Genomic DNA, 141,047 nt, shown 5'->3' with positions numbered 1-141,047 from the left:
ATTTTTGAGAAGACCGGTTGCCTTTACAGCTGATAGAATCCTCTCCCAGAGATTGGCGACTCCATCGAGACATCTGCTGATCCCTCTATCAATAGATGAGTCTCGAGCAATGTTTCCTAATTGACGAGCCTCATCGCAGCTTAGGGACATGCAGGAGGCCCCATTGTCCCAACACCGGAGCAGCCAAGTGACAAGGCGTTCACCTGGGAGTCGGGCAAACTCCTTTCTCGCACTTTGGATTTCAGTAATTTTCAGAGGTTTACGAGTAGAGGAAGCAGTGACTTTTCCCTCATCATCACTATCTTCTCCGCGTCTGTTAGTCTTCTGGGTTGCCTTTCTCGGTGGTTTTGGGGAGGGTCCCTCACCAGGATCTTCCTCTACTTCCTCCATCCGTTCCAGACGTGAGGACACACGTTCCCATCTCTGGCCTTCCACTGGGGCGACTGACACTGATGCTGGTGCTTCCTGTGGTCGGCTGGGATTGACTTGTTGCCTTCCCCTTAGGGTTTGGATCTCATTCTCGAGACTCTCTATCTTTTTCATAAGCCATTCGATCTGAGATCCCCCTGATCTCCCACACTCACTGAGGGGTTCTATTAATTTCCCAAGGTCCCTCTGGTGTTCAGGGGTGAGATTACCTGATACTGGGGGTCCCGATGCTTCTGGCCCTTTTCCTGAGTCTCTCTGCACTATTCTTTGCAAGTCTCTCTGCAATTTATAGTAAACTACTACAATTAGAGAGACTAACAACACAGTATTCCAATTGACACCCCAGTCATACTTAAGGAATTCAGAGCATTCGTGAGCCAGTTCAAGCACGGTGCCTGTGATGTTCGTTAGTCTGGAAGGGAGCCAGGCAGATATCTCTATCCCTGCCAGCCGTCGGATTAATAAATCTACCCCTACCCCCAACATCAGGAAGTCCTTAAGCCAGGACCACAGGAACCTAGGGACTATCAGTCCTACATACAGGGCTGCTGAAAAAGACCACCTAATTACTGCCCAAAACATTGCCCTGAGCTCTGCCCGCATTCTCCACCAAAAATGTCACGGAGTTCTCTCTAGAGCTCACTCCGGGACAGGGGCACAAAACCCGGGCAGCAGGAACAAAAGCCCCCTCCCCCCCTTTTCTCTAGCGGCAGGGTACGGCAGAGTGCGGCGTGGCCCGGCCCGGCCACGTGCGTTTCAGAAGAGGGGAAGGGAAGGGAGATTGCGATTAGGTCTAACAAAAAATAAGGGAGGAAAAAGGTGATCTGAGAACGAATGGCAGTTTAATAACCTAATAACACTAAACAACAACAAGAGAATTTCAACAAAGAGAATACCAAGTCCCCAATCTCACCGATGGAGCTGTGGAAGGCAGGAAGGTCTGACCACGTTGTCTCCTCGCAGGGAGCCGGTCCAGCAACGCCGTCCCCTTCCTCACTTCCCTTCCGGTGCCCCTCCCCACATGCTCATTAAGGCAGTTCACAAAAAAAAAAAAAACTTGTCCCCTTTACTCCCATTATGAAGCATGGTGTTCTGATGTGGAATACCAACACCAACCAAATTGCAAAACCATAACACAGGCTCAGATCAGCCCCTTCAGCAGAGCTGGGAGAAATGAGTGCCTGAACAACGATGATCTCCTTCTCTCCGTCACTGCTGGCACACGGACAGCTCTCATTTGAATTGCAGCGACTTGTGCTTCCCATGAGGTCTCTGTTGATGGAAGCACTCTCTGAGCCACCAGCACTTGACCTGGCTTTTCTGGGTTCACAGGGGCTCGATTCACCTAGGAAGGAGTGGATACACAGGGGTTAGCATTCAACTTTCTCTGCCCATGGACACAAAGGCTTGGTGCTGCCTGTCAAGTAGGCTTCAAACAGCCTTAGAGGCTCCTTTGGGAAAACAGGGCTCAGCTGAAGATGTCAGGCATGGGCTTGAATGCCAGAAGGAGGTACAAGCCCACTGAAAGTGTGAATTCTACCCGTGTTGCTGACAAGCAGTGTTTTGAAAGCTGGATTTGCACCCTTACCTGCCAGGACCACGAGTCCTTCTTTGGAAGGCTCCCTGGCACTGCTCTGCAGTTGGTGTTTGGCCACAGGGGATGGTTTGCGCAGGCAGAAACAGGAACACCAACTGCCAGCTGGTGATTCCTTCCTCTGTCTGGGAGAACTCAGTCTGGAGAGAAAACAGAGCATGCTGTCAGTCGTGGTGCAGGGTGAGGGAAGAGCTGCACCGAGCCCTTGTTAATTGTTGCCCGTTCCCGGCACTGCCTGCTTTCTGCTGAAACACAGCTTAGAAACGCGCTCTGTTTCAAACAGCAGAGGATGCTTCCATTCCTACAGCTCAGCCCTCAAGTCCTGCTGGCTACATTCCTCTCAACCATGTCAAGCAAGATGCAGAGCATGTGAGCAAAGGCTCCACAGCCGGACAGGACAGGAGCTGGCAGGTGTAACTGCTTTCTGAGGAATGGTGCAGCCATAAGAAAGGCTCTAAAACATCCCTGCATCTTACACTAACACCACCTCAGCCTCAGCTCACTGCTATCTCTAATTTCTAGTGCCGGCAAGTCTGACCAACAGCTCTCCTTAGAGGAGAACAGGAACTGGTTTCAGGCATGTGGCCCTGAAATCTGGAAAACCCCAACGTTTCCAGGTACAGCCAGCACAGGCCAGGATAGACGCCAGCGTGGCTTTCTGCACCGCGTGACTGCCTGCCCAACCAGGAAGGAAAGGCACCTTGTGTGGCTCCACTGAGCCCATTCGGCAACTGTGCGTTAGTTGAGTACTCAGAGATATAATGGGCAAAAAGTAAACCAATAAAGCCCACCTGACCAGTTATGATAGGGGCTGGAAAGGGAAGTCCTCTTTACCTTTCAGATGGAAAATCAATGATTGTGTGGAATCTCCCTGAAATCTCCTCCACTTCAATTTCACTGCTTCGTGTCACAGCAGGAGAGCTGCTCTGGCTGCTTCTCAGAGCCTGTGCCTCCTGCACAGTGAGAAGCTTTGTGGCAGTAGGAGACTCCAACACAGACTTGGGACCAGGTAGAGTATTGCGCCCTGCAAGGGAAAACCACAGGTAAGACGGAGGATCAGAAAGCAGCAGCACAGCCATCCCCGTTCTGCATTTTTCTCAGACTTGCTTATCTCTGCCACACGAAGAAGAGGAGCTCAAAGTAACTGGGTGCTCAGAGGTATGCTCGAGGCAAAGGACACAGTCATAATTAAGAGCTGCTCTCTGTAACGAAACAGGCATTAAAAAAACAAAATCCTAGAAGACAGGCCTGGGAACTCAGAAATCTTTGCTGCCACACTTCAATCATGCTTCACCTCCATTCAAAACATCATAAAGGCAGGGATGGTTTTCTCCATGTAAAGTCTGGCCTCGCACATTCTCAGGACCCAGCAACAAGGTGCCATGTTCTCATCTAAGCCCAGAAGCCCCCTGTCCCGTTGAGAGTCAAAGCGTATTTGAAAGATCGTGGCCTCGATTGGATCAAGATCAAGCTAATGGAGGAAGACGCTCACCTGCTCCCTCTCCCATGGCTGACGTGGATTTGGAGCCAAAGAGGCCGTCTGTGTGGCTAATGATGAATTCCACCACTGCTGTCTGCGTCTGGACTTCCAAGGCAGCAGCTCCTCCACTGGCGCAGGCTGACTGGCTCTGCTGGGATCTGAAGAAAAGGCAGATTTTACAAGTCATTCCTCCAAGACTGTTTCCCCAGGTCTGAATTTTTGCAGCCCAAAGCAGTCCAACTGGGCTCTGGAGACTTCCGCAGTGGGCAATCAGCATCGCCACCTACGAAATTCTCCTGGATGATCAAGGACACAGCAGTCCCAGCTAAACAAGAGAAGATTTCATCAGAAGATTTCATCACTAAAATCTAAATATGATTGCTTTGCAAGTTCCAAACTATGGCTAACAGCTAATGGAAGTCCACAGGCCAGCAGCACCAACTTTTATATTATGTTCTTAACACTGTAATTGTGGATTTGACATTCATATCAAGAGCAGAAGGGAAATTACTCTTAGAGCTCAAGTCATCTTTCACAGCCTGTGTCAACAAGAGCAGCACCTCACAGCCTTTGGTTTGAAGACCTGGACCACAAGCTAGCTAATGATTTTACACAGAATTCTAGCGTTCAAGTCATTGTTTATATTAGGGCTGCAATTCTACTGAAAGCCTTAAAGTTCATCACACTGAATTATCACTGGCACCACACATAACTCCACGTTACATATGTGATCACAAGCAACCTGGCAACTTCAGACAATTCCCAAGCACTCCATGTGCACTTGGCTACTAAAGTACAGAAAAAGGAATTAACATCAGAAATAGCTGCAGTCAAAACCATCTAAGAATCCAAGTCTCCAGGAAACAAGGAAACCAAATCCTCTCCAGGACCGTGTCTTCTAAATAGAAACAGATCAGAAAGGTGAGATCTTCCCCCCTTTGACCACCCACTCATGTAACGTCCATGTCATTTCTAAGTATGCTGCCCAGACCAAGACTGAGGATGCTTCAGAAGAAGACCTTCCCTGCTAAGCCAAACAGAACAAGTAAGGTATCAAAATATGTAGAGCCAAACGTGGAAAGGTGCTCTAAGAAGGCAAGCATCACAAGAGACCAACAGGAATGCTTACACAATCCAAACAATGCACAATTTCTGTTCCACAAGCTGCCAAGAGGAATGTGTGCAGTACTCACAGCGCACCATGTACACTGCTTACTGCAGTCATACTACTTCGTAGGACCAGCCCAACTTAATAAAACATTTTAAAACATTTAATGAGCAGTCCGAACTGTCTGGATCAGCACGGTTCACTTGGAAGGGACCTTCATAGATAAACCTGAAGAGGTGAGGCGACTGCACTATCTAAACCTAAAAGCATATAGGACCTTAAAGCATAAGCCTTAAAGCATAGAAGCATGACCAGCAGGTGGAGGGAGGTGGTGCTGCCCCTCCACACTCCTCTCATTGAAACCCCATCTGGAGCACTGCATGCAGTTCTGGAGCCCTCAACACAAGAAGGACTTGGAGTTGTTCAGGCAGGTCCAGAGGAGGGCCATGAAGGTGATCAGAGAGGGCTGAAAGCACCTCTGCTATGTGCACAGGCTGAGAGAGATGGGGCTCTGCAGCCTGGATAAGACTCCAAGGAGACCTTAGAGTGGTGTTCAAGTATCTGAAGAGGGCCTACAGGGAAGGCTGGGGAGGGACTTTTTATAAGGGCAGGTAGCAACAGAATGAGGGCAAATGGCTTTAAATGGGAAGAAGGTAGATTTGGATTGGATATTAGGAAGAAATTCTTTACAGTGGGTTTGGTGAGACACCAGAGCAGGTTGCCCAGCAAGGTTGTGAATGCCTCCTCCCTGGAAGCATTCAAAGCCAGGCTGGGTAGGACGTTCCAGCAACCTGGTCTACAGGGAGGTATCCCTGCCTATAGCTTGGGTGTGGGACTACGTCATCTTCAAGGACCCTTCCAATCCAAGCCATTCTATGCTTCTATTTTCATGAGGCTATTTTTGTTCTCTGATTTGTTGTGCTTCCTGAGTAGAATAATCTTGCCCAGAACTTGCCTAGAAGATGCAGTTAAAGTAGCTGAAGCCTAAGGCCACAGACTGCTGGACTTTAGCCCAGCTGCAAGTAAGGAAGGCCACAGAGCTTACTCTAACTGCAAGAGAAGGAAGTCAGAAAGAGGAAATGGACAGACTTTGCAAGCATTGACAGATCTTACAGCCCTGATGACTGGAGAAAAGAGATAACACCACCAAGAGATAACAAAAGGAACCCATCCAGAGCAGAAAGATCTCAAACCTCAATAGTACTATTGGTCTACGTGGCTGAGCGAGAGGTTGGGAACATGCAGCCAAAGGGACAGGATCAAAGGCCTCCCTGAAATCTAGAAAGATTACATCCTTTGCCTTCATACACTGAGTGGGTGGCCTTATCATAGAACAAGATTTGATGACCAAGACTGGTTGCACACATGCTCCCTCACCGATGTTTAGGCCACCAGACTGTTTACCCGGGCAGAGCTTCAGCACACAGAGGCATTTTGACCAGAACCTTGTGCTGAACTCTAAAACTTACCCCCAGGCTTCCTGACTGTGTGGTACTGGCACGTCCTGTTTGGGATGGAATTCTCAAGGGAATGTGCTTGCCACGAGCCTTCTTAGACTGAAGCAAGAGATAGGTTGCCACAACTGGTTGTAATCCCACTAGAAAACAAGAGGATTTAGATCTCTTCAGAAACATTGTCAGTACAAAGAAAAATTCTGCATGTCTGCCATATTTTCCCTTTGATGTGCAACCTTCACGTCTGATCACATTAGGGTAGTTTCAGGCCTCAGCTAATTCACACAATATGTCTGAGATCAAGAAGCAGACTACACTCATTTTTGCTTGAAAGTTAGTGTATTGTACAATTGCTGGAAGTGAAAACTAAAGCTGGTGCCAGAATCTCTCTACTGAAGTGAATGGCAAAGCTCCTACTAATTCAGTTTGTACAGCATTTCAGCTGGACTCCCATTTCTGTGTGCCAAGTTCCAGCCCAGCTCCAAGGAGCATCGACATTCAGCTGGATTTTCAGCAGCTTTTTGACTACTATGAGAACCGTGGGTACAATGCTTGACAGACTCAGTGTAGTATAATAAGCTTGAATTACTTATCAGGCATTAGAAGTCCTTTGAATTAAGACTGTGAAAATATCACAGACTTGAACTGAAGAACTTTTTCCCTTGTAGGTCGATTGTTCGCTTTATTCCCTGTACCTAGGATTTCAGCATGGAAAAATATAACAGAAAGGCTGAGAAAATACAATTAAAGGAGAAAAAAATGAATAAATGTGAACTTCAGAAATGTAGTTATTAGGTAGACTATGAAGTTCTGCAGTGGTACCTTACCTCTGAAAGGTGTGAAATATTTCATGTTTGAGAATAAGTGAGTGTTAGAGTCTGTTCATACAGTAAGGTTATTTACTGTAGGAGTGGGCTTAAATACAGAGAATTACTGACATACGTTTATTACCTCTGATGTTAATGCTGATCTACTCTCTCTTCTCTTGTTGTGAAACACAGAAAGCTGTTACACAGTCTTCATCAAGGTGTCCCAGCTGCAAGAATAAGACCTATACTGAGGAAACAGCTTTCAAGTCATCTCACAGCCCAATCTCACCGTGGTAGTGTTCTGCTGTGCAGCAGTCAATAATTAGCCATGATTTCAGATTCTTTTTTAAATAGTTAGAGTTATGGCTACTTATTACAAGGAGAAAACACAAAGAGTCATCCAAATTCAGCAACTAGTCCCTCTGTGGCAACAGGTCCTGAGTTCTGAATTCAAGTACAAAAGCCTGTCAGCAGATGAGACCTTTTACTAGAGCAGAAGTGACGCTTCTATCTCTTCTTGATTCCTAGTTCCATGGCGTGCACAGCATGCTGTGCTGCATGCACAGCACAGCTGTTCTTCAGAGCAACAGTGGCACCCAGTGACCAACAGCAGCCATTGTCTGCAAATACACAGCAACTTCCCAGGATCTGCAGCAACAATCTCCCCACACACTCCACTTCACACAGACACTATGACCCTGAATAGACTCAAGCAGCAGACTGAAAACAAGTCAGAGTTTTAGATTCCAAAATATTTGAGGTTCTATAATGTGTGAAATTCAGTTACACAACAGTGCCGAGGTGCCTGCATTTGAAGCAACTTTCAGATCACAACCATGTAAAATAAAAACAAATTCAGTGCAGAAATAGCAAGCCTGTAACTTAATACCCATGAGATTATCAATTTTTATACTGCATTCTGATTAAGTTCTCCGAAAAGAAACACAACTTCCTGTTGAATTCTGAAGGCAATCTGTGGGTTCCTACATTACCTCCTGATTCTGGAGGAAATTCTAATAGCAAATGCAGAACTTTGCTCTTCATAGACATGAGAAGAGCTGGCATTTAGGAACATTCATTTCTGGGAAATCAAATGATGTGTCTCTATTTTTACTACAGATAGTATAGGGAGCAGCCAGTGGAAGAACCAGATACAAAAAATCCAGCCCATTGGCAAGAAAATACTTCTCCTCAAATTCTGTATGCTATCATGGTATAGAATCAGGCTACAGTGCCACATAGGCCAACCAAGCGTAGAACCAAATCCACAAAATACTGGTAGACAAAGCAGCAAAAACAGGGACAATATTCAGCAGACAGGCCTTTCTACCCACAGCTCAGCATGTTCTGCCATCCGAAAAGCAAGGCCTCTTGTCAAGCTCAGCTATTTCCCTTCTCAGTGTATTCTAGCACCACTGATACCCACTGGTATCCTCCTGTAGAGTGCCATCATAATGTCATCATGAAAGGAAAAACAGATTGCACAAAAATGATGGATAATTAACAGAGCAAATTGCTCTTTCAAAAACTTAGTAATAGAAAGAGATCTCTGAAGCTGCTGTTCTGTAGAGCCCCAAAGCAGTCGCTTGAGGCAGTTCAGGATTAGCCAGAGACAAACCAGCCAGCTGTGTGAACTGAGACCAATTGCACTTTTCTAGTCTGTGGCCACTGACAGCTTCTGAGAGCTACCAAGCAATGCAACCTAGCAGAATTCAGAAGGGAAACCAAGAGAGCCTACCTGAGCTCCACTGCCTTTCAATGCTCTGTGGAGAGGGAAGGGAAAGAGGGGAAAACAAACACCGCTCTACATCCCTCTGAGCCAATAGACGCTTTGCCCTGGATTAGCTCTGGTGCTGCATAAGCTGGGCTTCCACAGCATGTGTTCAGGCGGTAATCAAGGCCTGCCTGGAATAACACAAAAAATAGAGAGAAACGTTTGCTTTAACAGAGTTTATGTCTTCTGGTCATAACACTTGAGAAGCCTCAGAGGCTTCTTCTCCTGTGTATGTTTTCATTCACCTTAGATTTTGTTTTCATTCAATGTGACCTCACTAAGCAAATATTGTCTAAGACCATGAGTATCACATAAATGTGCAGATCTCAAGCTGCTCACTTATCTAGTACCCTTGGCATGATGCTTTCTTTTCCTCAGCTGATCATCTAGATTGTGCCTGTTGATTGTGCAACAACAGCCTGTTGATCTCGATTACCTGTGAGAGGCTCTAAATTTGGCCAGGAAAAATCATTTGAGGATAAGTAATTCCCTTGGAATCAGTAAGGCAGTCTTCCCATTCTTTCTTACCAGCACCCATGTTACATGTTAATAAAGGCTTCTGGAAATCAGTTTTAAGATCAAGGAACAATTCAGTTCAGGCATATGCAATCAGAGGATCCGTATGTCACCTGCAAAAGTCATTTTACTCTATCCACAATCTCATCCTACATACAGTTCCTTAGAAGGTTCCTTAGACACACCAACCCCATGCTCCTATTACAGACCCTTGCATAAGACAGGTGATATACCTACAAGATTATCTACAGCTCAGACTATGAAAACAGCTTTAAATTGTCAATCAGCAGATTTTCCCGGTGGATGACAAAGCAGTCAGGAATGATTTCCACCCAAGTGCCCAAGGAAACATCATTTCTCTTCTCTTTTTTCCTGCTGTGGACAGTGGTTCCCAGTCTACTCAAAGCTCGCTCGCTCTCGCTGTCTCAGAGATCTTCACTGACTGCTGGCAACTTCCCATCTTCCAATATCCCAGGTGGGAAATACTAGCTTGTATCTGTTGGAAAGGACCTGGGGACTAGGAGGACAAGTGGTGAGAGACCACAGGCTGAATGCAAGCCAGCAGTGTGCTCTGACAGAAAAGAAGTACAACAAGATCATCAGCTGCATTAAAAAGCAGCACAACCAGACCAGGACAAGTCATTCCTGCTTCAACACTCACTGGACCACATCTACAATACTGTATCTGCTTTTTGGCCAGGAAGGATAACAACCTGAAACAAACTCTGTGGATGACCTCCAGCCTGTGCAGGGGGCTGAAGCTCCCACTCAGAGAAGAGAAGCTGGGGAGAAAGATGTTTGTTCAGAGTGCCTTCCAGTAGCCTTAGATAGAGGGATTTCATAAGATGCCTAGGAAAATGCTCGTGCTTTAATGATTTGCTTTACTGAGAGATACCAGCAGCTTACAAAATGCCAAGCTCTAACCTATTGGTGAGGAAATATTCAAGCCTTCCAGTACCTAACCTGTGCTTCAAGTCTTCAGTGACAGAAAATCCATTGGATGGGGCCAGAGGAATGCATCTCACCCCACACCCTCTGTACAGCCACCATTTGTTTAAAGGATCACTCTTCCTTGAGGCACAAAACTAGAGCAGGTTACACAACAGACTGACACCACAAGGGCTTCTCTTGAGATACAAACTGCAGCAAAGAGCATCACAAAAATGTGAAACCAACACTCAGATCAGATCTGTGTCTCTGCTCCGCTCATTAGGAGCATCATGTTTTACTCCCCTTTCAGAGGAAGATACTTCTTCAAGGATAACAAAATCCAGCTCAGCTACAGAACACAGTACCACATAGCAATAAATATGTAACATTTCCTGTAGGGAAAGAATCCTAAGCACAAGTTATTGTCTGAGTTTCAGGTGGGACTGAATTATCTTCTTCAGTGTCTGATATAATACTACGTTTTCATTCTAGAGAAACAATGGAGATAGCGCAGTGATGCTTACAGTTGCTGCCAGGCAGCGTTGTACAGAGCCACAGTCAATCTCAGCTGAGAGCCCAAGGAAGTGAGAAGGAACAGAACTAGGACAGCTGACTTAAACTGGCCAAAGGATATTCCATACTATATGACATATTGTGGAAGGAGTTTTGAAGGGGGTAGAACTTCATGTCAATCTCTTCCACTACTAGGAGGCTAACTGGACACTGATTGGTAGGTGGTGAGCAATTGCTTTTGCATTCATCATAACTATTATCCTTTTCTCTATCTCAGTACATAATTCTATCTCAACCCATGAGTTCTACTTTGTGTTACTTCTCCCCCCTTCAGTTCAATCCTGCAATCCACTGGAATGGAGTGGAGTACTGTAACTCTCTCTGCCAACAGAAAAATAAAAACACATTCATTATTATTTATGGAAGACTGACTGCAGTTCAGGCTCACTGGTTTGAGGTCTCTGGGCATAACCCTGACTGTGAACAGAAGCAATTGCTGAAACAGTCTGTCAAAAAAAGACTGGAGCTTCCTCTTCCAAAAGGCGGTCCTTAGAAACAATGCAATCAAACAGCTCCCCTGTAAGATAAGGTTATCTGAAAATGCATTTAGAGAGTATCAGAGAAAGATAAGTAAGAAAGACAGCACAGAAAGCAGAAACTATTTCTTACCTCTATGACTATAAATATTTCTTTGATGTCTCTCTTACGTGATCCAATGGGCAAACATGTTGATGACTTCAGTTCTTCATGGCATCAATTTCTGTTTTAGCATGAGGCAAGTCATCCTTAAGAGACCATAAAAGCAAGCGATGAAATCGCTAACTACTGTGACATACCAGGTACCACATCTGACTGCTGTGGAACAGAACAAGCACATATGGGACAGTACACAATTCAACATCAACTCAGCAATGACTGACATCACTCCCATAGAAATTCTGAAACAGCTGTGAAAAATGAAAAGTAAAACATTCAGCATTTTCATTGGCATTTTGGTAAAGTTGCTGTAATAATGTAACAATAATGTAATGTAATGTAATGATGTAATAACTTCCTCCATTTTAAAGCCAGAGAATACTGCCCTCTGAACAACCAGCAACAAGATTTGTGGTGCTCTGTTAAACTTTTTCCAGCTCTACAGCATCTTTCAAAAGGCAATGGGACCAGTAGGCTGCATTCGTATGTACCATCCCACCTGCCCCCGTGTTCTTGAGAACTCCACAACTCCAACAGAAGATATTATCATATTTAAATGCCTTTTGGCTTACCCCTACAGTAACTTGCTCCATGATTTTTAGTGCAACTTTTTCACCAGTAAGAAGATGCCGCATAAGATTTACGTTTGCAAAACCACCTACAAATCAAAACACAGATGCTTAAAGTTGAGTGTGAATTCTTCTCTAATATAATATTACAATTTCCAACTGGTTTAAAAAACGAATTTCAAATTTATACAAATGAAACCTGACTTAGAGAACTGACAAGAGCTGTTAATCTATTCTCAGATTAATTCTAGAGTGGTGAGACAGACTGTTAGGCATGCTGTTTCTGTACAAAGATGACACTTACCCGTTCCAACTGTTTCATGGAATTCCTAGTACTTGAGAATTTCCTCGTAGTCACTGACAGACATCCTGAATGTGCAAGAACTGAAGATCCTCCAAGCACGTGCAATGAGGAAGTGCCAGCAGTGTTCACATCCTACTTAGGACATATTCTTAGAGGCAGAAGGGACACTCGTGGCAGATCCAGCAATGCTCATCTTCTCACCAACGTGCATCCCCCTCTCACCCAGCAACAACAAAACACAGTGCATGAAGCTGGCTTCACTTAGGTTAACAATATGGAACATCCCTCAGGGCTTTGTGCCACAGAGCAGTAGCAGGGCTGGTCTACAGCTTGAGGAAGCAGTGGAAGCCTTTCCCTGTATGGTTCCAGTGGTCCTGCAAGCACCCCACAGCCAGAGCGTTGCAAGCTGAGCTGTCTTGCTGTTTCTTGTACTCATCCCAATCTCTGCGAATGAAAACTCAGAATTCAGTCAAGGCGTTGATTGAGCACGAGCGTGCCTTTATTCAATAGGAAAAAGGAGGGGGTGTGATGTTTGGAGGAAAGATGGGACTCATTCTCTGTTGTCTGATGAGAGTGTCTCAGAAGTCGTGCTGTTGCCCAGAGCCTGGGACTCTTGGCCTGATTCTACCTCCCCCTCCAAGATGTTTGGCTTCTCCTCTGTAATGCTGACCTGAGCCTGCATGGTTGTGCTGCTGTCGGGGCACTCGTGCTGTGCTTGGGCTGGGCTGTCCTCGAAAGGCACTCGGTTCAGGCTGGTGCCTGAGGAGTCTGGCAGGCTCAGGTCAGCAGCTTCAACAGGTATGGGATGAACGAGAGCTTCAACGATGATGGCATTCTTCTCTTTATAACTGATGTTATACGGAAGGCTTTCATCTGAACTGCAGCATCCTGTGCTTAGTAACAGTTCTTCATTGATGGAATCACAGGATGCTGCATCGTAACATGCCCGGCGTCTTGGAGATATACAAGGGCTCGGGTCACCTAGGAAGGAGTAGACGCACAGCAGTTAGTGTCAAAGTTTCACAAGATGAATCATGAAACAGGTTCTTGACATTTGGCTATGCAGTGATGGTGAGCAGAAGCAAATAGGCTTCTAGCAACAGTGTCACTGTCTTGAAAGTGATCCTCGTGCAGGTCCAGCTCTTGTGTTGACAAGAGACTCATTTGGGAAAGACAGGGGTCAACTGAAGATGTCAGGCACAGGCTTGAATGCCAGAAGGATGTACAAGCCCACTGAAAGCATGAATTCTACCTGTGTTGCTGACAAGCAGTGTTTTGAAAGCTGGATTTGCATGCTTACCTGCCAGGACCAAGACTTCAGCTTCAGAGGGCTCCCTGGCACTGCTCTGCAGTTGGTTCTCGGCCACAGGGGATGGTTTGCCCAGGCAGAAGCAGGAACGCCAACTGCAAGCTGCTGACTCTGCCCTCTTACTGGGAGAACTCATTCTGCAGAGAAAACAGAGCATGCTGTCAGTCGTGGTGCAGGGTGAGGGAAGAGCTGCACCGAACCCTTGCAAATAGTTGCCTGTTCCTGGCAATGCCTGGTTTCTGCTGAAACACAGCTTAGAAAAGCGCTCTGTTTCAAACAGCAGAGGATGCTTCCATTCCTACAGCTCAGCCCTCAAGTCCTTTTGGCTAAATACCTCTCAACGATGTCAAGCAGGGACATGGATCCCGAGAATGTTGGAGGCTCAGGCTGCTTCGCTCTCCTGGGGCGGGCCTTCAACAGGGAACGAAGGCAGGAGATGAACTTGCCCCGTTTCTTTGGCTCTGCGCAACAAAAGAAAAAAACAAGTTCATTTCAGCCCTGGCTCGGTTGGACGAGGCCGAGTGCAACACATTCAACAGAACACGTAACAACAGAAAGCATGTTCCCAACAAAGACACGCAAGAACGGATTTTCCCCATCCCTGGAGGTGCCCAAGGAGCTTAATGCAGTTCTCTTTCTAAGCTTGCTCAACTCGGGCATTAATGAACCCCCTGAAAGCCACGTTCAGACCCCATTTTACTAACCCGCATTGTCAAATGTAAAATACGCACCTGGCTTTGGCAACGAATGTAGGATGGACTCGGGCAGTTTTCCCCTGATGAGTTCCACGCACTCACCAGGGAGAAAACCAACCTGTAATAAGAACAAAAAGACAGGTGGGCATTAGCCCAAGCCCAGAGCCAAAGGGAAGGTCCACTGACAGTGACACAGGGCAACTGTTTGCATCCAGAAGCCATCCTGTGCAGGCAGAGCAGCTCCAACCGGAGATTCCCGACTCTACTGAAGCTGTGCTCTCTAGTCAAAAATGTGTGCCTACCTCAAAGCCACGCTTGCCTCTCCACCAGGGGCTCATCTCCTTTGGTGGCATATCAACAATGCACACGATGTCTCCAACCTGCAAAAGATTGAAACATCAATCCCAGCTTCAGCACAGCTAAAACAAAAGCCTTCTTCTACGACACAAAATATGAGAGTATTCCCGAGGCGTTCACACTCTATACTAATTCTGTGCACAACAACAAGGAACGCCTGGAACTGCTTACCTCCAGAGAGAGCTCATCCGGCCCCTGGGTGACGTGGCTCCTAATAACATGGGCTGCCGCAATCGCTGGTACGTTTAAAGATGACATAGCACGCACCAGCTGCGGCTCCCGCAGGCTCAGCCTGCAAAACAGAGCACAGGCCGTGGTCAGGAGATGAGGAGAAACCAGGAGGATTTCAAGGTGAGGAGCACATCTGCAAAGAAAGCTGCAGCAAATGCGCTCCGTCCTTATCAGGAGCACTTCAGAAGGAGCTGCACGTCTCATCACAGTTATTTCCCTTTCTGGCGTGCATTGCCAGGCCATGCAAAGATGCATCTCTCTCTACCCAGACTAATCAGCAATGGCACTGGCACAGACAAGTGGCCAGGCCCTTTTTGGCCCATTCTTTCCTGCAGGAGAGTACACCTGCAGCTCCTTCTAATGGCTCAACACAGGGAAAAAAGACCGGCCAGAGCTTCATACTGTACCTCCGTCGCCGCCAACTCAGGCTCACGGCTGATCCCACTGCACGCAGCACCCATCACAGCAAGTGTGAACAGCTGGAACAGAGCAGAAACACACTTCTGTTTTCTCTATTCACACAGCACAGTATGGACAGACTTCTTCAGAGCTACCCGCGCATACCCTGCGGCAAAACCATGCGGGGGGACAAAACATGGCACGTACCTGGCAGTGAGATCACCTCAAGCTATCTGCAGAAGTTCCTTGTCGCTTTGCTCGGATGAAATGAGAGCAAAAGCTGCACCGAGGCAGTGGGCGGAGGGTGAGGAGAGGAGAGAGAAAGAGCAGGTCAGTGAGCAGGGCTAAGACAGTCATGGAATAACACACACAGCACAACTGTCCCACCCACTTGCTGCAAGACATGCTGAGTCTCAGGCTACGTGATGCCTGTCCGCCCAGCAACTTTACAATGCTTCCACTACTGAGCAAAGACAATGGAAGAAGCACAGGACAGGTGCCAACTTTACTGATACCCCCTTTGGAACGTGTGTACCAGGGGAAAATTAGGTCTGATGGTCAAGAGTAAGCAATACGGTGCTGTGAGCTCAAACAGCCAGCAGTTCTCAACACCTCACTGCCCACCCATCCATCCCACGTCAGCTCAGCTTACCTACAAGCTGCTGCACACGACGGTGAGAAGAAAAAGCACTAAAGATACTAACTAAAGCCACTAACTAAAGGCACTAACTAACTAATGGCACTAACTAACTAAAGGCACTAACTAACTAACGGAACTAACTAACTAACGGCACTAACTAACAACAGTAACTAACTAACAACGCTAACTAACAACACTAACTAACTAACAAAACTAACTAACTAACAAAACTAACTAACTAACGGCACAAAAGGCACAAGAACAACAAGACAACCAACCACTCCGACCACTAGCTCACCCACAAAGGAACACAGAACGCACCGCTCCTCCCCTCATTCCAGCCGCTTATGACATCACCAACGGCCAACAGCCTGGTCCAACATGACCCCCCACAAGGCGGGGAGCCAAGACCACGTGGTCACATCTGATTCCAACACGGCACCACAACATTCCAGGACTCAGTGTGGGCTTGGAATTCTATCCTGGTGTGGCAGCGCAATGGGAGGTGTTAGGGCACAGCTGAAGAGCTGACAGACAACGGACGTTTCCAAAGGAGGGTGCCAGATTAACTCTCAGCATTCTCTTGCGGGGCTCTTAGGAATGCTTCAAACCCATTTTCACTGCCTAGCTCATTTCTAGAAAGTCCAGTTGAGAAATGCTCACTTTGTCTGGGGAACGCCTCTATGCATCATGAATGAAAAAAAAAATAAAATGGGCACGCGACCCTATGAAACTTACCTCTCTGCTCTTGCTGTCAGCCAGACACCTCAGATGAGCATGACGTGTCCCTGCTCCTGAATGAAGATCCACCCAAGTCTGTGTTCCTCTCTGCTCCATCTCTGGGTCTAAAAGAAACACAGACAGAGATGATTACAAGATCCTTTGTGCAGACGAAAGACAAGGGTGCACATGAATTCTGTTTAGCAAGAAATACTACATTCCCAATGGTAGTACTTGAATCCTCCTTTGGGGCTGGAGCTCAACAGGTCAACACATCAGAAATAACACAAAGTGCATCTGGAAGACGTGTCTCAAAGCCCAGAAAATCCAACACGGGAGGGGGCTGGACAGTGGACCACAAGTGTCCATTTCCATTGCAGCTCCCTGTAGAGAACAGCACCAATCAGCAGGCGTGAATCAATTCATTCACAAGCTGCACAATGACTCTGTTCTTTACATGATAAAGAAACACACAGAGATTCCTGACCAAAAAGTTAGGAGTTAATAACGACCAAAGAGGTTCCTGTTCCTACGCCTCATCCTCTCACCCCAACTCCTGGGTGATGCCCACAGGCTTCAAGTCAGCTCTCAAATCCATTGAACTCCAGTCACAGAACTCCACCAAAAGGATGTCACACATGTGACACTTACATACATTTTGCATCAGAAACAGTGACGCCAGCAGGAGCAGAGAGGTGACTGTCCCCCTGTACTCAGCACTGGTGAGGCCACAACTCTAATTCTGTGTCCAGTTTGTGGCCCCTCACTGAGAAAAAGAAACAGAGGCATTGGAACGTGTTCAAAGAAGGGCAACAAAGCTGGTGAGGGGTCTGGAGCACAATGGGGCCATATGAGGAGAGGCTGCAGGAGATGGGAATGTCCAGCCTGGAGAAGAGGTGGCTCAGGGGAAACCTCATTGCTCTCTATAACTTCCTGAAGGGAGGTTGCAGTGAGCTGGTGCTTGGCCTCTTCTCTCGTGTCATTACTGATAGAACTAGAGGGAATGTTTTCAAGCTGCGGCAGGAGAGGTTCAGGCTGGACATTAGGAAATATTACTTCTCAGAAAGGGTGGCCAGGCACTGGAATGGACTGCCCAGGGAGGTGGTGGAGTCACCCACCCTGGGGGTGTTCAAGGAACGTCTGCAGAAATCCCTGCTGAAATCCTGACCTCTGCCATAGGTGGCTGAGTGACACAAAAGCTGTGTCCTTGGTTCCCGGCCTTACCTTCACATGCTGTTCATCTTGCTCTGCAGCTCCTGTTCTGAATAGTCTTCTTATATTCCCATGTGATGTACCCTGAAATACATCATTTAGTGAGTCTGAACAAAACATAAGACATTAATTGGAACTGTGAAGAAATGTTTTTTGCACTTTACTTGGAGGATGTTACATGCTATACCTTCTTTTCTCAATTGTAACACATGATTTTTTATAAAAAGCAACATAGCAAGTCAGCTTTTCAGTGTGCATATTGATGAAACTTGGTGAAATACAACTTTAGAAAAAGGTAATTTGAAAATTTAAATATTCTTATCAGAATCTCTGCTATTAGTTACCGTTCCAATGTTCTGATTTGATGATGATTCTCTCAGAGCTGTTTTGTCACTCGCCACCTCAAATGCACTTCAAGTGCTTTAGGAGCATCACTGGAATTTTGAATAAACTCGATATATTTTAGGAAAGCTGCTACAGATGCACGACTGCAGTACTTTGGAAAAATATAATCTTGATTGAATGCTGAACAGTGTTATTTAATTATAATCCAGGTAATTAAATTAATTAAACCAAGGGAATCACCTCCCAGTCAGTCAGCTCCCACCAGGGAACTCGCTTCCCTGCCAAGCAGATGCAACCAACACAAGCTGCTACATCACTCTAGGGCCCCACTGAGTCTTCCCAAGGGGTCTCCAAAGGCTTCCCTGTTGACTTCTGGGAACCTGGAAACACTCACATGGAAACCAGTGCCCCCTAATGTGCCCCAGAGGTTTCTCAGGGCCCCGCAATTAGCTCTACAGACATCCAGACATGCCCCAGAGCAAGTATGTGTGCTGTAGGGAGCCCAAGAGACATTCCAGAGTATGCTAGTACTCCTCAGTGCACTCAAGGGTTCTTCACCTGTCTCTAAATATGCCATACTTGACTTTGTTTTCTCTTCTGGAGCTTAGTTCTCAGCTTTGCTTTCTCATGCCATTTATCATTCTGGTAAATGATATGCTTCTTTGTGATGTCATAATGCCCTTTGTGATGTCATAATGCTCCTTTGTGATATCACAATGCCCCTTTATGACGTCACAATACCCCTTTGTGATGTCATAATGCGTCTTTGTGACATCATAACGACCCTTTGTGACGTCATAATACCCCTTTGTGATGTCATAATGCTTATTTGTGATGTCATAATGCCCCTTTTTGACATCATAATGCCCCTTTGTGACATCATAATGCCCCTTTGTGACATCATAATGCTTATTTGTGACATCATAATGCCCCTTTGTGACATCATATCACCCCTTTGTGATGTCATACTACCCCATATGAAGTCCAGGCACAGTCAAAACTTATGGACCTGCACGAGGATCACTTTCAAGACAGTGGCTCTGTTGCTTCAAGCTTATTTGCTTCGTCCTGCCGCCACTCTATTACCAAGTATCAACAACCTCTTGCATGATTCAACTTGCAAACGTTTGACACTAACCCTTGTGTTTCTGTGCCTTCCTAGATAATTCGAGCCCTTGTCAACCCCAAAGATCCAAACCAAGTAGTGATGTGCAGTGTGTTTCCATCAATGGAGAGTTCTTATTAAGCACAAATCGCTGCAATTCGGATGACAGCCTTCCACATGGTAACAGTGATGGACACAAGGGGCTCATCCACGTTCATGCTCTCATATCTCCTGGCTCTGCTGAAGCTCCTGACCTGAGCCTGCCAGACACCACAGTCACCTGCCTGGATTGTGACCCAGCGCCTTTGCAGTGCTGCCCATCCCAAGCACAGCCCGAGTGCCCCAACAGCAGCACCACCATGCAGGAGCAGGGCAGCATCAGTGAGGTGAAGCTGAGCATCTTAGATGGGGACTTAGAGTCAGGCTGCCAGTCCCAGGCACCAGGCAGCAGCACCAGCTCTGAGCCACTCTCATCTTGACAAGAGGAGTCCCATCTTCACCCTTGACCTCTCAAGCCCTCCTGTCTTTTATTGAATAAAGTCACTCTCATGCTCAATCATCGCCTTGGCTGCATTCCGAGTCTTCATTCACAGGGATTGGGATGAATGCAACAAACAGCAAGGCAGCTCAGCTTGCAATGCTATGGCTGTGGGGTTCGTGCAGGCAGAGCTCTGGGTTCCCATTTTGCATGGCTTTGGGATGTCTGCAGCAAGATCTCTACCATTTTGTATGGCAGCAAATAATCTCTAGCATCCAGGTTGCTGCTCATGATAATCCCAGTCTTCCTGGCTGTCACTTTGTGATACCTTTCAAAGCCTTTTGATACTCTTTGATGCCTTGGCTGCTCCCTAACACCTCTGTCCTCCTGCCATGTTGACTCATGTCTCCCACTTTGAAGCTGGCTTTGCAGATCATCTCCAGCCCTGTCATCATCACGCTGCAGCAGGAGGTGCTCACCTGGCCCAATGTCTGGCAGTGCTGCTTGTTCTGCAGATGAGCAGCTGCCTCCTCATCTCTTCAGCTACAGTAGTTTTTCTCAGGGCAGTTAGATGCAGTCATGCTCCTCTGGATTTGGTGTGTTAAATCCATGCTGCATGGCAGCAGTCAGTGCAATACAAAGGCGTTCTGTGTGCCACAGCATTTCTCCAGGGGCTGCCAAAGGTAGAAGCACAACACAGCACCATCCTTCTGACAGTAATGTCTGTGAGTGTTAGACATGTGAGCACTGCATCATCCCCAGCGTGTCAGTGCTTTTCCACACCAACCTGACTCTCACACTCTGCACTGAATGTAACTATGCTCTTGTGGAGACAAATGCTTTCTGTCACATCCTCCATCCCTGCAACCATTTGCCGGTAGGCAGCTCTTGCAGAAGAATCAAGCAGCAGAACCTTTTGCTCACCCTACAGCATGCAAATGCTATGAAAGCAGAAATAACCTGGCATGCTCTGGGTCTGCAAGGCTGCACAGATGGGAGAGGTAGATTGTGTTTTTGCAGTGGAGGTTTCCAGTATTTTCAGTACATAGTGTAGGCCCTAACTGAATGTATAACCCTCTTGTAAAACAGCTGTATAAGTAGTTTTTCCACCAAGAAAGTTGCTGAACAGAGTTAAGTTCAGACTGGGGGCATTCTGACATGGGTAGAATTGAGACAAGCACAAGATAAATACGCAGGGTGGGTAGAGCCCAGCACAGCACAGAATGAATGTACTGACTGTTGGAAACATTGCCCTTCTCTGTCCGCAGAAAAGTACAAGGCAGACCTAAAAACAAGAGGTTGGTAACTGACCTTCTATGGAAATGAATCCTAGCAACAGTCTGGAGGAGTGTGTGAGCCTGAGATGCTCAACCAATGAGAGCCATGAGAGCATCACCTGCATTGGGTTTAGGGCATAGAACAGAATTAATGTCACTGACTGGTGTGCAATTTCTCCCTTGCCAACAGGGGATGTGCACGCAGTATTGCAGTAATGAATAAGCACTGCTGCTATCGCTGCCATCTTTGCCTAACTAGAAATCTTTGACTTTGAGAGTTTCTCACACAAGGGGAGAGGGTAAGAAAGTAACGAGGCACAGAAAACTAAGGGAAACTGCTCTTCTTTATCTTACCTATAAAAATTGATACAATTGATACTTTCGTGCATTTTTTTTTAATTATTTTTATTTTTTTTTTGGCCAATGTCAGTTAGATTGTTTTAAAATATCCACACACCAAAATCTGACTACCAAGCAAATGTAATGAAAATGAAATGAAGGTGAGTTAGCGGAAAGCACAAGGCCATATTATATCAGGCTCTAGCAAATTTACAGGCAGTCACTGCACGAATAGGTAGATTTGAGTTGCACATTATATGATTCCCACAAAGATTAATGAAATCTGAAGCTTTCAATATATTTCCCCTATAATCAAAAGAGAACGGATCCCCAGGGTCTGTCCCGCAGACGTCCTTTCCGTGGTCTCTGCTGCCACCTGCTGGCCAATACACGGAACTGCCACTGTTGGGCGTTTGGTGCCGCAGGAAGCACAACGCAGATCTGAGTTCTGACCGGTCTACGCAGCAAATCCGCCAATCTTTATTGTGATAAGCCCTCCACATGGCATTGCACACGCACTCGAACACGCAACAGGCATAGATTTCTCCTAACTCCTCGAGGAGCAGGCAAGCAGAACAACTGAGCGCAGCACTGCTTGTGATTGGGCCACCCCCATCATAGAGATGTGTGTTAGATCTTTTACCCACCCCTGGCTTTTTTGGCTACAAGGGCACACTGCTGGCTCATGGTCAATCTGTCGTCCACCAGGACGCCCAGGTCCCTCTCAGCAGAGCTCCTCTCCAGCAGCTCTTCTTTCTGCTTACACAAGGAAGATAGTCTTGTCAATGCAGAGAAATGAATCACAGAATCACAGAATGACCCGGGTTGGAAGGGACCCCAAGGATCATGAAGCTCCAGCCCCCCTGCCTGGAAGGGCCACCAAACTTCCATGTTTACTAATGAAATAAATGAAATAAATGACAAAATTTCCTTTCAGAGAGTTGCATTCACACCTTGACTTAGGTTTGTACAGCTTGGGCATTTGGTCAGACGTGTACTGAAGTCAGGTTTTTCTTTGATTGAGAAAGCATTGAACTAGTTCCTCATTGATGTACAGTTCCTTAGAAATGGAGTAGTCCCCACTTCAGACCAGCTCCTACTGGATCCCATTTCCTGAGAGTCCCCCAAGAAATTCTGGAGGAATCAGTTTGCTTTCTAATCTACCAACTGTCTGATACTTTCAACACCTTGAATAAATTGCCAGTTGCTGACTTGTTTCTTTTTGTAAATCTGTTGATGCACGCACAAAAAATGGATCAGAGCACGGGGTCTTATCTGGAGATGGGAAAACAATTGGATAAACAGAAAATTGTTATTTGCAAGTTTTGCAGATCTGTAAGTGGCTTTTCAAGAGATTGTACCACTTCTGCACATTGATTGTCTGACAGTTTCCCTATGATTTTACTTAAAAATGAAGAAGCAATGAAAAGCTCTGTGCTCTGTGGGTGTGCATGGCTGGCTCTGCCCTTCTCATAGAGGAGAAAATCAACATTTTCACCCCTGGTTCCTACACTTAGATAAAATCCCCTCCACTTACCTGCAATTTTCCTATGTGTGGAAACAGCCTGACCTCAGATGGGGTGAAGCAGCTTCTATTTGTCCTTTCCCATTATTGAGGGAATAATCTGTATTCTTTTATCGTAAGAAGAAAGGAAATTTTGGATGAGGGAAGTACCTACAACATGTAGAGACTCTTAGGAAACAGAAAAATAAAAATAATAAAAAAATAAAAACAGTATCACAAAGAAAATCTTGAAAAGAGCCAAATAATAAGGGAAAATAGCTGACTGCTGCAGGTGCACTTTGAAGACCCACAACAGAGGAAGCTGAGGTCTCTCCTTCTTGCCCCTTCAGTGTTTCTCAGTGTGCCTCATTGTGCCCAGGCGATGGCTTTTTTTATTATTTTACTTCTGTTATTACAGCAATTCACCTGCCAAAGAATTTAATTTGCTATGGAACTATATAGAATATCAGAGGAAAGACAGTGACAGTGCATGGACCCCCTTCTCTCTCCTCCTGGTATCTACATGTGCTGGAGAACTTCGCTTTTACCATAATATGCCTTGAAAGTGTTTGCAGCCTCATGATCTTTCTGGCTCTGCACAAACCTGCCTTCTCCAAGAGATTTTACTTTGAGATGTTGATGGCAGCTTGTAGTTTCCCCTTTTGGGAACCCTACTTGTCCTGGGCATCCTGATGTCTGAGTGGAGTCAGTCCTTGCTCTACAGCATCTTTCAACACCAAATATGCTGACCCCACTGCCAAGAGAACATTTCCTTGTAAAAAGCAACACAAAGAATTGAAGTCAGGGGTCATATTTGATATGGTCAATAAATCCATCCCTGGCTGACTTTCTTTATTAAGTTTCAGACATTTTTAATGAAAGAGCTATAATCCCTGTAATAAATTTTCTCTTGGTTTTCTATGTATTCAGATCTTAGTCTATGAAGAAGTAAAAGTGAATACAACTGAATTTACCATTGAATTGTAATATTTATTTCTTCTTCTGGTAGTATGTAGCAAATCATCTGTGCCTTACTGACTTCCCTTACTGACTGTGTTGCTAAATATCCTAATGGAAATCTCTTTTATTTGTATTTCTTTCTACTTTCCCCTGTTAAGGATTTCATGGCTGCTCTCAGGTCACCGTGGAGCCTTTTGTACTCCAGGCTGAACAGCCCCAGCTCTTTCAGCCTGTCCTCATAGGAGAGGTGTTCCAGCCCTTGAATCAGTTCTATGGCATGTATCAGTGACCTGTCCATGCTCCAACAGGTCCATGTCTCTCCTGTACTGAGGACTCTGCATCTGGATGCAGTACTCCAGATGAGGCCTCATCAGCACAGAGTAGAGGGGCAGGATCGCCTCCTTTGCCCTGCTGGCCGTGCTTCTTTTGATGCAGCCCAGGATATGGTTAACTTTCTGTGCTGTGAGAGCACACTGCTGGCTCATGTTCAGCTTCCCACCAACAGGAACCCCAGGTATTTTTCGCCAGGACTTTGCTCAATCCTTTCAGGCATTTCCCTTCCACTGAAAGCTTGATCCAGGATCTTGCCTTGTTCATGTGCACGGTGCTTTCTCACTTCATTGTGTGCACGGTGATTTCCCAAATAAGTCCAGATTTGCAGCATTTCCTTTCCAAAAAGAATTGAAGGTGGGGAATAAAGTGGGGAGGAGAGAGATAGATTCCAGCTGTATCTGCTGATCCATCTTTGCCTCATAGCAGGAAATAATCAAACACCTGTCTTAGTTCCTGGTGCTGTTCAAAGAGGAGCTCCTCATGAAAGATGAATTTCTTCCTCAAGTTCTATTGATCACAGTACCGGTCTGTTTATCAGTGTTCTGTTTTGGACCCCTCACTATAAGAAAGATATTGAGGCCCTAAATCTTGTCCAGTGAAAGGCAACAAAGCAGTGAAGGATCTGGAGCAAAATTAAGCTGGGCAGTTCTTTTTTCTTTTTTTGAGAACCAAAGCAATAATATTTTTATTTTATTTCTTTATTTATTGCTTACATCCCACTGAATGCAGCAAGAATATTCAGAAATATAAGTGTGAGGTGCCACTTCTCTCTTGCTGGTGCAAAAGCAGATCAAACCTCTGCACATCAGGAGCAAAAAGAGACAGATTTTGCAGAGCACTCCATAGCTGGGACTGCAGGACGGCTCAGCCTGCTGTGCATAGCAAAGTTTCTCTTGTGTCCCTTGTCTCACTGCAGCTTTAAGGAATTCCCGAGGGGAGCTGCCTTAATAGCAAGTTGTACCACTTTTAAAGCTACATTTGTATCGCTCACACAGCAAGAGCTCTTGTCACATGGAAGCCATCGAATGAAAACACTGACGTGGCAAGAGAATAAGGCGAGATAATGAGAAATTAAGAGCATGAAAAGTAAATGCTCTAGAAAAGCTGACACTTCATAACACTTCAAGTGAACACTTGCCTGAATTTCAAAGTCGACCGATAAAAAATTATTTGCTTTTCTTATGTAACAGAAATAGATAAAGAATTCTGTTTGGATAGGAAAAGATTCCACTAGGCTGCAATTTACGTATGGATGCTCAATATTTAAGGAAATTGATTCTTTTACTTTGTAAAAGTGCTGTGCGTCACAGGGCAACCATGGGTCCTGTGATCCATCCTGCCCAGCCCCACAGCACGGGGCTCAGCTGTGACCCAGGAGCAGCCACCATCCTGTCCATGGCAGGGTGACCCTGCGCATGCCATCGTGCCCTCCACCAGGCCATGGAAACTGCATTTTCTTCTTCCCCCCCCCATCCCCAGAATGATAAAAGACAGACTCCATCAAGTCAATAGAGATGCTCCTGTTTCAAGGTGTGCAGAAATTCCCACCCTGCAGTGGTTTCAACAAGGACTGGTGACACGAAACAAACGGGGCTGCAGAAAGCAGAAAGAAATTGGTCTGTGCTTTATGGGGCACATCCTGGAGCTCCTCTGAGATCCGAGTTCAGCACCAATGGGATCATGCAGAGAAATCCTTAAGTCCGAGTTCAAAAGTCGTTTCTTCAGTGACCAAAGGGAAGTGAGAGCGCATAAGGAGAGAATACCACTCCCAGGGCTCAACGCAGCCATTCCCCTGCAGCATTTGAAGCACGGACTCAGATGTGAATGATCCAAATCCTTTATTACAAGTTCTCACATCCATTATAAACCTTCACAAGTTTTTTTTTTTCTAACATATCCAATCAGAGCCGTGAGTCCCTTCTTCTCCTTCCAGAGGTGTCCTTGGTTCTCAGGCTGTTGATCTGGCTCCACAGCTGCTGCTCTGAACAGCTTTTCTTGTATTCCCACATTCCCCCATGAGCCCAGCGCGGGGCAGGGCAGGATGGAGCAGGGGATGCTCCAAGGGACCACAGGAGAGGTAGAAGAAAGCTCCAGTGTGAGACCAGGGCCTCGTCGGCCCCCTGAGCAGAGAAACATGAGCAGGGCAGCTGGAGAGGCTGCGTCCTCATTGACACTCCTGGGCTGAGCCTTCAGCCTTCTGAAGGGCTCCAGCCATGCACCATCGTTCTCTGTAGGATTGTCCTTCAGGTGTGCAGCCGTGGGGGAGTCGTGCAGGATCAGGGTCCAACCCGTCCACACTCCGCTCCTGGCACAACCATCTCCATCCTCACCCATCTGCAGCCCTTCCCCACCCCACTGCAGAGCAAAGTGGGTACCCAGGGAAGAGCAGAGGGTCAGCAGACGTTGCAGTTGGGATTCAGAGATCTCTGCAGGGAAGCTCAGGGTGAGCCAGGTCAGATGCGCAGCTCCGGCTGCTGCACAAACAAAAGAGAGTGGATTTCAGAGTCTTGCTGCCAAAATGCTCCCCAAGAACAGCAGGGGATGCCCAGCGCCAGGGAAGAGGGGACCCTGCATGGGGATATCCCAGAGAGCGGGCAGGGGACAGACTAAGACAGCAAGGTGAGAGGAAGGCACTGAGGGACCAGAAAGCTGCAAGATCCCCTCTGCCCTCTTCGCCCTCCAGGCTCCTGGCCCCACTCAGTGCAAACCCACCCAGGCCCAGGGATGACAAGTCAACACAGGGCACTCTCACCTCCTGCAGGATCTGGGGAGCACCAAGCCCGAGGCTCACCTGGAGGCAGTGAAGATGTGCTTGGAGTTGGTGCAGATGGCGTTGATGGGGCTGCCCTTTGATCTCCCCAACTGGGCCGAAGTTATCCATGTTCCAGACTTTGATCACGCCTCCTTGGTACGCACTCAACAACATGGGGCAGCCAGGGATGAAGGCCAGGGTACAGACCCAATCTTTGTGTGCTCTTGGGATTTGCTGTAGGTACATGGCAGAGCAGAGATCACAATCAGCCTCATGCACTCAGCTGCAGGGCTGCAGATCATCCACTGCTGCCCCAGAGTCAATCCAAATCACCAAGCTGGACGCAAGACTTGGGGCCTGAATCCTCTTCTCAGAGAGTAACATAGCAACTGATGCTCCAAGCCTATGTCCCAAGGGGAAGTGGCAGTTCTGGGTGCCCTTCAGTACACACCCATAGGCACACAGAGCCACTTGGCACACACACTGCCAGATCCCCAGGCTGCCTTTCCAGGATAGCAGGACCTAGACCAGGTCCCTCAGCCTTCCTCCTTCCACACTTCCACATACCCTCGATCACAATTCCACATACCCTCTATTACACTTCCACATACCCCCTCAGTTACACTTTCTTATACCATCAGAACAGTTTGTCCCATTCAAACACCTTTAATACCATATAACGTTCCCTTAGCAATCCGTATTGTTCAGTTATAAACAAAAAGTTACTTTCTCTTTAACCCTTTTTCCTTTGTACATGATTCCACTATTTATACCCTCAATTAATGATTCATACTGCATGTGATGTTATGATGTGGAATATGGACAGCAACAGCACAAAACCATGACACAGTGTTACCGACCCAACAGGCTCCGACCTTAGAGCCGCTCAGGGCTTTGCTAGCAGATCTCAGCAAGGAGGCTCCCACCTCCGTCTTCGGCACTCCATGGGAAGATTGTCGGGGTCACTGAGCTGCAGCAATACAACAGGGCTGGCAAAAATGTTCTTGGTTGGTGTGAGAGAACCTGAGCTGGGGCTCATCCAAGGAGATTCAGCGATCACAGCTTCTAGTCCTGCACTTCACACATAGCTCCAGGCAACAGCAAATTAACTGTCCCTAAACACTGCAAAAAGAGGATGGATCCAATTGGATGGCCCCTGAGATAGACAAAACTCAACACCCAACACAAAACACAGTCCTCTCACCTGCTGGTCAGCAAACAACAGAGCACAACACACACCAGCATCCAGGACTCGTGCAAAAAAAGAAGAAAAAGAAATTGCTAGATGGTGTTTCTCAGAAACACAGAAGCACAAGCCAACTGGAAGATAGCTGCAATTATTCTTGAAAACAATGTCCTTTGTTATCTTGATGTGGCCAGTGTTGAGCGAAGCAAACAAAGTCAACCCAATTTTCTTACATTCAGATTAATCTGCAAGGCACAAAGTAATAAAGGTATGATTTTTATTAATAAACTGAGTGTTAGCAGCTGTCAGAAGAATGAATGTGTCACACACAGAGGTAAACTCCCACAGCAAAACTAGATGTAACATTTCCTATCTGTGTTTCATCCTCACAGGAAAAGCCTTTCTTCGCAAGATCTCCTGGAAGAGAGATGGTAAGAGACATGAAAACTGAAGGATCCGAGCACAGCTCTCCAGTAGCTCCCTCTGTACGCAGATGGTCGCAGAGACAAAAGGTCAAGTCCACTTTTGGAGGGAGCTTGGTGATGTTTACCACTAACGTTACACCACCTTCAGGTAAGTCTGCTCGCTTTCACATCCTTACAAAAGTGCATGAAATGGATCAGCATCCGCTTCTTTGGTTGACTGTTGCTTTTACTCTGAGGTCAAGTGATACAGGCTTTGCTGGTGATCTTCTCTACTCTGTTGCTGTGGGTTTTTAAAATTACTATTTTTCCGCTTCAAAACATGCAACTTTGGCACTGTTTTCCCATTTCCAACAATGCAGTGAAATCCCGGTCTCATTTGGATGACAATAAGATGAACCACACTGCATTCTGAAGAGTACAAAACATGCTTGCTCTCTCCTTGGTTCTTGTGCACGGGGACACTAACACCAATTCAGTTCAAAGGAGAAATTTCCTCCAGTGACTCTTGTCCCCATGTCTTCCTTCATCTTCCATTATTTTGTTGTTGTGTTGCTGTTATTAGTAGTATTAGAAACAGTATTGTTGTTAATGAAGAGTCTAATGTCATCAAAGAAAGTTTGCAGAATCCTTTCTAATCCGGTTTTGAATTGCAAACTCAAAAGCAAAGATCTTGAATTCTGGATTCCTGGCTCTCCAAGACATAGGCAAAGAAAATGTGTTTCTTTGTCTTTTTCCACATGACACTTATGTCCAGGCACACAGCACTATAAGCAAGCAGGAGCTTTGCTGCCCAGCATTCCGGCTTTGCAAAAGCTAGAATAAACCACAACTTTTCTGCTTGCTTGTTTAAGTTCCAAGAACTCATATGAGGAGTTACAATTTAGTCAGTGTAATTATGATCAGTTCTGCATCTGTGTGCATACGTGCTGCTCTCTAGTGGTCATATTCTCCAGATCTTCCTTCCAAAGGCTTTCAATTGTGCTTTTCAATTTAATTAATCGCTAACTACAGACCCAGTTCTAACCAGCTTGGTTCCTGTTCTTTCTTCCAAGATGTCTGTGCTCCAAGGCTCCCGCTGTTGTTCAGGGGGTCTGTCTTGCGTGACAGGAACACATGTCCCAGCAACGTTGCTGTACAGGTGTCCTAGCAACGTTAATGAACAAGAATTATCCCTCAGAAGGCTATGCAGGACCAGCGGAAAAGTGCTGGGAGCCTTCTCCATGCTGGTGCCGCCTTCTGCCTTTGGTGTCTCAGCTTCTGGATGGTCTCAGATGCCATAGAACAGACTGTCAGATGGGGGTCATCTTCCAAAGGCTGAAGGGCTGCAACAGAAGGAAACAGAGCAGAGATGGGACCCCCAGTCTACAGAGAGCCACCAGCTTCCACTCTGGGCCTTGCCAGCCCCACTCCTTGCTTTTCCTGGCCAGGAGGAGCACGGGAGACTGACGGGTCAGTGGAAGACACTGCTCAGGACTGCCATGAATGCTCCTCTGCCCCTGCAGCATTTCCTTGCAGCAGGGCAAAGCACAGCTGCATGCTGCCCAGCTCTGCCCCCAGCCCCAACACACACAGCACTGCCCTCACTCACCACTGCAGAGTTCATTCAGCATCTCCTCACTCTGCTCCCTGGCGTGCTTCCCAATCAGCCCTAGGGAAAGAGCTCTGTCAGACACCCACTCCCCAACATGCTGCCAGAAGCTCAGACCCCAACCCCGCCAGCCCAGCTGCTTCCCCTTCCATGCTGCAGGCAGGGACGGCACCTGAGGGGGGACCTGAGCAAGGCACCCACTGTGGCTACCGGCATGGGCAGGCTGTACCTGGGGGCTTCAGGGCTGTGCCTTCCTGCCAGGGCAGGGCCCAAAGAGGGACGCAGGGGTTGGGCTCACCAATGAATCTGACAGCCTCGCATCGCAAGGAGGCCTGAGAATCCTCCAGGTATGGCAGGCTCTGCTGCAGGTACCCTTCCACTCCCTTTCTGTCCTGCTGCAGCTGAAGAAGAGAACAAGAGCATGGGGCTTGCAGAGCAGCCACAGCTGCTGCTGCAACCCCTCCTCCAGCATCCCCTTTCCCCCAGCAAAAAGGTGGGGGCTGTGAGATTGTCCTCACCAAACACTTCATGATCCCCACTGTGTTCTTCTGCTGGGTCTGCTGCTTGAGCTCCTTCCACTTCAGGAACTTTGCACAGGACACAAGGGCTTCCCCAGATGCCTGCAGAACAACAGATGCAGGGACATGGCACCACACACACAGACACACATCCCAGTGTCTGAATGCTTGCTGAACTTGCTCTCAAGTGCACATCACAGCTGAACTGTCAGCACACCACTGCCTGCACACTGCTCAGCTCTGAAATTCGTACCTGTGCTACGCTCAGGGTCTCGTCACTCATGTGAAAGAGCAGAGGGTGCAGGGCCCTGCGCACGATCTTCTTCATGCTTCCCTTCTGAGACCACAGCACAGCATCCATCACATCCATGAAGAGGCGGATGGAACTTTCTCGCACTTCAGATGATGCCTGAGGGAGAACAGGAGGACCTCAGACCTCAGCAGCACACTCTCACTGCCCATGGTGAGCATGAGTGTAGGCTGAGCCCCAGCACAGGGGCCTGACATCACCAAGAACAACCAAGCTGCACTAGCAGGGACACGGCCAGCAGTGCTACAGAGCCCACAGGACATGTCATTCCTGAGAGCCCAGAGAAGGAAAGAAAGGAGAAGACGCTCCTGTCAAGCACCCACCCACAGAGCTCAGCCTCCCACAACAGACTTACGTGATTAAAAAGAGGCAGGATCTTCTCAGCCAGCTCCAGAGCAAACGGACTGGCATGCCTCTTCCCCAGATGGTGCATTGCATTCCTGAAGATATTCAGCACCTTCACAGTAATGGCTGTGTTGGCAAACAGCAGGTTCTCCATGACGCCTGGAAGCAGGGCCCGGATTTCAATTGCCTGTACAAAACACACAATTTCCTTTCCATCAGGAGGACAGATGCCAAGGCACAGTGTTGCCCATTGCCCCAGAGCCAGGCTGTCAACATGAGGCCTTTGTTTGACAAGGTCCTGCTCACCGTCTCAGGTCTATCAGACAGCAGCACGAGACGTCTGAGCACCAGCCAGAGCACTGGCAGGCTTTCCACATTCAGAAGCTTCTGGAGCAGTGCTGGCTTACACAGCTCCTTCACCAGCTCTTCAGTGGGAGGCATCGCCTGAAACCAACACAGCAGTGAGAGGCAGGCAGAGGCAGCAGGACATCCTGCACCCTGCAGCTCCTGGCTGCTCTGGCAGCTCAAGGCAGGGCACTAGGGAGACACAGCCCAGCCTGAGCTACCAGTGCTCTGTAGGAGAGCACGGTGCATTGTCCAGTAACTCACAGTCAAGCGAAGGAGGCCCAACTCCTCTGTGCTGATGCTCAATATCTCACACAGCTGTTGGTCCTGTAGAACACTGCTGAGCTCATCCCAGATCCGCTTGGATGCTTCCAGCAGGGTCAGCACACTCTTCAGTATGTCCAGGGTAGTGCTATAAACAGAGAGCAATGCTGCGTCAGCAGGGCTGCCTTAGCCACAGCACCATGGCTCAGGCAGGAGCCTGATGGGGGGCTCTGGGCTGCCATGGTTGGTATTGGCTGCTGCAGCCCTGAGCTGCCCACCAGCACTGGAAAGCACAGTGGGATGGAGGGCCTGCTCCTTGGGATGTCCTGCAGCTTTCCTTGGCTCTGGCAGCCAGACCATTTCTGAGCCCTGCTCTTCACATGGAACAAATGTGTGGGGCTGTCTGGGCTGATACCTGTCATTCTGTGGGAGGTCGGTCAACACACTCCTCAGCACATCCCTGGGAAACTGGACGGTCAGCATATCCAGCACTGAGAGCAGGATCTGCTGAACTGATGTGCTCTGGATCTTCAGGTTGGCGTGGATGAATCCCAGAATCTCTGGCACCTGTTGTGAGAACACAGGGAGACTGCTGCTGCCACTGGACTGCAGCCATTTGCCTCCCAGGCTGTGTTATTACTGCCCTTCCCACAGCTCATTGCTGCCTTCAAATGGCTTCAGTTCCCAAGAGCTGTGGCGGGCAGGGTTGCCTCACTCTGCTTACATCCATCAGCCAGGTGCCAGGGTTTCTCCGAAGCACATCCAGCATAGTCTCAGCCCACTTCTTCTCATCAAAACCATAGTCCCCAATGATCTTCTCCAGGGTTACAAGGGCAATGTCTGTCCTCTGAGAAGGGGCAAGGTTTTTTCCAAGGGGCTGCAGTAAGAAGGAAAAAAGGAGGGAAGGCATGTTAAACAGAATGAGAGAATAGCATCTGGAGCAGGATGAGCACAGGCAAAAGGAAGGATAAAGACCCTCCCTTCATGTCAAAAGCATTCTGAGGGTTCACACCTGAGCCGCAGCTTTTCTCACAGGTACACAATTTTCATGTCTCCTTACCTGCTGCCAGAAACTGCTGGTCATGAAGCCACTAAGCTTCCAGATGCGCCCCAAAGCCCTCTCACACACAGCCTGTGTCTTGGAGATGCTGAAAGGCAGCAGCACCTGTGAGGAGAGGAGCTGCTGGTTAGCCTGGGAGCTGCTGATGCCCACTGCAGGTCTGCTGAGCTCCTAGCTGGAATCACAGCATCCATCCAGGCTTCCCCTGAGCTTAAGCCAAGCCCATCATGGGGCTACTGCCGCCAGGGTCCCTTGCTGGCTCCAACTACTGCCAGTGCCATTTCCATGGAGTGGGATAAACTACTGGAAGGGAGCTGTGGGGGCAGAACTTCACAATAGACAGACCTCCAAGATTCCCTGCAGCCGACTCTTGACACTGGCAATGGGACAGACATCTAGCACAATCTGCAGCATGTCGTCCATAGCTTCCAGGGTCTGTAAAGAGAACAGTGGGTTGTGGAAGTCTTTCAGGGTTCCCTTTCATACCCAGTAGACTGCTGTGAACACCTCTGGCTGCCAAGGAAGGATACCCACAGATCTGTGCACAGGGGCACCCTGCAAGGCTGCTGCACTCAGAGCAGGCTACAACACAGGGTGTTTGCCAAGCCCAAGGCAAGAGTGAGAGGGGTGAGGGCAAGCAAGGCTGCTACCTTGTCCCACAAACATCTTGATAGATCTCTGGACACAAGTAATGCAAGCGGCAGCCCAGAGGCATGGGGTCAACAGTAGACTGCCCAGTACATACCTGGTTGTAGAGGGAAATGTTCAAGGCCCTGGCTGGAGGAAGATAGAAGACGATGCTGCAGCACACCTTGAAGAGATGGAGTATTTCTTCCTCTGTAACTGCATTAACTGTGCTGCAATTAGAGAGACACTGATGCTAGGAGCGGTGCCTGGGTGCTGAGGCAGGGCTGGAACAGGTCCTCCCCTGGGCAAGGCTCCCTGAGAGGGATGGGGAGCCCTGCCAGGAGGTGCCTCCTCCCCTACGGGGCTGCTCTGGGTCAGAGGACAGTCCTGATGTCACCAGCTTTGGGGCGAGGGCCAAGACTTAGTGGGGAGCTGCATCAGGGCCACCAGGATGGTGCCTGGGGGATGTGCTGGCAAAAGCAGGGGCTGGGCAGGTACCTCAAGGCAGCAATGGTGTTCATGCAGCAGTATCTCAGGCCGGTGCTCAGCTGCTCCATGGGCTCCTCACGCAACAGAACCTGCAAAGCACAATCAGGATGGCACCTGGCAGCTGCCAGCACCCAGCAACAGCAAACCTGCCACCGGCCGCTAGGGCCTGAGTCGCCCCAGTGGCCCTTGACAAACACTGGCACACTGGTGCTGCTGTCCACCTCCACTGCTGAGCTCTCAGCAGCACCTGGAGTCCCATCTGGGGCACTTGGGTGTCTGTGCATCATTTCCCTGCCTCCCTCTCCCCCTGTCCTGTCCTTCTCACAGGGTGCAGCTACCTGGGTGCCATGTCCCCTCACCTCAATCTTCTTGCACTGATTTTTCAGCAAGCAGAAGATATCATGGCTCAGTGTGAGGCTCGTCTGTCCAGCCATGCTGCACAGTATACAAATGGAATTGAGGAACTGCAGCTTCTGCACCAGATCCTGGCAAGCACACAGAGACCGAGGAGTGTGAGTGGGGACAGCCATGGCCAGGGGGACCAGGCGTTGCGGGGTGTGGAGCAGCACAGGACAGCTGCAGGACAGCAGCAGCTCTGCCCGGCCATCAGCCCTCCTGCAGCCTGAAGGCAGAGCCAGAGGGACCGTCTGGAGATGCAGGTATAGCCACGATGGAGATGGCTGCTCTTACCATTTCCATGCTGATGGTGTTGGCTTGGATGAAGTCCACTGCCTCCTGTTCCACATCAGACAGAGGCAGCAATTCAGCATCTGAGCAAGGAGAGAGAGCAGTGCTATAGAGGGGCCAAAGGCAGGCGGGAGCAGAAGGAGCTCTGCCCTCTCCGGCCCTGGGCTCGCTCCCCTGGCACAGTCTGCCCGTGACAAGGGTTCCTGGTGTGGAGCAGGGGGCACTTGCTGCCCCAGCCCTGCCCACCCCGCTTTAGAACCTCACTCACCAGCATGCAGAGGCATCACCTCCGTAACTTGGTAGGGCTCCGCTGGAGATCTTCTGTCCTGGGGAGCCCCACTCTCCTCCCCGGCCATGCACGCGACACCCATCACAGCAGCTGTGACGTGCTGGAACAGAACGGAAACACATTTCTGTTTTCTGTATTCACACAGCACAGTATGGGTACAATTCGTCAGAACTACCCTCGCATACCCTGCGGCAAAACCATGTGCGGGGACAAAACATGGCACGTACCTGGCAGTGAGATCACTTCAAGCTATCTGCAGCAGTTCCTTGTCGCTTTGCTCAGATGGAATGAGAGCAAAAGCTGCACCGAGGCAGTGGGCGGAGGGTGAGGAGAGGAGAGAGAAAGAGCAGGTCAGTGAGCAGGGCTAAGACATCCATGGAATAACACACACAGCACAACCGTCCCATCCACTTGCTGCAAGACATGCTGAGTCTCAGGCTACGTGATGCCTGTCCACCCAGCAACTTTACAATGCTTCCACTACTGAGCAAAGACAATGGAAGAAGCACGGGACAGGTGCCAACTTTACTGATACCCCCTTTGGAACGTGTGTACCAGGGGAAAATTACATCTGATGGTCAAGAGTAAGCAATACGGTGCTGTGAGCTCCGACAGCCAGCAGTTCTCAACACCTCACTGCCCACCCATCCATCCCACGCCAGCTCAACTTACCTACAAGCTGCTGCACACGACGGTGTGAAGAAAAAGGCAATAAAGGCACTAACTAAAGGCACTAACTAAAGGCACTAACTAAAGGCACTAACTAAAGGCACTAACTAAAGGCACTAACTAACAACACTAACTAACAACACAACACTAACTAACAACACTAACAACACTAACTAACAACACTAACAACACTAACTAACAACACTAACTAACAACACTAACTAACAACACTAACTAACAACACTAACAACACTAACTAACAGCACTAACGGCACTAAAGGCACAAGACCAACAAGACAACCAACCACTCCGACCACTAGCTCACCCACAAAGGAACACAGAACGCACCGCTCCTCCCCTCATTCCAGCCGCTTATGACATCACCAACGGCCAACAGCCTGGTCCAACATGACCCCCCACAAGGCGGGGAGCCAAGACCACGTGGTCACATCTGATTCCAACACGGCACCACAACATTCCAGGACTCAGTGTGGGCTTGGAATTCTATCCTGGTGTGGCAGCGCAATGGGAGGTGTTAGGGCACAGCTGAAGAGCTGACAGACAACGGACGTTTCCAAAGGAGGGTGCCAGATTAACTCTCAGCATTCTCTTGCGGGGCTCTTAGGAATGCTTCAAACCCATTTTCACTGCCTAGCTCATTTCTAGAAAGTCCAGTTGAGAAATGCTCACTTTGTCTGGGGAACGCCTCAATGCATCATGAATGAAAAATAAAATAAAATGGGCACGCGACCCTATGAAACTTACCTCTCTGCTCTTGTTGTCAGCCAGACACCTCAGATGAGCATGACGTGTCCCTGCTCCTGAATGAAGATTCACCCAAGTCTGTGTTCCTCTCTGCTCCATCTCTGGGTCTAAAAGAAACACAGACAGAGATGATTACAAGATCCTTTGTGCAGACGAAAGACACGGGTGCACACGAATTCTGATTAGCAAGAAATACTACAGTCCCAATGGACTGCTGTGGTAGTACTTGAATCCTCATTTGGGGCTGGAGCTCAACAGGTCACACATCAGAAATAACACAAAGTGCATCTGGAAGACGTGTCTCAAAGCCCAGAAAATCCAACACGGGAGGGGGCTGGACAGTGGACCACAAGTGTCCATTTCCATTGCAGCTCCCTGTAGAGAACAGCACCAATCAGCAGGTGTGAGTCAATTCATTCACAAGCTGCACAATGATTCTGTTCTTTAAATGATAAAAATAACACACAAATCCTGACCAAAAAGTTGGGAGTTAATAACGACCAAAGAGGTTCCTGTTCCTACGCCTCATCCTCTCACCCCACCTCCTGGGTGATGCCCACAGGCTTCAAGTCAGCTCTCAAATCCATTGAACTCCAGTCACAGAACTCCATCAAAAAGGATGTCACACATGTGACACTTACATACATTTTGCATCAGAAACAGTGACGCCAGCAGGAGCAGAGAGGTGACTGTCCCCCTGTACTCAGCACTGGTGAGGCCACAACTCGAATTCTCTGTCCAGTTTGTGGCCCCTCACTGCAAAAAAGACACTGAGGCATTGGAACGTGTTCAAAGAAGGGCAACAAAGCTGGTGAGGGGTCTGGAGCACAATGGGGCCATATGAGGAGAGGCTGCAGGAGATGGGAATGTCCAGCCTGGAGAAGAGATGGCTCAGAAGAGGGGAGACCTCATTGCTCTCTATAACTTCCTGAAGGGAGGTTGCAGTGAGCTGGGGGTCGACCTCTTCTCTCGTGTCATTACTGATAGAACTAGAGGGAATGGTTTCAAGCTGCGGCAGGGGAGGTTCAGGCTGGACATTAGGAAATATTACTTCTCAGAAAGGGTGGCCAGGCACTGGAATGGACTGCCCAGGGAGGTGGTGGAGTCACCCACCCTGGGGGTGTTCAAGGAACGTCTGCAGAAATCCCTGCTGAAATCCTGACCTCTGCCACAGGTGGCTGAGTGACACAAAAGCTGGGTCCTTGGTTCCCGGCCTTACCTTCACATGCTGTTCATCTTGCTCTGCAGCTCCTGTTCTGAATAGTCTTCTTATATTCCCATGTGATGTACCCTGAAATACATCATTTAGTGAGTCTGAACAAAACATAAAACATTAATTGGAACTGTGAAGAAATGTTTTTTGCACTTTACTTGGAGGATGTTACATGCTATACCTTCTTTTCTCAATTTTAACACATGATATTTTATAAAAAGAAACATAGCAAGTCAGCTTTTCAGTGTTTTCACCAAGTGTTGATGAAACTTGGTGAAATACAACTTTAGAAAAAGGTAATTTGAAAATTTAAATATTCTTTTCAGAATCTCTGCTGTTAGTTACCGTTCCAATGTTCTGATTTGATGATGATTCTCTCAGAGCTGTTTTGTCACTCCCCCCCTCAAATGCACTTCAAGTGCTTTAGGAGCATCACTGGAATTTTGAATAAACTCGATATATTTTAGCAAAGCTGCTACAGATGCATGACTGAAGTACTTTGGAAAAATATAATCTTGATTGAATGCTGAACAGTGTTATTTAATTATAATCCAGGTAATTAAATTAATTAAACCAAGGAAATCACCTCCCAGTCAGTCAGCTCCCACCAGGGAAATCGCTTCCCTGCCAAGCAGATGCAACCAACACAAGCTGCTACATCACTCTAGGGCCCCACTGAGTCTTCCCAAGGGGTCTCCAAAGGCTTCCCTGTTGACTTCTGGGAACCTGAGAACACTCACATGGAAGCCAGTTCCCCCTAATGTGCCCCAGAGGTTTCTCAGGGCCCCGCAATTAGCTCTACAGACATCCAGACATGCCCCAGAGCAAGTATGTGTGCTGTAGGGAGCCCAAGAGACATTCCAGAGTATCCTAGTACTCCTCAGTGAGCTCAAGGGTTCTTCACCTGTCTCTAAATATGCCATACTGGACTTTGTTTTCTCTTCTGGAGCCTTCCTTAGTTCTCAGCTTTGCTTTCTCATGCCATTTATCATTCAGTTTAGAGATTATTTTAACTAAAATATTTTAATCCACCATATTTTCTGAAAACTAAGAATTGATCCCGCTCAAGGAAACAGAAGAGAAAAACATCACCCACAAGCTGCAGATATTTACCTCGACTTCTCTACATGCCATCCCCAGTGTGCTTTTCAACTCACCTTGCACAGTGACCCTGGCTTTTGTTTCAGAGTCCTCTGTCTCACAGGTGTACTCCCCGCTGTCCTTGGTAGTAGAGTCATGGATGATCAGAATGGCCCCAGTTCCCTCCTGCTGCAAGTCGTACTTCTGGCTTTTTCTGATTGCTTTGCCATCCTTGTACCACCTGATGCTCACATCAGGTTTCGACAGCTCACAGCTCAGCCCTACTGCTGCTGTCTTATCCTCCAGCTGTTTTGTTACCTCAGTAGGTTTTTCTGAAAGAAAACATGCTTTTTGAGTAACATACACTTAGGGTAGGATGCCTCTCTCAAAATACACGCATCTACATGCTGGACATAAGTTAGAGAGGCACTTGCAACAGAGGCCATCCTACAGCCAGCAGTAATCTGTAAAGTACAGACAATAGAATTCCAGGCACCATTAATTCTCTCTTAAATCTACCCCATTGAGGATGATGAACCATGTCTGAAAACTGCCTCTTCCTTCTCTCCACTGATCACACTGGGAGCCTCAGATGATGCTCTCAGATGCACATGTTCTAGATAGGAATTTGCTGTACAGCTAGATGATGTGAAGGCCATCCCTTCAGCTTATACTTAGAGGATATTTGCTCCCACAGTTGCCTCAACAGATCATTCCTGATTTACTGGTAATGGAACAAGCTGTAGTGAGATGCTCATTGCCAACACTACCCCAGTGCTTTGGGTAGTTCTCACATTTGTGTCAAATGGTTCCTCCTTTTACTTATTTTTAAGAGAAATTCTCAGTGCTTCAAGGTTCAAGTAGAAGGTTGCTATTCACTTTAACCATATTATCAGTTAGCTCTCACGACAGTCTTATCAGGAGACAGTTGAAGGACTCAGACCCCAGAATCTCTCCCATCTCATTACCTTTCACAGACATAAGACATTAATTGGAACTGTGAAGAAATGTTTTTTGCACTTTACTTGGAGGATGTTACATGCTATACCTTCTTTTCTCAATTGTAACACATGATTTTTTATAAAAAGAAACATAGCAAGTCAGCTTTTCAGTGTGCACATTGATGAAACTTGGTGAAATACAACTTCAGAAAAAGGTAATTTGAAAATTTGAATATTCTTTTCAGAATCTCTGCTATTAGTTACCGTTCCCATGTTCTGATTTGATGATGATTCTCTCAGAGCTGTTTTGTCACTCCCCACCTCAAATGCACTTCAAGTGCTTTAGGAGCATCACTGGAATTTTGAATAAACTCGATATATTTTAGCAAAGCTGCTACAGATGCATGACTGAAGTACTTTGGAAAAATATAATCTTGATTGAACGCTGAACAGTGTTATTTAATTATAATCCAGGTAATTAAATTAATTAAACCAAGGAAATCACCTCCCAGTCAGTCAGCTCCCACCAGGGAAATCGCTTCCCTGCCAAGCAGATGCAACCAACACAAGCTGCTACATCACTCTAGGGCCCCACTGAGTCTTCCCAAGGGGTCTCCAAAGGCTTCCCTGTTGACTTCTGGGAACCTGAGAACACTCACATGGAAGCCAGTTCCCCCTAATGTGCCCCAGAGGTTTCTCAGGGCCCCGCAATTAGCTCTACAGACATCCAGACATGCCCCAGAGCAAGTATGTGTGCTGTAGGGAGCCCAAGAGACATTCCAGAGCACCCTAGTACTCCTCAGTGTGCTCAAGGGTTCTTCACCTGTCTCTAAATATGCCCTACTGGACTTCGTTGGTTATCAGCCCTCCTTGGTTATCAGCTTTGCTTTCTCATGCCATTTATCTCACTCCACAGCTTTTGCTCAGAATATTCTTTCTTGCATTCCCACATTCCAACAGAATCACAGAATTGTAGGGGTTGGAAGGGACCTCTAGAGATCATCGAGTCCAACCCCCCTGCCAATGCAGGCTCCCTACACCACATTGCACAGGTAGGTGTTCAGGCGGGTCTTGAATATCTCCAGAGAAGGAGACTCCACCACCTCCCTGGGCAGCCTGTTCCAGTGCTCCGTCACCCTCACCATAAAGAAGTTATAGTGCACATTCATGTGGAACTTCCTATGCACAAGTTTCAGCCCATTACCCCTAGTCCTGTCCCCACGCACTACTGAAAAGAGACCAGCCGTGCCACTATGGCCCCCACACCTCAGGTATTTATAAACCTGGATCAAATCCCCTCTCAGCACCGCCAACGACAACCCTCTGCACTCTGCCAGTCAGACAGTTCACGACCCACTTCACTGTCCACTCATCTATCCCATACTTCCTCAGCTTTGTTATAAGGATGTCATGGGGGACAGTATCAAAAACCTTTCTGAAATCAAGGTAGACTACATCTACCACTCTAGCCCCGTCCACCCAGCCAGTGACATCTTCATAAAAGGCCATCAGGTTGGTCAAGCACGACCTCCCCTTGGTGAACCCATGCTGAGTACTCCTGATAACCTCCTTATCACCCAGTTCTCTGGAGATGGCATCCAGCACAAGCTGTTCTATCACCTTCCCTGGGACAGAGGTGAGGCTGACTGGCCTATAATTACCAGGCTCTTCCTTCTTGCCCTTTTTGAAGACTGCAGTGACATTGGCCATCCTCCAGTCTTCAGGCACCTCCCCAGTTCTCCAAGACCTCTGAAAGATTACAGAGAGGGGCTCAGCAATGACCTCCACCAGTTCTCTCAGCACCCGTGGATGCACCCCATGCACCCATCCCATGTATTTATGGACATTAATGTTTCCTAGGCAATCACAGACCACCTCTTCCCTGACTAAAGAGAAATCTCCTATTGTCCAGACTCTCTCATTAACCTCCAGGGTCTGGGATTTCTGAGGGAGAGCCTTTTCACTAAAGACAGAAGCAAAGAAGGCATTCAGTGTTTCTGCCTTCTCAGCATCCTCTGTTATCAGAACGCCTTCCTCCCCCCCTTGTTTTTTGTTTATTAGCAAACTATTAATATACTACAAAATAATAGCACTAATTACCAAGTAACATCACCATGCCAGCATACCGACCACCTGCTTTAGAGATTTATCCTTCATTTTGTGTAACACTTCAATCACTGCAAAGAAACAAAGCAAGTGCAGAACCAGGACGCCACTTCCCTCAGGATTTTACAGCCTCATTCATGTCTGACAGATGGAGGCCCTGACAACAAGAGCTGTGTCTGTCCATAACAAGGACTCACCTCTGCAGGTGCAGGGGCAGCTCTCAGAGAAGCCTTCTTCATTTCTGCTTTCTTCTCTTTTTGTCTTTTGACTGGGAGCTGGTGTCAACCTGCCTGAGGGTAGGGAGGCCCCTTCAGAGGGATCTAGATAAGCCGGATCAACCTCACTGGGCTGAGGTGAATGGGATGTGGTACACCCAGGCCAAGTGCCAGGTCCTGCACTTTGGCCACAATAACCCCATGCAGCGCTATAGGCTTGGGGCTGAGTGGCTGCAGGGCTGTGCAGAGGAAATAGACCTGGGGGTGTTAGTCGATGCTCAGCTGAACATGAGCCAACAGTGTGCCCAGGTGGCCAAGAAGGCCCACGGCATCCTGGCCTGTCTAAGAAATAGTGTGGCCAGCAGGAGCAGAGAGGTAATCATCCCCTTGGACTCAACACTGGGGAGGCTGCGCCTCAAGTCTTATATTCAGTTTGGGGTTCCTCGCTACAAGAAAGTCATTGAGGCACTGGAACTTGTACATGGAAGTCTGTCCCTCGAGCAGCTCCCATTCATCATCAGCTCCCATTCTGAACCCCACTATGCAAAACAGCAAAACTTCTACTGCAGATGGCTGCAGTCACCAAAGCTCAGCCCACGATCCAGGTATCAGCCTTCTCCCTTCTGTTTTCCATCTTAGCCCATAGTTTTGCTTCCAGAAATGGAACTCCTCTTTAACAGCCAAAACACAAACTAATACATCACTTTCACTGCTCCTTCCCGCACCCCCATAGGAATGGTTACCTGACATCCCCTACAGCACAGCACCTGCTCACAACTATCATTCAAACTCTATTCTTTCATACTTCTTGAGAGAGGACGGTAAAAACTCCCTTCTGCATGGCGGTAAGGACAGTCTGTCCCCATCACATCACTCTGTGTGCTGAAAGCTGCCATTGGATCTCTTGCAGCCTGCTGGCTGCTGCTCACAAACACAGGGAACTGCACCACACTGATTCTAAAGAGAGAAAGGAAGAAACGCTGGTGGGAATGAGCACCCAAGGTTTGCAGAGATGCTCCAGATTGTGCCAGATATGGAATATCAGAGTGCTGGGACATGATTGATCACTAAGGAAAACACTTGGAAGCACATTCAATCTGCAGAAGCTGTAATTACTGGGCACAGTCAGCTTTCCTATGGCTCAGCTGGAGGAGGCGGGTGCTCTCAGACATCTGCTCAGGGGCTTCAGCTGAGACACTTGCACAATGCTGGGACCATTCTGATGGAAACTATGTCTTCAGATACCATGGTTAAATCCATCCAAAATGATCAAGCGGAGCCTTAGCTCTTGAGCAGCACTTCTTCCCCACCCTTCACTACTCCAAGCAGCTCCAACAAACTTCTCAGAAGAAATCCAGGCCAGCACAGACCTGGCAGACCAGAACCAAGTGCAGCCTGTGGGACGGCAGTGCCCACTCCTTGCTTCCACCCTGCTCCAGCAGGTTAAGGAGTCTGAGCATCACTGGCCTTTGACAGCTCAAGACTTTCAGCACCTCATGCCTACATTTCTCACTAAGATACACCTCAGGCATTGAATTCTCTTCTCACAACCTCCTCCCAGTCCTCCCCTAGGAACAGAAACCATTCAGATTCTACAGCAAACTACAGCATCTGCACTGCAAGAGCACACTGAACCACCTGCAACAGTGAAACATGGTTTTGGAGAGTGGGTATGAAAACACACCTTTAGACAGCTGTCTCCCTGTAGCCAAAAGGAAACCAAGCAGCAAAAGAAGAGTCCAGCCTGAAACATGCCCATGCTACTAGCCCAGCTTTTTCACAGTGAATGCAGAATCCATCCTGTTCTTGAGGTAACAAATGACCAGTGGGTCTCCCCTTGCTCCACCCCTTCTCCTTCAAAGCCAGAAAAAGAAAGAAAAAACAAGCAGAAGAAACCCAGACGTACCTTTCCACACACAGAGCAGAAAGTGGAACAGCAGTTGTCTCCTTCCTGAGACATGGTGGGGAGCATGCCAGAGGAAGCCCAAGTTCTTTGCTTCTCTCCACAGGGACTTCAAGCACTCTTGGCAAGAGCTGCTTTGGTTCTTTCTTCAACTGCTTCCATCACCAGAATCTCCTTTGGAAAAGGAACCCGAAAGAAAGAATCAGCAAATGAAAAAGAATGAGCAATAACCACTTTCCCAGCTTTCTTCTGACAAGCAATTTAGACTCTCGACTCGGGCAAGGTCTTAAAATCAGCTGGTTACAAGAACTGTCCCCAAATATATCCAGCTTCTGTACAGCTGCCGTTATTTCTGACAGCGAGTGTAATCATAGAATCATAGAATGGCCCGGGTTGGAAAGGACCTCAAGGATCATGAAGATCAATCACCTCCCTGTCCCTGCTGGCCATCCCCTCTTCTGATGGAGCCCAGGGGACCATTTGCTCTCTGAGCTGCAAGAGCACGCTGATGGCTCACGTTCTGTTTTTCATCCACCAGGACCCCCAGGTCCTTCTCTGGGGGTCTTCTCTTAAGGACTGCTCCTCCCAGGCTGTAGAAATGCCTGGGATTCCTCCAGCCCAAGTGCAAAATTTGCACTTTGCTGTGTTGAACCTCATTAGATTCACCTAGGCCAACCTCTCAGTTGAGCTCCCTCTGAATGGCATCCCTTCCTTCCACTGCATCAGCCGCACCACTCAGCAAACAGCAGAGGGTGCACTCCATTGCATCATTGGTGTCACTGATAACCATGTAAAAAAGCACTGGTCCCAAGAACAGGTCCTGAACACCTCCAGGGATCCCACCACCTCCCCGGGCAGCCTGTGCCAGTTAATTCTGTGGGCAGAACTGCCAGTATGAAATATTATGCTATCGTGAAAATAAAGAGAAGAAAAGCAAAATTAAGACTAGCTGACAAGCCTTGGCAGGGTGTTTTGCTCTCCTTAAATTTATACCCATTATTCAATTCTCTTTGGAGCTGTTTCCATGCCTCTCTGGAGTTTGTTCTTTGAGAAGAAGCAATTAAGTAAGCTCTCCAATGCCGAAGTGCATACACTACTCTAGGGCTTTCTCGTCTCTCCATGGATCAACAAGGGTGACAAGCCAGAAGAATATGATGAAGAGCCTCATGCATACTCAGTGTAAAAAAAAAAAGGCAATTGTTGCTGGGAAGAAGGTGCATTTGCATTTGTGTCATCTGCAGAGGGTACTGCAGAAATGGAAAGTCTTCCACTGGAGCAAACAAAGGGTTCTCATTTATTGCAATCAAGGCCCAGCGTGTGGATCTCAGAGATCAGACCTACACCCTGCAGCAAAGCAGAGATCTTTTCTACATCTTTGCTCTTATTGGTAAATCTCACTGCAGCACCTGTCAGGAGCAAAGGCCTCGTTATTTCAATTTAGATCAGGCTAATGTGGTCAATGTTTGCTGCAAGATCTCTGAAAAAGTATCACCTTCTGTTCCTGCACTCATCATTGTGTCAGTGCTGAGCAATTCAAGATATTTCATTTGGTGTTCTTGCCGGATTTACTAAGTAAAAAACAACCAAACATCTCCTTCTACTGATTAAGAATGCTCTAAACATGCTTCTGCAGAGGTTTCCACCCAGTGACAAACAGCTCCTCCCATAATGAATGTTTATTTGTTCTATTTGGTCATGCAAAGCTGATTGATAGAGATACTATTGGAATGATTGCTCCCCTACTTCTAAACTATTCCAGTGCAATCAGAAAGGCTGTCTGAACCTGGAGCTGAAAGTTCTGCTCTATGGTGATGCAGTGGTAAACCTGCTGACTGAATGCACTGGCCAATAGCTGTGAACTGCAGACATTCATCAGCTGGCATGAAGCAATCTGGTTCAGATACCAAGCAGCTGGGTAGACTGGCTTACCCTACACTCAGTGCTATCATGTTTAGGGCAAAACCAGGACTCACGTCAGTCCATGGGATGCAATTTCAGGTATTTGGTACAGTCAGTGAATGCCTGCAGCCCCAGTTCTAATCATCAGATCACAGCAACTATGCCTTGACTGGAAGAGGAAAGGAGAAGGATCAAAGCAAATACCTCTCACTCTCATCTTGGTGCTGACATCAACATTTTAGGCAACAAATTTCACTTCTGCTCCATCATCGTTCTTGGTGACGTTCTTTATCATTAGGCTGTGAGTAGTTTGGGTTCTCTTGATGATGCAGGTCTCGCTTTCCTGTAAGACTTTACCATTGATGTACCAAGTGCTGCAACACATTGTTGTAAGATCAGTAGTAAACATGGCATCCCCTCCAGGTGCAGCTTCACCAGTTGTTAGGGGGGATTTCACAGCCAGGACTGGTTCTGAGGAAGAACAACATGGATGTCTTCATGCTCTTTAGATGCAAGTCTGGTATCTCATTTATGTATGGAAGATTTAATCATAGGCACATTTCTACTTCTCCTTTTGCATGAGTGCTGGAAGAAGCACTTCTATGCTTCAGGTCTGTTACAGAAAGTTCTGCTTCTTGCACATGTGAGATATCAAAAGATAAGGATATTCATGTCTCTGTCACAGAAACAGAACTTGTATCACTTTAGTGGTAGGTGGACGTTGATAGGAGATAGGAGAACTAGGAATAAAGGAAAGCCTTTGGTGTGTTAATGCACTACTATCCTTAAAGTCAAAGGAAACAACTTTAGGGAACCAACACAGCTGCTCAGCACACACTGACCCATTTCCATTGGGGTTTTTGTGCTTACCAAAGTGCACGCTCCCTGGGAATTCCAGAGACGGGCTCTGTCCATGCGCATTGACTGCAGACACTCGGAACTGATCATCAGCCTCTTCAGACAGATTGCTCACCGTGAACTCTGGGACGGGGACATGAGACTCGTGGCACCTCACCCACGTGAAGCCAGTTAGTTTATTGCCTTCCACAATGTAGCCATCGATTGGAATGGGGCGTTGCATCTTCGGAGGGGACCATGCCAGCATCACTGAGGTTTCTGTTTTATTTTTCACCACGGGGTCAGCTGGGGGCTGGGTGGGAGGTTTTCTGGGAGCTGAACAGAAAGAAATACAGAAATATTAGCATAAGGTCATGTAGGCTGGAAAAGACCTTCAAGATCAGCAGACTCAACTTTCAGCATGACCTACTGAGTCCCACCATTAACTACTGTGGTACCTGAGGACATACATGACAAGCTTATTCCTGCAGGTATTTGCATAGGGAATATATTCACCCTCTGGTTGCTTCGGAACATTTTAGAGGTTAAAATCCCATCAGACCTTTTCACTGTTTGCAGCCACTGATACAAGCAGGAGGCTGGGAATTACCTGATGGGCTCTAGTTACAGACTACTGACACAGTAAAGGATTGATTTCATTTCATTTTGGCCATCAGAAAGTTTGGTGTCTGGTTTAAGTCACCCAATTATAATTTAAGACTCCAATTACAATCATATAGAGAACAGCGCATTTAGGAGAACTCATCTCATCTCAATAAACCTGAATGAAATCACAGAATCATAGGATCACGGGAGGGCTTGGGTTGGAAGAAACCATCAAGGTCATTAAGTTCTAAACACCCTGCCATGGGCTGGCTGCACACTAACAAGCTCAGGCTGCCCATCACCCATCCAACCTCGCCTTCAACACCAAGGACAGGCATCCACAGCTTCTCTGGGCAGCCTGAAATGGAAGCAATGAGCCACATGTTGAAGATACTCAAACATTCATGACTGTAGGGAGCCAAATACTCCATACATATTGCCTGCCTGGTCAATGGTATTAAAATGCCAACAACAGACTCATCCAGCTCATTGAAAATGGTGTGAACATGGCGTACAGGATTCTTCCAGCAGCGAGTTAGATCTGAAAAGAGTAAAAATAGGAATTCTCAATGCGATACAGTTTTCCCTCATAACATAAATAGACGCATAACTGTTTTGGGGTGCACTGTTACCAGCCTGTCAGTTGCTGTTGGTCAGTGCTAGATGCCAAAGGTCCCACTAACACAGCATGAAGCCGAAAGCTAGACGCTGGAATCAGATCTCCTGACCTTACCATCAGAAATTGAGATGTCATATTTTGCTCAGAGGTGCCTGCTTTTAGGAGGGACAGCTTCCGAGCTTTTTCTACTCCAGGATCCAGCTCAAGATTCAGAATTTAAACAGCAGTCAGAAATTAAACTGAGCTTTGTCACCTCCATCAACAGAAGGAGTGGTTGGGTGGTACAGCTTTCCAAATCACTTAGAAACTGGCACAACAATCAGATGCCTACCTTTTCTTTTTGAACTTGTTAATACATAGAGCTTAATAGCATCAGAATGCCCCAAGCACTTCAGATAACACGACAGCTGTAAACCATTCTTTAAGGATTCCTTTGTTTAACCACTGAGTAACTGTAATTCAGTGGTGCTGCTGGGAGAAGGGAAGTCCTAATCTTCCCAGATGGTGAATAGAGTTGATGTTCACATGCAGACTGGTGCTGCAGCACAGCCAGAAACCACTCATTTGGGAAACACAGCACCAAGAAAATAACAGGAAGAGCTTCATAAAATCAGGCAGCTTCACCCAAATTTCCCTCTGATCATCACAGTGGCCCTCCTTTGGACCCACCCCAACAGCTCCACATCCTTCCCAGGCCTGGACACAGTGCTGCAAATAGGGCCTCACAAGAGCTGAGCAGGAGGGGACAATCACCTCCCTCTCCTGCTGGCCACCCCTTTTTCAGTGCAGCCCAGAATACACATGGATCTATCTTTTTCATACAGATATTCCCATAGATGTACATATATATACCACACCTACACCCCCACAATCTGCTACAACTCCATTCTCCTGCTCCTGGGATAACGCAGAAGGGCTGAGACCTTCCAGCTGCTTCCACCCAGGGTCACACAGCAAAGCCGACCCTGCAGGAGTCTGCATCATTCTTTGCATGGCATTGCTAAGAGGAAGATCCCCCCCTACCCTTGGCTCTACACTCCAGGTGCTGTCTGCCATCTGTAAAGCCACCACAGCTCTCCTACTGGAGTTCCCATCTGCACAGTAACAGCTTGGTTTCTTCTTACTGTCCAAACAGCCACAGCCTCAGTGCTTCTCAAATCTCCCCTTTTCAGCTGATTTCCTCTTTCTAGTGGCGGGGCAATTCCTCCCTCTCACAGTCATCCCTCTGCCCCACTCTGTGCCCACAGACCCACAGAGGGCACACAGAGCCAGCCCTGTCCCAGCAGCTGCTGCTTCACATCTGACAGTCTCAGGAGCTGAGATCCAGGCCGAGACAGCAATGCCCAGACATGGTTTGTAGGACGTTTGTGAGAGGAAACAGAGACTCCCTAGAGACCCCCACAGCCCCTGCACAGCTCTATAGAACAGTCTTACAGAACTACCTCTAGTAGAAGCAATCTCCACACAGAGATCCTTTCCCAGTGGCACTCAGCCCTTCAGTGGGGTCTAAGAGAGCTGCAGCCAGACTCAAACACAACTGCTCACACAGCTCAGCTGCCTTCACCTGTGCTCCTGACGCTGACACATTGCAGCCCCACATCCCCCTCTGCCCCCCCACAGCCCCACACCCCCCTGTCCTCCCCGCACTCCCCATCAGCCCATCCCACCTCAGTGCTGCCTCTGTCTCTTCTCTCCTCTCCCCGTCCCAGCGCCGGCCTCCCCCGGCCTCCCATTGGGCAGCGGCAGCTCCGCCGGCTCCGATTGGCTGAGCCGCAGTGCGCGGGAGTGGCCGTTGTGGGGGGGGCAGAGGGGGATGTGGGGCTGCAATGTGTCAGCGTCTGGAGCACAGGTGAAGGCAGCTGAGCTGTGTGAGCAGTTGTGTTTGAGTCTGGCTGCAGCTCTCTTAGACCCCACTGAAGGGCTGAGTGCCACTGGGAAAGGATCTCTGTGTGGAGATTGCTTCTACTAGAGGTAGTTCTGTAAGACTGTTCTATAGAGCTGTGCAGGGGCTGTAAAAGGAGCTGAGGGGGACTGTAGGGGGGATATGGGGCTGTGGTGGGCCATAGGAGGACTAGGGGCTCTAGGGGGCTGTGAGGGTGTGTAGGGGTTGTGGGGAGCTATTGGAGGATATGGGCAGGTATGGGGCTTTAAGGGGTGGTGTATGGAGAGATAGAGGGTTGTGGGGGCCTTAGGGTGATATGGGGCTACTGGGGGCTGTCGGGGGCAAATATGGGGAGGAATATGAAGTTGTAGCAGATTGTGGGGGTGTAGGTGTGGTATATATATGTACATCTATGGGAATATACATATGAAAAAGATAGATCCATGTGTGTTCTGGGCTGCACTGAAAAAGGGGTGGCCAGCAGGAGAGGGAGGTGATTGTCCCCTCCTGCTCAGCTCTTGTGAGGCCCTATTTGCAGCACTGTGTCCAGGCCTGGGAAGGATGTGGAGCTGTTGGGGTGGGTCCAAAGGAGGGCCACTGTGATGATCAGAGGGAAATTTGGGTGAAGCTGCCTGATTTTATGAAGCTCTTCCTGTTATTTTCTTGGTGCTGTGTTTCCCAAATGAGTGGTTTCTGGCTGTGCTGCAGCACCAGTCTGCATGTGAACATCAACTCTATTCACCATCTGGGAAGATCACGACTTCCCTTCTCCCACCAGCACCACTGAATTACAGTTACTCTAAGGAATCCTTAAAGAAGGGTTTATAGCTGTCATGTTATCTGAAGTGCTTGGGGCATTCTGATGCTATTAAGCTCTATGTATTAACAAGTTAAAAAAGAAAAGGTAGGCATCTGATTGTTGTGCCAGTTTCTAAGTGATTTGGAAAGCTGTAGAACCCAACCACTCCTTCTATTTGATGGAGGTGACAAAGCTCAGTTTAATTTCTGACTGCTGTTTAAATTCTGGAGCTCCAGCTGGTTCCTGGAGCAGAAAAAGCTCGGTAGCTGTCCCTCCTACAAGCAGGCACCTCTGAGCAAAATATGACATCTCAATTTCTGATGGTAAGGTCAGGAGATCTGATTCCAGCGTCTAGCTTTTGGCTTCATGCTATGTTAGTGGGACCTTTGGCATCTAGCACTGACTAACAGCAACTGACAGGCTGGTAACAGTGCACATCAAAGCAGTTATGTGTCAGGATGGGTCAGGAAAATTGTATGGCATTGAGATTTCCTGTCTTTGCTCTTTGCAGATCTAACTAGCTGCTGGAAGAATACTGTACGCCATGTTCACACCATTTTCAATGAGCTGGATGAGTCTGTTGTTGGCATTTTAATGCAATTGACCAGGCAGGCAATATGTATGGAGTATTTGGCTCTCTCTACAGTAATGAATATTTCAGTGTCTTCAACGTGTGGCTCATTGCTTCCATTTCAGGCTGCCCAGAGAAGCTGTGGATGCCTGTCCTTGGTGTTGAAGGCGAGGTTGGATGGGTGATGGGCAGCCTGAGCTGGTTAGTGGGCAGCCAGCCCATGGCAGGGTGTTTAGAACTGGATGATCTTGAAGGTTTCTTCCAACCCAAGCCCTCCCGTGATCCTATGATTCTGTGATTTCATTCAGGTTTATTGAGATGAGATGAGTTCTCCTAAATGCGCTGTTCTCCATATGATTATAATTGGAGTCTTAAATTATAATTGGGTGACTTAAAGCAGACACCATACCTTCTGATGGCCAAAATGAAATGAAATCAATCCTTTACTGTGTCAGTAGTCTGTAACTAGAGCCCATCAGGTAATTCCCAGCCTCCTGCCTGTATCAGTGGCTGCACACAGTGAAAACGTCTGATGGGAATTTAACCTCTAAAATGTTCAGAAGCAACCAGAGGGTGAATATATTCACTATGCAAATACCTGCAGGAATAAGCTTGTCATGTATGTCCTCAGGTAGCACAGTAGTTAATGGTGGGACTCAGTAGGTCATGCTGAAAGTTGAGTCTGCTGATCTTGAAGGTCTTTTCCAGCCTACATGACCTTATGCTAATATTTCTGTATTTCTTTCTGTTCAGCTCCCAGAAAACCTCCCACCCAGCCCCCAGCTGACCCCGTGGTGAAAAATAAAACAGAAACCTCAGTGACGCTGGCATGGTCCCCTCCAAAGATGCAACCCCCATTCCAATCGATGGCTACATTGTGGAACCCAATAAACTAACTGGCTTCACATGGGTGAGGTGCCACGAGTCTCATGTCCCCGTCCCAGAGTTCATGGTGAGCAATCTTTCTGAAGAGGCTGATGATCAGTTCCGAGTGTCTGCAGTCAATGCGCATGGACAGAGCCTGTCTCTGGAATTCCCAGGGAGCGTGCACTTTGGTAAGCACAAAAGCCCCAATGGAAATGGGTCAGTGTGTGCTGAGCATTTGTGTTGGTTCCCTAAAGTTGTTTTCTTTGACTTGAAGGATAGTAGTGCATTAACACACCAAAGGCTTTCCTTTATTCCTAGTTCTCCTATCTCCTATCAACCTCCAGCTACCACTAAAGTGATACAAGTTCTGTTTCTGTGACAGAGACATGAATATTATTATCTTTTGATATCTCACATGTGCAAGAGGCAGAACTTTCTGTAACAGATTTGAAGCATAGAAGTGCTTCTTCCAGCACTCATGCAAAGGGTGAAGTAGAAATGTACCTATGATTTAATCTTCCATCTCTAAATGAGATTCCAGACTTGCATCTAAAGAGCATTAAGACATCCATGTTGTTCTTCCTCAGAACCAGTCCTGGCTGTGAAATCCCCCCTAACAACTGGTGAAGCTGTACCTGGAAGGAATGCCATGTTTACTATTGACCTTACAACAACGTGTTGCGGCACTTGGTACATCAATGGTAAAGTCTTACAGGAAAGCGAGACCTGCATCATCAAGAGAACCCAAACTACTCACAGCCTAATGATAAAGAACGTCACCAAGAACGATGATGGAGCAGAAGTGAAATTTGTTGCCAAAAATGTTGATGTCAGCACCAAGATGAGAGTGAGAGGTATTTGCTTTGATCCTTCTCCTTTCCTCTTCCAGTCAAGGCATAGTTGCTGTGATCTGATGATTAGAACTGGGGCTGCAGGCATTCACTGACTGTACCAAATACATGAAATTGCATCCCATGGACTGACGTGAGTCCTGGTTTTGCCCTAAACATGATAGCACTGAGTGTAGGGTAAGCCAGTCTACCCAGCTGCTTGGTATCTGAACCAGATTGCTTCATGCCAGCTGATGAATGTCTGCAGTTCACAGCTATTGGCCAGTGCATTCAGTCAGCAGGTTTACCAGTGCATCACCATAGAGCAGTACTTTCAGCTCCAGGTTCAGACAGCCTTTCTGATTGCACTGGAATAGTTTAGAAGTAGGGAAGCAATCATTCCAATAATATCTCTATCAATCAGCTTTGCATGACCAAATATAACAAATAAACATTTGTGATGGGAGGAGCTGTTTGTCACTGGGTGGAAACCTCTGCAGAAGCATGTTTAGAGCATTCTTAATCAGTAGAAGGAGATGTTTGGTTGATTTTTACTTAGTAAATCTGGCAAGAAGACCAAATTAAATATCTTGAATTGCTCAGCACTGACATGTAGAAGAGACCTGTGACGAGTCACAGGGATGTTTACTTAGCTGTCATTCCATGGTGGGCTTTTTCTTACACAGATGTAGGGAGAAACTGAACTTTCCCACGCAGGTCTCTGTTTTGCTGCAGGGTTTAGGTCTGATCTCTGAGATCCACACGCTGGGCCTTGATTGCAATAAATGAGAGCCCTTTGTTTGCTCCAGTGGAAGACTTTCCATTTCTGCAGTACCCTCTGCAGAAGACACAAATGCAAATGCACCTTCTTCCCAGCAACAATTGCCTTTTTCTTTTTTACACTGAGTATGCATGAGGCTCTTCATCATATTCTTCTGGCTTGTCACCCTTGTTGATCCATGGAGAAACAACAAAGCCCTAGAGTAGTGTATGCACTTTGGCATTGGAGAGCTTACTTAATTGCTTCTTCTCAATGAACAAACTCCAGAGAGGCATGGAGACAGCTCCAAACAGAATTGAATAACGGGACTAAACTTATGGAGAGCAGAACTTCCTGCCAAGGCTTGTCAGCTAGTCTTAATTTTGCTTTTCTTCTCCCTCTTTGTCACGTTAGCATAATATTTCATACTGGCAGGTCTGCCCTCAGAATTAACTGGCACAGGCTACCCAGGGAGGTGGTGGGATCCCTGGAGTTGTTCAGGAACTGTGGAGATGTGGCCTTGATGGATGTTATCAGGGGGCATGGTGGGGTGGGTTGGGGTTGGAATCAAAGGAGGACCCCCATGTATTTCAGCAGGAAGCACTACTGGTAATAAGACTTTTGGAGCAAATCCTGGTAGGGCCACGCTCAGCTGGTTCAGTCCGGAGGCTGTTCCTCCTTCCTGCAGTATCTGCAGTGAAAACCAGCAGCTGCTTTTGTGTGGCTGGGCTCACATCCAGCAGTGGTGAGGTGACTACAATTATTCCACTGTGTGTTAATAGAGGCCAGTTTCATCATCTAACTTTTGCGCTCCAATTAACTTCCATAAAGGAATTCTGTTTTTCTTTTCAGTCCTAAGTGTTGTCTCCATCTTTTAGGCTCGATTTGTTTTCCAGGGGGTTACAATGCAGTAATAGAACACCCTCCATTTATTTCCTTCTAGTTTGCTTGTTCCAATTCTTTCCTCAGTTTTCCGAGTTTAGACATTTTCTTTAAGCCCTGGGCTTCTTCCTTTGGCTCTGTCCCCTGTACAGTGTATGTCTTTCAACTTGTGGAGATAAGGTAATCTGGTACGTGGTTTATAAAGGTGCCAATTTGCCAGCTTCTGAATTAGAATCTAGCAATTAGAACTAGGATTAAACGTGTATGTTTGGCCTTATGATAAATGAATGCCTCAGGGTCAGCAATGTCCCTGCAGTTCTTTACCATCGTACATATTTTGTGTGCCCATATTTTGTTTCAGCACTGGCAAACTTCATAAACAAAGAGACAACTGGAGTCACGACTTGAGCCCTGACATCTGGGCTTAATTCTTCTAGTTCATGAATTGCCTCAGCACTTACATCATCTTTAAACCTATGACTGAAACGGTCCTAAGTTCTTAGCATGGGAATCTAGTCTCCTCTTTTGACAAATTAAACTCCACATTTGGAGAGTTGAGTGTCTCCTGCTGTACCCGAAGGACGTTGTGATCTCTGAGGTGTCTCCCTGAGGTGCTGTAAGCACAGCCATTAGCTCATAGTGCAAGTAAAGCACTGTCAGGTCAAGCCTGGAGGAGTAATGCTTGTCACTGACCTGTTCCAGTTCAGGGTGGAGCTGGAGGGTAAAATAACACAAGAAATTGTCATTGAAATTCAATATCTGTGAAATTCAGCTGGCTGCATTCACAGAACCTGGCGTTAAGATCTGTTTTCTGGTTTCTATCTTGATCCTGTTATCCATAACCCAGTCCTCATTTATGAACTGAAGCTCTACTGAAACCTTTCACTGTGTATGTTCATGCTGCAGTGCAGTGCTTGTGACCTTTAACAGCACATTCACATTCCTCTGATCACAGGATCCTTAAGGTTGATTGAGAGCCTCTAGTCCGACTGCTCACCCATCACCACCATGATGCTCACCATCTGCTTAGCTAAAAACTCAGCAGAGATGATAGATCAAGCACAACACTGGATTTGGGATGGCTAGAGATTCCTAAGATATTGAAGGGTTGCTTGCAGGTGGTGTTGGCTCAGGTATTCACCCTGCATCCCACCTCCCGTTCTGTTTGGTTGAGAATCATGCATTCTGCAATTTCACTTTGTAATTCAAAGACCCTTTCTTTATCTGTTGAAAAACTGATCTAAAACAAGCCAAGAAGACTCCGTTGGAACTGGTGGATGCAGAACAAAGGCATCCCCAAAGGACAAGTTGCACTGTTTGATGAACATTATTGGATGAGAGTTAAGCTAAGATTTAAAAAGTTCTGGGGCTGTCTCTGAGCATCAAATCCAGAGGAAGCCTGCATGATTCCCTGAGAATGGATACCTCCTACTTTGGTGTAGGGTGAAGGGAACACTAGCAGTAACTCCTATCACAAAATGTCACGTGGCTCAGACAAAAATGCCATCAAGAGGGGGCTTAATTAGGAGCAACAAATGGTCACAAGATGGTCTTAGGGCAGGGAAGTAATCTATCTGTGTGATACTGATTGATGCTATTAGTTCTAAACAGCTTGACTCTAGAGGGGCTGTTCTTCTTTGGTCACCTAGTTTTAAAAGAATAGATGGCTCCTGTCTATTACAATTTTTAATGCATTATTTGTTCACTGATGCCATAAATGTGCCTGGCATAGCAATTGGCCTTGGTATATCCAGTGACTGAAAGCAACAGTTGTTGCTGTAAGAAATGCAATACTAAGCTTGGTCTGCCTGTAGCTGACAGCCATCAGCTTGCTCCTCAGGCAGGTTCTGTCTGGATGGAATGAAGGGCATGAAATACTGATGTGCTCTTCAAACGCTGCTTGTTAGCTTAGAGACAAGGTGTTGAATAGGTTTGTTCATGCATTGAAAACACGTTACTTAGCTGCCTTCATTTTAGCTACAGAAGAACACGTGCAGAATACAGAATTGATTAAAAGAAATAAGAACTGTCTGCATAGAACTTACTCTTTCCTTACACAGGAGAATCAAGCACACGTTTGTATGTGAGTATCTCCAGAGGTGAAACTCGATCACCCAAATGTAATGAGCAGAGACATTACAATCAGTTCTAACTGTATCTTCATGCTGTGCTGAATAAGCCTGAGTCAGGATGTAAACCACTTTCTCTTTTTTTCTTCAGATGAAGCCATTAATGTTGTCAACAAGCCCAAAATGACTCCAGAAATATCAGTCAGTCCTTCTGAAGACCTGGAGCTGGTGTGTGAGGTGTCAGCTGCAAGCGGAGCTGTCGTATGGAAGAAAGATCAAACAGAGGTGAAGCAGGACCAGAAGACAACCATCATCTCCCAGGGGACGCACCGCAACCTCATGGTCAAAAATGTGACCCTGAAAGACCAAGGGAGCTACAGCTGTGAAACAAAAGATGACAAAGCAACATTCCAAGTGAAAGTCAGAGGTGAGAAAATGCTTGGAATCCCAGAGATAAAGGAACTCTTCATTTGGTGTGTCTTGCATTTGGAGGATCAACTGACAGCCTCTCTGGTGCAAAACATTTTGGCTCTAGGACTTTCTCTGTCATCTAGTATCATAGCAACACTTTTCTACATGTGATTTACATCCAGGAATGAATTACTGCAACAAAGGGGAGTACAGCTGCGAGGCTGCTGGCTAGAAACTCACCTTCAAGATTCATGTAACTGGTAGGAAACACGTTTTGGTTGATATTCTTTGATTTTTCCCTGGTCTGGCTGTGGAAATGTCTGTGTGAACGTGTCCTCTTTATTCTGCCATGAAACTGTTTTGAGAAGGATGAAAAGAAATGCTTACAAACGTGCAGCTAAAATGATTATTTGTTTTTAACAATATTTCATCCAGCTCTTCCCCTACAATTACTTTTATCATCAGCTGTCCATGGATGTCCAACTGTGATTTGTACAATGTGCAACACTGCTCTACCAGTTGATATTTCAACAGTACTATTTACACAGGCGTCCTTTTCTGCTCCAAATCCACACCAGCCATGGGAGAGGGAGTAGGTGAGCATCTTCCTCCATTTGCTTGATCTAAATCTGACAGCTTCATCCAATCCAGGGCTTCTCCAAGACCTTTGAAATTTCTGTTACTGTTGAGGAGACAGCAGGCTTCTGGGCTTAGGTTAGAATATGGTGCCCTGTTGATGGGTCCTGAGAGTGTCCAAGCCTTACATAGAGAAAACCATCACTGCTCTTAAGATCTTTTGCAAGCAGGTGAAACTTGATTGAAGTGTGGCAGTGATGCTTTCTGAGATCTCTGGCCCCTAGTTTTTCTAGGCTTTTTGTTTGCCTCTTAAGATACAGTGAGCTGCTCTTAATTGTGGCTGTGTCCTTTGTCACGAGCATACCTCTGAGCACACAGTTATTTTGAGCTCCTCTTCTTCCAGTGGCTCGGATGAGCAATTCTGAGAGATATGCAGAATGGGGATGGCTGTGCTGCTGCTTCCTTTTCTGTCTTAGCTGTTTTGTAGGCAAGTTTGTAGGATCAACTTGCCGCCCCTCTGGTGCAAAACATTTTGGTCAACTAGTGTCATAGCAACACTTTTCTACATGTGCTTTTCCATCCAGGAATGAATTCCTGCAACAAACCATAGGCAAGGAGGGTAACTTGTGCAGCTCTTGTAGTCAGCTGGTGTCTGCAGGGTTACAGTGCAAGAGCACACCAGGCATTCAAGGAGTGAGAAAAGGGGAGGTGGTTGAAGAGATCTGGTTACAAAATTTGAATGACACAATGAGGTGGAAAATGCCAATAATCAGACTCATAAATGGCCTGGGTTGCAAAGGCCCACAGTGCTCATCCAGTTCCAGCCCCCTTCTTCCTATGTGCAGGGTTGCCAAGCAGCAGCCCAGGCTGCCCAGAACCACATCCAGCCTGGCCTTGAATGCCTGCAGGGATGGAACATCCACAGTCTCCTTGGGCAACCTGTTCTAGAGGGCTGTTCCCTTCTGATTTACTGGAAATGTAGAGAGACACGAGAAGAAAAAAAGAGAAGGGAGGAGGTTCAGCAGTGCATGCAGGTGTTCTAAATCTCATGTCCAAATCTGCTGTCAGACTGTAAAATCTTTAGCTTTGTGATATGATGTGAAATGATATGAAATTATATGATATGATATGAAATGATATGAAATGATATGCCTATCATTTCCCAAGGCAAAATAGAGGGAAAAGTGTTTTCCTGTCATAATGAGGCATCACAATGCTCCCTGTGAAGGGCAAGTACAGTGAAAATGGGGAACTGGAGTAAGCTCTGCAGCAGACTACAGCAAAACGGTGTGGCTGTTGTGATGTCCCTGCAGAGAAAGAAGACGTGTTTACAAACAAGGACAAGGTACAAGAGGAGGTGAAGGCTGTACTGACTCAAAATGCCACGCTGAGCTACGAGGTGGCCCAGAAGAAGACGGAGGTGAAGTGGTACAAGGAGGGGAAACTGATCACCTGGAGCAAGATGTTCAAGGTGGAGTCAGAGGGCAAACAGCGTCGGCTGGTGCTGAGCCAGGTGGAGAAGAAAGATGCAGGGGAGTACAGCTGCGAGGCTGCTGGCCAGAAACTCACCTTCAAGATTCATGTCACAGGTAAGACAGGTGTTGTCTGAAATACAGCAGAGAACAGTAAAGTAAAATCTAGTTTCTATTATACAGTGATCCAGATGCAGTAGTCTGTGCTGAGGATTTTTCCCTATACTTGATTGCCTGGGTTTGTAGAAAGTATTTGGTTTTAGTCTCGCACAAAGTGCTGTTTCAGTCTGTCTGTAGAATAATAATTACTGATATATGTACAATGGAAGCAATATTCAAGATATTATTCAAATCTCTCCTGTGCCTGAGGTCCCAAACTGTAATTCCTGTTCACCGAAACATTTGACTAAGAGCAGTATGTGCAGTGAGGCTGGAGTGCATGTTGTGCGTGCAGCCTTTCATGGCAGGAGAAGCAGGAACTTCTCCTAGTAGTACACTGCCTTTTTACTATGCCTTTATGTTGGAGGCTGCATCTGGATAGGTGAGTCTGCTACTCCCAGTAAGAGACTTGGTAGAGCTGACTATTCCCAGAGCTCAAAGTAAAATAGATATCTGGAAATCACACACAAAGAACAAAGGACTGCGTTGGTGAGCATATTTCCTTTGTGCCTTTGACAGTCACAGTTGTGGTAATGGTAGAGGCCATGAGGAGTCTGTTCAGGAAGCCAGGAGTACTGTTCTGGGTCATGAAAAGGCAGCCAGTGGTTTGACTATCACATGTTTATATGTTTTGATGTTTCACAGTGGGTCTTAAGTAAAAGGAACTCAGGTTTTGGTTGCCTGCAGGACAGATGTTCTTTTGGTTTCAATATGTTTGCATAGTGACTTGCAACCATGGGACTGGTGTTCAAGGACCCTCTTGGTTCCTTCAGTTCCTGGGTTCTTTCTTGCCTAGATTTGACACTTAGTTTCAACAGAAGAGCTGATATTCTCTAGTGAAGGCTATTAGTTTGGGCACAAGTGGTAACCTAAACCTGTTCCAGCCTGTACATACAAACCTGCAAGATGGTCTCATTTCAGACCCTCAGTCAATACTTTTTCTTTTCTTCCCTCAGAGCCAAAACCTGTGTTTATAAACCAGGAGAAGGTGCAGAAAGAGCTGAGTGCTGCCCTGGCAGCAAGTGCCTCCCTCAGCTGTGAAGTAGCACAGGATCCAACCGAAGTAAAATGGTACAAGGATGGAAGACTGCTTGCCTCCTCCAGAAAGTTCAAACTGGAATCTGTGGGCAAAACACGGCGTCTGGTTGTGGAGCAGCTGGAGAAGAAAGATGCTGGAGAATACATCTGCGAGGCTGCTGGCCAGAAGATGACCTTCAAGTTGGAATCAACTGGTGAGCATTCGCTTTGGGAGCACTAAGCAGCTTTGGTGGGATGTGGTTGGGGTGGAATGGGTGGTTTCATTGACATGAGAGAAGAGGCAGTGATGCTGTGAAACCAGATGGATGATGCTCAGCCTGGCCATGTGCCTCAGAGCTCTTTGCTCAAGGAAGCCAAGTGTAGTTGTGGGGTTGCTCTCAAGAGCACAGTTTGGTAGGGATGAGTTGGCGGTTGGACTAGATGAGCTTAGTGGTCTTTTCCAGCCTTAGTGACTCTGTGGTTCTCTGCTTCAGGAAAGACCTGCTCTCTGACTTACACACGTGTCCAAGTCAAGGATGCAGCAGAAATCAAATCTGTATCAGAAAAGGCAGAATCTCGTGCCCATCTTACAGTTAAAGGTAATTATGCTTCTGATGATCATTTTGCTTAAATTATCTTATATTATAAACCAGCTAACATCCTTTGCTTTAATGTCTAAGAAGTTAAACACCACCAGGACCTTTCACAGAAATAAAAACTCCTACCTACCTACCTTTCTGCCCACAAAGTATCCAGCTTGTCTTTTGGGATTTACTTCTGCTAAGTAAAACAGATTATTTTCTTAGGAGGTTGATTTTCTACCTCTAGACTTGAGATTTGTGTTTGAACGTTGAGGGATAAAAAACATAGCTTGACTTTTTCTTCATTTTTTCTGTCTGTTTGAAAAGAGCACAGGGTTCTTTTTTTACTATATACAATGTTAGGGTATATATATGATGTTAAGTGTGATAAAGAAAAGGGAGACATTTGAGTTAGCACACTACTCAAGAGTTCAGTCCCCAGCTTTGCCACTGTTACAATTATAAGGGCAAGAACATTCTGGAAAATGAATTTCTCTTAAGTAGAGTCATTACGTTTGAGCTACAGAGACCTTTACTAGGAGAAAACTTGTTGTTCAGAGCTAAGTTGCTGTATTTAACCAAAGTAATTATCAATGTCCGTGTTTCATTGAACCTCTTTTCCATTTTGTAATGCGAGGAGTTTGATATCGGGATGGGAAGGTCATGGTTTGATTTGGATGTTGGAGTAAGAATCAAAAGATCTGGGCTCTCTTCAGGTTGTCAGTCTTATTGTCTGACTTTTTAACAACATTCCTTTCTTTCTATTATTTTTTAATGATGTTTTAAGGCATTTTGAGCTGATAGGTGTAGTGTTCATGTGCAGTAATGCTGACATGAGTAAGTAGGGTGATAATGTAAGGGTTTTTTACATTCCTTCTAAATCTCTGCTTTCTCTTGTTCCATCTTTCTTAAAGAGCAATCCATTAATCTAGTAAAGGAGCTGTGTGATGACTATGTGACTGAGCCTGAAGAAGCCAAATTTGAATGCGAGATATCCATTCCTTCTGTGAAACCTCGCAGGTGGTATCTACGTGGGAAGTCTTACAGGCTGGCGGAAACTTGATTATGCAGCAAGAAGGCACCATCCACCGGCTGACCATACTGAAAACCACCACTGATATGACAGGCACCATTCAGTTCTCAATTGGCAGATCCAAATCCACAGCCAATCTGCTTGTTAGAGGTAACATATCCTGTCTTGGTTTACATCATGAAGATGAAGAATTAATTAATATCCACTCTTCCTTCACTGGGGTCTTTGAAATATTGTGTGTGTGTCTGGAGGTTCTGCTCCATTTCCAGTTCAAAGTCATTGGACACTAAATGAGACCGCTGCGTCTTAGTAAAAGATCTGTATGAATAGTTGTGATGTGCTTACTATTCAGATCTACAGAGCTGAGGTTTTGTCCTTGGCTATACCAAAGAAGTCAAATCAGGTGAAATTAATTGTATTTCTGAAGTAGACAAGTTTAAGTTTGGTAGCACCTAAATTTGATGCAGTTTGTCATTGATTTTATCTGAAAGAAATTTGCAGGCTTTTTATCTCCTGTTGTCCCCAGTGTAAGAGTCTCCATTCACATCCTAAAGTACTTATTATATTTTCAACTCACTCTTATTTGAATAAAAGCCTCAACTGGGAGCAATTTAATAAGCACAGAGCAAGAGCTGGAGCTTGCATTTGGTAGATACTATACAGTATTACTTTATAGAAATGTAATCAATGGCCTTCCCCATAGACAATCATTTGTTTTATCTTTAGAGTTGTTCAAAGAACCATTGTGAACATGAAATTAATTGGAATGGAATAGTTGCAAGAGACTTTCCTCTTCTTCCAATTGTCCTCATCCTTTCTTCTCTTCCACCCCTGCTTTAAAGATTACCATATACAAATCACCAGGAAGTTTGAGGACAAGACAGCTTTGGAATGTCATTCTGTCATCCTGTCCTGTGACTTCAGGCCTTCTCCAAAGGTTGTGAAATGGTTCAAGGGCCACACACCCATCGAGCCCTCTGAGAAGTACAAGATCAAGAGGGATAAGCATTCAGCAGAGCTCCAGATTCTGAAGCTGAAGCCCAATGATGCTGGTGTGTACAAGTGCAAGGCGGGAATTGCAGAGACTGAGGCCACGCTGACAGCTGAAGGTATGAGCAAGGAGGGTGGCCTCTTCCATGTCCTATTTCACCTCAGATTTCTCTTCTTGAGGTTGATTTCTGCCATTCTCTCCTGCTAACTTTGCAAATGTATAAACTTCACTGAGAAGATTACACAAAGATTATCTAGTCCAGCCATTCTACCACATCCCAGTATGCTTTATAGTAACAGTGGTAACAGTTCACCTTGTTTCCCTACAGCCCACGATGTAGAAGTAAGGAAGCACCTGCAGGATGTGGAAATTGAAGAAGAGAGCTCTGCTGTCTTCTCCTGCGAGCTGTCCCATGATGATGAGGATGTGGAATGGTTTCTGAATGGCAACCTCCTTTACACCAACAATTACAATGACATCAAGAACGTTGGCAACTGCTGCACACTGACAATGAAGCAGGTTAAGCCTGAGGATGCTGGCCCAGTGACAGTGAAGTCAGACAAGGTGTCAGAAAGCGCGCGCCTGAAGGTGAGAGGTGGGTCTGATCACAGCCCTCCTGGATGTAAGAGATGCTAAGGAGCGACAGTTCATTCTATTGTGCAGCAGTCCTGCTTCTAAAGCTCACCTCTCTGGGGTGACAAGTCATCAGGGGCTTTCTTCCAGTGGAAGGTTCCATTGCAGCAGATATCAACGAAGGAGGATGGTTTTGGTGTCCTGCCAAAGCATTCCATTGCTTTTTATCATCATTTTACTTAACACAAGGAGAGTTACAGGAGCAAATTTTTTTACAGCTTCAGTGCCATGCAGTGTCAATGCTGTTGTCTCCAAGGATTTATGACTGCAGGGAGAGCTCATTCAGTGTGTGTTTTGCCTCTGGAATGACTAATGACCAGGCTGTGAGCAACCCGATCTAGCTGTGAATGTCCCTGTTTATTGCAGGGGAGCTGGGCTAGATGGCCTTTAAGGGTCTCTTCCAATTCTAAGGATACTGTGATTCTAATCTGCTCTCCCCAGTAATTAAGCTCTTTTACTCTACGCGCTCAGTGTTTGAAGGATTTCCTCTTTCTCCTTTCTTTTGCATTTTGTGGATCTTTTTTCCCCAGTGTAAACCTCTGATGTGTGAAATAGAAGATAGATAAAAGGAGTCAATAAAGAGGAAAATCAAAAGTGTTCAGCAGCTTATCCTCTTAATACTGTGGCCTGCTGTATGAGCTCTGCTCCACGTGAGGGCAATGCCAGCTCTCCAGCTTTAGAAGAGCTACATCCCAATTTTTTCATATGATATCAGTCCCACCCACAGCAATGCAGGCTGTCCCTCCTGTTCCCTGTATTCTTCTACTGATTAGTTCAGAATTCCTTAAAGTGTATTCAGTCAACAGACATGAAACCACTTTAGGTTCTATACTGGTGTCGTCAGTACTGGTAAAGATTTATTGATACCTCTTTAAAAATCTGAACACAACTGGAAATGTCTCAACTTCTGTATCACGTTGTTCTGTTTTGCCTGTTTAATTGCAGAGAAGCCTGCTGTCTTCATGAAGTGTTTGAATGATGCTTTTGTTGAGGAGTGGGGTGTGATTAAATTGGAATGCGAAGTCTCTAAAGAGAAGGTCAAACCAGTGTGGAAAAAGGACGGTGTTGTGCTCACTTCTGGCAACAAGTTTGAGCTGCTACAGTCTGGGAAGACCCTATGTCTCCTTCTCCATGACCTCGAGAAGTCAGATGCAGGTTTATATACCTGTGATATTGGCACTGATGTTGCCAAGTCAAATGTCGGCGTTCAGGGTAAGTACTGTGAAAAGTGAAGGAGTGCTAAAAGCACATTCAGTGTTGTCACTATGTCTTACGCCTATTCCCCCACGAGCCTTAATAGTTTCTACAATAGAACTGTATTTCTGCAATTTAGCGCAGTGATGTCTGGAAAATTCCCATTGCTTTTGATGTAAATGTGTCTCCTTTTGCCATGAAAATCACAAAACACGTCAAGAATGTCCTGGAAATGTTTCCTTTCTAAACATCCCTAAAATGGAGAAATGGTTTGAACACCAGTAGGGGTAGGATGGTAAGAAATTAGCTAATAGAAACATTTAATGTCTTGTCGTAGGCAAAACCCTTTTTCTCACGCAGCATCCTAGAGTTGTCCTCTCTGTTAGGTTTTTCCCTCTGTAGCTCATTGAATCTTCATTGTGCTCCATGGACTGAGCTGCTCTCCTTGTAGTTCTTCCAGAGCAAAGCCAAGAGATTCACATCTCTTTTTTTTTATAGCTTTCTGGTAATTCTGAGACGAGAATGTCTTAGAGAATACATCAGTGAGGAACGCAGCCATGTTCTGCAAATCCTGAGTTCAAACACCAGTACTGCTACTCACGTCAGTCACAAATGCCTTTTCTCCATCTAAACCTCATACTAACCTATCTCTTATCTTCCAGAGCTGAATATTGCCATTAGCAAACGGCTGAAAAACAATGAAATCCAGGAGGTAGAAGATGGCACTTTTGAATGCATTCTGTCCCATGAAAGCATTGATGAGTTCAAGTGGACACTGAATGGAAGCAGAGTGGAAAGTGGTGGGCGATTTAAAGCTTCTAACGTGGGTTGGTAAGAGACTCTCCTTATCAAAAGTGTGACTCCTACTGACTCTGGGGAAGTCGTTTTTATTGCCCGTGGTCTAACCTCCAAAGCCTCTCTGTCTGTGAAAGGTAATGAGATGGGAGAGATTCTGGGGTCTGATTCCTTCAACTGTCTTCTGATAAGATTGTCATGAGAGCTAACTCATAATATGGTTAAAGTGAATAGCAACCTTCTACTTGAACCTTGAAGCACTGAGAATTTCTCTTAAAAATAAGTAAAAGGAGGAACCATTTGACACAAATGTGAGAACTACTCAAAGCGCTGGGGTAGTGTTGGAAATGGGCATCTCACTACAGCTTGTTCCATTAACAGTAAATCAGGAATGATCTATTGAGGGAACTGTGGGAGCAATATCCTCTAAGTATAAGCTGAAGGGATGGCCTTCACATCATCTAGCTGTACAACAAATTCCTATCTAGAACATGTGCATCTGAGAGCATCATCTGAGGCTCCCAGTGTGATCAGTGGAGAGAAGGAAGAGGCAGTTTTCAGACATGGTTCATCATCCTCAATGGGGTAGATTTAAGAGAGAATTAATGGTGCCTGGAATTCTATTGTCTGTACTTTACAGATTACTGCTGGCTGTAGGATGGCCTCTGTTGCAAGTGCCTCTCTAACTTATCTCCAGCATGTAGATGCGTGTATTTTGAGAGAGGCATCCTACCCTAAGTGTATGTTACTCAAAAAGCATGTTTTCTTTCAGAAAAACCTACTGAGGTAACAAAACAGCTGGAGGATAAGACAGCAGCAGCAGGGCAGGACATCAGCCTGAGCCGTGAGCTGTCGAAACCAGATGTGAACATCAGTTGGTACAAGGATGGCAAAGCAATCAGAAAAAGCCAGAAGTACGACTTGCAGCAGGAGGGAACTGGGGCCATTCTGATCATCCATGACTCTACCGCCAAGGACAGCGGGGAGTACACCTGTGAGACAGAGGACTCTGAAACAAAAGCCAGGGTCACTGTGCAAGGTGAGTTGAAAAGCACACTGGGGAAGGCATGTAGAGAAGTCGAGGTAAATATCTGCAGCCTGTGGGTGATGTTTTTCTCTTCTGTTTCCTTGAGCGGGATCAATTCTTAGTTTTCAGAAAATATGGTGGATTAAAATATTTTAGTTAAAATAATCTCTAAACTGAATGATAAATGGCATGTGAAAGCAAAGCTGAGAACTAAGCACCAGAAGAGAAAACAAAGTCAAGTATGGCATATTTAGAGACAGGTGAAGAACCCTTGAGCGCACTGAGGAGTACTAGCATACTCTGGAATGTCTCTTGGGCTCCCTACAGCACACATACTTGCTCTGGGGCATGTCTGGATGTCTGTAGAGCTAATTGCAGGGCCCTGAGAAACCTCTGGGGCACATTAGGGGGCACTGGTTTCCATGTGAGTGTTTCCAGGTTCCCAGAAGTCAACAGGGAAGCCTTTGGAGACCCCTTGGGAAGACTCAGTGGGGCCCTAGAGTGATGTAGCAGCTTGTGTTGGTTTCATCTGCTTGGCAGGGAAGCGATTTCCCTGGTGGGAGCTGACTGACTGGGAGGTGATTCCCTTGGTTTAATTAATTTAATTACCTGGATTATAATTAAATAACACTGTTCAGCGTTCAATCAAGATTATATTTTTCCAAAGTACTGCAGTCGTGCATCTGTAGCAGCTTTCCTAAAATATATCGAGTTTATTCAAAATTCCAGTGATGCTCCTAAAGCACTTGAAGTGCATTTGAGGTAGCGAGTGACAAAACAGCTCTGAGAGAATCATCATCAAATCAGAACATTGGAACGGTAACTAATAGCAGAGATTCTGATAAGAATATTTAAATTTTCAAATTACCTTTTTCTAAAGTTGTATTTCACCAAGTTTCATCAATATGCACACTGAAGAGCTGACTTGCTATGTTTCTTTTTATAAAAAATCATGTGTTACAATTGAGAAAAGAAGGTATAGCATGTAACATCCTCCAAGTAAAGTGCAAAAAACATTTCTTCACAGTTCCAATTAATGTCTTATGTTTTGTTCAGACTCACTAAATGATGTATTTCAGGGTACATCACATGGGAATATAAGAAGACTATTCAGAACAGGAGCTGCAGAGCAAGATGAACAGCATGTGAAGGTAAGGCCGGGAACCAAGGACACAGCTTTTGTGTCACTCAGCCACCTGTGGCAGAGGTCAGGATTTCAGCAGGGATTTCTGCAGACGTTCCTTGAACACCCCCAGGGTGGGTGACTCCACCACCTCCCTGGGCAGTCCATTCCAGTGCCTGGCCACCCTTTCTGAGAAGTAATATTTCCTAATGTCCAGCCTGAACCTCTCCTGCCGCAGCTTGAAAACATTCCCTCTAGTTCTATCAGTAATGACACGAGAGAAGAGGCCGACCCCCAGCTCACTGCAACCTCCCTTCAGGAAGTTATAGAGAGCAATGAGGTCTCCCCTGAGCCACCTCTTCTCCAGGCTGGACATTCCCACCTCCTGCAGCCTCTCCTCATATGGCCCCATTGTGCTCCAGACCCCTCACCAGCTTTGTTGCCCTTCTTTGAACACGTTCCAATGCCTCAGTGTCTTTTTCTCAGTGAGGGGCCACAAACTGGACAGAGAATTCGAGTTGTGGCCTCACCAGTGCTGAGTACAGGGGGACAGTCACCTCTCTGCTCCTGCTGGCGTCACTGTTTCTGATGCAAAATGTATGTAAGTGTCACATGTGTGACATCCTTCTTGATGGAGTTCTGTGACTGGAGTTCAATGGATTTGAGAGCTGACTTGAAGCCTGTGGGCATCACCCAGGAGGTGGGGTGAGAGGATGAGGCGTAGGAACAGGAACCTCTTTGGTCGTTATTAACTCCCAACTTTTTGGTCAGGAATCTCTGTGTGTTTCTTTATCATGTAAAGAACAGAGTCATTGTGCAGCTTGTGAATGAATTGATTCACGCCTGCTGATTGGTGCTGTTCTCTACAGGGAGCTGCAATGGAAATGGACACTTGTGGTCCACTGTCCAGCCCCCTCCCGTGTTGGATTTTCTGGGCTTTGAGACACGTCTTCCAGATGCACTTTGTGTTATTTCTGATGTGTTGACCTGTTGAGCTCCAGCCCCAAAGGAGGATTCAAGTACTACCATTGGGAATGTAGTATTTCTTGCTAAACAGAATTCGTGTGCACCCTTGTCTTTCGTCTGCACAAAGGATCTTGTAATCATCTCTGTCTGTGTTTCTTTTAGAGCCAGAGATGGAGCAGAGAGGAACACAGACTTGGGTGAATCTTCATTCAGGAGCAGGGACACGTCATGCTCATCTGAGGTGTCTGGCTGACAGCAAGAGCAGAGAGGTAAGTTTCATAGGGTCGCGTGCCCATTTTATTTTTTTTTTCATTCATGATGCATAGAGGCGTTCCCCAGACAAAGTGAGCATTTCTCAACTGGACTTTCTAGAAATGAGCTAGGCAGTGAAAATGGGTTTGAAGCATTCCTAAGAGCCCCGCAAGAGAATGCTGAGAGTTAATCTGGCACCCTCCTTTGGAAACGTCCGTTGTCTGTCAGCTCTTCAGCTGTGCCCTAACACCTCCCATTGCGCTGCCACACCAGGATAGAATTCCAAGCCCACACTGAGTCCTGGAATGTTGTGGTGCCGTGTTGGAATCAGACGTGACCACGTGGTCTTGGCTCCCCGCCTTGTGGGGGGTCATGGTGGACCAGGCTGTTGGCCGTTGGTGATGTCATAAGCGGCTGGAATGAGGGGAGGAGCGGTGCGTTCTGTGTTCCTTTGTGGGTGAGCTAGTGGTCGGAGTGGTTGCTTGATTTGTTGTTCTTGTGCGTTTAGTGTCGTTAGTGCCGTTAGTTAGTGTTGTCAGTTACTGTTGTTAGTTAGTGTTGTTAGTGCCTTTAGTTAGTGCCTTTAGTTAGTGCCTTTAGTTAGTGCCGTTAGTTAGTGCCTTTAGTTAGTGCTTTTAGTTAGTATTTTTAGTTAGTGCCTTTAGTTAGTTCCTTTAGTTAGTGCCTTTATTGCCTTTTTCTTCTCACCGTCGTGCGCAGCAGCTTGTAGGTAAGCTGAGCTGGCGTGGGATGGATGGGTGGGCAGTGAGGTGTTGAGAACTGCTGGCTGTCGGAGCTCACAGCACCGTATTGCTTACTCTTGACCATCAGACATAATTTTCCCCTGGTACACACGTTCCAAAGGGGGTATCCGTAAAGTTAGCACCTGTCCCGTGCTTCTTCCATTGTCTTTGCTCAGTAGTGGAAGCATTGTAAAGTTGCTGGGCGGACAGGCATCACGTAGCCTGAGACTCAGCATGTCTTGCAGCAAGTGGATGGGACGGTTGTGCTGTGTGTGTTATTCCATGACTGTCTTAGCCCTGCTCACTGACCTGCTCTTTCTCTCTCCTCTCCTCACCCTCCGCCCACTGCCTCGGTGCAGCTTTTGCTCTCATTCCATCCGAGCAAAGCGACAACTGCTGCAGATAGCTTGAAGTGATCTCACTGCCAGGTACGTGCCATGGTTTGTCCCCCCGCATGGTTTTGCCGCATGGTATGTGAATGTAGTTCTGAAGAAGTCTGTCCATACTGTGCTGTGTGAATAGAGAAAACAGAAGTGTGTTTCTGCTCTGTTCCAGCTCTTCACACTTGCTGTTATGGGTGCTGCGTGCAGTGAGATCAGCCGTGAGCCTGAGGTGGCGGCGACGGAGGTACAGTATGAAGCTCTGGCCGGTCTTTGTTCCCTGTGTTGAACCATTAGAAGGAGCTGCAGATGTACTCTCCTGCAGGAAAGAATGGGCCAAAAAGGGCCTGGCCAGCTGTCTGCGCCAGTGCCATTGCTGATGAGTCTGGGTAGAGAGAGATGCATCTTTGCATGGCCTGGCAATGCACACCAGGAAGGGAAATAACTGTGATGAGACGTGCAGCTCCTTCTGAAGTGCTCCTGATAAGGACGGAGCGCATTTGCTGCAGCTTTCTCTGCAGATGTGCTCCTCACCTTGAAATCCTCCTGGTTTGTCCTCAGCTCCTGACCACGGCCTGTGCTCTGTTTTGCAGGCTGATAACATGCGGGAGCCGCAGCTGGTGCGTGCTATGTCATCTTTAAACGTACCAGCAATTGCGGCAGCCCATGTTATTAGGAGCCACGTCGCCCAGGGGCCGGATGAGCTCTCTCTGGATGTAAGCAGTTCCAGGCGTTCCTTGTTGTTGTGCACAGAATTAGTATAGAGTGTGAACGCCTCGGGAATACTCTCATATTTTGTGTCGTAGAAGAAGGCTTTTGTTTTAGCTGTGCTGAAGCTGGGATTGATGTTTCAATCTTTTGCAGGTTGGAGACATCGTGTGCATTGTTGATATGCCACCAAAGGAGATGAGCCCCTGGTGGAGAGGCAAGCGTGGCTTTGAGGTAGGCACACATTTTTGACTAGAGAGCACAGCTTCAGTAGTGTCTAGAATCTCCGGTTGGAGCTGCTCTGCCTGCACAGGATGGCTTCTGGATGCAAACAGTTGCCCTGTGTCGGTGTCAGAGGATCTTCCCTTTGGCTCTGGGCTTGGGCTAATGCCCACCTGTCTTTTTGTTCTTATTACAGGTTGGTTTTTTCCCTGGTGAGTGCGTGGAACTCATCAGGGGAAAACTGCCCGAGTCCATCCTACATTCATTGCCAAAGCCAGGTGCGTATTTTACATTTGACAATGCGGGTTAGTAAAATGGGGTCTGAACGTGGCTTTCAGGGGGTTCATTAATGCCCGAGTTGAGCAAGCTTAGAAAGAGAACTGCATTAAGCTCCTTGGGCACCTCCAGGGATGGGGAAAATCCGTTCTTGTGTGTCCTTGTTGGGAACATGCTTTCTGTTGTTACGTGTTCTGTTGAATGTGTTGCACTCGGCCTCGTCCAACCGAGCCAAGCCTGAAATGAACTTGTTTCTTTGTTTTGTTGCACAGAGCCAAAGAAACGGGGCAAGTTCATCTCCTGCCTTCGTTGCCCGTTGAAGGCCCGCCCCAGGAGAGCGAAGCAGCCTGAGCCTCCAACATTCTCGGGATCCATGTCCCTGCTTGACATCGTTGAGAGGTATTTAGCCAACAGGACTTGAGGGCTGAGCTGTAGGAATGGAAGCATCCTCTGCTGTTTGAAACAGAGCGCTTTTCTAAGCTGTGTTTCAGCAGAAACCAGGCATTGCCCGGAACAGGCAACTATTGGCAAGGGTTCGGTGCAGCTCTTCCCTCACCCTGCACCACGACTGACAGCATGCTCTGTTTTCTCTGCAGAATGAGTTCTCCCAGTAAGAGGGCAGAGTCAGCAGCTTGCAGTTGGCGTTCCTGCTTCTGCCTGGGCAAACCTTCCCCTGTGGCCAAACGCCAACTGCAGAGCAGTGCCAGGGAGCCCTCTGAAGCAGAAGTCTTGGTCCTGGCAGGTAAGCATGCAAATCCAGCTTTCAAATCACTGCTTGTCAGCAACACAGGTAGAATTCATGCTTTCAGTGGGCTTGTACATCCTTCTGGCATTCAAGCCTGTGCCTGACATCTTCAGTTGACCCCTGTCTTTCCCAAATGAGTCTCTTGTCAACACAAGAGCTGGACCTGCACGAGGATCACTTTCAAGACAGTGACACTGTTGCTAGAAGCCTATTTGCTTCTGCCCACCATCACTGCATAGCCAAATGTCAAGAACCTGTTTCATGATTCATCTTGTGAAACTTTGACACTAACTGCTGTGCGTCTACTCCTTCCTAGGTGACCCGAGCCCTTGTATATCTCCAAGACGCCAGGCATGTTACGATGCAGCATCCTGTGATTCAATCAATGAAGAACTGTTACTAAGCACAGGATGCTGCAGTTCAGATGAAAGCCTTCCGTATAACATCAGTTATAAAGAGAAGAATGCCATCATCGTTGAAGCTCTCGTTCATCCCATACCTGTTGAAGCTGCTGACCTGAGCCTGCCAGACTCCTCAGGCACCAGCCTGAACCGAGTGCCTTTCGAGGACAGCCCAGCCCAAGCACAGCACGAGTGCCCCGACAGCAGCACAACCATGCAGGCTCAGGTCAGCATTACAGAGGAGAAGCCAAACATCTTGGAGGGGGAGGTAGAATCAGGCCAAGAGTCCCAGGCTCCGGGCAACAGCACGACTTCTGAGACACTCTCGTCAGACAACAGAGAATGAGTCCCATCTTTCCTCCAGACCTCACACCCCCTCCTTTTTCCTATTGAATAAAGGCACGCTCGTGCTCAATCAACGCCTTGACTGAATTCTGAGTTTTCATTCGCAGAGATTGGGATGAGTACAAGAAACAGCAAGACAGCTCAGCTTGCAACGCTCTGGCTGTGGGGTGCGTGCAGGGACACTGTAACCATACAGGGAAAGGCTTCCACTGCTTCCTCAAGCTGTAGTCCAGCCCTGCTACTGCTCTGTGGCACAAAGCCCTGAGGGATGTTCCATATTGTTAACCTAAGTGAAGCCAGCTTCATGCACTGTGTTTTGTTGTTGCTGGGTGAGAGGGGGATGCACGTTGGTGAGAAGATGAGCATTGCTGGATCTGCCACGAGTGTCCCTTCTGCCTCTAAGAATATGTCCTAAGTAGGATGTGAACACTGCTGGCACTTCCTCATTGCACGTGCTTGGAGGATCTTCAGTTCTTGCACATTTCAGGATGTCTGTCAGTGACTACGAGGAAATTCTCAAGTACTAGGAATTCCATGAAACAGTTGGAACGGGTAAGTGTCATCTTTGTACAGAAACAGCACGCTTAACAGTCTGTCTCACCACTCTAGAATTAATCTGAGAATAGATTAACAGCTCTTGTCAGTTCTCTAAGTCAGGTTTCATTTGTATAAATTTGAAATTCGTTTTTTAAACCAGTTGGAAATTGTAATATTATATTAGAGAAGAATTCACACTCAACTTTAAGCATCTGTGTTTTGATTTGTAGGTGGTTTTGCAAACGTAAATCTTATGCGGCATCTTCTTACTGGTGAAAAAGTTGCACTAAAAATCATGGAGAAAGTTACTGTAGGGGTAAGCCAAAAGGCATTTAAATATGATAATATCTTCTGTTGGAGTTGTGGAGTTCTCAAGAACACGGGGGCAGGTGGGATGGTACATACGAATGCAGCCTACTGGTCCCATTGCCTTTTGAAAGATGCTGTAGAGCTGGAAAAAGTTTAACAGAGCACCACAAATCTTCTTCCTCGTTGTTCAGAGGGCAGTATTCTCTGGCTGTAAAATGGAGGAAGTTATTACGTTATTACATTACATTACATTATTGTTACATTATTACAGCAATTTTACCAAAATACCAATGAAAATGCTGAATGTTTTACTGTTCATTTTTCACAGCTCTGTTTCAGAATTTCTATGGGAGTGATGTCAGTCATTGCTGAGTTGATGTTGAATTGTGTACTGTCCCATATGTGCTTGTTCTGTTCCACAACAGTCAGATGTGGTACCTGGTATGTCACAGTAGTTAGCGATTTCATCGCTTGCTTTTATGGTCTCTTAAGGATGACTTGCCTCATGCTAAAACAGAAATTGATGCCATGAAGAACTGAAGTCATCAACATGTTTGCCCATTGGATCACGTAAGAGAGACATCAAAGAAATATTTATAGTCATAGAGGTAAGAAATAGTTTCTGCTTTCTGTGCTGTCTTTCTTACTTATCTTTCTCTGATACTCTCTAAATGCATTTTCAGATAACCTTATCTTACAGGGAAGCTGTTTGATTGCATTGTTTCTAAGGACCGCCTTTTGGAAGAGGAAGCTCCAGTCTTTATTTGACAGACTGTTTCAGCAATTGCTTCTGTTCACAGTCAGGGTTATGCCCAGAGACCTCAAACCAGTGAGCCTGAACTGCAGTCAGTCTTCCATAAATAATAATGAATGTGTTTTTATTTTTCTGTTGGGAGAGAAAGTTACAGTACTCCACTCCATTCCAGTGGATTGCAGGAGAGAACTGAAGGGGGGAGAAGTAACACAAAGTAGAACTCATGGGTTGAGATAGAATTATGTACTGAGATAGAGAAAAGGATAATAGTTATGATGAATGCAAAAGCAATTGCTCACCACCTACCAATCAGTGTCCAGTTAGCCTCCTAGTAGTGGAAGAGATTTACATGAAGTTCTACCCCCTTCAAAACTCCTTCCACAATATGTCATATAGTATGGAATATCCTTTGGCCAGTTTAAGTCAGCTGTCCTAGTTCTGTTCCTTCTCACTTCCTTGGGCTCTCAGCTGAGATTGACTGTGGCTCTGTACAACGCTGCCTGGCAGCAACTGTAAGCATCACTGCGCTATCTCCATTGTTTCTCTAGAATGAAAACGTTGTATTGTATCAGACACTGAAGAAGATAATTCAGTCCCAGCTGAAACTCAGACAATAACTTGTGCTTAGGATTCTTTCCCTACAGGAAATGTTAGATATTTATTGCTATGTGGTACTGTGTTCTGTAGCTGAGCTGGATTTTGTTATCCTTGAAGAAGTATCTTCCTCTGAAAGGGGAGTAAAACATGATGCTCCTAATGAGCGGAGCAGAGACACAGATCTGATCTGAGTGTTGGTTTCACATTTTTGTGATGCTCTTTGCTGCAGTTTGTATCTCAAGAGAAGCCCTTGTGGTGTCAGTCTGTTGTGTAACCTGCTCTAGTTTTGTGCCTCAAGGAAGAGTGATCCTTTAAACAAATGGTGGCTATACAGAGGGTATGGGGTGAGATGCATTCCTCTGGCCCCATCCAATGGATTTTCTGTCACAAAGATCATTCTCCCCAGCTTCTCTTCTCTGAGTGGGAGCTTCAGCCCCCTGCACAGGCTGGAGGTCATCCATAGAACTTGCTTCAGAGTTTGTTTCAGGTTGTTATCCTTCCTGGCCAAAAAGCAGATACAGTATTGTAGATGTGGTCCAGTGAGTGTTGAAGCAGGAATGACTTGTCCTGGTCTGGTTGTGCTGCTTTTTAATGCAGCTGATGATCTTGTTGTACTTCTTTTCTGTCAGAGCACACTGCTGGCTTGCATTCAGCCTGTGGTCTCTCACCACTTGTCCTCCTAGTCCCCAGGTCCTTTCCAACAGATACAAGCTAGTATTTCCCACCTGGGATATTGGAAGATGGGAACTTGCCAGCAGTCAGTGAAGATCTCTGAGACAGCGAGAGCGAGCGAGCTTTGAGTAGACTGGGAACCACTGTCCACAGCAGGAAATAAGAGAAGAGAAAAGATGTTTCCTTGGGCATTTGGGTGGAAATCATTCCTGACTGCTTTCTCATCCACCGGGAAAATCTGCTGATTGACAATTTGAAGCTGATAGACTTTGGACTCTGTGCAAAGCCAAAGGTAAGAGTATCTGTTAAATCAAATACAATGTGCCCCCAAGTAATGCATGTTTGACCACCGTATGCAACAGGGGCTTGTCCAAACAAACTCCTTAAAATCAAGCTGTTTCTGTGGCTGACATGTCATTGCATCTTGTTTGGATTGGCCTGAACTGTATGAGAGTGGTTAACAGATTGCTCAGAAGCACAGGTAGATAATTCTCTCTAGCTAGACTCCCTGTTTTCATAGTCTAAGCTGTAGATAATCTTGTAGGTATATCACCTGTCTTATGCAAGGGTCTGTAATAGGAGCATGAGGTTGGTGTGCCTAAGGAACCCTCTAAGGAACTGCATGTAGGATGAGATTGTGGATAGAATAAAATGACTTTTGCAGGTGACGTACAAATCCTGTGATTGCATATGCTTGAACTGAATTGTTTCTTGATCTTCAAACTGATTTCCAGAATCCTTTATTAACATGTAAGATGGGTGCTGGTAAGAAAGAATGGGAAGACTGCCTTACTGATTCCAAGAGAATTACTTGTCCTCAAATGATTTTTCCTGGCCAAAGTTAGAGCCTCTCACAGGTAATCGAGACCAACAGGCTGTTGTTGCACAATCAACAGGCACAATCTAGATGATCAGCTGAGGAAAATAAAGCATCATGCCAAGGGTACTAGATAAGTGAGCAGCTTGAGATCTACACATTTATGTGATACTCATGGTCTTAGACAATATTTGTTTAGTGAGGTCACATTGAATGAAAACAAAATCTAAGATTAATGAAAATATACAAAGGAGAAGAAGCCTCTGAGGCTTCTGAAGTGTTATGACCAGAAGACATAAACTCTGTTTTTGAAAGAGCAATTTGCTCTGTTAATTATCCATCATTTCTGTGCAGTCTGTTTTGTCAGACTTGTCTTTAGCTTCCAAGTTGTATGTGAAGACTTGTTTGCACTGTAATGCACAATGTACGAAAAATTGGGAGATGAAAATGTGAAGAGTTTTTCTATCTTTGATTTCATGTCTGGAATTTTGGAACCCACTACTTGCAGTTGTTAATCTGTCCAAACTGGTCTGGTTTGCAATGCCCTCATACTTCTTGAAAAACTCTGCTGTTAAAGGCAGAACAATTCCTACAAGTGCCATGGCCCCACTGTTGTTCTAATTCTTGTTTCTTTGTTTTCCACACGCTGCTTTTCAAGCCTCCTTTTTCTTTACAGTCCAAGTGAGAATTGCACTGTGAGGTGTCTGAACCTTGCTGTGCCTCTACATAAAGAGAACAGCAGCAAAGCCTGACAGGTGACTGTGCTGACAGCTCTCGTAGCCAGTAACACGTAACTGTGCTAAATCCCTTGTGATGGCTTTGATTTAATTTTTGCCAGTGAAATCCTTGTAAAAGGAACTGCAGCAGTGTGATGAGCTAAGGTGAAGATGCTGGTTTTAGTAGTGCTCTAAGCTGAGTGGAAGGGCAATTGAATGAGGGTTATATGCTTTCTGTGGACAATAAGGTTGTGGTGCTGTTGGGGTGGGTCCAGAGGAGGGGCCACTGTGATGATCAGAGGGTTGGAGCAGCTCTCCTATGAGGAAAGGCTGGATTGTGGCTCTGGGCAGCCTGGTCTGGTGGTTGGCGACCCTGCATCATCAAGAGAATCCAAACTACTCACAGCCTAATCATAAAGAACATCACCAAGAATGATGGTGGAGCAGAAGTGAAATTTGTTGCCGAAAATGTTGATGTCAGCACCAAGATGAGAGTGAGAGGTATTTGCTTTGATCCTTCTCCTTTCCTCTTACAGTCAAGGCATAGTTGCTGTGATCTGATGATTAGAACTGGGGCTGCAGGCATTCACTGACTGTACCAAATACCTGAAATTGCATCCCATGGACTGACGTGAGTCCCGGTAATGACCTAAACATGATAGCACTGAGTGTAGTGTAAGCCAGTCTACCCAGCTGCTTGGTATCTGAACCAGATTGCTTCATGCCAGCTGATGAATGTCTGCAGTTCACAGCTATTGGCCAGTGCATTCAGTCAGCAGGTTTACCACTGCATCACCATAGAGCAGTACTTTCAGCTCCAGGTTCAGACAGCCTTTCTGATTGCACTGGAATAATTTAGAAGTAGGGGAGCAATCATTCCAATAATATCTCTATCAATCAGCTTTGCATGACAAAATAGAACAAATAAACATTCATGATGGGAGGACCTGTTTGTCATTGGGTGGAAACCTCTGCAGAAGCATGTTTAGAGCATTCTTAATCAGTAGAAGGAGATGTTTGGTTGATTTTTACTTAGTAAATCCGGCAAGAAGACCAAATGAAATATCTTGAATTGCTCAGCAGTGACACAATGATGAGTGCAGGAACAGAAGGTGATACTTTTTCAGAGATGTTGCAGCAAACATTGACCACGTTAGCCTGATATCAATTGAACTAACGAGGCCTTTGCTCCTGACAGGTGCTGCAGTGAGATTTACCAATAAGAGCAAAGATGTAGAAAAGATCTCCGCTCGGCTGCGTGAGGAAGCCAAACTGAGGCTGAGCTTTCAGACACAGGCGCTACTGTGGAGTGAATGAAGGATGGGAAGGAGCTCAAGGCCAGTGAAAAATAGGAACTGCACATTGTGGGGAAGAAACACACCCTGAAAATTCACAACGTCTCAATGGATGATGCTGTAAGTTGTCAGTGCATCTGTGAGGGGGATAAAATGCATGAGTTTGCATGATGAGGCTCTTCATCATCTTCTGCTGGCTTGTCACCCTTGTTGATCCATGGAGAAACAAGAAAGGCCTAGAGTAGTGTATGCACTTTGGCATTGGAGAGCTTACTTAATTGCTTCTTCTCAAAGAACAAACTCCAGAGAGTCATGGAGACATCTCCAAACAGAATTGAATACTGGGACTAAATTGATGGAGAGCAGAACTTCCTGCCACGGCTTGTCAGCTAGTCTTAATTTTGCTTTTCTTCTCTCTGTCATGTTAGCATAATATTTCATACTGGCAGGTCTGCCCAAAGAATTAAATGAATTAGCTGATGGACGTTTCCATGTGCTTTGCACTGTAATGTGACTATCAAATGAGTAATCAATGCTGTTATTTTAAAATCTGTGTTGGCAGGCTGTAAGACAAACAGCTGCTGTTGGTAGCTTGGTTACTGCAGAATCAGCTTTTGTGCATCTCATAGATAGGGAAGAGACCCTTAAGGGTCAGCTAGTTGGACTCCCTTGCAATGAACAGGGGCACCGCAGCTCCATCAGGTGCTCTGAGCCCTGTCCATCCTGACTTTGAATATCCTCAGGCTCACAAATCTTATACCTATGCCACACACTCACAGTATTTCACCATTCAGCATCGCCACTTGTATCTTCTCTTGTTGTAAATCAGAGCTAGCTGGTAAATCATCTGCTGTGCGGGTCATCTGTGTCTCTCCCATGGGCATCACGTGGCTGCTGGGAGGCTTTGAAGAGCTGCAGCCAGAGGTGTGTCACCCGCTGGGCCTCGTGCCCAAAGGAGCCCACAGGAAAGTGTTGTTGCAGTTTGTCACGCACTGCACTGCCATGAGACTTGACGTGCCAGACATCCTCTGACACGTGAGCTCCTGCATCCAGGCAGGACATCTGAGACGTCTCCTTCAGCCTGACGTGGCTGCAGTTTCACACTGGTTTTACTAAGGAAGGAGAAGGCACGTGGATGAAACTCTTTTCCTGCTCTTCCTTCCAGACCTTTCAACCTGTGATCCATGCTGGTGGAAAAACAGAGATCTCAGCAACATCCATCCTTTTCAGGGAGGTTGGGAAGAGGAGATGGTGTTATCCCATAAAGGGAGGTGGGGAACTCGCACAGGCTGCCCAGGGAGGTGGTGGGATCCCTGGAGGTGTTCAGGAACTGTGGAGATGTGGCCCTGATGGATGTTATCAGGGGGCATGGTGAGGTGGGTTGGGGTTGGAATCAAAGGAGGACCCCCATGTATTTCAGCAGGAAGCACTACTGGTAATAAGACCTTTGGAGCAAATCCTGGTAGGGCCACGCTCAGCTGGTCCAGTCCGGAGGCTGTTCCTCCTTCCTGCAGTATCTGCAGTGAAAACCAGCAGCTGCTTTTGTGTGGCTGGGCTCACATCCAGCAGTGGTGAGGGGACTACAATGATAAGAGACAGTTGCTGAAAAAATGAATGAAATTTGACTGTATGATAGGACGGAGTTAAATGTATTTACAGGATCTCAGGCATCCCAGTGTCCATCAGCTGGCTCTCGAGCTCCTAAAAGACAGGCGTTCTGTAGAACGTTGTTGAATTTGTATTATCCATGCGTGTTCTTGGAACTGCAGAACAAATGCATGCATAATCCAGACTTTGATTTTAGCAGCTCTGACTGCGCTGTCTCAACAGACCCAACTCAGTTGTGTGCGCTGTTTTGAAATGATATGTTAACAAGAAGTTGGAAAACAAACTCCATTACCTGGAGTAAAATAGGACCGTGGCCTTAGGCTTAAACCTTTGGCTAAGAAAGTGGTGAGATTTTGAATCTTTGCAGTCAATTATTCCACTGTGTGTTAATAGGGGCCAGTTTCATCATCTAACTTTTGCGCTCCAATTAATTTCCATAAAGGAATTCTGTTTTTCTTTTCAGTCCTAAGTGATATCTCCATCTTTTAGGCTCGATTTGTTTGCCAGGGGGTTACAATGCAGTAATAGAACACCCTCCATTGATTTCCTTCTAGTTTGCTTGTTCCAGTTCTTTCCTCAGTTTCCCTATTTCAGACATTTTCTTGAAGCCTTGGGCTTCTTCCTTTGGCTCTGTCCCCTGTACAGTGTATGTCCTTCAACTTGTGGATATAAGGTAATCTGGTACGTGGTTTATAAAAGCTGCCAATTTGCCAGCTTCTGAATTAGAGTCTAGCAATTAGAACTAGGAATAAACGTGTATCTTTGGTCTTATGATAAATGAATGCCTCATGGTCACCAATGTCCCTGTAGTTCTTTACCATCATACATATTTTGTGTGTCCATATTTTGTTTCAGCACTGGCAGACTTCATAAACAAAGAGACAACTGGAGGAGTTATCAGGGCAGTTGCTGGAAAACACGCTGAATTTGTTTCTGAGACCTCTGAAGCCAATGTCATGGTGAAGTGGTACAAAAATGGCAAAGAAATCACGACCAGTAAGAAATTCACAATGGAAGATAAAGGGAAACTGCATAAGCTTGTGGCTTCAGCTGTAACGAAAGAAGACGAGGGAACATCTGCAAAATTGGAGATGACACTCTGATTTTTGATTGGAAAGTCTCAGGTAAGTTTGTGAGGCAAACATGGGATCACAATCCATGTAAAGCACTTCAGACTTAATTCATTTTATTTGTCCAACGCTGTGGGTTTCCAGTATTTAGGACAAAGATTGCATATCTCTATTGAAGCAATTCTGACCTTACTGTTGTCCCTATGCAAATCCACAGTATGAGCAAATAATGTAACTGTGTTGTGATGAATTCAAGACAGCCTTATCTCCAGCTGGGGCTGGAGTCACGACTTGAGCCCTGACATCTGGGCTTCATTCTTCTAGTTCATAAATTGCCTCAGCACTTACATCATCTTTAAACCTCTGACTGAAATGGTCCTAAGTTCTTAGCATGGGAATCCTGTCTCCTCTTTTGACAAATTAAACTCCACATTTGGAGAGTTGAGTGTCTCCTGCTGTACCCGAAGGATGTTGTGATCTCTGAGGTGTCTCCCTGAGGTGCTGTAAGCACAGCCATTAGCTCATAGTACAAGTAAAGCACTGTCAGGTCAAGCCTGGAGGAGTAATGCTTGTCACTGACCTGTTCCTGTTCAGGGTGGAGCTGGAGGGTAAAATAACACAAGAAATTGTCATTGATATTCAATATCTGTGAAATTCAGCTGGCTGCATTCACAGAACCTGGCGTTAAGATCTGTTTTCTGGTTTCTATCTTGAGCCTATTTTCCATAACCCAGTCCTCATTTATGAACTGAAGCTCTACTGAAAGCCTTTCGCTGTGTATGCTCATGCTGCAGTACAGCGCTTGTGACATCTAACAGCACATTCACATTCCTCTGATCACAGGATCCTTAAGGTTGATTAAGACCCTCTAGTCCGACTGCTCACCCATCACCACCATGATGCTCACCATCAGCTAGCTAAAAACTCAGCAGAGATGATAGATCAAGCACAACATTGGATTTGGGGTGGCTAGAGAATCCTAAGATATTGAAGGATTGCTTGCAGGTGGTGTTGGCTCAGGTATTCACCCTGCATCCCACCTCCCATTCTGTTTGGTTGAGAATCATGCATTCTGCAATTTCACTTTGTAATTCAAAGACCCTGGCTTTATCTGTTGACAAACTGATCTAAAACAAGCCAAGAAGACTCCATTGGAACTGGTTGATGCAGAACAAAGGCATCCCAAAAGGACAAGTTGCACTGTTTGATGAACTTTATCGGATGAGAGCTAAGCTAAGATTTAAAAAGTTCTGGGGCTGTCTCTGAGCATCAAATCCAGAGGAAGCCTGCATGATTCCCTGAGAATGGATACCTCCTACTTTGGTGTAGGGTGAAGGGAACACTAGCAGTAACTCCTATCACAAAATGTCACATGGCTCAGACAAAAAAGTCATCAAGAGGGCTTAATTAGGAGCACCAAATGGTCACAAGATGGTCTTAGGGCAGGGAAGTAATCAATCTACGTGATATTGGTTGGTGCTATTAGTTCTTAACAGCTTGACTCTAGAAGGACTGTTGTTCTTTGGTCACCTAGTTTTAAAAGAATAGATGTCTCCTGTCTATTACAATTTTTAACGCATTATTTGTTCATTGATGCCATAAATGTGTGTGGCATAGTAATTGGCCTTGGTATATTCAGTGACTGAAAGCGACAGTTGTTGCTCTAAGAAATGCAGTACTAAGCTAGGTCTGCCTGTAGCTGACAGCCATCAGCTTGCTCCTCAGGCAGGTTCTGTCTGGATGGAATGAAGGGCATGAAATACTGATGTGCTCATCAAACGCTGCTTGTTAGCTTAGAGACAAGGTGTTGAATTGGTTTGTTCATGTATTGCAAACAGGTTACTTATCTGCCTTCATTATAGCTTCAGAAGAACATGTGCAGAATACAGAATTGATTAAAAGAAATAAGAACTGTCTGCATAGAACTTACTCTTTCCTTACACAGGAGAATCAAGCACACGTTTGTATGTGAGTACCTCCAGAGGTGAAACTCGATCCCCCAGATGTAATGAGCATAGACATTACAATCAGTTCTAACTGTATCTTAATGCTGTGCTGAATAAGCCTGAGTCAGGATGTAAACCACTTTCTCTTTTTTTCTTCAGATGAAGCCATTAATTCTGTCAGCAAGTCCAAAACGACTCCAGAAATATCAGTCAGTCCTTCTGAAGACCTGGAGCTGGTGTGTGAGGTGTCAGCTGCAAGCGGAGCTGTCGTATGGAAGAAAGATCAAACAGAGGTGAAGCAGGACCAGAGGACAACCATCATCTCCCAGGGGACGCACCACAATCTCATGGTCAAAATTGTGACCCTGAAAGACCAAGGGAGCTACAGCTGTGAAACAAAAGATGACAAAGCAACATTCCAAGTGAAAGTCAGAGGAGAGAAAATGCTTGGAATCCCAGAGATAAAGGAACTCTTCATTTGGTGTGTCTTGCATTTGGAGGATCAACTGACAGCCTCTCTGGTGCAAAATACTTTGGCTATAGGACTTTCTTTGTCATCTAGTGTCATAGCAACACTTTTCTACATGTGCTTTTACATCCAGGAATGAATTACTGCAACAAACAATAGGCAAGGAGGGTAACTTGTGCAGCTCTTGTAGTCAGCTGGTGTCTGCAGGGTTACAGTGCAAGAGCACACCAGGCATGCAAGGAGTGAGAAAAGGGGAGGTGGTTGAAGAGATCTGGTTACAAAATTTGAATGACACAATTAGGTGGAAAATGCCACTAATCAGACTCATAAATGGCCTGGGTTGCAAAGGCCCACAGTGCTCATCCAGTTCCAAACCCCTCCTATGTGCAGGGTTGCCAAGCAGCAGCCCAGGCTGCCCAGAACCACATCCAGCCTGGCCTTGAATGCCTGCAGGGATGGAGCATCCACAGTCTCCTTGGGCAACCTGTTCTAGAGGGCCGTTCCCTTCTGATTTACTGGAAATGTAGAGAGACATGAGAAGAAAAAAAGATAAGGGAGAAGGTTCAGCAGTGCATGCAGGTGTTCTAAATCTCATGTCCAAATCTGCTATCAGACTGCGAAATATTTAGCTTTGTGATATGATTTGATATGATATGATATATGATATGATATGATATGATATGATATGATATGATATGATATGATATGATATGATATGAAATGATATGCCTATCATTTCCCAAGGCAAAATAGAGGGGAAAGTATTTTCCTGTCTTAATGAGGCATCACGATGCTCCCTGTGAAGGGCAAGTATAGTGAAAATGGGGAACTGGAGTAAGCTCTGCAGCAGACTACAGCAAAACGGTGTGACTGTTGTGATGTCCCTGCAGAGAAAGAAGACGTGTTTACAAACAAGGACAAGGTACAAAAGGAGGTGAAGGCTGTACTGACTCAAAATGCCACGCTGAGCTGCGAGGTGGCCCAGGAGAAGACTCACCAAGATTCATGTCACAGGTGAGAGAAATTGTTTGGACTGTATTGAACCCCCCAACAAAGAATGAGGGGAAAGTTAAGTGGTTTGACACATTCAGCCCCAGCATTCAATGATGTAGACCGTGCTTAAATTCTGTTTAATTCATGCACTGTTTTGTTTGCCTTCTGAAGCTATTACTGCAGAGGACTTGGGTAGCCTCAGCTTAAGATGGGCTGGAAATAACTGGGGAATTTCCCTGGGGATCTCAAGTAGATGCAATGATAGCAAAATGAGAAGTCAGTAATTACAGGGGAAATTAAAGAATATTAAAGATATCTTCAGGGCACAAGCACACCCCTGCAAATGCTTCTTCCTAAATAGTCTCAGAGACAGCATTTGGTCACAATGCTAGAAGGCGGCATTGGTGGTTTCTATTAAATTAAATAAACCTGCAACTAAAAAGGTTTTCCTGTATTTTCTTTTGTTTTCTTCTCTATAGCAGGTACAAAAGAAATGCTTAAAAACAGAAAGGCTTCAAGCTGGTGCTTTTCTTTCCAGAAATGGAGGAAGACAGGCGTTCTATTTATTAGGAGAGTCTGATAAGAAAGTGGAAAAAGGCTTTTTACCAGGGTCTGTAGCAACATAACAAAGGGCAATGGTTTCAAAAGTGAAGAGGGTAGACTCAGTTTGGACATGAGAAAAGTTCTTTATGATGAGGGTGGTGATACACTGTTACAGATTGTCCATTGAAGGTTGTGGGTGACTCATCATTGGGAGTGTCCAAGGCCAGGCTGGATGGGGACCCTGGGCAGCCTCATTTAGTGAATGATGTCCCTGACCACGGCAAGAGGTTGGACTGGATGATCTTTAAAGCTTCCTTCTATACCCAAACCATTCTATGATTCCATATGGGAAACCATTTTATTACTGCCTCTGAAAACTCAGGAGATATTAGAACTGTTTTCAGAAATAAGTAGGTGAGAAAAATACATTTCCTCACTATGACTTAATCACAAACAGAATTTAACCTTGACCCTCACCTGGCTTTTGCTGGCAAAGCAACTTACAGCTGTCAGCTTGTTTAGAGAATGTAATGCCTGTCCCCGTGTATGAAACAGACTTTTCAATGACTGCGTATGCTGGTGTGCTGCTGGACAGTGGGGAAAGGGGTGTTTTTTAATTTTTGAAGATTTTGGAACATGATACTGGTGGAAATGAAAACAAGTTTAGGGCTATCTAAGCTGTTTTGGTCTGGCAGGGAGGAAGTTCTTCACTGGCAATTGATATAGTTCAGATGTTGGCATTCAGTTCATAGCACTGTCAGGAAATGTGAGTGGGAAAGCTGTCCTCAACGGTACAGTCCAAAGACTAATTTGGGCATTTGGGGAAGGCTGTGTAGAAAAGATTCATGTCTTAAATGTGCCCATTTGCCTTCAATTCCAGAAGCAGAAGATGTTTTTATCAACAAGGAGAAGGTGCAGAAGGAGATGAAGGCTGCACCAACAGAAAATGCCACACTGTGCTGCGAGGTGGCCCAGGAGAAGACGGAGGTGAAGTGGTACAAGGAAGGGAAACTGATCACCTCGAGCAAGAACTTCAAGGTGGAGACAGAGGGCAAACAGCATCGGCTGGTGGTGAGCCAGGTGGAGAAGAAAGATGCAGGGGAGTACAGCTGCGAGGCTGCTGGCCAGAAACTCACCTTCAAGATTCATGTCACAGGTAAGACAGGTGTTGTATGAAATACAGCAGAGAACAGTAAAGTAAAATCTAGTTTCTATTATACAGTGATCCAGTTGCAGTAGTCTTTGCTGAGGTTTTTTCCCTATACTTGATTGCCTGGGTTTGTAGCAAGTATTTGGTTTTAGTATGACACAAAGACCTGTTTCAGTCTGTCTGTAGAACAATAATTAGTAATATATGTACAATGGAAGCAGTGTTCAAGTAATTATTCTAATCTCTCCTGTGCCTGAGATCCCAAACTGTAATTCTTGTTCACCGAAACATTTGACTAAGAGCAGTATGTGCAGTGAGGCTGGAGTGCATGTTGTACGTGCAGCCTTTCATGGCAGGAGAAGCAGGAACTTCTCCTAGTAGTACACTGCCTTTTTACTATGCCTTTATGTTGGAGGCTGCATCTGGATAGGTGAGTCTGCTACTCACAGTAAGAGACCTGGTAGAGCTGACTATTCCCAGAGCTCAAAGTAAAATAGATATCTGCAAATCACACACAAAGAACAAAGGACTGCGTTGGTGAGCATATTTCCTTTGTGCCTTTGACAGTCACAGTTGTGGCAATGGTAGAGGCCATGAGGAGTCTGTTCAGGAAGCCAGGAGTACTGTTCTGGGTCATGAAAAGGCAGCCAGTGGTTTGACTATCACATGTTTATGTGTTTTGATGTTTCACAGTGGGTCTTAAGTAAAAGGAACTCAGGTTTTGGTTGCCTGCAGGACAGATGTTCTTTTGGGTTCAATATGTTTGCATAGTGACATGCAACCATGGGACTGGTGTTCAAGGACCCTCTTGGTTCCTTTAGTTCCTAGGTTCTTTCTTGCCTAGATTTGACACTTAGTTTCAACAGAAGAGCTGATATTCTCTAGTGAAGGCTATTAGTTTGGGCACAAGTGGTAACCTAAACCTGTTCCAACCTGTACATACAAACCTGCAAGATGGTCTCATTTCAGTCCTTCTGTTTTTCTTTTTTTCCCTCAGAGCCAAAACCTGTGTTTATAAACCAGGAGCAGGTGCAGAAAGAGGTGAGTGCTGCCCTGGCAGCAAGTGCCTCCCTCAGCTGTGAAGTAGCACAGGATACAACCGAAGTAAAATGGTACAAGGATGGAAGACTGCTTGCCTCCTCCAGAAAGTTCAGAATGGAATCTGTGGGCAAAACACGGCGTCTGGTTGTGGAGCAGCTGGAGAAGAAAGATGCTGGAGAATACATCTGCGAGGCTGCTGGCCAGAAGATGACCTTCGAGCTGGAAACAACTGGTGAGCATTCAGAAATTCTCAGCCAGGATTTTGTAGCCTTGTTGTGAACTGGGTTTTAGGGTGAAATCTCAGTTTTCTTTGCACCTGACAGTGTGAGAATTTGCTCTGGCCCTTTGTGTACCTCCCCGGTGCTCAGCTGTTCCTTCCCTTACTTGGGGATAACGTCATTTATTCAAGGTGATGTCCAAACAGGTTTGTTAACAGTCCTCTGCAGTGCTTTAAGCTGTCATAGGTCAGCCAGAATTTATGCATGTTCTATAGCCATTCCTACATGTTGAAAACACTGCACTGTGCTTAAGCTTCAGCATATGTTCCAGTAAGTACAGTTCCATTAATTCTACGGAATTGGGTGAATTAGGCATAGATCTGAAGGCTGCCTTTGCCCAGTGCAGAGATGGAAGGACTAATGTAGATTTGACTTGATATTTTCCCTTCTAGGATGGGAAGGAGCTCCGTCAAAGTAAAAAAGTGTACATTACTTCCCAGGGAAATAAGAGAAGTATCATTATTCACAGGCGGTGAACTCTCATTTTCTCTCTCAGTCTGCAACCAGGTTGGGTTGCTGTTTCAGTACTGGCTGTTTTATGCAGGAACTCTGCTCCTGAGGTTAATCCAAGTTGTATCCAGGCCCTTCAGAAGGAAAGGGAAATAGCAGCACAGAAATATGGTCTGATTCTGACATAAAGAAGTGCAGACCTGGAGAGTTAAAAGGGATTGTGTGATGTTCAAGGGATTTTGAAGCAAAGATGTCCCCTAGGTAAGATTTGTGGCTGACATTCCCCATACACTGTGGGCACACAAGCTAAGGAGAGACTAGTGATGAGCATGCAGAGAAGCCAATGATTCAGACAGGTTTGTAGTGACACGACATTGTAGAGTTCTGTCTAGTTCTCCTTGGCATAGTTTGGAAAATAAAGATGAGGTAATTGGTGGTAACCAGTATGGCTTCCTAAAATTCAAGCCATGCCTGACAAACTTGGTGGCCTTTCATGATGGAGTAACAGCATCAGTGGATAATGGGAGAGCAACTGACATCATCTACATGGACCTGTGCAGAGCATTTGATCCTGTCCTGCATGACATCCTGGTCACCAAACTGGAGAAAAATGGTTTTGATGGATGGACCAGTTGCAGGATAGGGAACTGTCTGGATGGTCACACTCAGAGAGCAGCAGTCAATAGCTCAGTGTCCAGGTGGAGGGTGGTGTTGGGACCAGTGTTATTTAACATTTTTGTAGGCAACATGGAGAGTGGAATCAAATGAACCCTCAGCAAGTTTGCAGATGACACCAAGCTGAGCGGTGCTGTTGATGTGCTAGAGGGAAGGGATGCTACCCAGAGGGACCTGGACAGGCTGGAGAGGTGGGCCCTTGGCAGCCTCATGAACTTGAGTGTGGCCAAGTACAAGGCCCTGCACCTGGGTCAGGGCAATCCCAAGCACAGGCACAGGCTTAGAGGAGAATGATTTGAGAGAAGCCTTGACCCTGAGGAGAAGAGTTGGTGTGGAGGGAGGTGTCCCTGCCTATAGCAGGGGGATTGGAACTAAATGACCTTAAAGATTCAGTCAGTTCTATTGTTTTTCTACCCTTAATTTTGCTTGAAAGGTTTTAGAATAAATGAGATTCTGGTTTCCATGAAAACTGTTTGCAGGGAGCTCCATTGTAGCTAGTAAGTCTATCTTTAAGTTCAAGGGCAATAATGCATTGACTGTGTTGAAAAGGGAAATGACTCAGGAATGGATGATGGTTTAGAATAAAACATAATCCTACTCATTTTCTATGCAAATATGTGTAAGGAAAAGATGCTGCACTCAGTTCTGGAAATATCCTGACAAATATATCTCTAGTGCTTCACAGCTGGAGATATCAAGATTGTTAAAGCACTGGAAGATGTGGAAGTGAATGAATATGGGAGTGCATCTTTTGTCTGAGATTTCACACGATGAGGTTCAGAGCCAGTGGTACAAAGATGACAACAAGCTGAAGGCTGATGACAACATTAGAATGCGGCAAGATGGTAGGGTGTAAGAGGGGGATCTTTCTCCTGAGTGGGGGGTGGGTTGGAGATCAAGCATATAAGACATCTGAAATGAAGTGAAGAAGGTTCAGAAGGGAGTTCCCCTTTTGTTTTGGGACTGAGGTTATGGTGGAACAAGTGACATGGTGGGATGCTTAGTGTGGGAAGTGTGATGCTATCCCACCATCCCACACTGCTGGGAGCAGGTAGGAAATGAGTGCAGTTATTTCCAAAGTGGGGGTGAACAGGGCAGTCAGTTCACCTCTCCAAAGAGGTTTTGTCTGACAGTGAGTGTGATCCTTCTGTATCAGGTACTTTGAAGGTGACGACGGCCACATTTGGTCAGTCCTTGTAGAAGCCATGTTTAGATTACACTTTGGTGGGGATGTGGACGTGGGGGAATGGGTGGTTTCATTGACATGAGAGAACAGGCAGTGATGCTGTGAAACCAGATGGATGATGCTCAGCCTGGCCATGTGCCTCAGAGCTCTTTGCTCAAGGAAGCCAAGTGTAGTTGTGGGGTTGCTCTCAAGAGCCCAGTTTGGTAGGGATGAGCTGGCGGTTGGACTAGATGACCTTAGTGGTCTTTTCCAGCCTTAGTGACTCTGTGGTTCTCTGCTTCAGGAAAGACCTTCTCGCTGACTTACACACGTGTCCAAGTCAAGGATGCAGCAGAAATAAAATCTGTAGCAGAAAAGGCAGAATCTCGTGAATCTTGTGCCCATCTTACAGTTAAAGGTAATTATGCTTCTGATGACGATTTTGATTAAATTATCTTATGTTATAAACGAGCTAACATCCTTTCATTTAATGTCAAGGAAGTTAAACACCACCAGGATCTTTCACAGAAATAAAAACTCCTACCTACCTACCTTTCTGCCCACAAAATATCCAGCTTCTCTTTTGGAATTTACTTTTGCTAAGTAAAACAGATTATTTTCTTAGGAGGTTGATTTTCTACGTTTAGACTTCAGCTTTGTGTTTGAACGTTGAGGGATAAAAAACATAGCTTGACTTTTTCTTCATTTCCTCTTGCTGTTTGAAAAGAACACAGGGTTTTGGTTTTTTTTTTTAATATATACAATGTTAGGGTATATATATAACATCATATGTTAAGTGCGATAAAGAAAAGGGAGACATTTGAGTTAGCACACTACTCAAGAGTTCAGTCCCCAGCTTTGCCACTGTTACAATTATAAGGGCAAGAACTTCCTGGAAAATGAATTTCTCCTAAGTAGAGTCATTACATTTGAGCTACAGAGACCTTTACTAGGTGAAAACTTGTTGTTCAGAGCTAAGTTGCTGTATTTAACCAAAGTAATTATCAATGTCCGTGTTTCATTGAACCTCTTTTCCATTTCGTAATGCGAGGAGTTTGATATCGGGATGGGAAGTTCATGGTTTGATTTAGATGTTGGACTGGGAATCAGAAGATCTGGGCACTTTTCAGATTGTCAGTCTTATTGTCTGACTTCTTAACAACATTCTTTTCTTTCTATTATTTTTTAATGATGTTTCAAGGCATTCTGAGCTGATAGGTGTAGTGTTCATGTGCAGTAATGCTGGTGTAAGTGGGGTGATAATGTAAGGGTTTTTTACATTCCTTCTAAATCTTTGCTTTCTCTTGTTCCATCCTTCTTAAAGAGCAATCCATTAATCTAGTAAAGGAGCTGTGTGATGACTATGTGACTGAGCCTGAAGAAGCCAAATTTGAATGCGAGATATCCATTCCTTCTGTGAAACCGTGGGGAAGTCTTACAGGCTGGCAGAAACTTGATTATGCAGCAAGAAGGCACCATCCACCAGCTGACCATACTGAAAACCACCACTGATATGACAGGCACCATTCAGTTCTCAATTGGCAAATCAAAATCCACAGCCAATCTGCTCGTCAGAGGTAACATATCCTGGCTTGGTTTACATCATGAAGATGAAGAATTAATTAACGTACAGTCTTCCTTCACTGGGGTCTTTGAAATATTGTGTGTGTGTCTGGAGGGTCTGCTCCATTTCCATTTAAAAGTCGTTGGACACTAAATGAGACAGCTGCATCTCAGTAAAAGATCTGTTTGAATAGTTTTGATGTGCTTACTATTCAGATCTACAGAGCTGACGTTTTGTCCTTGGCTATAGCAAAGAGGTCAAATCAGGTGAAATTAATTGTATTTCAGAACTAGACAAGTTGAAGTTTGGTAGCACATAAGTTTGATGCCATTTCTCATTGATTTCATCTGAAAGAAACTTCCAGGCTTTTTGTCCGCTGTTGTCCCCAGCGTAAGATTATCCATTCACATCCTAAAGTACTTGTTATATTTTTAACTCACTCTTATTTGAATAAAAGCCTCAACATTTGGGAGCAATTTAATAAGCACAGAACAAGAGCTGGACCTTGCATTTGGTAGATACTATACAGTATTACTTTATAGAAATGTAGTCAATGGCATTCCCTATAGACAATCGTTTGTTTTATCTTTAGAGTCGTTCAAAGAACCATTGTGAACTTGACATTAATTGGAATGGAATACATGCAAGAGACTTTCCTCTTCTTCCAATTGTCCTCATCCTTTCTTCTCTTCCAGCCCTGCTTTGCAGATTACCATATACAAATCACCAGGAAGTTGGAGGACAAGACAGCTTTGGAATGTCATTCTGTCATCCTGTCCTGTGACTTCAGGCCTTCTCCAAAGGTTGTGAAATGGTTCAAGGGCCACACACCCATCGTGCCCTCTGAGAAGTACAAGATCAAGAGGGATAAGCATTCAGCAGAGCTCCAGATTCTGAAGCTGAAGCCCGATGATGCTGGTGTGTACAAGTGCAAGGCAGGAATTGCAGAGACTGAGGCCACGCTGACAGCTGAAGGTAAGAGCAGGGGGGGTGGCCTCTTCCATGTCCTATTTCACCTCAGATTTCTCTTCTTGAGGTTGATTTCTGCCGTTCTCTCCTGCTAACTTTGCAAATGTATAATCTTCACTGAGAAGATTACACAAAGATCATCTAGTCCAACCATTCTACCACATCCCAGTATGATTTATAGTAACAGTGGTAACAGTTCACCTTGTTTCCCCACAGCCCGCAATGTAGAAGTAACGAAGCACTTGCAGGATGTGGAAATTGAAGAAGAGAGCTCTGCTGTCTTCTCCTGCGAGCTGTCCCATGATGACGAGGACTTGGAATGGTTCCTGAATGGCAACCTCATTTACACCAACAATTACAAGGACATCAAGAACGTTGGCAATTGCTGCAAACTGACAATGAAGCAGGTTAAGCCTGAGGATGCTGGCACAGTGACAGTGAAGTCAGACAAGGTGTCAGAAAGCGCACCTGAAGGTGATAGGTGGGTCTGATCACACCCCTCCTGGATGTAAGAGATGCTAAGGAGCCCCAGTTCATTCTATTGTGCAGCAGTCCTGCTTCTAAAGCTCACCTCTCTGGGGTGACAAGACATCAGGGGCTTTCTTCCAGTGGAAGGTTCCATTGCAGCAGATATCAACGAAGGAGGATGGTTTTGGTGTCCTGCCAAAGCATTCCATTGCTTTTTATCATCATTTTACTTAACACAAGGAGAGTTACAAGAGCAATTTCTTTTACTGCTTCAGTAACATGCAGTGTCAATGCTGTTGTCTCCAAGTATTTATGACTGCAGGGAGAGCTCATTCAGTGTGTGTTTTGCCTCTGGAATGACTAATGACCAGGCTGTGAGTAACCAGATCTAGCTGTGAATGTCCCTGTTTATTGCAGGGTAGCTGGGCTAGATGGCCTTTAAGGGTCTCTTCCAATTCTAAGGATACTGTGATTCTTATCTGATCTCCCCAGCAATTAAGCTCTTTTACTCTATGCACTCCAGAGTTTGAAGGATTTCATTTTTCTCCTTTCTTTTGCATTTGGTGGGTGTTTTTTCCCCATTATAAACATCTGATGTGTGAAATAGAAGATAGATAAAAGGAGTCAATAAAACAGGAAAATCAAAATTGTTCAGCAGCTTATCCTCTTAATCCTGAGGCCTGCTGTATGAGCTCTGCTGTACGTGAGGGCAATGCCGGCTCTCCAGCTTTAGAAGAGCTGCATCCCAATTACTTCATATGATATCAGTCCCACCCACCGGCAATGCAGGCTGTCCCTCCTGTTCCCTGTATTCTCCTCCTGATTAGTTCATAATTCCTTAAAGCGCATTCAGTCAACGGACATGAAATCGCTTTAGGTTCTATACTGGTGTCGTCAGTACTGGTAAAGATTTATTGATCCCTATTTAAAAATCTGAAAGCAACTGGAAATGTCTCAACTTCTGTATCACGTTGTTCTGTTTTGCCTGTTTAATTGCAGAGAAGCCTGCTGTCTTCATGAAGTCCTTGGATGATGTTTTTGTTGAGGAGCGGGGTGTGATTAAATTGGAATGCGAAGTCTCTAAAGAGAAGGTCAAACCAGTGTGGAAGAAGGACGGTGTTGTGCTCACTTCTGGCAACAAGTATGAGCTGGTACAGTCTGGGAAGACCCTATGTCCCCTTATCCATGACCTCGAGAAGTCAGATGCAGGTTTCTATACCTGTGATATTGGCACTGATGTTGCCAAGTCAAAGGTCGGCATTCAGGGTAAGTACTGTGGAAAGTAAAGGAGTGCTGAAAGCACATTCAGTGTGGTCACTATGTCTTACACATATTCCCCCACGAGCCTTAATAGTTTCTACAATAGAAGTGTATTACTGCAATTTAGCGCAGTGATGTCTGGAAAATTCCCATTGCTTTTGATGTAAATGTGTCTCATTTTGCCATGAAAATCACCAAACACGTCAAGAATGTCCTGGAAATATTTCCTTTCTAAATTTCCCTAAAATGGAGAAATGGTTTGAACACCAGTAGGGGTAGGTTGGTAACAAATTAGCTAATAGAAACATTTGATTTCTTGTCATAGGCAAAACCCTTTTTCTCACACAGCATCCTAGAGTTGTCCTCTCTGTTAGGTTTTTCCCTCTGTAGCTCATTGAATCTTCATTGTGCTCCATGGACTGAGCTGCTCTCCTTGTAGTTCTTCCAGAGCAAAGACAAGAGATTCACGTCTCTTTTTTTTAATAGCTTTCTGGTAATTCTGAGTGGAGAATGTCTTAGAGAATACATCTGTAAGGAATGCAGCCATGTTCTGCAAATCCTGAGTTAAAACACCAGTGCTGCTACTCATGTCAGTCACAAATGCGTTTTCTCCTTATAAACCTCATACTAACCTATCTCTTACCTTCCAGAGCTGAATAGTGGCATTACCAAACGGCTGAAAAACACTGAAATCCAGGAGGGAGAAGATTGTACTTTTGAATGCATTCCGTCCCATGAAAGCATTGATGAGTTCAACTGGACACTGAATGGAAGCAGAGTGGAAAGTGGTGGGTGATTTAAAGCTTCTAACGTGAGTCAGAAATAGGCTCTCCTTATCAAAAGTGTGACTCCTACTGACGCTGGGGAAGTCGTTTTTACTGCCCGTGGTCTAACCTCCAAAGCCTCTCTGTGAAAGGCAATGAGATGGGAGAGATTCTGGGGTCTGATTCCTTCAACTGTCTTCTGATAAGATTGTCGTGAGAGCTAACTCATAATATGGTTAAAGTGAATAGCAACCTTCTACTTGAACCTTGAAGCACTGAGAATTTCTCTTAAAAATAAGTAAAAGGAGGAACCATTTGACACAAATGTGAGAACTACCCAAAGCACTGGGGTAGTGTTGGAAATGGGCATCTCACTCCAGCTTGTTCCATTACCACTAAATCAGGAATGCTCTGTTGAGGGAACTGTGGGAGCAAATATCCTCTAATTATAAGCTGAAGGGATGGCCTTCACACCATCTAGCTGTACAACAAATTCCTATCTAGAACATGTGCATCTGAGAGCATCATCCGAGGCTCCCAGTGTGTTGAGTGGAGAGAAGAAAGAGGCAGTTTTCAGACATGGTTCATCATCCTCAATGGGGTAGATTTAAGAGAGAATAAATGCTGCCTGGAATTCTATTGTCTGTACTTTGCAGATTACTGCTGGCTGTAGGATGGCGTCTGTTGCAAGTGCCTCTCTAACTTATCTCCAGCATGTAGATGCATGTATTTTGAGAGAGGCATCCTACCCTAAGTGTATGTTACTCAAAAAGCAATGTTTTCTTCCAGGAAAACCTACTGAGGTTTCAAAACAGCTGGAGGATAAGACAGCAGCAGCAGGGCAGGACATCAGCCTGAGCCGTGAGCTGTCAAAACCGGATTTGAACATCAGGTGGTACAAGGATGGCAAAGCAATCAGAAAAAGCCAGAAGTACGACTTGCAGCAGGAGGGAACTGGGGCCATTCTGATCATCCATGACTCTACTGCCAAGGACAGTGGGGAGTACCCCTGTGAGACAGAGGACTCCATAACAAAAGCCAGGGTCACTGTGCAAGGTGAGTTGAAAAGCACACTGGGGATGGCATGTAGAGAAGTCGAGGTAAATATCTGCAGCCTGTGGGTGATGTTTTTCTCTTCTGTTTCCTTGAGCAGGATCAATTCTTAGTTTTCAGAAAATATGATGGATTAAAATCTTTTCCTTAAAATAATCTGGAAACTGAATGATTCTCCAGTGTGATGTGGATCTGGGCAGCCTGGTCTGGTGGTTGGTGACCCCTTGGCAGGGGGTTTGAAACTAGATGATCTTTGAGGTCCTTTTCTACTCAGGCCACTCTATGATTCTGTGATCATTCTATGATTCTATGATCTTGGGTGTTAGTGAGCCACGAAAAGATGGCAATCTGAATTAGTCTATATTGAATATGTGTAATCAAAACTATATGCAGTTTATCAGATGAGATCCTACCAGCGCATGTATAATGATATTGAACTTTGCAGATATCTACTGGAATTATCAAACCTATGTAAATGGGTGGACTCTGTGGTCTTCTTAGACTCTTTGCATCTCTATGTGATATTCTGAAATGAGGGCAAAGGAGATTCAGGACACCTCTGTATGCTTGGGACTTGTTCGGGTAACAAATCCCTTTGTCCTACACCCTCATCCTTTTTTTTTTCCTTCCAGAAAAACCTAATTACTTTATCAAGGAACTTTCAGATGTGAAAATTGAAGAAAGTGGAAGTGCACTTTTTACATGTCAGAGCGAGAAAGCCGCATCCTTCGTCATATGGAGGAAAGGCATTGCTGTGCTCAGGCCTGGCAGGAAATACAAGAGGGCACAGAAAGGATGAGACCTGCAGCTGAGCATAAAAAATCTGGAGAAAAGTGACAGTGACGTGTACACCTGTGACATTGGTGATGCCCAGTCCAGAGCCAAGCTGGTTGTACAAGGTATGTGTGAGAGCCATATGACTGCGCATCCTGTTTCTCCACTACCAAGACATTATCCTGGTAGAATTTGTACATTTATGGCAGGTCTTTGGGGCTGCAGCTGTCTGGCCTGAATAGCAGTTCACAAGCCATGCACAGAGCAAGCTGCATGGAAAGGGAAAGAACTACCAACTAGAGCAGTGCCATTGAGAACTTTATGTATCATTTAAAAACCAAAAATGCTGATGTACGGTGAGGCTGGTGACCCAGAAATCAGTGTGAACTTTCTATCTCTGACCTTTCTGAGTTAAAAATAGTTCTCTAAAGTTCTAGGCAAAAATTCCCTGATGCAGCATTCTGGGTAGTTGTCACGGTTTAAACAAAAATTTACCTGTGTTCGTGACAGGGGGGCCACAGGCAAGCGAGGTGCTAGAAGGAGCTGAACCTCAGTCCCAGCTACTTCAGAAGCAGCCCGAACCCCCTCATACACGGCTAAGATCTCCTTCTCAGTTTAAGCATAGCGCTCCTCAGACCCTTTATATGCTCGACTCCAAAATCCCGGGGGTTAGCCTTGGGTTTCTCCTAAAGCTCTTTGCCACAAACTCCAAGTGGGACCTTTCTCTCCAGCAGCAGTGTAGAGGATGTTCTTTACATCCTGTCCTGTCCGTACTGGCCCCAAGGCCACGGCACGGGCTATCTCTTGTTTTCTCTGCTCAAAAGCCTGCTGCTGCTCAGGACCCCGTGAGAAATAATTCTTCTTCCGTGTTACCTGATAGAGGGGGCTCACTATGTGGCTGTAGTTTGGGACATGCATTCTCCAAAAGCCCACTACTCCCAGAAAAGATTGGGTCTCTGTCTTGGTGGTGGGAGGAGACATAGCAGTGATTTTGTCAGTCACATCTGCTGGGATGTGTCGATGCCCATCTTGCCATTTTACACTTAAGAACTGGATTTCCTGAGCAGACCCCTTCACCTTGCTGCGCTTAATGGCAAAACCAGCTTGCAAAAGAATTTGGATTATCTGTTATCTTTTCTTGAAAATCTCTGCTGCTGTATGGCCCCACACGACAATATCATCGATATACTACAAGTGTTCGGGAGCAGTAAAATTATTCATGCTTTATATGATGTTATGATGTGGAATACTGATAGCAAAATTACAAAATTATTAAACCATGACACCCTGGTATTTTTCTTTTTTTTTTTTCTTAAATATTTTCCTTTTTTTTTTATTAAATATTTTCCTTTTTACTATTTAAATGTTATGGGCACATCTTATAGAAACACAAGGCTGTTTACAAAGAAGTGCATGCTGTGTTGCTGTATGATGAGCAAGATACATCTATTCTTCATCTAGCAGGAATAGTTGCTGAGCCTTAAGAACAGTTTCAGAAAGCTTTGGGAATTTGGGCGTTTTCCTTGTTTCTGCAACACAAAATGAAAATTTACGCTGTATACAAAGAAAAGGGGAGTACGAACTTGTACATTAAATTTGAAGGAGATCAATCTGGGGTAATATTAAAAAAAAAAAAAAAAAAAAAGTGAGTGTGGTCATCAAATACTATAAAATATATTAGCTGTTACTAGAATGACACTTATCTTCCCCCCATACGAATCACTGTCGTGTTGTATGTGAATTTGTGAGGTGGGTTTTGAAGCTGAAATTAAAAACTTCTTGTATGGCTGTCTTCATAGTGGCTATCCAGACTATCTGTAGAAATAACAGCTATTATGTAGTCAGCTATTCACCAGTTTTAACTGATTATAAATTACGTTTCAGGGTGGAGAACAAAGCATAGTGCCTGACACCTGTGTTGATCCTGAGGGCATTCTTGATTCTGTGCATTATGATGTCATGGATATTAAAGAGCAAGCTGAGGCAGCACATAGTTCCATTGTATCCCTGGGGGACCCGAAGGAAGATACTGGCTGGTTTGAAAAGCAGCTGGAGAAAACTAACTTTGAACTGATGGAGACCAAAGAAGAGCTAACAGAGAAAAACACCAAACTACTTAAAACTGAAGAAGAGCTGATGCAGAAGAACAAAGGTGAGTTATGCGATGTGAAAGGTAGAAGACAGAAATAGTTCATTAATCTAAAAGAGAAATAACCAGTTTGAGTAGGAATTAGAGGAGATGTTCTACCTTTGGAACCATAGCCTGTAGATAAGTGATAGTTTGTTCCTTGTGTATATTCAGGTTCAGCAATTCCACGGGTTTTGGTTATTTCTTTTCTTTTTCCCCCCCTCTCCTTTAAACTGCAACTAGCAGCTTTACGCTTTTGTAAGTATGGGGTTAAATGTCTATATCTTGATTTTTACTTTTATATTGTAATCTCTACTCTTCTTTATGTCTTGTTGATGCAATGTTTTCGTTCCAAGAAATATAGAAAACTTTTGAATCACTCCCAATAAGTGAAGACCACATGCAAATTAATTAATCTGTTCAAAAGCTACCTAAACATTAGAATATCTGGAAAAATTGATTACTTAATAAACTATCTATTGGCTACTTATGTAACACAACCTTTTCTGTGTGTTACAGACTTTGAAATGCAGGTGATTAAATTGGATGAGTCTGATGAGCAACTTAAGGAAGCAACTGAGGTAACTTTATCAAGAAGATGTAGTGTAAAATTGTTTTAATACCAACTTGTGGTAGCTTAAAATGCTATTCCAGTAGGCTCCATTAATAGATTTCTTACCGAGCTTAGCTTAACTGAATTTGCCCTTAATGCATTGTGTAATTCAGCTACTTAACACTACATTAGAAACTGATGACTGAATTTTTTTTATTTTTTATTTCTAAGAAAATGAATGCACAAAAAGAAAGGGTTCGAGAGCTAATGGACATCGTGGTGCAGAAAGATGACATTATTACAGAGCTACGAGACTTAAAATCTCATTTAGAGGAAAAAGTAAAAGATTATGTGAGTTTTACACATCTCCATATCCTTATACAAAAAAAGAAAAACACTAATTCTATGCTTGTAATCAACACATTTTTGGAAAACTGATTTTCTGTATGTAGCTGGTACTCGCTTGAAATTGTAAACAATTCAAATTTATCTGAAGGTAGTTCTTGTTAACACAAACAGCAAAAATATCAGTGTGTTCCACTAACTCCTGCCTCACACTCCTACATCAGAGGAAGAGCAACAGTAAAAGTATGTTGAGTAGAGTTGGAAGTACGAGTATGAATGGTCAGGATATCTCCACGTTCTATGCAGTCCATAAAACTTTATCCTGACTAATGTACCGCGAGCTACTGAATATGTGAAGACTAGCTTGATTAAGTATGTGTGCATACCACTTCTGGTGGTTTTTGTTCATTTTTTGATGTTTGGTAGCCTGAAGTAGCTCTGAAAACATTTATAGTTAATTCTGTCACTCAGATCTCTAACCTTGTAAGCTTAGCAACTTGACCCTTCTTAGTCTTTGACTGTCTGCATCACTGCAACTTAGTATTTCCATGGTATTAAAGCTGACTGTGATGAGTAGTCATGTCCTCGCCTATTACTTCTTCCAAGAACAAGGCTCCAACTCTATCTGTGAGATTGTGTGGCCTGAACACTTCTGAGGCTTTTCTTTTCATAAGTTACTAAAGATGAATAATCAGTCCTTGGCAGTGCCAGCATGGCTTAACAATCGTCATCTTGTAAGTAAGGAAGCTTCACTTGTGGTCAAGGACACAATCTAAAGTATGCGTGACAGAGCTGACTAAGCTTTAAGGTTGGATTATATCTGTCACGATGAAAGTGATTTTAGCAGCTTAGCAGAAGTGTGATGTGATGAACTTGTATGAGAGCTGACCATTTGCTCTTTGACCATGTTTGTAATTTTGTTGACTTCTTGGAAACAGGAAATTCTTTGATAAACTGGTAAACTCTTGATTGTGTGCAAGTCTTTTACTTTGTAACCTGCTAGGCTCTTGCTTTCCCTTGTATACTCTACCAAGTATTGCACTTGTCATTATCTGAAGGTGTACTTGTTCTGTCTGCTATTGAAATTTGTAACTGATGTCTATAGAGTCACTGGGTAAATATTTTAGCTGTATGGTTTTGTGTAAATATTTGCCTACAGAAGATTACTGAGACTTAAGTGCTCCTTTTTTTAAGCTTCAATGTAACTGATCTTATATCAATACAGGAAAAGACTACCTACCATTTAACTACCATTAAAGCAGAACCGGCAGAAGAGAACACTAATAAAGGAACTGAAAGCAGCCAATTTTCAGTGCTTTCAGTTAAAGCACTGAAACAAGAGAAAACTGAGTTGGAAGTGGGAAGAAAGCACAGTACTGATGAAGATAAGCCGACTGTGGAAGAGCCACCTCCAAAGAAAGGTACAGTTTCTTCCATCGTTGAACAGGGTGTCTTCCAAAACAATAAATTGCTTCCTATTCCGGATAGGAAGCAAAAGGCTGTGAAGCGCGTACCTTATGGTATAAGGAGAAAAGCCACTGTGTTACAGAATCACAGAATCACAGAATTACCCGGGTTGGAAGGGACCTCAAGGATCATGTAGTTCCAACCCCCCTGCCTAGCAGGGCCACCAAACATACACATTTACTAGATCAGGTTGCCCAGGGCCCTGTCCAACCTGGTCTTGAACACCTCCAAGGACGGGGCATCCACAACCTCACTGGGCAGCCTGTTCCAGGACCTAACCACCCTTCTAGTAAAGAACTTTCCCCTAACATCCAACCTAAATCTTCCCTCCTTCAACTTAAAACCATTTCCCCTAGTCCTGCTATTATCAGCCCTTTCGAAGAGTTTACTCCCCTCCTGGGAGTAAGTTCCCTTCAGGCACTGAAAGGCTGCAATGAGGTCACCTCGCAACCTTCTCTTCTCCAGGCTGAACAAACCCAACTCCCTCAGCCTGTCCTCATAGGGGAGGTGCTCCAGCCCCCTGATCATCTTTGTGGCCCTCCTCTGGACCCTTTCCAAAATCTCCATATCTTTTTTGTACTGAGGACTCCACACCTGGACACAGTACTCCAGATGGGGCCTCACAAGAGCAGAGTAGAGAGGGATGATCACCTCCCTATCCCTGCTGACCACCCCTCTCCTGATGGAGCCCAGGATCCCGTTTGCTTTCCGGGCTGCCAGAGCGCACTGCTGGCTCATGTTAAGTTTCTCATCTATCAGGACCCCTAGGTCTTTTTCAGCCGAGCTGCTCTCAAGGACAACTCCTCCCAGCCTGTACAGGTGCCTGGGGTTCTTCCGGCCCAAGTGCAAAACCTTGCACTTTGCCGTGTTGAACCTCATTAGGTTCACCCGAGCCCAGCTTTCCAGCCTGTCAAGGTCCCTCTGAATGGCATCTGTTCCCTCCACCGTATCGACTGCACCACTCAGCTTGGTGTCATCAGCAAACTTGCTGAGGATGCACTCCATTCCCTCATCGATGTCATTAATAAAGATGTTAAAGAGCACCGGTCCCAAGACAGACCCTTGAGGGACGCCGCTCGTTACCGGCCTCCACCTGGACATAGAGCCATTGACCACCACCCTCTGTCTGCGGCCTTTCAACCAATTGCTTATCCATCTAGTTGTCCACCCATCAAATCCACCTCCCTCCAATTTGGAGATGAGGATGTGATGGGGGACCATGTCAAAGGCCTTGCTCAGGTCCAGGTAAATGACATCGGTCGCCTTCCCTTCATCCACCAACGCCGTCACTCCATCATAGAAGGCCACAAGATTAGTTAAGCATGACCTTCCCCTGGTGAAGCCATGCTGGCTGTCTCGGATCACATGCTTGTTCTTTATGTGATCAAGCATGTTGTCCAGGAGGATCTGTTCCATAATCTTCCCAGGCACAGAGGTGAGACTCACCGGCCTGTAGTTACCCGGGTCCTCCCTGCTCCCCTTCTTGTAAATGGGAGTGACGTGACCCTTCCTCCAATCATCCGGGACCTCACCTGACAGCCACGACTTCTCAAATATGATGGAGAGCGGCTCAGCAACCACCTCAGCCAGCTCCTTCAGGACCCTGGGATGCACGCCATCTGGCCCCATAGACTTATACTCATTCAGTCTAAGGAGGCACTCTCGGACTTGCTCTACCCTTACAGTGGGGAGGGATTTACCTCCTTGGTCCCCACATGGAGGTATGGGGGTGCAAGACTTAGGGACGTGAAAAAGACTAGAATCCTGGCCACCAGTGAAGACCGAGGTGAAGAACTCATTCAGCACCTCAGCTTTCTCTTCATCTGTTGAAGCCATTTCTCCTTTTAAATTTACCAGAGTAGGCACGCCCATTTTGGCCTGTCTCTTCTGGCCAATGTACCTGTAGAAGGTTTTCTTGTTGTTTTTCACATCCCTCGCCAAGTTCAGTTCTGCCTGCGCCTTGGCTTTCCTGATCCCACATCTGCAAGTTCGGACGGCATCCCTGTATTCTTCCCGGGTGACACAGCCTTGTTTCCAGAGCTTGTACACCCCCTTCTTCACCCTCAGTTCTCTTAGCAGGTCCTTGCTGAGCCATGCCGGTTTTCTACCTCTCCTGCCCACTTTCTTAATCAGGGGAATGGAGACCTCTTGTGCTGCCAGGAGGGCATCCTTGAACAGTAGCCAGCTCTCCTCAACGTCCTTATCTTTGAGGGCAGCGCGCCAGGGGATCTTGGCCAGCATTCCATTGAGTAGCTTGAAGTCTGCTCTTCTAAAGTTCAGCGTCCTGGTCCTGCTCTTTGCCAGGCCCACATCGCTTGAGATCACAAACTCAACCAGGGCATGATCGCTGGAGCCCAGGCAGCCTCCAACCTTGACACCTTTGATGATCTCCTCAGCGTTGGTGAGCAGCAGGTCCAGCAACGCTTGACCTCTGGTCGGTCTGTCCAATACCTGAACCAGAAAGCTATCATCAATGGATTCCAAGAGCCTTCTGGAGCTCTTGCAGCTCGCCGTGTGGTTTTCCCAACAGATGTCAGGATGGTTGAAGTCCCCCACCAGGACAAGAGCCCGTGAGCCAGACGCCTCACGCATCTGGAGCAAGAAAGCCTCATCAGCAGCCTCCCCTTGATCAGGTGGCCTGTAGTATACCCCTAATACCAGCTGACCTTTATTAGTCCCATCTCTAATCCTAACCCACAGGCTCTCAACCTGTTCTTGACTGTTTCTCATGGGGAGCTCCTCACAGTTTATCCAATCTCTGACATAAAGGGCGACTCCCCCACCCTTCCTACCACGCCTATCTCTCCTAAAGAGCCTATAGCCATCGATGGTAGTATCCCAATTATGGGAGTCATCCCACCATGTTTCTGTGATAGCAACAATGTCATAATGTCATAAATGTGTTAAACTGTAAATAGAAGTAACTGTTATGTAAATATCCCTTTTTCAGAAGGTCCTATGCTGTTCATTTTTGAATGCTTAAGAATAAAAGTTTTTTGCACTATTTTTTTCCTTTTTGCTGCTTTTTCCTCATCTGTTGATGCACTTGCAGATTTGGTAATAGTTTTAAAGCAGTTTCTTTAGGATTGTTTCAACTGCTGTTGCTGATCTTCTGAGTAGCATCAGCTGTTCAAGTGCTTTTGTTTGTTTGTTTGTTTGTTTTGTTTTTCCTGAAGCAACTATCAAAATTGTTGACGACCTGCTAATTGCTCGCTCATGGGCAATATTTGAGCAAAATGGTTTGGATAAGCTCTGATACATTTAACTTCACTTCTGGGCACAGCTGAGCATCAGTGTTCCTAGAATTACGGAAGACATATACAATGTAGAAGGGAAAAATCTAAAACTTAGCTGTATTCCCTTCCTTTCTTGTATTCCTCTTGCAAAATATGTGCAAGGGAGAAAGTCAAGGCCTTCTTTGGATGAGATGCTGTTCTTGGATGATTTGTCCCTGCTGCCTTTATTTGGCATAAATATTGAATCCTAATGTGACCACTGAATGGCATCACATATAAGCATCTTACCAGAGACTGAGGGTGGGATGTGGACTCCTCCATACTCCAAATAGTAGTGGGTTTGTTCTAATCATATGACCAAAGCTCTCATTTAACAATTAATGACAGCAATGCTCCACATAGGAATTAAAATGGGTAGCTGATAGTCACAATGTCAGCGTGAAGTTTTCTGTTAAGAAGTACTGAGTATTCAATCATGTTAAAATTTTCTTCTATTTGTGAGTATTAATAGCGTCCAATTTCAAAAACCGCTTAATATATATTCTTTAGCTATGTTAAATATACACAGTAGAACAATGAGCACAGGTATGTTGTGCTGGTTCTTTTGTAGAATTAGTTATATAAGTAGCACGAGCAAAAGTGTTTTAGGAGATGCTAGGTTATCTCAGCTTCAAGTTCAGGGTATTTACACCATTCTCTGAGCTTTTAGGTCTTGTTTCCTATGCTCTGTAATAATGCTTTTTCCCTACTTCCTCTGTAGGGAGCTTCTAGACTGAACATTACACATCTTCTCCCTAGTCTTATTTATCTTGCTTTAGTGCTTGCTTGTTGTTTTCAGCATAAAGTGTTTAGATTACTTATAAATCATATTCCCCTCACTAGTGTTGCTGGGAGCAGCAGTCAAAACCCAAAACCTGGTTTGGGGTGGAATACGCCACTGCTGTTTCTTCAGTATGACTTTTAAATCAGTTGAGGGCTGTATATAAAACTCCTTAGATGAGTTAAGAGGCTGTTTCCATGCAGTACATGTGAATCTGTATGTAATGCAGGCTGCACGTGGGCACTATAAAATTCTGCATTTCTGTAGTTGTAGTAATAAAAGGACTGTACAAGAATCACCATGGAATATATTGTTGTGGTGACACAATCCCTAGTAAGTCTTGACTTATATTTATTTTTTTTAATACTTAAAGTATGCATATTATGGAATGGACATAACTGGATTCTAAAGCAATGATGAAATACAGCAGAAGTCGCTTTTGATAGAAAGAAAATGCATGTGATTTTAGCTAATTGCTCACCAGTTAAAGAAAAAAACAGCCCCAAGCTAATGGAATATTTATGGAAACTTGAATCTGCAAATTTGTACAACTTTATGCGTGAACTTTATATGCAAAAGAGTAAGTGTGGACAGAAGTAGGAATTCTCATATTTTGTTTAGAGATCAACTGAATAAGAGAGACAGATATCAACACTTAAGTGATCAACTTGTCCAGGGTTTTATCTTTCTTTTGAAAGTAAGAGGACTGTGAGTTGGAATGAAATTTCTTAGAGAACTGTTTATCTACCATTTAGATGTAGATGGAGTGATTCCTGGCTGCCTTATAGGGATTGCTGAAGCAGGGAAGATAGAAAGAATATAGCTGTGAATTATCTATCTCGTTCCCATGTTTCTTAGATCTAATAAGATTTTCTACTGGTGTGGAGTGGAAGGTTTGAGTAGTGCCATGGTAAAAGTGTTCTTCCAGACTGAAAACCTTTTGCTCTTAATTCTGTATAGAAATCTGAGGCACCTGATTACGTGTCCAGAGAACTTTAATTCCTTCACTAGTATCAAATACTATGTGATGTGAGGGCATGGCTTGCATATTACGACAGTTTTTCACTTAGAAGTTGCTACTTGGTGTTGTGAACTGCTATGTAATAATGATTTTAATCAATCTGAGCTACATTCCTTTTCCCTTTTTTTTGTTTGTTTGTTTGTTTGTTTTACAGTAGTTGTAAATGAGAGAAAGAAAAAGAACACTGTAGAGCAAAAGACAATTGAACACATGAAACAAAAGTGCTCCGCGTACCGAAAGGAAGTACTAGCACTGAGGGAAAGAACTGAAATCTTGGAACATCATTTAACTGTGCTTGAAGAACAATGCAGAAGAGAAAAAAATACAAAAGAAGATTTCAGTAAGCAGGTAACAAGCCTGCGTATTGAGCTTTCTTTTTCTGAAGAAACAGCTGATGTCCTCTGTGAACAAATTCTGCAGGGTCAAGTTGACTATCGGGAAATTGCTTCTGAACTGGATGAACAGAAATCTATAAATATGACACTAGAAGACAAAAATGCCCAACTAACTAACAACATAGAAGTTGCCAAAGAATATATAATTGATAAAGTGTCACAAGTAAAAGAAATGCGGACCAAATTAGATGAATTATACAAATGTCACTTAGAGTTTCACGCCATCGGTACTGACTTTGTCAGTGTAAAGGATTCCTCAGACTGTGAAAAAGATGAGCCAGGGACATCTCAAATTAGTTCTGCATGCATTCAGTCACAGACTTCTTCCATCTCAGATCTTGTGCAGGACCTCTCCTTTAACTATAGTCTTGAAAGGATTTGGGAAGTATGCAGAAGTATTGTTGATGTTTCCTCACAAAAAAGTCAGCACATCAAAGCACTGCTTCAAGACAATGAAAACCTAAAGGCGGGACTGAATAATGCTGAAAATCATAATCGTCAACTTGTAATGAAGCTATGTGAGATTACAACTCACACTAGTCAGGAAGATGATCTTGTGAATCAGTTACATGAGCAAATAGAAAAGAAAACTCAGGACTTTGAAGAAAAGACTGCAGAAGATCAGAGAGTGATTGCACAATTTCAGGAGGAAGTTGCCAACTGTGAGGTAAAAATAAGAGAGCTTGAATATCGCCTGGAGGCTTCCAAGACAATGGAAGACAATGTGTCAAAACTCAATGAATTACTTAAAGAAAAAGAATCTATTATTCTTAATCTGGAGACAGTTACAGCAACTCTGCAGGAGAAGTCTGCAAATGCAGACAAAAATTTTGAAGAGTTAATTAGCAATGAAGCAAATCTGATTCAAGAAGTTATGCAGCTGAAAAACAGCTTGGAGCAGATGAAACATTCTCTTCGGGAAAAGGAAAAGAGTGAAATGGAGAAAGTGCAACGTATAGAATCGTAAGTAACCACTGAGTTAACTTAGAGCCCTTTGAGAATGAACTAGAGTTAAAAATAGTTAATGGGAACATCCCTTTGACTTAATGCATCTGCATGCTTATCAATGGCCAAACTACTACTTTAGGAAGCTTTGGTATGCTACTTGAGTTCCAAGGGAAAACAGGAGTGTGCAAGGAAATAAAGAATAATATGGGGATTTCTGGTGGTTTTGTTGTCCATCCCTCAGAATAGCATCTGAATAATTTATTGCTTCAGCATCTGATTATGAGAAGCAAGCTGAAATTCAAAAGTAATTGTTTAAATCTTGTCACTGGTCTAGATAGATTTAAGAGTCTATTTACAAATAGAAACCAACAGGCAGGGCATGGATTAAGCTGTAATTGCTATTTCCATGAGATGTGTAACAGTAATGTTCTTTGTCTCTTTATTTTTAACATAAGGCTAGAAAATATTCTTTCTGAGAGTTCTGCCCTTGTACTGAATTTGAAAAAAGATTTGCAGAGGAAAGAAGAAGAGTATGCAGATCTAAAAGACAAACATTCTGATGCCGAGAAACAAATTCAGCAACTACAAAGCGAGGTTTGTAGTCAACTGAGCTATTTTTTTCTGTAAGATTATGCTTGGCTTTCTGCTGTTAAAACTTCTCAAACTTTAACTATGAAGCTGGAAATTTCACACTAGTGTGGCTAGCAGCAAATCTTAGGTAAAGTTGCCATTGAAGCTCTAGAGGGGACCAGAAGTTAAAACATGGTTTCACATAGATAATGAACAGAGGAAAGTGAAGTTGGTTAGTAGTCTGGAATAAGGTTTGTGAAGAGAATAGCTAGTCTGCCTCTGGAGGGGACTTGTTATTATCTCTAAGTTACTGGTGACTTGCCATTGGTATCCGTGGTAACTCCTAAGCCTAAAACCTAAGTCTTGTGAAAAAACGCTGATAACTGGGAAGAAGAATGCTATTTACTTGAAGAGAAATAGACTAATTTCCAGAGGCTCTTTAATATAAGCATGTATATTTTTTTTCTTCAATTTCAGCTTCAGTGATGTTAATAGTTAAAATTTAATTATTAAACAAGAAGATATCTTAAAACCCATTTTGCAGGATCTTAGTCTGAAAGTTTATTGGGTGTGCTTGGGGTGGAAAATTGAAGCTTAAAAATGAATTCATGTCTTCCTTGGTAACCTTGCACTTGCTGTCGTTTTCCTACTCAGCACTTGTTTGTGAATTCCTCTTTATTTAACAAAGAAGTATTTGGCCAGGTTGGATTACAGAACTCTTTTAATGAACCGTGAGCTGTGCTTACATTACAGGTGTCCACGATGCGTTCTGTGGAGGAATCCCTCAGGAACAAGATGGAAGAACTTGAAAGGATTAATAACCAGTTTAAGGATGAGCTGGATTATAAAGACTTCTATATCCAACAAATTAAGCAAATATTTTACTTGCTCTTAATTTTTATTAAATGAATGATGCAGGTTTTCCAAGCAGCAGGAAAAAGGTCAAAAAAAAAAAAAATTGGAGCAAAATGAAAGTGGCCAACTGAAATTAGTGGTAGACCATGAAAGATATTCAAATAATTAGTCACTACAGAGCACTGGCAGATTGTTTTCAATACAATAATCTGCATAGTAAATACATATGTAATACATGCATATAACCTGATCTTGTTGAGTGACATCATGATATGTTAATTGAAATGTCTTACCATAAATTCTTTTTATCAGCTTGAGTCCTTATTTATGCTTTATGAAAAGCTTATTAATTCTAGGCTGTCTTAAAGATTCTGCTTGTTTTTACTGTGTATGCTTTTCTTTCAACATGAAATATAGGAGCTGGTGGAAACTGAGAGGATGGAAGATATCTCCAAAGACTATGACCAACTATGTGACGGTCAGCCATTATTTGTGTGTGTGTGTGTGTGTGGAATATCCGTGTAAATGTTGTCACATTGCTAATGACTTTGAGTCTTCTGTGTTTCGATTTTAAAACATATCTGCATGTATTTGTATGTAAATATTTCAATGGAGATGCTCTATTTCTTTTAAAAGTGCTTTTGGTCATGGGAGAATCTTGATTTGAGAATAATGGGAGCTAGTAGGGAGTTCATCTGTAAATTTTCAAACCTTCAGATCTGTGTGCAAGGGATAGAACAATTGAAGTTATGCGGATGGCATTAGAAGAACAAGAGGAAGTGCAGCTTGAACAAGAAGAAATGCTTCAAGCTCAGTTAGAAGAGAACCAAAAATTAGCTTCAGGTAATCTTTCCAGGGAAAGGGAGCAGGGATGCAAAAGGGGTTTAGACGTACTGTGATAGCCACTTCCATTTTCATGTGACTGTTACTTAGGCATTAACGTTCCATAGTAAACAACAACTCTCTTGTAGTTAAAGGCTTCTGTTATTTCTTTATGTCTGTAGCAGATAAAACCGAAGCTGCTTTAGTAAAAAGTCATTGGTGTGGTATTTCAAATATATATTTGAAATGATATGCTATCTAACCTCATTTTGTGTATTGAGTAGAACTGATTGCATGGAAACACAAATACAGTGAACTGGAATACCAGAGCAATGGTGACTGGCAGCAAAAGAACAACGAAAGTGATGAGGCAAATTTGAATGAAAACAGTACAGAATTAATAAAGCTGCAAAAAGAGCTGGAGGTAACTTAACTTCAAAGTTGTAACTTGATAAAGTAAACTGTTATATTGATTACAGAAACTTCCTGTAAAAGCTGCAGTGCAACATGCAATAGGGACCAGGTGCAGCTTTTTTGTGGTACGTTAAGAATGGCATCACTGATGCCCCCATAGTATAGGAAGTGTAGCCTTCCCTACATTATGCTGCCATGAGCAGTGCTTCTTTTGCTGGCCTCTGAACAGTTAGTTGTCTTATCCCATCTGATGTTATTTTTTGTTGTTGTTTGTTTGTTTTTTTAAATAAAAGTAGTGGGCTGGCAGTGGGAGTTTTCTAAGTGAGTATACAATAGGTTCCATCCACTCTGTTAGTGGAATGGTTCTGAGCTTCTTTCCTCCTTCACCTTGAGTAAGCTTATTCATGATATATTTTTTTAATGCACAGAGCCAATTCACTTTTTCAAGAAGAGGGGAAAGTTGAACATTCATTGCTTCATTCTATACCACGTCAATGTCCTATAAGCAGAGTATACTTATACAACTGTTGTTTGCAAGAAAGGAATACTAACTCAAAGCAAATTGTAACTTACGGTGTATTTGTCAAAACTGTTTTCTGTTAGTTTCTTGGGCAACTAATATAAGCTATCGAAATCATCATCTAACTTTATCACCAGGAAGCCTTTTTTGTTGGGCTGCGGGTCTACTAATTTTCCTTGGTTAAAAGACTTTTATTTTTTCCAAGCAGTTTCTCAGGTGCTCTGTCCTATATATGAGAATGTCTGCCAGTAGGTTTGATAGGAAAGGAGACTACTCCTACAGTGTAAACTATGTTGCTTTTCTTTGTCTTTCAACCCTAATGGAGCTGCAAGTTTTTCTACAACTGCTGCAAGGCAGCGTAAAATGTTAGAAGTTTTTAAGTTAAAAGAGTTTTTCTTATACTGACTTTTGGTGTAAGTTCTGTAAAGCTTGTGTGAACATTTATAAAGAAAAAGAGATGTTTTATGGAAGCTCTGCAGTCTGAATAAGAAATACTGGAAATGATTATTTTTTAATGGAAAAGAACTAATGATTATCCAATACCTGCCTTTGGGAATATTCTGTAGTAAAAACTGCTAATGTTTCTGTTATCTTGCAGAAACAAGTCGATTTAATGATGACCTGGCTTTTAAGACTTTTATTCCTTAATGACTCACTATTTCATTTTTGGTTTCTTTGAAATAGGAAAGTGAGACTAAGTATCAAACTGATAGAAAAAAGTGGCTGGAGGAGAAAGAAGAGCTCCTAAATCAGATAAAAGAAGCAGAGAATCTTCGCAACAAAGAAATGAAACAATTTGCTGAGGACCGACAACATTATGGAAAGCAACAAGCAGAAATCGTAAGTTATGAGGTCCTGGCAGAGTTGTCTGGTGCCTGTAGTTTGGAGACAACTACATACCAAGTATTAACAGTAAGGGTGCATAAGAGCAGCTTGTCCAAGTCCCCTTGCTTTCTTATGCGCCAAAGCCCATATGAGAACTGCTTGATTTGGAAAAGGAAGGAATGGGGGGGCCACAAAAAGAAAGATCTTTCATAAGTGCATAATGAAATGTCACGTATGTGGGACATCAATAAGAAAATTACAGTTGAAAAATAGATCACTATTTAATGAGGCTAAGAAAGTACTTTGTACAATAGCTTTTGTTTGTTCTCTTTTCTGCAAAGCAGAAGGCCTTTAAGCCTTTATAAGGAAGAAAAGGCAATTGAGTTTCTAAAGAAACCCCACAAACTTCTCTCCAGATACTGAATAAAAATACTTGGTCAAACGGCCACAGTTTTGCTCCTTTATCACTTTCCAAATAGTGACTGATAAAGTCACTAGAGTTACTTGAGCTGTTTGCTGGGCTCTTGTCATGTAACTTCTTAAACATGTGAATCTGTACATTCTGCAAAGCTTTTTTTACATCTGGAAGTAGTTAGTCCCGACTTTCTGGACCTGCAAGCAGCATAGAAGGATGTGAGGAGCTTAGTATTAGTATCACTTTGTGACTTTATTTTCCTAAAGCTCATTAGTAATCATTAAATGAGCAAATTGAAGTGGAGGTTCTAAAATAATACTAATATTTTTTCACAAGGAGAGTAATGTAGGTTGTCTAATAGAAGCATGGTTTTGCTTCTGTAGGTTTGTAGTGCAACTAGTTCTAGAGCTCCTGTGGATCTTGAAGAGATCATACATTTACTAAGTCTGTAAAACGGTGCTAACTACCAAAGTGTTAGAACAGTTCAGTGTGTAGTAGGTGATGTTCACTGTTCATCTGTTCTTCTTTTAGGAAAGACTTGTTGCCCAGTTGGAGGAAAAGGACCGTAATCTTCAAAAGTGGCGTGAGGAGAGAGATCAGTTAGTAGAAGCTTTGGAAAAACAGCTCAAAACTTTGGCTTCTAATGTCATACAAAAAGAGACAGAAATATCAGAACTGAGACAATCTGCCTTAAAGGATTCAAGCAAGGTCAGCTCTCCTTTCCTCCTACCTGATTAGCTACCCATAAATTCTGTAAAACTCCTGTACCTGCTCTTTGTATTCTGGGTGTGGTTCTGTTCTTGAACACTGTCGTATTGACATCATGTGCAACTAACCAAAAAAAGCACCAGCTTTTATTTTTGTTCTTCAGAAACAGAATTTCTGTTAATTACTAAAATTTCAATTTTTTCAGTAGTTCAGATAAGCAGATGTCAGTTGGATGCTTATGATCCTACAATCAGACTGGACATCTGTAGCTTTTTCTGATAATTCACAGCATTTCCGGATCCCAAGCTAGGCTCAATACTCAGACAGTAGTTCTGTCTCAGGTTTCTTACTTTCTTTGCTTTCTCTGAGGTAGTATCTACAATGGCTTGAAAAGACAGAAGGGGACGTCGAGAGAGATTAAGGGAAGCATCAAAAAGCAGAGGGGGGATGATCTCTGGAAGTTGCATTTCTTATTTCAACATCCAGCTTTTAATCAGGATAGCCAATCTAAGCCGTAGCATAGAATTTCAGAAGCTAAACAGAAGACTAAATGAGTTGTGCTCTTTTGAGAATGTTTGGATTCACTTTCTCTGAGAAGAAAGATGTTCTCATAGCAAAACTTCCCCTACAACTGCCGACTTTTTCACAGTACCGAGGATTTGGGAACAAATAAAAGCTCGGGTTATTATATCTTAAGGGAGATGAAGGCTGAAGCACATAAGTAAAATAGAAGAATCAAAATATATTGTATTACAACTTCCCAGGCAATTCTGTGACTACTGCACTTGTAACAGTGACCGTACAAATCCGTGAAATGTTACTGTTCTTGAATAGTTAAGTGTTCTAGCCTGCAATTCTAAAACTGATGCTACTAAGTAATTGCAATACTGCTTGTGTGTGTTAATTCCCTTTGCCAATCCCACAACTCAGCAGTTTTTACTGTTTATTAGGATAATGCAACTGTGATAGAAGAGTTAAGAAAAGAACTGGCTGACAAAGATGACTTTATAAAGGAATTAAAACAACGCATTAACCACAGTAGCCCTCAGTGTTTGCCAGAAATACCTTTACTTGAAGAAAGACAAAGTAGAAGGAATGACTCTGTAAATGAAAAGGTATGATTATATTTATAGAAAGTCAGTACTTAACATCTTGTTAACCCCTTTTTGTTCTTCTGTTTTCCTAGGAGATACTGGAGCTGGAATCATTTTTCTTAGCATATAGTCCTTTAACTACATATTCAGTGATGAGTACTTGTTGGTTCTTTTTGTCTTCCACTCAAGCATGAGCTCTCATCTTCTCAAAAATATTTTATTTACTAGAACACCATCTCTCTGTGTACATTATGGAACTTTTCCATGCAGTTTTCCATGTATTCGTATGTGGATGCTGAAGATTAGGCAGAGGTTTAGCCTTTGGTGTTCTAACATAGCAGCTGTGAGCGTGCAGAGTATGGGGGGAATGGATGACAAAACGACCAGCGTTACAGATTTTGTCCCTAAATAATGTCTCGCTTTCTCTCTTTTGGAGGCAGAATACTGCCTGAGACTGTTAGTGAGACCCAGTAGGGTGTATCTGAAGATCACACAATGAATAGATGTTACTACCTTCCCACACTTGTGCTGTGTTTCAGCTTACGTGTTCATGTGGCGTCTGAGCTTGAGGTTTTACACTGTAACTTTAGAAAACTCGAGATATTTTGGAGGTCTAATGCATAGCCTAATCTTTACTCCTTTTAAATATTTACAGCCTAGGAAACAACAAAGCAAAACTAAAACTGGAGAAAGTATTCCATTAAGATGCAAGGCTGAAGACAATTATTTGTCACGTCGATGTACTAGGAGCCTCACTTCATTAAATGAATCTGAGGTTAGTATGAAACTTCAGATCTGAAAATGTTGTGATTGTATTGCTTTTGATAAGGAATGAGTAGGAAAAGATCTCATGTTCTCTAAACAATTCCCAAGTTTTAATTTATTTATCCCTTTCAAGGTGATCAGATCACCTGTTTTTATAGCCTTTGATAGGAATAAAAGCTGTTGAAACAATTGTGTGATGAATTTTTGTCAGGTGCTGTTGAAAACTCTCCTCATGTTAATGCTTATGAAGTGGCTCATGATTAGATAAGTTACTTGGAAAAAATTCATGGAGCCACTGAAACGGGCACAGCAAATTGAACTTATTTTCTTCCTCTGCGGGATTTCTGAATATTGTTTTGTTAGCAGATGATGTTAATCATTCCTATATAAGTTTTTAATTGCTAACTTTCATAACATAGCAGTTACATATATTTTAAAAACAAAGTATTTATTAACCAACTTAATTCTTGGAAATACAGTGGGTGGTGATACTCCATTCAGATTCTTAGCAGAGCCTGATAAAGTGGCTCTGACTACTTTTTGACTTTCTACAATAAAAAAAAGCATTAAAAACAAGCATTAAAAAATGCTATTTCTACCTCAGTAAAGTAGTTGAAGAATTTAATCAATGAACTGCTTTAATGAACAAAACTAATAGCCAAGCTCAGTGATAATGGTTTAAGAGAAGGGAATTTCTCTTATCTTCATTGTGTATTTTCTTTGAAACCTGTAGACATAAATCAGCTTTTTAGACATCATGAGATGTCTAATACTGATATCTTCATGTCCTGTTTTTATAATTGAATGCTTATTTATTATTTGATTTACAGTGGAATAGTTACCACTAGCAAATACTTCCCTACTATTAGCAAAAGTGTTTAAAGTGTTCACTTTTGTGACATCAATTGTTCTTTCCAAAAGAATCATGGCTGAAACTTGTCTTATTTTCCCAGGATTTTGTGAAAAGTGAGAACACGAAAAATACAAAATCTGTCATGGCTTTTAATTCACCCTCTGCAAGTGACGAGAAAATGGTTGGTTTTTGTTCTAGTTTTGAAGCTAGCTTGGGACTTCCTGTAATTGTGTGGTCACACGAAAGAAGCAGTGTCTTATCCTTATGTGTATACCTGAATGGGAATCTTACATGCTTATGAGCTCTTCCTATTAAATTCCATAAGCTAACCAAAGGGCAAGTCAGTCTGTCCCCAGAGCGTGTAATGGCTGTACTGTGTAATGATTTGGAGGGAAGGATATTGCACACTGAATAGTTGGGAAGAGAAGCTTTAGTGTATTATCGTGTGCTTTTGTAAGTGAAGCCCTTGTATTAAACTAAGGTTCATATCATTAATATGCATGGCAGTTATTAAAAACAGATGTTCACATGTGATAGCAGTATCCTTGGCATGGTCAGAGTATGAGTAGTAGATTTTCCCATCTGTTGTCTTCTGTTTTGTATGTTTGTTTATTTTATGTAATTAGAACAGCTTATGTAAGAAACAACTCCACAGCTTGGGAGCTACTTTTAAAGAAACTACTGCCTTATTAAGAAACTTTAAGAAACGTATGCCTTGAAATAGCTGAGATTTTGACAACTCCCTAAAGGGTATAAAATTGTCTGCATTACTTGCCGTTGTGGTATCATCAGCATAATGAACAGAGGTGTCAGTAGTAAAGCTCAAAATGTCAACTTAAAATAACGTTGAACTAAAATGAAGTTTAAACAATGCTCTTGTTTCACATGTTCACATCTCTGTTGAACAGAAATCCGGAAAAGACTACTTCCTGAGAAAGCGAGTACATGCTTCAAGACTGACTAAGAAGGATGAAACACTGCAAAAAGTTGGAGATTTTATTCAAAGCTCTCCTTCTATTATACACTCTAAAGGTTGGTGTAGAATAAGTTTTATTCCATGTTTTCTAGACATTGTAGAATGGCTTGTTTCTGCTGTAGGCTATTAATGTATGTGTTCTTAGAGAACTTGTCTGCCATGTTAAGTTGTCCTTTGATTTATGAAGTAAATGCATTTATTCGTCTCTTCAGAGATTCATTATTACATTTGTGAAAACCTACAAGTATACAGAGAAAGTTGGTTCTGTCTTGTGCTTCTGTCAGCACGAAAGTTAGGCCTGTTGTTTAACTCCTGCTGAAGTTTCTGACTTCCAGCGACTTCTGAGCCATGAAGTCTTTAAGCTGCTTTAAGTTGCCATATCTGAAGCTATAAACTGTTTCAGCTATAGAAATAATAAAGAACCTTGATGAACAAATACAATTTCTGAGTATTTTCACTTAAATTTTACGTGTCATTTATAAACCAAGTTTGTTACGAAGCTTTTTTTGCATTCAGTGATTTAAAGACTCACAAAACCAGTAAGTTGATTGGTTTATGTATCAAAACAAATTTCTTCTAGCCAAGAAGCTGATGTCAGCAGTAAGTTCTCCTAAATCAAACGAACCTGAAAGTCTCGAAGAAGGAGAGACCAAGCCAAAACGATGCAAAAGGAAGCTGTATTCAACTGTCGTTTCTGGCCCTCTAGATATACCTGCTTCTTCGGTAAGCGATTATACTGTAGTCTTGGCTTAAAATAAACTACTAAGGAGTCCAAACAGACTGGAGGTTTCATCTATTTGCAGGAGAAGGTTGAAAGTACTGAGGTATTTCTTTATTCTACCAAGTCATCCTTGTTGGTCTTCCTGCTGTTCTGTTTTATTTTGTCCTCAAAGATCTCTGTGTTTGGCTGGCTTACAGTTTACTAAGTAGGTGATGTAGCAATCACGGAGATGTCTTATAATTTGGAATCATAGATAATTTCAGTGTGTTGGAGTGGGATTATTCTACTACACGCTTTTCTAGAGCACAACTTAGACAGCTTTTTAGGTATGCTTAAACTATGATCTCCTGTCTAAGCCAACTTGCAAAGGATCTGATGTGCCAGTTTCATGACTCTGTCGGCAGCTATTGTGCTAAGAACATTCTTGCTCTGTTGGAACTGCATCTTTTAATTATATTAGAGTCCTTTTTCTGTTCAGCAAAGTGATCATTTGCCCATACTGTAATATCCCTCTGAATTTTTTGATGATTTGACGAATGATAGGGGCAGAAACCAAAATGTTATTTTTTTTGTTAGAGGATGAAGAAGATGAGACAGTTTCTTCTCTCACTGTAGTTCTGAGAACATGGAACTGAACCGAGAACTGAAATTCTGGGCAAGTCATAGCTACAGGGATTGAGGCTAAAAATGTTTTCTGAAAGCTTCATGTTTCACAAAACAAGTATTATAATACTCTTTTGAAAACAAGTATGTCAAAATGAAAGCTGCCTTCAGGCTTTCCTCAGATGTGTGTGCTTTTTTAAGATAAACAGGATTTTGTACATTCTCCATATTTGTTCCTTGTGATTAAGCTGCATTAAAATGATCTCGGTATCCCGTAGTTTTCTGAATAAAATATAATAAGCAAATGCCATTCTGAAATCCATTTAGGGGAAGAAATATGTTTGCGTGGGTCAAGAAGAGCTTGTCAGTCTTGTGCGAAAAGATGAGTAACTTTTGAAATGTTTTCTTCAGGAATCTGAGGAACAAAAGAAGGAAAGTGATCATCTGATCATCAAGCGACGGCTGAGATCCAGAACAGCTAAAAAACCTTGAAGAAGCATGTTTGTTCCCCTTTCTCAGGACATACTTTTATCGTATTATTAAAACTGGTTGTTAATAAACAGTAACAGTTACTCCGTTGTGTTCTTAAATTTGTATATAGGTGTACAGTGTCTCTCTGACAGTTTCAAACTGACTCCATTGAGGCTGAAATAAATACAAGCTTTCTTAAGCTGTGTTTGGATTTTATTGTGGTTAAGGGTTTATTTATTTTTGTCTTGCCTCCCCTGTATAGGAACAGTATCTCTAGGTCTGATTGCTATTTACCCATTGTGCAGTAATAACTGTACTTGTTCAGGATGGCCTGGCTTGCTTTTTTCACGTGACTGCTGTACTTAGCAGAACTCTGGCAGAGAGAAGAGCATGAATACACATTAATATTTATGTATACTTAATTTTTGGGCCTTTTTAAAGAATTTTCTTTGGAGAGACGATGGTGCCAATTCCTCAGTGTGGAAGAAAGGTGCTTTCCCTCACTTGTGCAAATTCAGCTTTAAATTAATAAACTTAGAAAAATAAACCCAATACATTTGGGGGGAATTCTAATATCCCAAATACTGTTCTCCCCCTCAGTGAGCTTTGAACCTTTAGATGCTGTTGGATGAATTAGCTGAAAGGTTCTCAGCTGGCAGTATGTCCTTGTGTTGTCTCCAAGTCCAACAGTTCCTATAGATTCAATTGCTCAGGAGGTAAAAACATGGATGAAAGCCGACTTGGGTGAATATTTGAGAGTTTGATGGGAGTGAATTGCCTTAAAAGCAGCTGGTGATAGAACAATATACTGATTGTATTTAAAAAAACCCACAATCGTACTATCTGTTGCTGTGCCGATAAGCTTTCTCCTTGCTTGTAGGCTTGTGAGATCCAGGTTTGCAGAAAACAATCTGTGAAAAATCGTGGGAATCATGTGGTTTTATGCTCAGCAATCTCATTAAAAACTTGAACTGACTTTTAGAAGCTTTTCTCCATGGTGTTAGCTGGACAAATCTGCATGTGGATGTCAACATGGAGGCTTTTATTGACCTGGACTAGAAAACAGCATTCGTACCTACCAGGTGAGATGGGCAGCTACTGCACAGGTACACAGAAGAAACTGATGGAAGCATAAGTACTTGAAATCACCCTCCCTCCTATTTATTGACCTATATATGTGAATGCCGTGCATGAATGCCTCATAGCCAGATGTCAAAATGGAACAATGCTGCCTGAAGTGGTTGGTGACAATATGGAAGACGGTTCTGATTAGCTGCAGTTTGCAAATTACTTGCAAATATTTCATATCCAGAAGACTGCAATTTATCAGCCATGCAATATTGGAGGCAAAGTCATTGCAGGGGATGGGAGTGATCTACTTGTTCCAGAAGCTGTTAATAGAGCTCTCATTGCTACTGGGTACATCATGATATACACTTAATTACACTACTTTTCAAATGGTATTTTTATTATGAGAACAGCCTCATTGCTGCCTGCTGCTGCATGGGAAAAGTAGTTGCACACTTGGTATAATTATATGTGGTTCTCTGCTGCAAAACTGACCTTTTACAAAACGTCACATGTGGTGTTTGGCAAGTCTCAGGCTTGCCTAATTTCTGTGCATTTTCGTAAGGCACAGCAAGTGCAGAAAACAGGTTGCTTTGTTTAGGGAAAAGAAAAACCAACCACAAATGTTTAGCTGACTTGCGGAATCAAACTCTATAATCCAGAGATGGGTTGTAAAGCAGGTATGTTTATTCCAGCGTTGCGCAGCTCCGGGTGCAAGGGGGATAGCTCCTCCAAACTTGCACACCGACTTGTAAAGCCATGATACAGAAAGCAGGCAGAAGAAACATCCTTCAAATCCAGAAGGTAAACTCCACCTATTCATTCCTTAACTGGGTTAATAAAGTGCATGGATTTGCCACCACTGAGTGTATGCATTCAACAATTCTACTACTTGCCTTCAAGTGTTGTACCAAACTACAGCACTTGCTATCAAAAATTTTTGCAAAATTGGAGTCCAAACTCCAGAAAGTCTTCTATCCTTCTACAGTTCTGTATCCTTATAGGGTACCACTTTACCCTGACTGGGCAATCTCTTGCTTTTAACTTCTATTCAGGGCTTCATGTTTGGCCCTGATGCCCACACCCCTAAGTGCATCATGTTTGATATTGCTGTGACTCCTGGGGTACAACATTGTTTTTCCCCATTTGTGCTAATGTCAGACTTACAGTTTTGTCACGGGTTACTTAGATTTACCTATGCCCGTGACAGGGGAAGCCACCCCACGCCCCCCCCCCCCGGGGCCTGGAAAGGAGGGGGAAAAGGGGAGTGGGATAAAACAGCGACAATCTAAGGAGGAAAAACTTATTTTACTAAATATGATATCGAAATACAAGATAACACAATATAATATAATTAAGGCTAACAAAATCGAACGAAACAGAGAGAGAGAGAGTCTCCGAAAACCGAGAGGCCTACTGTGAACTCTAGGCGACACGGCTGGAACGCTTCCCACTCTCCGAGAAGTTCGAGAGAAGAAGGAGGGCACTCCAGCCTGGGAACGAGATTATATAGAGTCCTGGTCCCGTGACTTATTGTTACTCCTGTTGTTCTCTGGGATATGTAGTCTTCTTCTGTGGACTGCACATTCAACAGAAGTATCCATACTTGACATGATGTTATGATGTGGAATACTGATAGCAAAATTACAAAATTACAAAACCATGACATTCCACCCCTTATTCTACATTATTACATCATGGTTAATATATACATATATATACATATACATGTATGTAAAATTGTGATAGCTAAATAGTAGAATTGCATGTAACATAACTAAATGTACAACTATAATAACTAAAATACACTACACATGCAAACATATATATATATATATAGATACATAAAATTATTGACTGCACTCCCCCAGCATCAAATTCCCTTGTGGCACACATTGAACATCCCCATCCTTCTGCATTACCCACCAAGTGCACCCAGGTCCCTGGGCAAAGACAGTTCCACGGATAGGTTTGCCCTTTCCAGAAGCTGGAAGGACCCAAACAGCTTTTCCCAACATGTTCTTTACATGTATAACAGGGACCTTATCTCCTTCTACAGTGTGTAGGGGGCTAGATTGACTAGGACCATCACGATTGACAGATCCTCTAGTATTGACCAGCCAAGTGGCTTCTGCCAGATTCTTCTCCCAGTGCTTAAATGTTCCACCACCCATTGCTTTCAACATAGTTTTCAACAACCCATTATATCGTTCAATTTTACCAGAAGCTGGTGCATGGTAGGGAATATGATAAATCCACTCAATGCCATGATCTTTGGCCCAAGTATTTATAAGAGAATTTTTGAAATGTGTCCCATTATCAGATTCAATTCTTTCTGGGGTGCCATGCCGCCACAGGACTTGTTTCTCAAGACCTAATATGGTGTTTCGAGCAGTTGCATGGGGTACTGCGTATGTTTCAAGCCACCCAGTGGTTGCCTCTACCATAGTGAGTACATAACACTTACCACTGCGAGATCGTGGCAAGGTGATATAATCAACCTGCCACGCCTCCCCATATTTATACTTTTGCCATCGCCCTTCCTCCCAGAGAGGTTTCATCCTTCTGGCTTGTTTAATTATGGCACATGTTTCACAATCATGAATAACCTGCGCAATAGCGTCCATGGTTAAGTCCACCCCTCGGTCTCTGGCCCACTTATATGTTGCGTCTCTTCCTTGATGGCCTGAGGTCTCATGAGCCCATCGAGCTAGAAATAATTCACCCTTATTCTGCCAGTCCAAGTCGATTTGAGCCACCTCAATTCTAGCAGCTTTATCTACCTGATGGTTGTTTTGTTGTTCTTCAGTAGCCCGACTTTTGGGCACATGTGCATCCACATGACGCACCTTTACAACCATATTCTTTGTTCGGGAAGCAATGTCCTTCCATAGTTCAGCGGCCCAAACAGATTTTCCCCTCCGTTGCCAGTTATTTTGTTCCCACCGCTGTAACCACCCCCATAAGGCATTTGCCACCATCCATGAGTCAGTATAAAGATACAGCATTGGCCACCTCTCCCGTTCAGCAACATCTAAGGCCAGCTGGACAGCTTTTACCTCTGCAAACTGACTTGATTCTCCCTTACCTTCAGTGGCCTCTGCAACCTGTCGTGTGGGGCTCCACACAGCAGCTTTCCATTTGCGATGCTTCCCTACAATGCGACATGATCCGTCAGTGAATAGGGCATATTTCTTTTCATTTTCTGGTAATTCGTTGTATGGTGGGGCCTCTTTAGCATGTGATACCTCTTCTGCTGGTGATGTTCCAAACTTTTTATCTTCAGGCCAGTCCATGATTACCTCTAGGATTCCTGGACGATTGAGGTTTCCCATTCGCGCTCGCTGTGTAATCAGCGTAATCCACTTGCTCCAGGTGACATCGGTAGCATGATGGGTGGAGGGAACCTGTCCTTTGAACATCCAGTTCAGCACTGGCAGTCGAGGTGCCAAAAGGAGCTGTGTTTCAGTCCCGACTACTTCGGAAGCAGCCCGAACCCCCTCATACGCGGCTAAGATCTCCTTCTCAGTTGGAGTGTAGCACTCTTCAGACCCCTTATATGATCGACTCCAGAATCCCAGGGGTCGGCCTCGGGTCTCTCCTGAGGCTCTTTGCCACAAACTCCAAGTAGGGCCTTTCTCTCCAGCAGCAGTGTAGAGGATGTTCTTTACATCCTGTCCAGTCCGTACTGGCCCCAGGGCTACAGCACGGGCTATCTCTTGTTTAATCTGTTCAAAAGCCTGCTGCTGCTCAGGGCCCCATGCAAAATCATTCTTCTTCCGCGTTACCTGATAAAGGGGGCTTACAATGAGGCTGTAGTTTGGAATGTGCATCCTCCAAAAGCCTACTGCACCCAGGAAAGATTGTGTCTCTTTCTTGCTAGTTGGTGGAGACATGGCAGTGATTTTGTCGATCACTGTTGGGATGTGATGACATCCATCCTGCCACTTTATACCTAAGAACTGAATTTCCTGGGCAGGTCCTTTTACTTTGCTTCGCTTAATAGCAAAGCCAGCTTGTAGAAGAATCCGGATTATCTGCTCTCCTTTTGTGAAAACTTCTTCTGCTGTATCGCCCCACACAACAATGTCATCAATGTACTGCAGGTGTTCAGGAGCACCACCCTGTTCCAGTACAGTTTGGACCAACCCATGGCAAATGGTTGGGCTGTGTTTCCACCCTTGGGGCAAACGGTTCCAAGTATACTGAATGCCCCTCCAGGTGAAGGCAAACTGTGGCTTGCATTCTGCGGCCAAAGGAATAGAAAAGAAGGCATTGGCAATGTCAATGGTGGCATACCATTTGGCTGCTTTTGACTCCAGCTCGTACTGGAGTTCCAACATGTCCGGCACAGCAGCGCTCAATGGGGGTGTGACCTCATTCAGGCCACAGTAGTCTACTGTCAGCCTCCATTCTCCACTGGCTTTACGCACTGGCCATATGGGACTGTTAAAAGGTGAGTGAGTTTTACTGATCACTCCCTGATTCTCCAACTGGCGAATCAAATCATGAATGGGGAGCAAGGAATCCCTGTTGGTGCGATACTGCCGTCTGTGCACTGTCTTTGTAGCAACCGGTACCTGCTGCTCTTTTACTCGTAGCAGCCCCACAACAGACGGGTCCTCTGACAGGCCAGGCAAAACAGACAGCTGCTTAATGTTGTCCATGTCTACAGCAGCTATCCCAAAGGCCCATCGATACCCCTTAGGATCCTTGAAATGCCCCCTTCTGAGGTAATCAATACCCAGTATACATGGAGCCCCTGGGCCAGTCACAATAGGATGTTTTTGCCAGTCTTTGCCAGTGAGGCTTATTTCAGCCTCCAGCACAGTCAATTCTTGAGAGCCCCCAGTCACTCCAGAAATATGGATTGATTCTGTCCCTTCATGACTAGAGGGCATTAGGGTGCACTGTGCACCGGTATCCACCAGTGCCTTATATTCCTGTGGTTCTGATGTGCCAGGCCATCGAATCCACACAGTCCAATAAACTCTATTATCCCTTTCCCTCCCCTGACTGAGGGCAGGGCCCCTCTATTGGTTACCTGTGATGACTGGAGCAACTCCACTGGTGGTTGGTATGTCTAGCAGTTCTTTCACCCGTGCTCGTAGTGCAGAAGTAGGCTGATCATGCCACTTCCTCATGTCTTCTCCACGGTCACGTAGGTAGCGCCACATGGAAACACGCGGTGCAATCGTACTGTTGTTCTTTGCTCGAGCTGGGAAGCGTGTGCGTTTAACAGCTGAGACTTTTGATGATGCAGGTGGGGAGTAGGACTGGACTAGTTTGATCAGATCCTTCATTAGACCTGGTGGCCCGTACGAGGATTGACCTTCATCAGTTGTTTCTGATACTATTACGGGATCATTACAATTAGTTGATGGAAACAATTTCTTGCACATTTCATCTACTCGGTTTTCTAGCCGTGAGATGGCAGAAACTGCGGCATGCAGTTGGGGGAGCTGCTGATCGATGGTTTGAAGCATTATAATCAGCTCAACAACTCGGGGCCATCTGTCCACGAACCCTTTAGATCCTGATACCAATGACTGAGCAATTCTCTCTGGTGCTGTACTTGTGATTTTCTGCCACATGTCAGGATCGGCCCTCACTCTCTCAGGGTCAAGTTCGCTTGGATCAGGGCTGTACAACATTTTCGCCATGGCCAATTCCCTCAGGCGCTGAATACCTTTTTGGACGGTATTCCAACTATCAAATTTAGGCTTCAAAGCATCCTTATAGGGGTACCTTTCTCTCACGGCTTCTAACAGCCGCAACCAGAGAGTGGCAGCTCCATCCGAACATCTGCTAATCCCTCTGTCGATACCTGCATCTTGGGCAATGCTTCCTAGTTGGCGAGCTTCATTACCATCTAGAGACAAGCTGTTGGCCCCGTTGTCCCAGCAGCGAAGCAACCAAGCAAGGATACCTTCATCTTGACGCCGTGTGAACTCCTTTCTTGAGCCTTGGATTTCAGTCAGCTTCAGAGGTCGACAATAGGTGATTTCCTCCTCATCATCAGTCTCTTCTTCATGCCTCTTGGTTTTTGCCTTTGCTTTTTTCGGTACTGCTCCATGCCCGGCACCTGGGTCTTCTGCTGCCCCCCCCTGTGCTTCTCCTTCTTTTCGTTCTAGACGCATGGACACCCATTTCCATTTCTTGCCTTCCACAGGGGCAACTGATATTGCTACTGATGCCTCCTGTGACTGATCAGAATTAACTTGGGCTTGAATCTCAGATCGGAAACTCTCTCTCTCCAGAATAGTATGATACAAAGCACGGTATGCATAAGCCAAACCCCACATAAGGTTTACCTCCTTAGATCTCTGACCCAAATACTCACTTAATTTCTTAGGGTCCCTTAGGTGTTCAAGAGTGAAATCCCATGACACTGCGGGTCCCCATGCTTCTAAGACTTTTCCTAAACCTTTCCATATTCCCTGCCAGTCATCATTCTCTGGTTCTGGAGGGGACTTCCGCATAGAACGAATGCATAGGAACATATATGCATGCATTGATAGTGATAACATGAATGCAAGTATGAACCCTATCTCAGTTATTGAAAAGCGTGTGGAAATCTGAGAGTACAACCTAAATAAAAAGGGGTTTTTTAGCCTGTACAATGAATTAAACATGGTGGTGTTTGTAAAATTGCCTGTTCCATCTGGGATGCAAGTATTTGTAAAATTGCCTGTTCCATCTGGGATGCAAGTGTTTGTAAGATTCACAATTCCATCTGAGGTGTAGATGCCAAAATTCTGACCATACCACATCTCGTAAAAGTACCAGGCAGGTGTCTCCATCAGTATCCACCTTATTAGGCTATATATCTGCACAATTCCACAACACCAAATTATGGTGTTAATAGTTGACCAATACTTTAAGAAGATCATAATTGCTTTCAATCCCTTAAACAGAGCAACTGGGATGAAGAGTGGATTCATAGCTGGCAGGCTCTGTAAAAGTCAGAGCTAGCTAGCTTTGCTCTAAGGGAGAAAGAAATCCCTTTGTTTTCTACACAAAAGTTAGATAGCAATGCTGAGAATGTGCAGCAGCCCTTAATGTTGACAATTTGTCTGGTATTTCAAGGTCACGTTCTCTGTGAGCAGCTACGGAAAGATAACACTCCCAACACTCCCATAACGAAGCTCTTTAAGAGCAAAGAGAGAGTTGTTCTAAAAGCTAAAAAGCTCTATGCCCGCATCCTCCACCAAAAAATCTGTCACGGGTTACTTAGATTTACCTATGCCCGTGACAGGGGAAGCCACCCCACGCCCCCCCCCCCGGGGCCTGGAAAGGAGGGGGAAAAGGGGAGTGGGATAAAACAGCGACAATCTAAGGAGGAAAAACTTATTTTACTAAATATGATATCGAAATACAAGATAACACAATATAATATAATTAAGGCTAACAAATCGAACGAAACAGAGAGAGAGAGTCTCCGAAAACCGAGAGGCCTACTGTGAACTCTAGGCGACACGGCTGGAACGCTTCCCACTCTCCGAGAAGTTCGAGAGAAGAAGGAGGGCACTCCAGCCTGGGAACGAGATTATATAGAGTCCTGGTCCCGTGACTTATTGTTACTCCTGTTGTTCTCTGGGATATGTAGTCTTCTTCTGTGGACTGCACATTCAACAGAAGTATCCATACTTGACATGATGTTATGATGTGGAATACTGATAGCAAAATTACAAAATTACAAAACCATGACAAGTTTTTAAACAGTCAATATTGTTGGACCCTTAGCTCCAGTTTTATTAAATTTCTTGCCAGAGCAACCTGGCAGGTACAAGAATTTCTGTATTCCTACTTAGTTTATATTTAATTAATCCAAAAAAAACGTAAACCTTTTCTTGTTGGGCAGTAGCTTCTATTACTGTTACAAAACCATCTATGAGTAGTAAGAAGCACCCATATCCACCAGAAAATAAATCTCTTTATCCTGCTTCCCTAGATGCAATTTCCCGTTGCAGTTTGCACACTGCTTTCCTTTCAGTGGGGCGGAGCCCTCCCTGGGCACTTCAAGCCCCCACTCCCCCCACCTCTCCCTGAGGGGATCTCTGGGTCCTACGGCCCTATTCTGGCACCACAACAGTAACAGCTGTTATTATCACCAATTCCCTTACTATCTGTTTGTCAATCAGTTTTGTTTTGTTTTCATAACGTTCACCTCTTTTCAGTCCTGACATCCCTGTTATACCTTGCCAGCCCTTACTCCTCCAGCCTGTGTCTGTCCCAAACTCTCTCACTTTCCAAACTCTCATCATTACAAAAACTACTAACATCCTATTTCAGTTTCACCTCCTTCTCTCCAGGTGTCCAGTGCTAACACTGGGATTTCAGTTTTCCTACATCTCTGCACATGAAGGCTATTCTCACTTCCATTGCCCCCTCCTCCCCACCTCCCCCCTTTGCTGCTTACAGCAACAGTCTCCATACCCGGCTCTCTCTCACTCCAAGAGTTCTTGCAAGGGGGGGGGAAACAATACAGGGAGTTGCTCTCATACCAGCACACATAAACTCACTTTCTCTTTAACACTTTTTCCTTTGTACACGATTTCTCTATTTGTACCTTCAGTTACACTTCCACACACCCTCAATTATACTTTCTGTATACCAATAGCAATTACACTTTCTTATACCATCAAAGCAGTTTGTCCCATTCCCTTCAAAACCCACGTATCAAACAGTACAATTTTTCAGTTTCCACAAACTAAAATTCCACAATCTTCCACAAACTAAACAATTACCCTTCAGGTACTGAAAGGCTGCAATGAGGTCACCCCACAACCTTCTCTTCTCCAGGCTGAACAAACCCAACTCCCTCAGCCTGTCCTCATAGGGGAGGTGCTCCAGCCCCCTGATCATCTTTGTGTCCCTCCTCTGGACCCTTTCCAAAATCTCCATGTCTTTCTTGTACTGAGGGCTCCACACCTGGACACAGTACTCCAGATGGGGCCTCACAAGAGCTGAGTAGAGAGGGACAATCACCTCCCTATCCCTGCTGACCACCCCTCTCCTGATGGAGCCCAGGATCCCATTTGCTTTCCGGGCTTCCAGAGCGCCCTGCTGGCTCATGTTAAGTTTCTCATCTATCGGGACCCCTAGGTCTATCTCTGCCGAGCTGCTCTCAAGGACAACTCCTCCCAGCCTGTACAGGTGCCTGGGGTTCTTCCGGCCCAAGTGCAAAACCTTGCACTTTGCCGTGTTGAACCTCATTAGGTTCACCCGAGCCCAGCTTTCCAGCCTGTCAAGGTCCCTCTGAATGGCATCCGTTCCCTCCACCGTATCGACCACACCACTCAGCTTAGTGTCGTCAGCAAACTTGCTGAGGGTGCACTCAATTCCCTCATCAATGTCATTAATAAAGATGTTAAAGAGCACCGGTCCCAAGACAGACCCTTGAGGGACACCGCTCGTTACTGGCCTCCACCTGGACATAGAGCCATTGACCACCACCCTCTGTCTGCGGCCTTTCAAGCAATTGCTTATCCATCAAGTTGTCCACCCATCAAATCCACTTCCCTCCAATTTGGAGATGAGGATGTGGTGGGAGACCATGTCAAAGGCCTTGCTCAGGTCAGGTAACTGACATCAGTCACCTTCCCTTTGTCCACCAACATTGTCACTCTTTCATAGAAGGCCACAATATTAGGTAAGTATGACCTTCCCCTGCTGAAGCCGTGCTGGCTGTCTCGGATCACATGCTCATTCTTTATGTGATTGAGCATGTTGTCCAGCAGGATCTGTTTCATGATCTTCCCAGGCACAGAGGTGAGACTCACCAGCCTGTAGTTCCTTGGGTCCTCCCTGCTCCCCTTCTTATATATGGGAGTGACGTGACCCATCCAGCTGCAGCTCAGCACAATGCTGCCATGCCATGTGCAGGGTGCCTTCCATCCAGCTGCAGCTCAGCCCAGTGCTGCCATGACTAGTGCAGGGTGCCCTCATTCTGCAGATCAACCCAATGCTGCCTTGCCATTTGCCATGTTCCCACCCTCTACAGCCCAGCCAATGCTGCCATGCCATGTGCAGGGTGCCCCCCATTCAGCTGCATCTAGACCGAATGCAGCCATAACTTGTGCAAGGTGACTTCAGTCTGCAGCTCAGACAAATGCTGCCATACCATATTCATTGTACCATCCAGATGCAGCTGAACCCAATGCTGCCATGACTTGTGCAGGATGCCCTCCATCCATCTGCATCTCAGTCCAATGCTGTCAAACCATGCGTAGGGCACACTCCAGATGCAGCTCAACTCAATGCTGCCATGCCATGTGCAAGGTGCATTGCAGCTGCAGCTCAACAAAAATGTGCCATGTCATGTGAAGGGTACCCTCCAGATACAGGTCAACCCAATGCTGCCATGCCATGTGTAGGGTGCACTCCAGCTGCAGCTCAAACCAATGCTGCCATGCCATTGGCATGGTGCCCTCCTTCCAGCTGCAGATCAACCCAATAGTGCCATGTCATGTGCAGGGTGATCTCCATCCAGATGCAGCAAAACCCAATGCTGCCATGCCATATGCCGGGTGCCCTCCAGATGCTGCTCAACCCAATATTGTCATGCCATGGGCATTGTGAACTCCATCCAGATGCAGCTCAAACTAAGGCTGCCATGACATGTGCAAGGTGCCTTCCATCAAACTGCAGGTCAGTCCAATGCTGCCATGCCATTTGCAGGATGCTCTCCAGATGCAGATCGACCCAATGCTGTCTTGCCTTGTTCAGGGTGTCATCCAGATGCAGCTCAACCCAATGCTGCCATGCCATGTTCAGGGTGCCCTCCAGATTCAGGTCAACACAATGCTGCCATAAATAGTGCAGGGTGCCATGCACATGCAGCTCAATCCAATGCTGCCATGCCATGCGCAGGGTGCCCTCCATCCAGCTGCAGCTCGGCGTAATGCTACCATGCTGTGTGCAGGGTTCCCGCCCTTTGCAGCTCAACCCAATGCTGCCGTGCCATATGTATGGTGCCATCAAGCTGCAGCTCAATCCAATGCTGCTATGCCATGTGCAGGGTGCCCTCCGGATGTTGCTCAACCTACTGTTACCATGCCATGGACATTATGAACTCCACCCAGATGCAGCTCAAACCAGGGCTTTTATGCCATGTGCAGGGTGCCTTCCATCAAGCTGCAGGTCAGTCCAATGCTGCCATGCCAAGCGAAGGGTGCCCTCCAGATACAGGTCAACACAATGCTGCCGTGACTAGAGCAGGGTGCCCTCCCTTTGAAGCTCAATCCAATGCTGCCATAGCATGTGCAGGGTGCCCTACCTCTGCAGATTAACCCAATACTGCCATGGCATGTACAGGGTGCCCTCCGTCTGCAGCAAAACCAATGATGCCATGTCATTTGCAGGGTGCCCTCCATCCAGCTGCAGCTCAACCAAACGCTCCCATGCCATGTGCAGGGAGCCCTCCAGTGGCAGAACAACCCAATGCTGCCATGCCATGTGCAGGGTGCCTTCCATCCAGCTGCAGCTCAATCCAATGCTTCCATGCCACGTTCAGGGTACCCTCCCTCCTTCTACAGCTCAACGCAATGCTACCAGGCCATGTGCAGGGTGCCCTCCAGCTGCAGCTCCACCCAATGCTGCTTTGCCATATGCAGGGTGCTACACCCAGGTGCATCTCATCCCAATGCTGCCATGCCATGTGCGGGGTGCCCTCCATCCAGCTTCAGCTCAGCCTAAGGCTGCCATGCCATGTGCACTGTGCCCTCCAGTTGCAGCTCAACCCAATGCTGCCATTTCTTGTGTAGGATTCCCTCCATCAACATGCAGCTCAACCCAATGCTGCCATGCCATGTGCAGGGTGACCTCCAGATGCAGCTCAACCCAATGCTGCCATGCCATGTGCAGGGTGACCTCCCTTTGGAGCTCAGCCCAATGCTACTATGCCATGTGCAGGGTGAACTCCATGCAGCTGCTGCTCAGCCTAATACTGCTATGCCATTTGCAGGGTGCCTTCCAGTTGCAGCTCTGCCCAATGATGCCATGCCATGTACAGGGTGCCCTACCTCTGCACCTCAACCCAATGCTGCCGTGCCATGTGCAGGGTGCTCTCCAGATGCTGCTCAACCTACTGTTTCCATTCCATGATCATTGTGAACTGCATCCAGATGCAGCTCAAACCAAGGCTATTATGCCATGTGCAAGTTGCCCTCCATCCAGCAGTTCTTCCTAAAGCTGCCGTGCCATGTTCAGGGTGCCATCGATGCAGCTCAAGCTCAACCCAATGCTGCCATGTGATGGGCAGGGTGCCCTCCAGGTGCAGCTCAATCCAATGCTGCTATGCCATGTGCAGGGTGCCCTCCATCCATATGCAGGTCAACCCAATGCTGCCATGCCATGTGCATGGTAACCTCCATCAACATGCAGCTCAACCCAATGCTGCCATGCCATTTTCAGGGTGCCCTCCAGATGCAGGTCAACCCAATGCTGCCATAACTAGTGCAGGATGTCATGCACATGCAGCTCAATCCAATGCTGCCATGCCATTGGTAGGGTGCCATCCTTCGAGTGGCAACTCAGCCTAATACTGCCATGCCATGGGCAGGGTGCCCTCCCATTGCAGCTCAACCCAATGCTGCCATGCCATGAGCAGGGTACCCTCCATCCAGCTGCAGCTCGTCATAATGCTGCCATGCCGTGTGCAGGGTGCCTGCCTTCTGCACCTCAACCCAGTGCTGTCATGCCATGTGCAGGTTGCCGTCCATCAACATGCAGCTCAACCCAAAGCTGCCATGCCATGTGCAGGGTGCCCTCCAGATGCTGCTCAACCTACTGTTGCTATGCCATGGACATCATGAACTTCATCCAGATGCACCTCAAACCAAGGCTTTTATGCCATGTGCAGGGTGCCTTCCATCAAGCTGCAGGTCAGTCTAATGCTGCCATACCATGTGCAGTGTGCCCTCCCTTCTGCAGCTCAACTCAATGTTGCCATGCCATATTCAGGGTGCTTTCCAGCTGCAGCTCAACTCAAAACTGCCATGCTGTGGGTAGGCTGCCCTCCTGAAGCTCAACAAAATGCTGCCATGCCATGTGCAGGGTGCCCTCCATCCAGCTACATCTCAGCCCCATGATGCTGTTACAGTGTGCTTTAAATAGTAGTAGCTATCTAGTACAAAGACTACTTTGGTCTCTTGTGTGTGTGATAAAAGCAGAGATGAGACAAACGTCCCATTTCTTCTGCAAAGGCTCAAGATAGAAAGGGATAAAAAAAAATTTGTATAAAAATATAACTGCAGATTTCCCCTTCTTAGAAGGACCTCCCACTGACTATATCATTGTCCGTCTCATGTAGGATATTGGATTCAGGATCTATAGCAGTGAGCTGTGTTAGTATTGAATCTCATTTGATGTAATAAACCTTCCTTCTCCCTTACCCGCTTGGTCTTTCCAGTCCTTTTCATATGGTTGTAGCCCCCCCATAGTTCTGACCATAGAAGGATGCATAATTCACTGCCCTCTCTGTGGCAACATGGGGACCTACATGTGCTATAGGAAATGCAGATGTTTGTTTTGCAAATACAGCTCCTTCTTCCCCCCCATTATGCACGTATGTCGTATGGCCCATTTTATATGTTTGCTATTTGCTTGCTGTTGTTCTCCATAGGTGGACCCATTTACAGTGAACTTTTTCATCAATAAATATTTCTATTGAGCAGACTTAAGATCTGGAATTATTTCAGGGTTTTTTTTAGTGTACGAAATACAGGTTTGGAAATAAGCTCTCTCAAAATGGGAGAGAAGAAAACGGGGGAAAGGATTTAATCTGTAGTGGAAAAGTGCATCACGAATGGTTGTCAGTGGACATTTTCAAGGCTGTAGGAAAAGAAGGACGTTAAAGCAGAGAGTAGAGTTTCAAATCTTGCAGAATTAACTGTGTAGCAAAATCAGTGCTTCAGGAAGAGGGAGCTTTCAGAACCTGTCTTTAATTTTCACATGGGAGCTTTTCTTGCAGGATGCGATGAGGGCTGGCGTGTCTCTTGGAATGTATACGGATAGCAAACTCGGTGTCTATGGGCTCCAATTTCCCCAAAAGAATTTAAATAAACCTTTCTCAAGCCAAACCGAGCTAACAGTACAGTAAGAAAATGTGCTCTGTGTCTATATGGAGCTTGGAAAAAATGGAATTTTTCTCTGATGTGTCAGGCAAAGCTGGCTTCAGTGAGTGTGCAGATGTGAGATTTTGCTTCAAGAACTGGAAAAGACTGAGGCTTGACTGCAGGCAGTAGGCAAACCAGCAACCCTTTTCAGTTTGTTTTAAGCATATGATGTGTGTAGGTCTGAAGGATATTAAGTTGATAAGAATTTTATGGCAATGGGGTGCCTGGTGAGTTCTGGGTTCTAGCTGCAGAAAGAGCTGTATTGTGAATGCAACTCCCAGTTTTACAGCAGAGGCTCCATGAGATCAAGCCAAAAGGAATGTCCTCACCAGAAGCCAATTAAAGCCTGTTGTAACGAGGAGATCCAAAGATATTATATTAATCTGTAAAGTATGGTAACTAATGGAGCAACTTGAAGATAATATGCCGTGGCCATGGGAATTAGGGTAGCCAAATCCTCTACATCAATGCCATCAATATACACCAAGAGAGGTTCTAAAATTCACCTGCCTCTGCTGTAGGTTACCGACTCAGAGGAAGCAATGAAAACTTGGATCCCAGTAATTTCCAGCACAGTTTTTCAGACCATTGAAGTACTATTATTCCTACTCGAGGAGATTTGTGGACAAAAGCACCAAATCCCATCCCCAAACACAGTAATTGTATTTTGAGTGCCTCCTTCAGTCTCTTATCAATCCCTTTGCCTTCATAAGGGGTGTGCATTTCTTGATCCTGAAAGATGCAGTGTCTCCTAAAGCACTGCCCAGCTGTGCCAGGCAGTGGGAAAGGTGAGAACTGTTGTTTTGAATTGTAAAATCACCCTATTCATAATGCATGAAAGGACCTGTGCCACCGCACAGTGTTTCAGTCCTCCTGCAGCTCTGGAAAATTGGACAACTTCATAGTCTTTTATGAAAATATAATGTATCTTTGCTGCCTTTTGAGTAGTAAATTATGAATTTGAAAGTGACAAATATTAGCAAGCTGCCTTTATTGCTAACAAAACCAAAAGAGAAAAGGAGTCTGCAGAGCCTTAAGCAGAATGTTTAATAACTTTTGTGATTACTGTTTCCCAGAGGTGATGTGTATAATATGTACTTTTCCTCTTTCATTTTATCAAAACACTTATGCTGGAGACCACTGTTGTGTCTCTGCATTCCTGAACTTCTTTGTCAATTAGGGGTTATAGAGGTTTGAGCAAGCACAGTAAAAGCAAAGCTGTGAAGGCTTCAGCATCCTTTAAAAGAGAGTTGCACTACTTCAGCTTGGCCCAAAATTATGTAAATAAGCAGTGAGGTGCTGAAAGTCTGCAGTAGCAGCTGTGACAGAAACATTTTGCAGATGGATGGTGAATAATAGTAGATCATGCCAAAACAGACTCCATCTTCGGGGTATTCAGGTAGAAGAAAATTCATTTTCGCTGATGGCTTTGGTATCTTGACATAGAGACATTCATAGGATTTTATATACAAATTGATTGTTGAATAAAATTTCAAGAGATAGCATTCTTAACTTCAAGTATAAAAGCAGTATTTTTGGACTTAGCACACAGAGTGCAGTTGTAGTTGATGTGAAGGAAGAACAGAGGATGGGCAGCAGCATGTGTGCTCCTGGGACAAGCACTCAAGGAGCTCGCCAAGGCTGTGGTTCTCAAGTCAGTGATAACAGGATGAGGTTGCAAGATACATTTAGGATGATATCATGCAAACAAGGAACATTTCTTTTGAATGAAAACACCAGAGCTGGAGCGAAAGCTGAGTTCCCACTGAACTAAGGAATGGGTCCCACAGCTTCTAGACTGAATTACATCTATTTCTTTGCATCTGTTTTTGTAAATGCAGAAAGAACTGCTCAGAATGGTTTAACATCAAGGAACCAATGCTGCAGACTGTTATCCATGCTTGGATGAATGCTGGTCAAGGATGCGGATCAAATCACCAGCAACCATCTACTCTGCAAGGCTAAAGCCAACCATAAAGAACAGCTGTGCTATGGAGAAAAGGAGGAGTTTTCATCCTTTCATCAAGCTATCAGTTACAGAACACAAATGCAATTAAAGTAAGTATTAAAAGAGTGATCCTAACTTTTGGCATTGGTAAATAGCTCAGCTAAAGCAGTACACATTTGCTGTTATTACGTAGGTTTGCTGCGAGGTGGGTTCTAGGCAGCATCTGGATCCAAAACTGGTTGGTTCCTTGTAACAAAGCTCAAGCTACAGTCAGACAAACGTATTGAAACCTAGTATGAGCTTTGCTGCCTGCAGTTTGGGGTGGGCTGTCTCCAGTTTCACTTCTCTTTAATATATGGAAAAGTATTCAAACTCTGAGTGTTGCTTTGAGGGTAATCTTCACCATTCCTAAAGACATCTCAAGTGCATTGAAGCACCTACACTTCCTGGTCTCCAGCTTGCTCCCTCTTTACTCTCATCCTGGCTTCTCTCCAGTCATGGCTTTGTACTGCACTTCATAGCACCTCCGAGTGAGAAAATGTATTCTAGCTTCCATCCTAAATCTGACTTCATCACCCTTTTTTTCCCCCTAAACTTCAGTTTTTTTCTGTTTTGGTTCTTGGGTTCCCTTAAACATATAGGAAGATAAGTGGAACATGTTGTCAGTCTAAAGGTTTTCTGCTCTTGGGTAAGGTGATACAGTTTTGCCCACTGACAACTTGTCTTATTGGTAACCTCATAGTTTGTGTAATCAGAAAGCATAGTATTAGCTTCACAGACTCAAAGCAGAGAACAGATGCCTGAGAAAGGGAGGTGGAAAGTCACTTGAACTGTTTTTATTACCGGCTGTAGAAAGCCCAGGAAGGTTCCAAATTTGGAGATGGGAAGTAAGACATGATGCTATTTTTATTTGCCTGCTGTCCTGAGAATAGAACAACCAGTGGAATGATGCCCCAAAGTCATTTCTGGTACAGATGTACTTATGTTGTTAAGATCTACTAAAAGCCTGGATTTTCAGTGCTTAAATTCAATTGAAAATATGCCTAGGGACTCAAACTGCACAGACTTGCTGAGAAGTTTGTTTTGAGGGAACTTCTTCGTGGGATGCTCTCTCATGGAGCAACCCCCAAAATATCTCATAATTTTAGGGCAAGGAATTGCTCTAAGTCATCACAGAAGCTCTTCGGCAGCACAGTTTGGTGCTGGTGATAAAATACACGTAGCTTTTTCATCTTGAAATATTTGGTATTTTAAAAAAGAAGACAGTGTTATTTACTTCCCCCTTTGTCCCCCCCAGTGGATGGTGTTGCTTATGTGCTGTTGGCAGATGGGATGTGGATCATTTTAATTAGATTTTATTGGACTGTTATACGGCCCATAATTGTGATCATTACTCATTTTCACTGTGGTTCAGATAGATCCTCTATTTAGACATGATGATATTTTGATGAGACAAGCCCCATGTAACTTGTTATGTTCGGGGCCAGTAGCCAAAGCAGTGGAATTGGGTGTTTTCACACCATAAAAATTAGAGTAGATTAATAAAGGACGTAATGGTCAATTTGTGTTTCTAATTGTGCTCAGACTGCGTATGCTATGAGCAGAGTGTCTCCTTGGGCTGCTGGGTTCTGCTGCAGGCTTTTGCAGCCAAAGGAAGGGAGATGTGGCAAGGGGACAGGGGTTAGAAGCAAGGTCTGAGCTGCGAATGGATCCATGATCCAACAGATGCTTTTGTGAGGCTGTGTCCTTTTCTCAGATAGGACTGTCTGCTTACCTCCACTCCATGGTCTCCTTATTGCTTGGTGATCAGAATCAGCTTTCGTCTCCTGGCTATCCAGAAGCACAACTGGCATTTTGGATGTAATACTTCTGGAGTATGGAGCTGCCTCTCCTTTTGTGCCCTGAGGAACGCTGGTCATACATTGGCAGGGATCATGGTTCAAGGATGTTGGAAGAAAGATGTAGGTTTTGACATCTTCTGACCTCAACTACACTGTGTTTGCAGATGTTTGTGTTGGAGAGTTGAAAGTATTGGGGACTGTGGGCTTTGGGGTGCAATATTAGCAGCAGCTGATGCACAGATGTTAACTGAACTGCAAATATCTCCATCCCAGTAACAAAATGGTGAATATAGTTCAGTAAAGCAATCAGCCACCTCCCTCCAGCTGCCTGGTTTGTGTGTAGAGCCTTTCTCTACTTTTACTTTATCTGTCTCCTCCTCCTTTTAAACAGGGGATGAAACAAAGCAGAATATTCCAACAAATGGATACAGCTGACTTAAAGATCACTTTATTAGCCATTATGCTCTTGTTTATGGTCAATGATTGTCTTACGCTTGAAAAATAAGTAGTGCTCCAAATAAAATGCTTCCTGTGAAGAGTCAGTTAGAAACTCAGTCGCTTCGTTCTGCCTAGTGGTAAATATTCTAATTTATTAATAAAATGCCTTTTTTTTCCTTCTTGGAATTGGATGAGCTCACCCTAGAACACTGTTTTTCTCTTTCATTTAGTTCTAATAGACTCCAAATCAATGTTACTGTATAGGATGAGAGAACCTTTCCTAACAAGAGAATAATAGTCACTAAATTCTGGTGTGAATTTTCACAGAATGAAAGCGTACTAAAATGGATGAAACATCATGTTTCATTTTCTCATGCTGATTTTTCAAGTGAATAATTGCGAGCCATGATTAATGTCACCCCAGAAATCTGGCATGCTTATTTGTGAACATATTAATGAGTCTAGTTTTATTATTATTCAACCAACTCTAATGCCTCAGTGTGAGCCTTACATTTCCCAGTGTTTCTATCCTTATCCTTACAGAACTTTTTTTCTTCTCATTGGTTTTGCAATCCAGATTTTAAAGGCAGTAACTTTTGGCTTTTCAGGACGTTTAACAGTCCCCTTTGTGCTGATGGTGCTATGGCAGAAACTGCTTTCCTTGTGCCATTTAATCTTAATGTAGATATGTGGGATAGGCAAAATAATTACACTAAGAGCGCTGGATGAATCTTTTATTTGGTTCTTAAATGCTCAGATAAAGAACATTACTCATTAAAACTGAATCTGTTGGGTGGAAAATTCATGCACATTTTCGCTGCAAACCAACCAGGAAGCCTTTCCGAGTTGAATGTTTTAGGGGAGTGAAACATGCATTGGTTTTGCCCTTTGGTGTGTATACAGTTTGAATAGACAGTGATGTTTTTGTTCTCTTATCTCAAATACATGTTGGGAATCGGAAGGGTAGAGCAAAGGGGAACAAAGGTGATGTAAAAATGCAAAATAATTAGTCACACTCTATGGAGATGCGAACTTTGGATTCTTCAGCTTGGAAAAGGAATCTCTGCTGTTATAGAAGTGAATAAAAGCCTGAGCTGCCAGGAGGAAACATGTAGGGAGAACCTGATCATTGCGTTTCTCACAAGAGAAAATGAAAGACATCATAATGATTTATCAGGTTGCAAATTTAATATAAACAAAAGATGATACTTTTTTCATATGACATATGGTTACATTAAGGAGCTGTTTGCCATGCAGTAATGGGAGATGGAAGTTTGCCTGGGTTCCGGTATCCTGATACATGGGAATAATGTTACCACTAGATACTGAATATGTTGTTACGTATCTTGCTAAGGCTGCTTGACTTGCTCCTACTTTTTGTTTTTCCCAGGCTGGCTGCTGGTTGGAGGAAGGTCACAGAATCAGATGGGCTTTTAGCTGCCCCATTTCTGTCATTAATTGTAATGATTTCAGGAGGGATGTGAAAAGGATCCCCCAAGGCCTGACATCTCATTGATTTCCCCATCAGTGTACCAAAGGGTCCAAGAAGCAGTTATCTTGGAGGTTAACACCTTCACGACTGCACTTGCTGCCACCTGGATGAGTTTGTTCCAGCAAAGCCCCGCTGAGGTCTTTGAGAAATACTTGCATGCAAGTCGCTGCAAAATCTGAGTTCATTTCTGCATTGCCAAGGATGAAAAGGGGAGCATGTCTCAGAATGGCAGAGAGGAAGGTAAGGAAGAGGGGACTGTCAGCAGCAAGAAAAGTCCTGCTTTACCTACCGAGAACAAATCGGACTAGGAAATATCTGGCAGAGTTCACAATAATTCAGACATTGTCCCAGACCTTAATTGCTGGCACAGGCAACCGTGTCCCTGGTAGGAGGGAGGTGGATCATGTCTGTGTGCTCCATCTGCTGCCTGCAGAGACGGGAACATTCCAGGCCAGGTGTTGCTGAGCATTGCTCTTGTGTAGCAGCAAGATAAGTTTAATTAAAGGGCTAATTATTCCCATTCTGGAACGGACCTATTCGTTGTACTTGCAATTGCTTTCTAACTCTCTTCCTCTGGTGTTCATGAATTATACATTTATCTTCCATTGTCACATTACTGACTTGTTTTGCTTAAGTCTTTGGTGTGTGTGAAAATTGGAAACAAAGGGAATTGGCGAGACTTGAGTTTAGGTGATACTTCATTGTATCACCTAATAATCACCTAATAATCACCTAATGTCATTCATGACATTTGTCAGCACAAAAAGGCACTTCATGCTGGCTTTCTAACTTTCTTGTGCAATAGGTATTTTACAGTTGTGGTAACGAAGGGCTCCTATCAGTGGGGAATTGGACCCAGATGTTTGTGTTCTGCTACAACTGTTAAGAGCATCAGGCAAAACTTTTCTTCCAGTTCAACAAGGAGTAACCCACTGATGTCCAAAGAGCTGCTGGATTTACTTCAGGAAGGCAGTCCACTGGAATATGTCTGATTTGAAGTGTTATTCTTTTACATTCAGTTTAAAGTCTTTAATGTAACCTATGCTTGCTTTCTTTGGCTCCGCGGGTCATGCAGAGCTTTGAATCTTTGCACTACTAGTAGCAGATGATAGTTTTCTCTGCCAAAATGTTACAGACTTGCTCATTAAGATGCTGTGTTCTTGTGGGTTACCTTCCTTTTGACATTTTTGGACATTACTCAAAAACAGCCAGTCTGGGTGAAACATTGGTTTAGAGCCATACCTTCCTCCTCACTCTTTGGAAACCTGCTGTCCTTTTGTAGGGTCCACAGAAAGGATGGTCATAGATCACCCTGTTGACAGTGCAGAGCTATTTGTTGGAAACAGGAGTAATTCAAGTCAAATCTATTCTGAAAAATGAGCAGCTTAATTGCATTTTCACTCTTTTCTACCATACAGTGAGGACTTTGGTTTCTGCACGTCCTGGAGGACTGGAAAGAGAGAGGGAATCTTCCTGTGCCTAGTTTTGTACCTATGACATCTTACATTAAACATAAATGACTACTTTTATCTAGAGCAGGAATTTTATTTCATGTCTTTTTAGGCCTTTTGTCAGTTAAAGCTTTGAACCAGGTCAAACCTACATGTGAGATTTTTCTCCCTCCACGTAGCCAAACTTCAAAAGACATGTTACTCACCCCATTTTAGTGTTCAAGGCTTGCATTAATTAACCACGAAAGGCATCTTCCATTCCTTTTCCTTTCTTTCTTTTCCCTGGAAGCAGTTTTTATCTTAATCATGGAGCCAGGAGAACCATCACTAGGATGGATAAGGATATACACACAGTGTCGGTAACCTGAATATAATCTCTGAATATTCCATGACTCTGTAATGTCTGTCATGCTCGGATTGAGCCCTGGTGCTGATGAACTGCCTAGGGCACTGTGTTGCAAATGCATTCTTTCACAAGATAAAGCAAAGCGGAGAAAACCATATAATGAATTCCAGTCATGTAACATTATGGACTAAGCAGAAGTGCCACTCCTTTACTAGGATAGTTGTAAGAAGACATTTTTGAAACCACATAGCTCAAATGATAGCAGCCACCAGCCAAAACCCCAAAATATTTCTGCATATGAAACAGGCACATGTGGAATACATGGAAAAGCTACGGACTGGTTTATAAACTAT

At 44.7% G+C, this 141,047-nt stretch overlaps 7 protein-coding genes and 2 long non-coding RNA genes across 11 annotated transcripts; 7 read left to right on the top strand and 2 right to left on the bottom strand.

Moving 5' to 3' along the window:
- Positions 1-11,307: 11,307 nt before the first annotated feature.
- LOC146753242 (uncharacterized) lies at positions 11,308-12,259 on the bottom strand. Its single transcript, XR_014940184.1, has 3 exons — positions 12,177-12,259; positions 11,876-11,961; positions 11,308-11,392 (listed from the first exon to the last, which is right to left on the bottom strand). It is a non-coding gene; the product is annotated as an uncharacterized LOC146753242 (long non-coding RNA).
- A 16,022-nt stretch (positions 12,260-28,281) lies between these two features.
- Positions 28,282-36,887, bottom strand: LOC146753241 (uncharacterized). The gene is made up of 20 exons (XM_085530872.1): positions 36,626-36,887; positions 36,400-36,506; positions 35,193-35,265; positions 34,945-35,065; positions 34,680-34,759; positions 34,349-34,474; positions 33,999-34,078; positions 33,619-33,730; positions 33,219-33,308; positions 32,874-32,978; positions 32,538-32,690; positions 32,229-32,380; positions 31,814-31,961; positions 31,511-31,648; positions 31,215-31,391; positions 30,803-30,958; positions 30,550-30,651; positions 30,330-30,432; positions 30,032-30,091; positions 28,282-29,765 (listed from the first exon to the last, which is right to left on the bottom strand). Exons 4-20 carry the CDS (start codon positions 35,045-35,047, stop codon positions 29,617-29,619), a joined length of 2,034 nt encoding a protein of 677 aa, XP_085386998.1. The 5' UTR covers positions 35,048-35,065; positions 35,193-35,265; positions 36,400-36,506; positions 36,626-36,887; the 3' UTR covers positions 28,282-29,616.
- A 19,751-nt stretch (positions 36,888-56,638) lies between these two features.
- LOC146753240 (obscurin-like protein 1) lies at positions 56,639-57,479 on the top strand. Its single transcript, XM_085530917.1, has 3 exons — positions 56,639-56,905; positions 57,072-57,149; positions 57,355-57,479. Exons 1-2 carry the CDS (start codon positions 56,662-56,664, stop codon positions 57,119-57,121), a joined length of 294 nt encoding a protein of 97 aa, XP_085387043.1. The 5' UTR covers positions 56,639-56,661; the 3' UTR covers positions 57,122-57,149; positions 57,355-57,479.
- Positions 57,480-58,513: 1,034 nt separating this feature from the next.
- Positions 58,514-61,876, top strand: LOC146753239 (obscurin-like protein 1). The gene is made up of 4 exons (XM_085530821.1): positions 58,514-58,536; positions 60,018-60,328; positions 60,608-60,712; positions 61,609-61,876. The coding sequence occupies exons 1-4, from the start codon at positions 58,514-58,516 to the stop codon at positions 61,755-61,757; spliced, it is 588 nt and encodes a 195-aa protein (XP_085386947.1). The 3' UTR covers positions 61,758-61,876.
- Positions 61,877-62,017: 141 nt separating this feature from the next.
- LOC146753238 (obscurin-like) lies at positions 62,018-63,551 on the top strand. The gene is made up of 3 exons (XM_085530820.1): positions 62,018-62,036; positions 62,570-62,836; positions 63,047-63,551. Exons 1-3 carry the CDS (start codon positions 62,018-62,020, stop codon positions 63,352-63,354), a joined length of 594 nt encoding a protein of 197 aa, XP_085386946.1. The 3' UTR covers positions 63,355-63,551.
- Positions 63,552-78,140: 14,589 nt separating this feature from the next.
- LOC146753237 (uncharacterized) lies at positions 78,141-83,969 on the top strand. The gene is made up of 3 exons (XR_014940181.1): positions 78,141-78,345; positions 80,689-80,957; positions 83,009-83,969. It is a non-coding gene; the product is annotated as an uncharacterized LOC146753237 (long non-coding RNA).
- A 9,185-nt stretch (positions 83,970-93,154) lies between these two features.
- On the top strand, positions 93,155-94,874 carry LOC146753236 (immunoglobulin superfamily member 22-like). Its single transcript, XM_085530915.1, has 2 exons — positions 93,155-93,880; positions 94,525-94,874. The coding sequence occupies exons 1-2, from the start codon at positions 93,631-93,633 to the stop codon at positions 94,668-94,670; spliced, it is 396 nt and encodes a 131-aa protein (XP_085387041.1). The 5' UTR covers positions 93,155-93,630; the 3' UTR covers positions 94,671-94,874.
- Positions 94,875-96,329: 1,455 nt separating this feature from the next.
- Positions 96,330-108,857, top strand: LOC146753235 (uncharacterized). The gene is made up of 8 exons (XM_085530871.1): positions 96,330-96,590; positions 98,350-98,617; positions 99,113-99,174; positions 99,378-99,497; positions 100,717-100,912; positions 106,190-107,393; positions 107,834-107,972; positions 108,702-108,857. Exons 1-8 carry the CDS (start codon positions 96,558-96,560, stop codon positions 108,855-108,857), a joined length of 2,178 nt encoding a protein of 725 aa, XP_085386997.1. The 5' UTR covers positions 96,330-96,557.
- Positions 108,858-108,930: 73 nt separating this feature from the next.
- LOC146753234 (kinesin-like protein KIF20B) lies at positions 108,931-118,089 on the top strand. Of its 3 annotated transcripts, XM_085530893.1 has the most exons (10): positions 108,938-109,281; positions 109,521-109,646; positions 109,910-110,049; positions 111,244-111,399; positions 112,331-112,507; positions 113,458-113,622; positions 114,257-114,376; positions 115,320-115,400; positions 116,128-116,251; positions 116,776-118,089. In XM_085530893.1, exons 1-10 carry the CDS (start codon positions 109,242-109,244, stop codon positions 116,946-116,948), a joined length of 1,302 nt encoding a protein of 433 aa, XP_085387019.1. In that variant the 5' UTR covers positions 108,938-109,241; the 3' UTR covers positions 116,949-118,089. The 3 variants fall into 3 exon arrangements, with proteins under 3 accessions (XP_085387021.1, XP_085387019.1, XP_085387022.1); XM_085530895.1 differs by lacking the exon at positions 109,521-109,646 and having other exon boundaries at positions 108,931-109,281; XM_085530896.1 differs by lacking the exon at positions 113,458-113,622 and having other exon boundaries at positions 108,940-109,281.
- The last annotated feature ends 22,958 nt before the right edge of the window (positions 118,090-141,047 follow it).

This window comes from Coturnix japonica, unplaced genomic scaffold (assembly GCF_054131305.1).
Source record: "Coturnix japonica strain WE unplaced genomic scaffold, WE-NBRP24 Scf039, whole genome shotgun sequence".
Classification (NCBI taxonomy): Eukaryota; Metazoa; Chordata; class Aves; order Galliformes; family Phasianidae; genus Coturnix; species Coturnix japonica.
The sequence above is the reverse complement of the archived record's forward strand: the minus strand, read 5'-3'. Positions and strand labels throughout refer to the sequence as shown.

What these genes read in the sequence shown, in the direction of transcription:
- LOC146753240 (XM_085530917.1), top strand. Translation starts at nt 56,662, where the DNA reads ATGACTCCAGAAATATCAGTCAGTCCTTCTGAAGACCTGGAGCTGGTG. An exon ending in ATTCCAAGTGAAAGTCAGAG is followed by an intron (nt 56,906 to 57,071) that starts GTGAGAAAATGC and finishes ATTTACATCCAG; the next exon opens with GAATGAATTACTGCAACAAA.
- LOC146753235 (XM_085530871.1), top strand. Translation starts at nt 96,558, where the DNA reads ATGCCCAGTCCAGAGCCAAGCTGGTTGTACAAG. An exon ending in AGCCAAGCTGGTTGTACAAG is followed by an intron (nt 96,591 to 98,349) that starts GTATGTGTGAGA and finishes ATTACGTTTCAG; the next exon opens with GGTGGAGAACAAAGCATAGT. An exon ending in AGAGCCACCTCCAAAGAAAG is followed by an intron (nt 100,913 to 106,189) that starts GTACAGTTTCTT and finishes TTTGTTTTACAG; the next exon opens with TAGTTGTAAATGAGAGAAAG.
- LOC146753236 (XM_085530915.1), top strand. Translation starts at nt 93,631, where the DNA reads ATGAAGTCCTTGGATGATGTTTTTGTTGAGGAGCGGGGTGTGATTAAA. An exon ending in GTCAAAGGTCGGCATTCAGG is followed by an intron (nt 93,881 to 94,524) that starts GTAAGTACTGTG and finishes CTTACCTTCCAG; the next exon opens with AGCTGAATAGTGGCATTACC.
- LOC146753238 (XM_085530820.1), top strand. An exon ending in GGCCACGCTGACAGCTGAAG is followed by an intron (nt 62,837 to 63,046) that starts GTATGAGCAAGG and finishes GTTTCCCTACAG; the next exon opens with CCCACGATGTAGAAGTAAGG.
- LOC146753239 (XM_085530821.1), top strand. Translation starts at nt 58,514, where the DNA reads ATGTCCAAATCTGCTGTCAGACT. An exon ending in CTTCAAGTTGGAATCAACTG is followed by an intron (nt 60,329 to 60,607) that starts GTGAGCATTCGC and finishes TCTCTGCTTCAG; the next exon opens with GAAAGACCTGCTCTCTGACT. An exon ending in TGCCCATCTTACAGTTAAAG is followed by an intron (nt 60,713 to 61,608) that starts GTAATTATGCTT and finishes TCTTTCTTAAAG; the next exon opens with AGCAATCCATTAATCTAGTA.
- LOC146753241 (XM_085530872.1), bottom strand. Translation starts at nt 35,047, where the DNA reads ATGGGTGTCGCGTGCATGGCCGGGGAGGAGAGTGGGGCTCCCCAGGAC. An exon ending in ACATTTCCCTCTACAACCAG is followed by an intron (nt 33,309 to 33,618) that starts GTATGTACTGGG and finishes TTCTCTTTACAG; the next exon opens with ACCCTGGAAGCTATGGACGA. An exon ending in CCAGCAGTTTCTGGCAGCAG is followed by an intron (nt 32,691 to 32,873) that starts GTAAGGAGACAT and finishes TTCTTACTGCAG; the next exon opens with CCCCTTGGAAAAAACCTTGC.
- LOC146753234 (XM_085530893.1), top strand. Translation starts at nt 109,242, where the DNA reads ATGGAAGATATCTCCAAAGACTATGACCAACTATGTGACG. An exon ending in CTATGACCAACTATGTGACG is followed by an intron (nt 109,282 to 109,520) that starts GTCAGCCATTAT and finishes TCAAACCTTCAG; the next exon opens with ATCTGTGTGCAAGGGATAGA. An exon ending in CCTTAAAGGATTCAAGCAAG is followed by an intron (nt 112,508 to 113,457) that starts GTCAGCTCTCCT and finishes ACTGTTTATTAG; the next exon opens with GATAATGCAACTGTGATAGA.